Source organism: Muntiacus reevesi, chromosome 3, assembly GCF_963930625.1.
Source record: "Muntiacus reevesi chromosome 3, mMunRee1.1, whole genome shotgun sequence".
NCBI classification, from domain to species: domain Eukaryota; kingdom Metazoa; phylum Chordata; class Mammalia; order Artiodactyla; family Cervidae; genus Muntiacus; species Muntiacus reevesi.
In genome coordinates this window covers 150146557-150290735 of record NC_089251.1, presented here as the reverse complement: position 1 = coordinate 150290735, position 144179 = coordinate 150146557, and the positions used below count along the sequence as shown (strand labels likewise).

General features: G+C 37.3%; 3 protein-coding genes and 1 non-coding gene across 5 annotated transcripts in view; all 4 read right to left on the bottom strand.

Moving 5' to 3' along the window:
- The window catches only part of GTF3C3 (general transcription factor IIIC subunit 3), a 28377-nt gene extending 7323 nt beyond the window's left edge, over window positions 1-21054 (bottom strand). The window contains exons 1-14 of the mRNA XM_065930912.1: window positions 20880-21054; window positions 19819-19930; window positions 16543-16736; window positions 15907-16030; window positions 14252-14443; window positions 13574-13739; window positions 12473-12620; window positions 11857-11929; window positions 10926-11029; window positions 9806-9977; window positions 4332-4534; window positions 3895-3996; window positions 2903-3038; window positions 465-702 (exon numbers count right to left, since the gene is read on the bottom strand). Coding sequence (XP_065786984.1) covers window positions 465-702; window positions 2903-3038; window positions 3895-3996; window positions 4332-4534; window positions 9806-9977; window positions 10926-11029; window positions 11857-11929; window positions 12473-12620; window positions 13574-13739; window positions 14252-14443; window positions 15907-16030; window positions 16543-16736; window positions 19819-19930; window positions 20880-20981 — 2066 coding nt within the window. The 5' untranslated portion in view covers window positions 20982-21054. The remainder of the gene's footprint in view (window positions 1-464; window positions 703-2902; window positions 3039-3894; window positions 3997-4331; window positions 4535-9805; window positions 9978-10925; window positions 11030-11856; window positions 11930-12472; window positions 12621-13573; window positions 13740-14251; window positions 14444-15906; window positions 16031-16542; window positions 16737-19818; window positions 19931-20879) is intronic.
- Window positions 21055-27865: 6811 nt separating this feature from the next.
- On the bottom strand, window positions 27866-29006 carry C3H2orf66 (chromosome 3 C2orf66 homolog). The gene is made up of 2 exons (XM_065927973.1): window positions 28887-29006; window positions 27866-28045 (listed from the first exon to the last, which is right to left on the bottom strand). The coding sequence occupies exons 1-2, from the start codon at window positions 29004-29006 to the stop codon at window positions 27866-27868; spliced, it is 300 nt and encodes a 99-aa protein (XP_065784045.1).
- A 24568-nt stretch (window positions 29007-53574) lies between these two features.
- Window positions 53575-126949, bottom strand: PGAP1 (post-GPI attachment to proteins inositol deacylase 1). Of its 2 annotated transcripts, XM_065930909.1 has the most exons (27): window positions 126683-126949; window positions 120819-120972; window positions 117791-117966; window positions 108464-108635; window positions 104997-105154; window positions 101549-101601; window positions 100655-100721; window positions 98928-99033; window positions 98222-98277; window positions 95666-95749; window positions 91784-91830; window positions 91343-91394; window positions 85597-85674; window positions 82206-82281; window positions 75600-75673; window positions 75444-75495; window positions 74653-74719; window positions 74171-74279; window positions 73085-73123; window positions 68358-68451; window positions 65128-65218; window positions 64125-64322; window positions 62835-62970; window positions 60728-60778; window positions 60089-60276; window positions 58460-58564; window positions 53575-57402 (listed from the first exon to the last, which is right to left on the bottom strand). In XM_065930909.1, the coding sequence occupies exons 1-27, from the start codon at window positions 126827-126829 to the stop codon at window positions 57264-57266; spliced, it is 2769 nt and encodes a 922-aa protein (XP_065786981.1). In that variant the 5' UTR covers window positions 126830-126949; the 3' UTR covers window positions 53575-57263. The 2 variants fall into 2 exon arrangements, with proteins under 2 accessions (XP_065786981.1, XP_065786983.1); XM_065930911.1 differs by lacking the exon at window positions 64125-64322.
- TRNAY-GUA (transfer RNA tyrosine (anticodon GUA)) lies at window positions 112758-112829 on the bottom strand. Its single transcript has one exon. It is a non-coding gene; the product is annotated as a tRNA-Tyr (tRNA).
- Window positions 126950-144179: the final 17230 nt, after the last annotated feature.

Here is a 144179-nt window from a genome sequence, read left to right as displayed (position 1 = left end):
CATCAACAATGAAATTCACCACCCCCAATAAGGGGTATGTAGTGTTTCTTCATCTTGTTTCTGCTTTTCAACAAACTTTTAAGCCAAAAAAACAGAATCAAGAGGATTAAGTTTTATCTTTTCTCTCCCAGCCCACTCATAGCTGCAGTACAATGAACACTGAATAATAATGCATTATCAGACACTGGACAACTCACTTAACTCTCACAATAACCTATGAGGTGGTAATATTATGATGCCTGTTTTACCATAAAAAATGGGGAGACTCAGGCACAAAGGTTTAAGTAAACCTCTTATGGGAGTGTATGCTCTTTTATACTGCTTCCAAGAACCACCAATGAACCGAATTAATCTGTAAGCAAGAGTTAAAGAGCTTACTAAATCTTGAGCATGTAAAATTAAGTCAAAGTAAATATATATGCTCCATCAAAGAATCTAATTAAAATAGGTTACTGGAAAATCACCTGATATAGTTGTATGCCTTTCTGAAATTTTTGTCCAGAATTGCAGCAGAGAGACCAAAGTATTCTAGCTCTTTTCGTTTTGGCTTGTCTTCATAAAATGAGCAGTATTCCAATGAAGAATCTACAAGTAACTCAGCCTCCTGGAACCGGGATAGATCACATAAGGAGTATATGGCCTTCAAAAGGAGGTTCCACCAGTCATCTTTTGTCAAGACACTCGTGAGTACAGCAAATATTGCTAAAATGAGACCAATGAAGATCAGTTAGGATACTATATTTCCAGAAGTAGCAGCATCACAAAGAAAATTAACATGATCTAATCTAAAGTTAAATTAAGTTGAATAACCAGGGCCCTATAGGACCGAATTCTTGCCAGCATTCTTCTGACAATGATGAGGAGGGAGCTGCTTCCTTTCACTCCCTCAGCATGACTCCCCCTGCTCTACCTAACAAACAATCTGCAGTCCAAGGTAATCCTCTTCTGATTCATCCTCGGTCAAGTCCAGCTACATCATTTGTGTTTTTCAGTGCTAGCTTGGATATATGCACCTTCAGGGCAGAGCAAGGGTACTTTCCATGACTGAGGTCAGATATGGGAGTGTGCACATACAAGGCATTCAAATGTTTACTAAAAGGATTTCAAATTCATACTTAATCTTCTCTTCCTTATTTGTCTATAAGAAGTCTTCCTTTTACATCCCATGAGAAATACCAAATGCCATAAATTTTTTTTTACCACCTTCAATTCAGTAATTCTTTTTCTGAGAATCTATCCTAAACAACTACTCAGAAATATGGATAAATCTATAAGCATAAAGATGATTACTATGGTATTACTTAGTTGGATGGCATCATCGACTCAACGGACAAGAGTTTGAGCAAACTCCAGGAGACAGTGAACGACAGAGAGGCCTGACGTGCTGCAGGCTATGGGGCTGCAGAGTCAGACAGGACTGAACAACAACAGTGGTATTACTTAGAAAAGAAAGTTATCAAAAGCAACCATGTAATAATTTTTAAAAGAAGGGAATGATTAAATAAATTATAAAACCACTATCTAATGGAATATGACACATTCCTTAAATATAACAGCTACAAAGAGACTAGAGCATGAGAAAATATTGAGTGAAAAATTAGTACAGAGATGTATGTGTGTGCTCAGTCATGTCTGATTCTTGTGCAAACCCCATGGACTGTAGCCCACTAGGCTTCCCTGTTCATGAAATTTTCCAGACAAGAATACTGGAATGGATTGCCATTTCTTTCTCCACCGGATCTTCCTGACCCAGGGATCGAACTCACATCTCCTGCATCTCCTGCACTGGCAGGCGGGTTCTTTACCAGTGATCCACCTTGGAAGCCCCGGTACAAAGATACATGTCCCATAAAGTGCCCGAGATAATCCTACCATGATGCACTAGTATAATGTGATCCTCATCATGATGAAACTATTAATAACAAAACAAAGACCTTATGAGCTTAAGAAAAACCAACAATGACCCTGAAATGAGGAAACAGTGAAAGAGGAAACAGGCGGGATCAGATAGAGAAAAATATAACTTGAGGAAACATAGTTCAAACTAATGTGGGCAGAGGCAGAAGCCACTGGGTTAAGCCCAGAATCAATGAACTTAAAGAGATGGCAAGGCTCTAAGGGTAGATTATGAGCATCCGAGCCTACATTCCTATCCTCTGACTCTCTTCCCCCACAACATCTTGCTTATGTCCTTATATTGTTCTTAACAGATTCAGCTCATCTGGATTCTAAAACCTTGTCCATTGCACACTGCCATGTCAGTAACAACGGTTTAATTAATATCTGTGGACATGATTAACAATGAAATAACTTTCTGCCAGACTGGTAACTCTAGTTTATAGACTCGGTCTTTTCCAAAGTTCTCTTGAGTAATAATGTCACCCAACATCTTTGATCCTTTTCCAGCTAAAAATAGATGGTTTTAAAGTCGGATATTTGAGATTGGGCCAAAGCAATTTATTTGCAGAATTTCTATGACTGTTGCTACATTTGTCAAAAATGAATTTAACAGAGACAAATTCACTTATCAAAGAAAAGCTTAACATATGCAGTTGAAGTAACCAGACAAATAAAGCAATCTGTATTATCATCTAATTATCACAAATTCTTAAAATAGGGTATGGTTTATTCTTAAAAAGTCAAAATCAAAAGATTGTTTTAGTTTTTTCACAGAAAGATCTAAGTAGAAACCTGCTTTTTAATTTTCTTACACTGAAGTGTATTTTGAAAACACCAAATAAGTTTACTTTTCCTAAGGGATCTAGACTAGAAAATATAATTTTCAATAAGATTACTGTCACGTGCTACTTCATGAGTTTTTTTTCCCCCAAGTCAGCCCAGTTTTACACAATAAAGCAAATGAAAGTAATTACCAAAAAAAAAAAAGAAAGAAAGTAATTACCTTTTGCATCACAATTTGCTGACTCTTGGTCATTGTTGTCTGATATTTTGTCTCTTGACACTTTAATAAGGTAGAGATGCCTCTCTCCAGATTTGGAACTGGATATCAAGCAGACTTGGGCTCTATTCATTGCTACCTGAATTAAAGATAATTGAAAATTTTCAGTCATGTACCTATATGCTAAGTTGCTTCAGTCGTGTGCAACTCTTTGCGACCCCATGGACTGTAGCCTGCCAGGCTCCTCTGCCCATAGGGATTCTCCAGGCAAGAATACTGGAGTGGGTTGCCATGCCCTCCTCCAGGGGATCTTCAATCCAGGGATTGAACCCATGTCTCTTGTGCTTCCGGCACTGCAGGTGGGTTCTCTCCCGCTGAGCCACTGGGGAAGCCTTTTTAGTCCATAATTTTTTTAAAGAAAATCTATGGGAAACAAGTGTCACAGATGTAGCTGAAAGTTTCTTTAGTAAGGGGAATAAAACACCAATTATCATGTATATGAACACCTAAAAGAGAATGAATAGACTTATTTTTTCCTTAATAAAGGAGTCCAAGTCACACTACCCACCTTAGTAAGGAAAAATAAAGTCATTCACATTATATTTATCTCACACACACACACAGACAGTTAACTATCTCCCTGTAAAAAGCCAGACTCAGAACGGATGTCATACCCAGAAAACACCTCTGCAAAGTAAACAATATTGGCACACAGCAGTGTCTACGGGGCCAATAGCAGACACCATGATGGTCCTCATTTTTCTAAATATGCACTAGCAAAGATTTTATTTTACAATCTTTAGTCAAGTTTATGCTTTCATGTAGACTTTCAATTACATACTTTAATCTCTAGGTTGTCTGCCTTTTATCTGACTTTCACTTTAAAAAGTTTAAGAGTAAAAGGGAGTTACAAAATAGTTATGATCTATGTTTAAACAAAATTCTAAACATTTAAAAAGGCAACAAGGCTAATATAAAGACAGATCACTACCTACCTTTAGAAGCATGGCTAACATGGTAAGCAAGGTATCCACATAACCATACATTTTGCCTTGTGAAAACAACAGAGTAGAACGTTGAAGCAGTAACTTCAGTTCCTAAGGGAATAAGCACAGGAGAGTGTGACAAGATCCCTTTGTTTCAAGTTGCTTTGCTTGCACAGAAAAACTATCTCTAAGAAACTAAACCTTAAGAACATCTGCTTTGTGATCTCCCACAATAATTAAAACCCAACATTTTAATAACTATAAATTACATTAATAATTACAATGTTGTAACTTAAGAATCAAAATCATTTTTCAAAAACACTGAATGTAATTCACTAAACTTAAACTTGGATATAAGCTGGAGAGGCATCCTTAAAGTCTCTAAAATATAAGAAAAGTTCTAAAATATAGCCCACCAAGAATAACTTCCACATTGCATGACCTACCTGCTGCGCTGCATTTGCATCTTGTGCTAATGTATCTGGATCATACATTGGTTCCAGGGCTTCCAGAGCTTTCTCGGGACGACCCAACTGCTGCTGAAGGGTGGAAAGTGAAATTCTTGCATCCAAATGAAGGGGGGCCAGATCAACCACTTTGCTATAGCTTTCGGCAGCACGCTCCATATAGCCTAAGGCCTTTAAGCACTCTAAAACGATGTTAAAATAAAGACATGTAAGAGGGCCAAAATTATTTCTCCATTTTAAAAGAAATGTTACAGCAATATAAAAATTATAACAAGAAAGAGATTAGTGCATATTTCTGTATTTTAAAACAACTATCCCTTCCAATCTCTATACTATAAATATGTGATCAATATATAAATACACAATTTGGTGTTCTGCTTTATTAATTTATATTATGCTTTCAACATTTCTCCATGCCTTCACTGGCATTCTGACTGGTCACAATATTCAATTAAATTTATTATTTACTTAACCATACTGCTTGACATTTAGGTTATTCCTCAATTTTTACTCTAATAAATAACCCCACAGTAACATCTTCATGTATATAAGCCGGAGTTCACAAAGTGGGAGACCAATTTAACCCACAGATATGCTTTGTTGGGCCACAGTACTGTTAAAAACAGTAAACTGTCTACATCTGTAAAAGCTAGGATTTTTTATGAAACCCAAGTCACTGCATGCTTTCGGGCAATCTGGGCTTGGCAACAGCTGAGTCCTTTCATTCCCACACGCTTCATCAGCCCCGCCGAGAAGCAGCGGCACCCTTCAGACGGGGCTCTCCAGTTCCCAACCTGCCTGCACCTCTCGCTCACCTACTGCACTCAGTTACTTGCCAGGCTCCTGAGTTCTGTGATCTCCAATATAAAATACCTCTCCTCACCTCATTCAATTACTTCCTGAGAGTAGGTCCTTAGAGGTGAAGTTCTTGGGCCCTATTCCTCATACGTTATGCCAATCAATCATGAAGTCCTATAGTTTGATATGAATTCCCAGTAAGCATTTCTTCTTCCCCCACAAACAGCCACAGTACTTAAAAACACAGGCCCTTCCACCTCTTTCCTGATCTCCTAAGAAGGTATTTTGCGTCCTAGTGTTTTCTCAAATCTCAAATTTCTCAAATATCTCCTCACCATTATCTTCAGGTTAAACTCTGGTAACGAAAGAAGACTACTAAATATGGGTGAATCACCAGGATGGAATTTCTCATAATTTTTCACTTGTCACTTTAAAAGATACTTCATTATTATGCTATAAGCATTAAATTCCTCTAATGATGTTTCTTTTTTACTGTTCCAAATTTCCTTATGATTTTTAGACAATACTGAGGTTTTACCTCCCATTCATCTAAAGCTACATATGTTCAACATAGAAAAAGCATTTATCAGTATCATGATTATAATTAAAGAGGATTTTAAAACATCTACTGCTAATAACAAGAGCAGTTTCAAAACCACAGCCGTACAGAAGGCAATAAAAACTTTAATTCCCTGTTTATGTCTTTTAAAATTCAAAACCCACAAATAATGTAACTTTTTATGTAAACTAATGTATGTAAACTTTTACATCTGTATTCCTATTCAGTCATCCAAATAAAGTGTTATCTTAACCATTAAGTACTCTGTTATTTCATATCTGTGATATGGTCCACTGGAGAAGGGAATGGCAAACCACTTCGGTATTCTTGCCTTGAGAACTCCATGAACAGTATGAAAAGTCAAAAAGAGAGGACACTGAAAGAGGAACTCCCCAGGTTGGTAGGTGCCCGATATGTTACTGGAGATCAGTGGAGAAATAACTCTAGAAAGAATGAAGAGACGGAGCCAAAGCAAAAACAACACCCAGTTGTGAGTGTGACTGGTGATGGAAGTAAAGTCCAATGCTGTAAAGAGCAATATTGCATAGGAACCTGGAATGTTAGGTCCATGAATCAAGGCAAATTGGAAGTGGTCAAACAGGAGATGGCAAGAGTGAACGTTGACATTTTAGGATCAGTGAACTAAACTGGACTGGAATGGGTGAATTTAACTCAGATGACCGTCATATCTATTACTGTGGGCAAGAATCCCTTAGAAGAAATGGAGTAGCCATCATAGTCAACAAAAGAGTCCAAAATACAGTACTTGGATGCAATCTCAAAAACAACAGAATGATCTCTGTTTGTTTCCAAGGCAAACCATTCAGTATCACATTAATCCAAATCGATGCCCCGACCAGTAACGCTGAAGAAGCTGAAGTTGAACGGTTCTATGAAGACCTACAAGACCTTCTAGAACTCACACCAAAAAAAGGTGTCCTTTTCATTATAGGGGACTGGAATGCAAAAACAGGAAGTCAAGAAACACCTGGAGTAACAGGCAAATTTGGCCTTGGAGTACAGAATAAAGCAAGGCAAAGGCTAATAGAGTTCTGCCAAGAGAATGCACTGGTCATAGTAAACGCTCTCTTTCAACAACAACTAAAGAGAAGACTTTACACATGGACATTACCAGATGGTTAACACTGAAATCAGATTGATTACATTCTTTGCAGCCAAAGATGGAGAATCTCTATATAGTCAGCAAAAACAAGACCAGGAGCTGACTGTGGCTCAGATCATGAACTCCTTATTGCCAAATTCTTAATTCAATCTCTTAAACTGAAGAAAGTAGGGAAAATGACTAGACCATCCAGGTATGACCTAAATCAAATCCCTTATGATTATACAGTTGAAGTGAGAAAGAGATTTAAGGGACTTGATCTGATAGACAGTCTTCGTGACACTGTACAGGAGACATTGATCAAGACCATCCCCAAGAAAAAGAAATGCAAAAAAGCAAAATGTCTGTCTGAGGAGGCCTTACAGATAGCTGTGAAAAGAAGAGAAGTGAAAAGCAAAGGAGAAAAGGAAAGATACACCCAATTGCATGCAGAGTTCCAACAAATAGCTAGGAGAGATAAGAAAGCCTTCCTCAGTGATCAGTGCAAAGAAATAGAGGGAAACAATAGAATGGGAAAGACTAGAGATCTCTTCGAGAAAATTAGAGACACCAAGGGAACATTTCATGCAAAGATGGGCTCAAAAAAGGACAGTAATGGTATGAAACTAACAGAAGCAAAAGATATTAAGAAGAGGTGGCAAGAATACACAGAAGAACTATACAAAAAAGATCTTCAAGACCTAAAAAGATAATCACGATGGTGTGATCACTCACCTAGAGCCAGACATCCAGGAATGTGAAGTCAAGTGGGCCTTAGGAAGCATCACTAAGAACAAAGCTAGTGGAGGTGATGAAATTCCAGTTGAGCTATTTCAAATCCTGAAAGATGATGCTGTGAAAGTGCTGCACTCAATATGCCAGCAAATTTGGAAACTCAGCAGTGGCCACAGGACTGGATAAAGGCAGTTTTCACTCCAATCCCAAAGAAAGGCAATGCCAAAGAATGCACAAACTACAGCACAATTACACTCATCTCACATGCTAGTAAAGAAATGCTCAAAATTCTCCAAGCCAGGCTTCAGCAATACGTGAACCGTGAACTTCCAGATATTCAAGCTGGATTTAGAAAAGGCAGAGGAACCAGATATCAAATTGCCAATATCCGCTGGATCATCAAAAAAGCAAGAGAGTTCCGGAAAAACATCTATTTCTGCTTTATTGACTATGCCAAAGCCCTTGACTGTGTGAATCACAACAAACTGTGGACAATTCTTCAAGAGATGGGAATACCAGACCACCTGACCTGCCTCTTGAGAAACCTGTATGCAGGTCAGGAAGCAACACTTAGAACTGGAGGAACAACAGACTGGTTCCCAATAGGAAAAGGAGTACATCAAGGCTATATATTGTCACCCTGCTCATTTAACTTATATGAAGAGTACATCATGAGAAACGCTGGCCTGGAAGAAGCACAAGCTGGAAACAAGATTGCCGGGAGAAATATCAATAACCTCAGATATGCAGATGACACCACCCTTATGGCAGAAAGTGAAGAGGAACTAAAGAGCCTCTTGATGAAAGTGAAAGAGGAGAGTGAAAAAGTTGGCTGAAAGATCAACATTCAGAAAGCTAAGCTCATAGCATCTGGTCCCATCACTTTATGACAAATAGATGGGGAAACAGTGGCTGATTTTATTTTGGGCTCCAAAATCACTGCAGATGGTGACTGCGGCCATGAAATTAAAAGACGCTTACTCCTTGGAAGGAAAGTTATGACCAACCTAGACAGCATATTAAAAAGCAGGGACAATACTTTGTCAACAAAGGTCTGTTTAGTCAAGGCTATTGTTTTTCCTTTAGTCATGGATGGATGTGAGAGTTGGACTATAAAGAAAGCTGAGCGCCGAAGAATTGATGGTTTTGAACTGTGGTGTTAGAGAAGACTCCTGAGAGTCCGCTGGACTGCAAGGAGATCCAACCAGTCCATCCTAAAGGAGATCAGTCCTGGGTGTTCATTGGAAGGACTGATGTTGAAGCTGAAACTCCAGTACTTTGGCCACCTGATTCGAAGAGCTGACTCATTGGAAAAGACCCTGATGCTGGGAAAGATTGGGAGCAGGAGGAGAAGGGGATGACAGAGGATGAGATGGTTAGATGGCATCACCGACTCGATGGACATGGGCTTGGGTGAACTCCAGGAGTTGGTGATGGACAGGGAGGCCTGGAGTGCTGCAGTTCATAGGGTTGCAGAGAGTTGGACACGACTGAGCGACTGAACTGATACTGATCTGTGATATATCTCAAAATATCAATCAATGCTCCTCTATTTAGAGAACTTTCTGCTACTATATAGTACTTCAAAATATTTTAAATATTAAAACTTTGTCATTATACAATATTTGTAACAGAGACTATTCAAATTTCAAGGCATCTCTTATGTTGATTCAATAGGAAATTCTATTAGAATATTTTTGTCCTTCATACATTTCTGGAAGAGATTTAGTAGTTTTTCTCAAGCTGTTTTTCCCACTCTAAACAATTTATTTCAGATTACTCTGGATTTAGATGCAGTGAAATAAACTGACAGATAAAATCCAATCTTGATTGGATTTGCTCAAAAACCACTGAAAATATATTAACTTTTCCCTCAAAATAACATTAAATATAAATCTTTAAACGCTCTTCAAAAATTAGATTGCACTCTAAGTCTGACAATCTATTACTAAAAACCAGAGCCTAAGGTTAAAACAGGTAAAAGATAGGCATTTACAGTATTTTTAATTGGTACATGTTAGTCCTTATGTTTCACTCAGGTTCCATTAAGTGAATCATTCCCCAATGTATTTGTGAGGGAAAATCAGGTAGTGGTGAATCAAGACAATTTAAAATACTGACTTTCAAAAAATTGGCCTGAAACCAGAAATATTTTCACTAAGACATTAAGATTTTAGAAAAACTATCACCCTCTTGGGGAAGTTAAGTTCTTGCCTGCTTATGTGATTAAAAGTTCCCCTTCCTACAGAAAAGAATTACCTGCATGCCGAAGCCAAACCACTGCGAGGTTGTATCTTTCAGAGCAAACCAGCGCACTAAGGAGGGGAAGTGCAGAATTATATTCACCAACATCCAGGAACGCTTCAGCAACATCAAGATAGAGGTCTCCCATGTCTTCAGGATTCTGTTCCACGAGTGTTGTCAACAGAGGCTAGACCCAAAAGTAACAGTCTGAAGTCAAGCGTTCATTACAAATAAACTTGTCTACTTGTATTTCTCTTTTTAACATATACACCAGTTATCTGAGGTCAATCTAAAAGGAGCAAGGCTTAATAAAAACAGCTTTACATGATCATTTCTTAAATCATTCCTGCGTCTCTATTACAAAGAATCCATACTGCCATCATTCACTCATTCAACACACTACTTCTGAAGATGTGTTATAAGGCAGGCATTGCAACAGCTTAGACAATACTGATCTGCTGTGCCCTCCCTTAGGCAAGCCAAGCAAGCCTGTGTCTCAGGGCTTCTGTGTCTGCTGTTTCCCCAGAAAGCCGTTCCCTCTGTTATCTGCTTGGCTTACTTCTTCACTTCCTTCATATCATTATTCAAATGTTACTTTCAGGGGAGGCTTTTCTTCACCAATTTAATAAAACTGCAACTCCTCCCATCCCCAGTATTTCCTATTCTTCTCTGGTTTTTCTCCAGAGCACTTATCACCAACTAGCATTCTATATTTTACATATTTATTATCTAATCCCATTAAATCAAAAGATCCATGAGGACAGGGATTTGAGTATTTTATTCAACACTTTATCCTAAGGTCTACAAAGTAGATATCCAATATTTTTTTATTTAATAAAATACTTAGTCTGAAGCCAGCAAAAGAGAACAACTGTCAGAAACTGCCAACTGTCTAAAAGGCCCAATCTCACATTCTGATCTCTGGATTATTCTCAAGAAAAACAAATCATTATAAGCCCAGTTCCAAACACTTAGCTTTTAAAAGACATTCACGCAAAAATAACATGATGCTTACTGTGACTTCCTGGTTATTAGAAAATGTGAAATCTAGGGTCAACTTATAATTTCCTGCTATAAGAAAAACATTATAGATTTGATCTAAAGTATCTCAAGTGCAAATCTTAATGCTACTTACATTAAGTGGTTCAAGAATGTTGAGATGTACAAGGCAGACCATCAGCTTCACTGTGATATCTATCGGCACACCATCAGGTATAGCACAGATAACGTTGTCACCAGCTGTGCATTAGACAGACAAACAAAAAGTTCCTAATAATCTTAGAAAGTGGAGCAAATGAAGCAAACTGTATCTTCTATGTAAGACCTCATTTACTTCACTCAAAGCAAATGATTCTACAGTCAGTTCTGAGTTTGGCCAACTCTGGTTCTAGGCTCTTACATTCCCTTCGGTCTGTCTTTTGATTAGCAATTACCCTTCCTATTCTTTCCCTAATACTTTATCCACTTGCCAAAAATCTACATGAACCCCCACACCTTCTATCAAAATGACAAAAAACTAAAAAACAAAAGTGACAAATAAGGATATATGAACTTTCTCTTTTTCTTCTTGAACCCAAGAGCCCCTTTTTAGTCTTCACTACAAAAGAGGCTGAGAAAGGGATGATGTAATATTGTGCTTAAGTTTAAAGAAAAACTTTTAAGTGAATGCTTAAGTTTGAAACAGAATTTTTTCAATCTTTAATAAGTTTGAAATAAATTAGTAGAGAGCATTTTAAGTCCTTTTTAAAAAGTAAATTGCTTTAGTTTGAAAAGGTTTCTGATAGGCTGCTCCATAATTCATTCTTTTTTCACATAACACTATCAAGGCCCTGTGTCAATGACAAATGCCAAGTTCAAACAGATGTACTGAGGGGGAAAAAAAGGACTAAAACCAAGCTAAAAAAAAATTACTTGTGAGTGAATACTCACAAGAAAAAGATATGGAATCTTTGTTAGGAAAAAAACGCTTCTTGGGAAAACTTGCTATGAAAACACTACTAATTTCAAAATACCACGTTATGAACAAGAGGATTATGCACTCTCTCCTATGCAGAGGAAACTACAACCTTTATTCTCTTCCGAAGTGCCTTCTTCTGTAGTTCTTTTTTCCAGCACAATTCCAGAAAAATCTGTAATTACCTAAAAGTATGGGGGAGGGGGGAGCAGGAAATAATACAATAGGTGTATAGCAAAAACTTTTTCACAATTCAAAGATTTGCACAGCTAATTCGAATAATCCTTAAAAGATATAATGAACTATAAAAAGCAATAGTATGTCTCTTTAAAATAAGGAGCCAATGTGATACATTAACATTTTTATATCATATTAACTAATGCTTCACTAAAAATACATAATTTCTCTATATCAAACCAATCTAGTTTTCCCAGAAGATTAGGAAACGAATCATAACCATTAGTCTGCTGCAGAGTCCTGCTATGCTGAAGTACAGACGTACCTAGCATCTGTGATAACAGCAACAGCTTTTACAATATGGTAACTACATTTTGTACTTCATACAGGATTATTACAGAACTTAAGTGTGTCCATACAAATTTTAAATGTATAGCTTAAAATAAATAATATATATAAATTAAATGAGGAATTGTCAATTTGTAAGAATTTCTAAAACAAAAAAAGGTGCATGTTCAAAACCTAACAGAGAAACACATAAAAGTTCCTACCTCCAAAGCTCTGTCATATTGTTTATTAGAAATGTATAGTTCAGCTGCAATGTTAACATCTTCCATGGAGACTAGGCCCTGGTGTTTTGAGAGAGCTTCTTCAATTATGTTAATAGCTGAAGTAACATCATTGGCTTCATAGTAACTCCTAAAATATTAATGACAAAAATTGATCAGTGCTTATTAATTCAGATCATAAAAGTCATTTTCCTATACAGGCCCTCTATTAACTATGAATCCCATTTTCTTAAAATTTTGGAGGAGAAAACTTTTTTAAAATCATGATCAGAGATGATCCAGAGAAAAACATGTACTGTCAGTATAACCATGTCATAACATCAAGCATCTCACTTTCCCAAAGCTACCTCTTATCATTCTAGCTCACTGCCTTTGTGACTCAATACCAATAACTTTTCTACCTCAGTGTGATCTGCAGAACACTGACCCTACCACTTTGTACTGCGGCTGCACCATTCCTGCCCTCATTTTTCTCCTCCTGTCATCCACTATCACACTTACTCCGTTGTGCATCTCAATTCTCCTGCACTCCTCTCCCTTTACCAAGATCATCTGATAAAACTCCAACTCTGATTAATCCAAACATGCCTTCGCCACCAGCTGCCCATGCTACTAAACTCTAAATTAATGACTTATGTCGGTAGCATGTGCCAACCTAAAGAAAAGTCTTCATCTTAAAAAGTCATTCTAGTACAGGCTCAAGATAAAATGACTGTAGATCTCAGAGCATAAATATTTCACTAGCACATTTGCAATAACTTAGTATTACTGTATACGTACATCATTTATGAAAACCTGGGAATCTAGTCATCCTTCAGAACATGTTCCATTTTTAAACTTCTGGGCACATTAAGATAATCAAATATATAATACAAATTTTTCTAAACAATCACACAGTCGACTTGGAAATAAAAAAGTACTGGGGGAAAAAACCTCTATGTTTAAGCACAATATAAAAATACAGGAAACAAAACACTTTCCTGAACCTCAATAAAAAAGTATATTCACTTCAAATATATCTTTTGATTTCTAAAACAAGATGATTAATAAGAACATTTATATATATTTCAACTTGAAACTTACTTTGCCATATCCCTAGTCAATTGCATAAATCGTTCTCCATCAGATGGAGACAAAAGGTTTAAAATACGCCTGTAACCATCCATTGCCATTTTGTGATCTCCCATCTGTTCATAAAGGCTTGATCGCTCCCACAGGTAACGGACGTTAGTAGGTTCATATTTAAGTGCTAAAAAGAAAATAAGGAATATAAATTACAGATTTATTATAAAAGGGGGCTCATGGTACCTGGGTGTGACCCATCTTTTCAGAGAATCTATTGAACACTCTAAGCTAATTTGCCAATGGACCCAAGTGGTTTATTCCAGACTAAATCTACCTTCACAGGAATGCTAAACTAGACTTGACCAAATAGAAGCCTAAAATCTCCCTATTAACCTTCATCTGGTCACTGAAGTCTAATATTAACTCTCAAGAAACAGCTTGGAACCAACACTGATCTTGGCGGGAAAACGAAGGTCTGGTCTTCAATAAATGGTTTTACTGTATTAGTTCAAAATATAAACAAAGTTGCTGATAAATGTGAAAATACAGGGAGCCCAAATACTTACCTCCGGGATAACAGAATACAAGGAATAAATATATTTCAACTAAGGAGCACCCCAGAATAGCAAGTACATTGATCAGAAAATCTATTATATAACATTTTATCAAACAAAGCAAGAAAAACATTTTTATTACCTTTTGTGTAGCAAAAAATAGCCTGCTTAATATTGTCTTGTTCCAGAGACATTTCTGCCAATCTAACCCATTCTTCAGTGTCACTGGGATTTAAATGTGCAGCAATCAATTCAAACTGCAATGATTTCTCCATGTCACCTTGGTCCTCATAAATCATAGCAAGAGTAGAAAACGGCTCATAGGCCAAAGGAGCTATAATGAATAGAATAAAAAAACAAATGCCATTGGCTGAGGGAAGACGCTTATGCTAATATCAATTTCATGTTTCAAACTATGGATCCTTTCTTTAATATTTATGCTTTTTTAAATAACTTGAACAGAATTACGCAAACAGTGTATTTGCTTTAGTGTATTTTCATATACTCTTAGGATTTAAAAACTATTCTTTTCTCTAAGCAAAGTGTAATTTCATGAAAAACCCTACTCTCTACCATGTCCCCCTCATGAAAAGTCCCTTTTGATAAGCCTAAACATGGCTCACTAATTCAGCAAGTTCATCCCAATGAGCATCAGCCACATCAGCGGGGTTAAATCATCATGATCCAGCTTCCACCCTGAGGAGTATGGGATTAATGGAGAGAAGATATCTTTAACTAGCGCCTAAACCCAGATTATCAAAGTGAAAGGTTAATCCACATTTCTGAAATAATGTTTCTGAATTAAGGTTCTAAGAACACAAGGGATTAAAATCAAAGGTAACTGTCAAAATAAACAATTATAAACTAATAAAAGAACAGATAATACTGAAAAGGACCCTGGACTAAATGAAAGGAAATGCCAAAATATGGAAAAGATAAATTGCAAGTTTACTGTAGTAAACTGCTCAAGCCACTATGCAGGTCATCACTTGACAACACACCAGGAAAACAAAATAATAAATGCAAGTGATTAGTCAAAAAGTGATTTCTAAAGGTATCTTTCAATATGCCTGAGCTTTGCAGTTTAACAGAAAGATGACAAGTATATATTGTCTTTTATCAAAAAGTAGATTAAAATAATCTAACAGTGTCTGATTTGGAAAATGGTAGAAAAAGAATACTCCTCAAAAGTGGCTTTAAAATAACATGCTTGCCATATTTTAAAAAGACATATTATAAACATATAAAACTCCTAAAATGAAATGTTCAAAAACAAATTTTTTTAAAAGCCTGTTAAGAGTTCAATATATAGTAATGATATTTCATTGAATCATACTCTGTGATTATCATTTTCTTGGCAATGATTCCTATTCAGTGGGTAGTTATATCACTATTACAATCACCTCCAAGCTCCTGAATATATTTTCCAAATAGCACAGTGAGGTACTCCTCCCTTTGTTTTAAAAGTCAGACTTTTAAAATGCTATTGTCAGTGAAACAGATCACCAGCCCAGGTTGGATGCATGAGACAAGTGCTCACGCCTGGTGCACTGGGAAGACCCAGAGGAATTGGGTGGAGAGGGAGGGGGGAGGGGGGATCGGGTTGGGGAACACATGTAAATCCATGACTGATTCATGTCAATGTATGACAAAACCCACTTCAATACTGTAAAATAATTAGCCTCCAACTAATAAAAATAAATGAAAAAATAAATAAATTTAAAAAATGCTGTGAAAAAGCAAAATAAATAAATAAATAAATAAAATGCTGTTGTCAATAATCCCCACATTAAACACCTTGTCTTATGATTTCCATGCACATCAGTATCGCCTCTTCACGTTCTCCTCGAGCAAAGCGAATGTTGGCCTCACCCATGAGACCTCTCAGAGCTCTGGGAAGCTTACTCCGAGGTCTTTTCTCCTATAAAACAAAAATGACATTTAGACTCAAACAGAAAACAAACCCAATCCAACAAAACTTTCCTACAGTAGCAAGTTCAAAGTACAATAAAGTATTTAAACAAAGCAAAAATCAAACTGGTCAGGCATTACTAAATTACTAATTAGACCAAATGCAGAATTGGATGCTGCAAAATGGATTTATATGCCAGGAGATTTATGATGCAATGTACTGAAGATTCTCCTTTCAAATTTATCTACTCAGAATAAATTTGGTTTAAAAAAAAAATCAAGATACAATATAAACCTTTTAACAGCAAAATTATAGTAAATTTTGACACTTATAATAATTAAGGTTTAACATTTAAAAATCTCTAAAAATGAAACATAAGAAATCAGCAACAGTAGCAATCTCATAGTATTTCCTTTCTTACAGTTGAATTCTTTCAGCATAAATGTATAAAGATTTTTTTTTCAATTTTCTAAGTCACATTTTTACATTGTTTATAAATACCAAAATAAGAAACACTTTACTTTCATCATTTTCTTGGTTTCACGATTGAGAACCATCTCCAGTACAAACACGTCGCCAGCAGTGGGTTGCTCAGGCGTTTCTTCCTCCTCCTCTTCCTCCTCTTCTTCCTCTTCCTCCTCCTCATCTTCATTCTCTCCAAGCATGGAAGCAAAGACCTTGTGAACTGACTTGCTGACTCCATCTGAGGTTTCGCCTAAAGAAGAAGACATTGAGGTAGGAAGCAGAAGCTCCAGCATACTCAGCACTTGAAAGAAAAACAAGCGGTATTTTCTGGAATATAAATTTCTGCCCCAGCATTACCAAACTTGAAAGTAAAAGACAAATGAACATTCCCAAAAACAATCCAAAGAAAGCTGTCACAGGGCCATGTATTTTACTCTGTAGGAACTGCTGACTCATCCTTTAGGCCCTATCCAGACACACAGGCAAAATTAAGTGGGAAATCAGAAACACACAGAGTAACAGTAAGAAGCAGAAAGAAAAAAAAAAAATTAAGGAATTTCAGGACACAGACCTAAGACCTAACCAACCTAAGAACTAAGAACACGTCTAGTGGGACGTGATCAGGGCATACAGACCAGGGGTTTCAGGTGAGGCCTCCAGAGCCAAGCTGTCCGCTTTCAAACTTTACCACCATCTACTACCAGCTGTTTTACCTTGGGCAAATTACCAAAGCTCTCTGTACCTCGGTCTGCTCATTTGTAAAAGGGGTCAATAACATCAGGGTCAATAACATCAATAACTTACAGGGTTACCCTGAGTCTTCAAATATATACACTGAGAAAAATGCCCAGCATACAGTAAGAGCTTAATAAATGCTATTATTAAAACACCATCATTACTTCAGGAACAAAATAACATGACATATTTCCTCTGTATCTGCAGAGATCACTACAGTAAAATGATTTCTCTAAGTTTATAATGATTATCTTGAATAATAAAGAAAAGTTTAGAAGCCAATTTGTTGTTAAAGCAGAGATGTGGCATATTTTAGAAAAGCTACAACAAAACAGTTAAAATAAATGCACATAAATATATTTATTAAAAAATGCTAAAGCTTACTCACTTATGTAAAATAACCTCAAACCCCAAAGATGCTAGACAAATAAGACAGTCAATATATTTAAGGAAGAAGAGAATGAAAAAAATCCACATGTTTTGAGGAACAAATATTATAGTAATAATTACTATGACATCATAATGATCATCTTCAAGAATTCTAAACACCCAAAATAAAGAGAAAGTTGTTAAACAAATCAATAAAATTTATTACAGTAACAGAAAAAAAGAGAAAAGTCATACAATCATCTTGATACAGAGAAGTTTTTTCGGCCATGCTGCATGGCTTGCAGGATCTTAGTTCCCCAACCAGGGATGAAACTCAGACCTTGGCAGTGAAAGCACTGAATTCTAACCACTTAACTGCCAGCAAATTCCCCCAGAGAAGCATTTGACAAAACCCAACACCTATTCCTAATAAAAATTTTTAGTCAACAGAAATGTAAGAGAATACCTTTAACTTGATAAAAAGTACCTACAAAAAAGGTTCCACAAACACAGTTAATGGCTAATTATCCAAAGATACTGGGAATGAGACAAACCTACTATCACCACTCCTTTCAAGATTTTACTGGAGATCCCAATCAATGTAATAAGGGAAGAGAAATAAAAGCATAAAGATTAACAAAGAAATAAAACTGTCATTCATAGATTACATGATGATCTATAGAATACCCAAAAGAATCTATGCGCCAAAACTGTCAGAATTTATGAATTTAGCAAGGTTCCTGAATACAAAGTCAGTATACAAAATACGTTCCTAGGAAACTGGGAGCTTGAGCTGAGGCTAGTATGCCTGACTGCTCATGGTAAGCAGAAAGCACTGATTCAAGTAAGCACCTGTTTTGACCACCTCTTATTCTGGCCTGGAGAATCCCATGGACAGAGGAGCCTGATGGGCTACAGCCCCCGGGGTCGCAAAGAGTCAGACATGTCTTAGCGATTGACTCTTTCACTCTCACTGGCGGAAAACTGGCAAGCACCCCTGCTACTATACTTGCACCTCAAAGACAACAGTACGATGGAAGAGCAGCTCTTCCTCTGAGCAGATAAACAAGGACTCACAGATTTTAGAACAACTTCAGCCCACTTTTTCACTCCACTTGCCTAGCAAAGAATCTATAATCCTAATTTTCTCTCCTCTTTGCCCTTTCTTCCCCACTTGGTCCAAGGAGGCAGACAAAACCTGTTCATTTTCTGTTCACCCAACTAGTGTTTTCTCTGTGTAAAGTCTTATTTGTTTAGAATGAAAAGAATCAGCCTCTGTTTCTACCCACTAGGGCCAGAAAGTTTAGCTTAGTTCTCAATTAGACCTTATAACATGAAAATGTTAGTTGCTCAGGCATGTCCAGCTCTTTGTGACTCCATGGACTGTGGCCCCCAGGCACCTCTGTCCATGGAATTCTCCAGGCAAGAATACAGGAGTGGGTAGCTATTCCCTTCTCCAGGGCATCTTCCCGACCCAGGGATAGAACCTAGGTCTACTGCACAGCCTCCATTTCTACCCAGTAAGGCAAGAAAGTTTTAGTTCTCAATTAAACCCTATGCCCAAAGTTAAATTCTAATTGACAGTTCAGCATCCCAGATTACTTGATATGAATGACTGGATACCACAAACTATCATTAGTATTCTGATCAATCACCAGAAATTAATAATTTGCCTACTAATTCATCACTTAGGCTCTCATAAGTTTAATTGGTCTGGGTGCAGTAACCAAATTTAGTATCTGGTCGTGCGGAGCTGAGGACTGCACCCTGGAATGAGGTAACACACCAAGATATCTATGCTGTGTGTAAGGTCCCATGTGGACAGCCAACTGGCCGTCCACTCTGACATTTCTATCTTACCTCTCATAATTAAAGAAGCGATTTGGAAGCCCTTTGTATAGAATTATAATTCATTACAATTTAGGGGAGTATAGCCTGGAATAATTAGCAACCACGTGAGACGGTCAATTTAAAAACAGTGACCCCAAAAGGCTTCCAAACACTGATGCAGATTTGAAACCCTTCTCCACAAACACAGCCCACTAAGCAGCGCTATAATCAATAATTCAACAAATACATATTTAGCACCTATTATATACCACGTACAATGTACCTAAAAAGCCAGGTATCAACAACAGAATACCACAGCAATTAAAAAAAAACACACACACTTTCACTAAATTATTAGATATCCTTAACATTTAATGCAGGCAGTGATCTTAACATACCTTCATTGGCATCTTTGCCCTGAGATTTGGTAGAGTTTATTCCTGATGATGATGGAACTTCAGAGTCATTTGGATTTTCTTCAACTGATGACTTCCCTTTTTCCTGAAGACTCTGGGAATAAACATTAATTAATGACTCCAAAAACAAATGCACATTTAGCTCTTTCCAGCTGAGAATAGAACATCTGTCTCATTTTCTATTTCTATAAAACCTGAGCTCTGAACACATACATAGTATGTGGAATCTAAATTTGAATATTGTCAAAGCATGTCATTGTACTTGGGTCTCATTCTTCAGTCTGAATCAAGTCATTTGTAAAAAATATTTTTAAAAACCTTGATACTTTCATTAATCTACACATTGCAGCTTTTCTTTTTTTCAGCCTTGCTTTTTTAAGTGAAAAGAGATGGGCACTATTGGTTGCATGATTTAGGAAAGAATCCAACAGCTAACCTCAAAAGGTGCAATTACTTTTATTTTCCCTCCGACTTCAAGTGAAGAGACATGAAAAAGTCATGTATTTCCTCATTTACCAGAGAATTTTCTGTTATCAGACAAAAAATTCACTCTGTGGAGGATTACATCACACCATTGGGAGACTCCTCAAAAATGGGAGCTGAACCCACTCCGTCCGGAAATGGACACTGAGGCCTAAAGAAGAGAGGTGAGTTGCGCGTTGAAAGTCACAAAAATACATCGGCAAAGCTAGGACTTGAACCAGATACAAACTGACTCCAAATTCTACTTCCCACACCCCACCTCCACCCCATTTAATCTACCAGCGTTAAGCTACCCTCAAGTAAAAAAAAGGTACTATTTAACAACAGTAAAAAGAGGGAGAAGTAGTTACCACCGAGACAAAAGCTTTCTGGTGAGTGAAATGTTTTAAAGAGGAGTTTAGCACAGGGATAATGTGAGAACCGGAGTTTCGGTAAAAAGGGAAAGAAACCGCTAGAGATACGCGGCCCGCCCCATAAGGGTGAATGGGGTTAGTGGGTCCTTCACATCTCTTAAGTGTACTAGGGCGACAAGACAGCATCCAGGCCTATCATCTCCTCACTTTCTTCTCGCGGGTTTTTCTCTCTTCTCTTCTCCTTTCGAACTCCTCAAAGGAAATCTTCCCTTCCAGATAGTCGATGAGCTCCGGGCTGAACCCCGACATGATTGCGGGGCTCTGCTACGCAGTTCCAGGAACCAGGACTGAGAAACGGAACAGCAGAGACTCCCAGACGCTAACCCCGCGCCGAGCCGCTAAAAGCAAGGACCCGAAGTCCTTCCGGGAAACTGGCTCGGCCTGCGCCGCAGCCGCCGCGTTCACGTTCCGCTGCTGCTGCTGCTGCTGCTGCTGCTGCGGGACCTGATCTGGAGTTGCTGCTGCTGCTGCGCCTCTAATCCAGGCTTCCTCCTGGAGGCGTGAATAGGAGCGCGCGAGTTAGGCGGGACCTGATCTGGGCCCTCCCAGCTTCCGGGACTCGGAGTTTGCAGCTTGGCTCAAGCCTCTGGTTTAAGCTTAAGGAGTTGGGGGACGTGCTTGAAGAAAGTGTTCCTTCATCTACAGTATTTCCCTCAAAAATATTTGTTCTTTTTTTTTTTTTTTTTAATATTTGTTCTTTAATTTGATCTTTGGTTGTTCAGTCGCTCAGTCGTGTCCAACTCTTTGTGACCGACCCCATGGACTGCAGCACGCCAAGCTTCCCTGTCCTTCCCTGTCGCCTGAGTTTGCTCAAACTCAGGTCTATAGAGTCGCTGATACCATCCAACCATCTCATCCTTTGTCGCCCCCTTTCCCTCCTGCCCTCAATCTTTCCCAGCATCAGGGTCTTTTTTAATGAGTCGGCTCTTCGCATCAGGTGGCCACAGTATCAGCTTCAGCATCAGTCCTCCCAATGAATACTCAGGACTGATTTCCTTTACGATTCACTTGTTTGATCTCCTCGCAGTCCAACAGACTCTCATTGTCTTCTCAAACACTACAGTTCAAAAGCATCAATTCTTCAGTGCTCAGCTTTCTTTTTAGTCCAACTCTCACATCCATACATGACTGCTGGAAAAACCATAGCTTTGACTATATGGACCTTTATCAGCAAAGTGATGTCTTTGCTTTTTAATATGCTGTCTAGATTTGTCATAGCTTTTCTACCAAGAAGCAAGCGTCTTTTAATTAGTAGTAGAGCCAGGATTCGAAGCCTGGTCTATCTGACTCCAAATCCCATAATTGGAATTAATACTGTGTCTCCTTGAGGCTTCCCTGATGGCTCAGTTGTAAAGAATATGCCTGCCAATTTAAGCCCTGGGTAGGGAAGATCCGCTGGAGAAGGAAATGCCAGCCCACTCCAGTATTCCTGGCTGGGAAATCCCATGGACAGAGGATCCTGCTGCGCTGCAATCCATGGGGTCACAAAGAGTCGGACACAACTTAGGGACTAAGCAACAAGTGCCTCTCGTCAGTGGAACTCTATGTCAACCTACACACTCCTGTGCTTTATATTTTACACTGCATCATAACTTTCTCTATTGTCCTATTCTAAAGACATTTGCTGTCAACATCTTGAAAACAGCACTACCTGATACATCTTATTGAACTCTCCTCTCTAGGCTAGTAATCTGTGCTTAAATCACATTGATGAATTCAACTGGATGGAACTGAAAGTGCCTTGGGAATAGGCAAGGGAGTAGAAGTATGGAATGCAGCTCAATATGAAGCTGAGGTCAAGGACAAGTTTCAGGGAGCCTAACACCTGACTTGGCCACTAGTGCCTCTTTATGACAATCCAGATGCAGAAAAGCCACCGTTTGATGGCAAAATGAGGACCAGGACCAGCAAGAGGGGAACTCCCAGGTGAGAGAAAAATATCCCACAGCTAGAAGTCATTCCTTTCTCATGATAAAGGATCCCCAGTGCCCTATCTGGGTATAAAATATGGGAGGCTAGCAAGGTAACTCACAGAAATTCCTAACAGGTCAATTCCCCCCTGAGTTTCTCCAGGCATCCAGGGAACTGCACTTGAGAGGAAGTCAAGAGTCTCTAGTCCTAAGTCTCCTAGGGGAAAACAAGGAAATCGAAGGGAGAAGAGCTGGCCGTCTGGAAACGAGAATGTTCTCCTGAGACCCAGATGGCCTGTGTGCTCAGTCACTCAGTTGTGTCCAACGCTTTGTGACCCCATGGATTGTAGCCTGCCAGCTTCCTCTGTCCATGGAATTTTATTTTGTTATTGGATGCCTGGAATATGGGAATAACACTTGTGAAGACACAGATTCACGTTGTGGAGAACTGGAGAGGGAGCAAGGGGGTGACAGTTTTCCTGCTATGGAACACCTCGATGACCATTGTTTTTTAGGGCAGAATATATTATAGCAACATGTCTTGAAATTGTAATCTTTCTGCTTTTCCTTTCTCTACTTCTTTGTAAGTCATGTGTACACTGGTGAGTCAGAGGCATCCACATTACCTTGAGATGAAGTGGAATTGTTACAGCAGTAATGAAAATAGCAAGAAAAAACTTTTCAGACTTTTCGACTCATTTCTGAGAATCAAAATGAAATGTCTGAGGAAAGCAGAAATCAGAACACTGAATTTATACGATGACCAGAGCATGAAGCGTACACAGGGAGGTCACGACTCCCCTTTCTCAAGTGGAGGAGTCAAGATGGGGTATGACCCTTCTGGGCAGGCAGTTTTTCCATGGTTGTCTTCTCTGCAAAAGCTTGTCACTGCTTCCCCTCTGGGCTATCTTTTCAAGAATGTCTGGAGAACAAACAGCCTTGAAACACAGAAATACTGTCTCCCTCTGGAGCAGAGGACAGATTTGCTTCCTGACCAATATAGTAAAGATGTTTCCCTCTGAGACAAAGGCTGGGCATATTTGGGCATGTAGCCCCCTTGTAAGAGTGAGGATTTCCTAAGTTTGGGGTTCCTTGGCTGTGGCACAAATCAACTAATGCCCAGTAAACACCGGGACCCACCCCCACATGGCCCCCATGATACCTGGCGGACAAGGAGAACGAATGCGAATGTAAAACTAAGCTGCCTCCTGAGCCATGAATAATAAAATCTGTAGCCTCAGACCCAGGGATCTCAGGGTCTACCAAGATTTCTGAAATTGTAGCAGCTAGTGTGTAGCTTGCAAATTGGACAAAATGTCGCACCCTTAATAGTTCTTGACCACACTAGACCTGGGATAGGGGCCAACAGGCTATGTCCTGGGGACAGGGAATGGGATGCTCATCAAAGAGGAGCAGAGTCAGTGTTTAGAGGCTGTTAAGAACCTAAGAAAGAAGGATCACAGATCCCTTGGGAGCCTAGATCACCTGCAGAACACTTAGTATTTTCATTGCAGGAAACACTACTCTTCCGTTGATGACAGTTCTTAGCCTGAACAAAATCACTTCCGCAGTGACCTTCTAGAAACACTACTAGGGAGGTTTTGGTTGTCAAAATAATGGGGAGGGGGGAATCAGTAATATGCCACTATATATTGTCTGGGGACCAGTTGTGCTAAATGGTCACTATGAAGACTTGTCCTTCCCCAACTGACAATCCCATCACCGTTGAGAAACTCTAGTCTAGTGGAGTGTAGGCCTCCCATCGACAGCTACCTGCCAGTTGTGGGGAATTTTTCAGCAGAAGGGATGCATGCTCCTTCTCTGAGACTTTGCAAGCTCACAGTTAAAAGTCCCTTGTGGATGCTCTTCATTTTCAAAGACCTTGAAACTGATAAAGCATTCCTTTTTGGAGGTCTTGACATCCAGAGCAGGAGTGGTGAAAGGAAAAGGGAAAGCCTGTCCCTTAGGTATTTGAGTGGAACTGGACAGTGGTGAAGGATCCCCACCACTCTATCATTTGTCTGCATAGGCTATATTTTTATGAGGAATAATATCAATAATTAGTTACATCCTTTAAATGGTTAAACAAAAAATCTTGGCATTAACTAGAAGCAGCTTCCATTACATTTGCTATCGATAGCAAAATAGCACACATTTAGTTCAATTCAACAAGTATTTTTTGAGTGCTTGCTACATACAAGGCATTGCAGTAGGTGCTGGAGAAATAAAAAATGGCTTAGATATGATCTTGGCTCACAAATATCTCACAACTCTCTAGGGAAAACAGACACTTATATGACTACTTACATAGAACATACTGAACCAGACATATAACCTGTTTCTGCATATTTTATTATTCATATTCAATCATCCAACAAAAAAGCCACATAAAACTACTTTGGAATGTACAGACTAATGTCATTAGGATTACAGTGTGTGCTTCCAGCACAATGTGTTTTTATTTATTTATTTTTTTTGCAGAAATCAGAAAAAATGATACAGCTCTTCATAAACAAAAGTAGTTGTTACAAATAAGAATATGAGAATCAGACTAATTCAGCCTGAGTTGAGGAGGGGTGGGTGGAGGAAGAGGACTGGCTATGAAAGAAGAGAAATCTGCCTGTTTCTACCCTCCCTTCCTGAGGTTGTAGTTTCCTAAGATATCTGCTGTGGGGTTTCCCTTGTAGCTCAGTTGATAAAGAATCTACCTGCAATGCAGGAGATCTGGGTTCGATTCCTGGGTCAGGAAGATCCCCTGGAGAAAGAAATGGCAACCCACTGCAGTATTCTTGCTTGGAGAATAGCATGGACAAAGATGCCTGGCAGGCTACAGTCCATGGGGTTGCAAGTCGGACACGACTTAGCGACTAAACCAAGATATCTGCTGTAGCACAATGTCCACCTCTGAACATCATGGCAGAGAACATCTCCCAGAGGCCCAAGCAACTCCTAAAATCCCACGTTTCTTTGTCTTTCATTTCAACTTAATTGTGGATATTCATTACTTACTCTCTCTTGATATGAAACTAAGACTACGGGGTCTTTTAATAGCATATGCTGACAATGGGAATGTATATTCTGTTTAGGAAAAAGATAACATTTTAAACCCAAATTCCTGTTACAAATAATGAACTAAAGTAAAAATGATCACTGTCCCTTTCAAATAAAAACACCAATGATAAAAAAGAAACATAGAACACAGCTGAAATGAAACTAATTTATAAGATCATAATTTCCTTTGACTTTATGGTGTTTTTGTAATCCTTGCAAATATATGCAGTGCTATATTGATATCTATGATTATTGAGTAGGAAAAAAACCATGCACATAAGTCACATATGTCCCAAAACTCAAACTATTTACATGTAAATCTGGAAATACAGAATAAAATCATTACAGACTGATAAAAGTGGAGGGGGAAAAACACACACAAAAACTTAGCCATGATCAAGACTGAATTTTTCTAGTGAGAAGCTTCATCTGTAGTTTTAAAACCACCAGACTTCTGAAAGAAAAAGAAAACATTATCATGAAATAGAAATGAAGATTATACAATTAACCCAAAGACCCAAAGATCAACATATTTCAGTGAAAACTCTTTTTGTCTTCATTTCCTAATTAGAGTTGTTAGAACTGGAAAGCTTGTAATTATGAAATATTCTCCAAATCAGAAATTTTGCTTCTTTCACAAAGTTGAATAATTCTTATTATATTACAGTACCGCTAATGGTGCTCTTTTTTTTTTCTGCCCTTAAACATTATCTCATTTTGTGCTTACATGAGTATTTGTACTTGATGTTTTCCCTAAAACTTTCTTTGTGTTAGAGATCCATATATGCAATTTATAGATGAATAAACTAAGGCTTAAAAAACAGCTTGTATGCAATACTGTCCTATACTGAAACAGATAAGTGGTATTAATAATTATTCTCTTTTTAGTGTATGTTACCCTTGGGGCTGAGTGTGAAAAGTAGTCAAGGGAAGCCTTCATTAATATACTTGTTTTTCTTGTATCTTATTTTCTCATTATAGGACAGTTTTCAAGTGTATATGCCACACAGTAAATTGCATCCTCTTGTTAGAATAACAATCATTATTTTTTTAAGTCATCACATTTATTAAAGTAGCTAATCATCAAAATCCTTTCACAATCATAATCAAGTGCAACAATGGTTTGATTCCTCATAATTCCATCCATATGCCCATGAAAGAATGGGAGTAGATTTTAATTATGATTTGGTTCCCTTTACTATTCAGAAAAACAAAAAGTTAATAGACTAGAATCATAATGTATTTTCTTTGTACCATACCTGTTCCTTTTTAAATAGTAGGTATTTATTTGATAGGAATGCTAAAGTAATATGAATAAAAAATTAAATCTTAGACATAAATTTCTAAATTTTTTTCCATGATAAAGTGCCATCTTTACTAATATTCTACCTTTTTCTCCCCACTAGGTGAGGAAGTTCAAGCTCAAATATATGCTTAATAATTTCTTCCCAAAGAAGCCATTCTTTTAACTTTTAATTTCTATTTAATCCAACTGGACAATTCAATATATTTCTTTACATACGATTTTCCACATAATTTAGCTATATGACCTGGTCTGAAAAAAGATATAAGAACAGGTGATTTTTTATTGTATTTCAAATTCTATTGAGTGATAATTCTACCATTTTAATATATCTCTTCTCCCCAGAAAGCTATGCTTTGAAAATTACTAACTGTCCTTTCTTTTTAAAACCAGACTGTAAAATATATGAACCAAATCTGAGTATTAACAGTGACGAGTATGATCAGAATTGAGCATTTATTTATATAAGGAAATAAAATCATTTATTCAAATAAATATTTTCCAAACCTCTTCATGACTCACTTATATGTTTAGAGAGATCTAGGGATAAAGGGCGAGAAGGCAATGGCACCCCACTCCAGTACTCTTGCCTGGAAAATAACATGGATGGAGGAGTCTGGTAGGCTGCAGTCCATGGTGTCACTAAAAGTCAGACATGACTGAGCGACTTCACTTTCACTTTTCACTTTCCTGCATTGGAAAAGAAAATGGCAACCCACTCCAGTGTTCTTGCCTGGAGAATCCCAGGGACGGGGGAGCCTGCTGGGCTGCCGTCTATGGGGTCGCAGAGTCGTACACGATTGACGCGACTTAGCAGCAGCAGCAGCAGGGATAAAGGGATAAATTTTACCTGCACTCAGAGGAAACAGTCAGCCTTTGAGGTAATTGGAGAGGGAGTTTTTCTGTTCTTCATAATCTGCAAATGCAGAAGCAATAAGTTCTGACTGCAAGGAGAGAGGCCTGGGATTCTCATTCATGGAGAAGGTATCTGAAAACCTCCCAAGATCAAGACCTCTTCCTTTAAAATATGCCTGAAGAGTCCTAAAAAACTGAAGAGAGAAAGAAATGTTCAATGTCACTTATAACTTAAATACCCCAAGCACTCAAAGGTGAGTATTTTTTCCCTCATTTTGCCCCCTGAACCCCACAGTGCTCCGAGCTCAGATGCCTCCTCTCTGACTGATGGTGAAACAGAGCCAGTCGTTTTGGATGTGGGGTTTTCAGCTGTGTGTTCTGTAAATACACAGAAGCTATGCAAGTGCTATTAGATTATTTTAATACTGTATTGTTATATTTTACATAATTTTCTTTAGAAAAATAGTATTTTGAAATCATGAAGTCAGCATGTTTGCTATATTTGGCATATTTTTAAATGAGAATTTTTACTGATATTTTGAATTCTATTTCCAAGATAACTTTATGCTGAAAATAACACCTAGCAAATTGACAAGAATACAAGTTAACCCTCAGATTTTGCAACTGGGCTTTGCAAGTATTGGTTATATGACAGTCTGTTTTATTATCAGTTCAACCTAAGCTGTGCAAAATGTAATTCCCTGTTACGCTCTTAATTTTGTATATTTATTAGAAATCAAGGCTATAAAGTCAATATGTATATAAGATCATTTACAAATGTAATGTGCTATGTGTGTATAAAATCATTTCTAAATATAAATTTGTTTCTTCACACAGAAACAAATGTAAATCGGCTAGAGAAACACTAGAACACTGGCTATAGGCTAGCAAAATTCACCTCTAGCCCTGCTGGGGAATCTTCTCAACCCTCGGCAGCCTCGTCTCCACTGATGTCTAGCAGAGTGCAGTGAGCATAACTCCAGGGAGATGCTGATTTCACCCCACAGCCCGCAATGCCCCGGTGGCTATTCTTACCAGATCTCGGTTTCTAGGAATGTTGAGGGGCTTCCATTTCTCTTCATTTCTCAGCATGGCTCCTTGCACAAGCCCAGGTAGCACCAGCGCACCAGCCAGCAGCAGGAATGCTTTGGGCATGGTGGAGGGAAGCTGAGTGAACGGAAGGATCAAGGACTGTCGATGACAGAGAGGGAGTGACTGGAGAAAAGAAAAAGAGAAGGGAGGAGGAGGGAGGCAGAAGTAGAGAAGAGAAAGGGGAAACAGTTTTAGAGGGAAAGAAGGAAGAAGAAGTAGTATATCGATTCACCTGAATTTTGCAGTCTTCTTTTTTTCCTCTTCAATTGCTAATGAGGTCCCCCCAGAGCCAGCTGATTAGCTTAAAGGAGTCTATGAGAATGAGGTTATCCAGTGACAAACAAAGCAATTATGAATACAGCCTAGAAAGTGAGTATGCCTTTTCAACTGAAAAAAAGCACTTGTCCCAGAGAAAGTGTATTTCTTAATAACAACAACAGCAGAACCCAAACCAAACCACAACCCATCTTAATTTACTTTAAGTGGTAAGAGAGCAGACTCGAAGAGAAGAAAAAAAAAAACGTACACCTTCCACACAGGTCGGAGACAGACACACCACACCAGTGTTAGTAGAGATTGTCTCCCACCCCAAGGTGTAAAATGGAAATAAAACTCAACAGAAAGAGCTAATAAAGCTTACCAGGAGTTCGGTTTTGCCTGGCCCTGGTTGGTTACACTGCCTGCAATCTGCAAGGCGATTCATGGCTACTTATAACCAGCGGATCAGTTGCAGGTGGGAGTCACTGACGTGAGCAGGAAGAGTTCAAAAATAATGATTCCATTTTCTTCCACAGCACAAAGACCCTTGAAAATCACATCTTCAGGCTTCTTCGGGGCTAACAGAGAACCTATTTGTCCTAAATACAGCAGATTCTTCTCCAACCACTGAACATTTTATTTGGATGTTATAAAATACACAAAGCACTTCCACACAGCAGAATGGCTTTCTCCTTTTTCACTTCTAAGAGAAGGTATATACACAGCAGCTGGGAATATGATGATGATTGTCCCACCTAAGACAATGTTCTTTTGAAGTTATTAGACTTTCAAATTAAACAGAAAATTCTATTGCAAGAGATAAATTGCTCTTTTGTAATCCATAACTTGTATTTCTTCTGGGAATCTCAAGAAACTTTACAAGTTTTAAATAGTAGCATGGTTTATCATAATACCCCTTCAAAATAGCGCAAAATGATAACATACGTTTTGTGTAGAAAAAAAAAATATTGCCTTATCTACAGCATCCTCTTGCTAAATAAATGGCATCTGCAGAAAAGTGTAGGATTGAGTAATCGAACTTGATGAATTGAAGTTGCTTTGGTTCCGATAATTCAGAACAATCCAGGACAAGCTTTTTGTTGAGAGGTTAGTAATCTGTATTCCCTGGAGAAGGGAATGGCAACTCATGCCAGTATTCTTGCCTGGAGAATTCCATGGACAGAGGAGCCTGGAGGGCTAATGTTTGCCCGCCATAGGGTTGCAAAGAGTCAGACACGACTGAGTGACTAAACTTTCACTTTCATAGTAACTGTACTGGAATTTAGAGTACCTGGCTACAATCTTAGTCTTGCCATCTTGACCTTAGGAGGGTCATTATGACCTTCATTTATTCACGCCTTTGTTCATTTATTCAACAAATTTATATTGAATGCATACTATGTGCCGGGGACTGCACAGGGTTTTTGAGGATAAAATGATAAGAATTATAAATCTATTTATTTAATCTGCTAATTCAATAAAGGCACTTGCCCTCAGTGAATTAACAGATTAGTGGGCAAGACAGACATTAATCAAACCTTTATACGACAAAATGTATAAATATCAAGGATGACAACTTCTACTGAGATTATGGTGCTGTGAGTGTAGGACAGGTGGATTTGATGCAGTATGTGGGATCAGGTAAGGTTTCTGTGAAGAACTGACCTTACATCTGGTAGATGAGTGGGAGTTACATAGGCAGTCTAGGGAGGACAGAGAGAGAAGAGTTGTTCAAAAGGTGAACCACTCTGCTGGCCCTTGTGATCAGAAGAAACATGGCATTCAAGCAACTGAGATTAAGTTAATATCTGAGGAGCAGAGGGAGCAATGTGGGAAGCTGATGCAGGATGGGCCCGTAGAAGTGGTCAGATCATAATCTTTCCGTTGCAAGCAGTGCTAAGTGATTGAAAAGCTTTAAGTATCCAAGTGACTTGATCAGACTTGCAACTTAAAGAGGCTATTCTGGTTGCAGTGTGGAGGACAGACTGAGCTAGAAAAGAGAGAGACCAGTTGCTGACTACTGCAATAAGCCAGGCAGGAGAAGATGTAAGCTTGGATTAGGGTGGTAGCACAGATGCAGTATAATGGATGGATCTGAGAGATGATTAGAAGTTACTGGTAATGTACTGGATACTATGGAAGGCAGAGCTAAGGGGAAGAGGGTTTCGAGACCGATCCCTAGGCTTCAGGATAATGCAGCTGAGAGAACTATAGTGCCATTAGCTGACATATCAAACACCAGCATAAAGAGATGAGGATCGTAAGCTCCAGGTGGGACATGTTGAGTTTAAAGAGCCTCGGAATTCTCCAAGTGGGGATGGAGAGTATACAGTTGGATACACAAGACTGAAGTTCGGAGGAGAGATCTAGGAAGGAGATGCAAATATGAGAGTTGTTGGTATATAAAGGATGAGATTACTTCAGTGAAGATTAGAAAATGAGAAGAAAAGGTGACCTACAACTTGAGCTTTGAGAAATTTTAACATGAACCAGCCCTATGTTGGAATCTATACCAAGGAGTCCGGTGGGTCGCAAAGAGCTGGACACAACTGAGTGACTAAGCACAAACACAGGTAGAAAGGAGACCCTGGAGACGGGGGGAACCGGGGGAGGATGCAGCAAGAGAAGAAAATGTTACAAGAAGCGACACGTGGAGTAAAGTGAGGACTGAAGATGGAGGTGGAGTAAAGTGAGGACTGAAGATGGAGCGTTGGAGAGGTTAGGTAGACGGAGAAGAAAGTCAGCTTAGAAGCAGGCAGATGCGGGGACTTCCCTGGCAGTCCATGGGTTAAGACTCCGAGCTTCCACTGCAGGGGCCACAGGTTCGATCCCTGCTCAGGGAATTAAGATCCTATATGCTGCATGGCGCAGTCAAAAAAAAAAAGTGAGTGATGGATGGAGAGGAAAGGAAAGATAAAATCAATACATCAAAGTCTTGAGAAGTTTACCCGTATGTGCTGTGGCAGTGGGGGTTGGGGTGAGGGGACGGAAGGGAAGAAAGAGTGGAAAGAGAGAGGCAGTGGCTACAAGAGCAAATAGAATCAAGAGGAGGTGCTGTTATCACTGACCTGATCGTAAGATTTCAGTCTGTTTAAGTGTCTGTGGTCAAGTGAGTAAATGAACACCCTACTCTTCTTAAAACTCTAGGACTTTAAGAGCCTAATAAAATTGGAATATTAATGAGATTATTAATACTGCAAACTCCTTAAACAGTGCTCACTCTTACTTTCTCCCAGTACCAGCACTGAGCCCAATCCATAGACAATGAACTTTTGAAATGGGAAAGAGTGAATAAATTAGAGTAGATTTGCAAATCCATTTATCTCTGAATAATTTCTAATTTTAGTTCCATTTATATCAAAACACAGCTCATTTGTTCTCCCTTTTAAGAGCTTTGCATTTAAGAAATATAGTTTCTCAAAAGAGCAATGGACTAAAAATAACATATAAATATTGTCATTTATTCATTAAGACTGAAGTTTTCCTGATTGTTAAATTATATATTTAAACATATATATATTTTCTTAATTCAAGTCTCTGCCTTGAAAAGCAGAAGGTATCATTGATAAAGCTGATGATTTTTTTTCAGTGTATCAACACAGCACTATGTAGATATTTTTCAATTATTCAGTTGAGAAATTCAATCAAAAGAGAGAGAAAAGAAAAAACCCAAGATAGTTCAGGTTCCCAAACCATTAATTTCTCACCTAAATTGCACCATTTGGCCTCTTCATTAAAGGGAGTATTTGTAAAAGTAGCGGTTGGGATATTCAGCCCTCCATACCTAGATCCATCTAAATGAAGGTCTTTGATGACATTTCTCAACCAGATATTAGGAGGAAAATAGAGTACTCATCATAGGGCTATTGCATAAAAGAAATCTAATAAATATATGTTGACTGAATCACAAACTTAATTAGATTAGAAATTCAAACATAATGGTAAAATGAGGTCTTGGTGGTCCCTTGGACAGCAAGGAGATCAAACCATTCAATCCTAAAGGAAATCAACCCTGAATATTCATTGAAAGGACTAATGCTGAAGTTGAAACTCCAATACTTTGGCCACCTGATATGAAGAGCCGACTCACTGGAAAAAATCCTGATGCTGGGAAAGACTGAAGACTGGAGGAGAAGGGGGCGACAGAGGATGAGATGGTTGGATGGCATCACTGACTCAATGGACAGGAGTGTGAGCAAACTCTGGGAGGTGGTGATGGACAGGGAGGCCTGGCGGGCTGCAGTCCATGGGGTGGCAAAGAATCAGACACGGTTTAGAGACTGAACAACAACAAAAATGAAGAGAGGAATGAAGAGGATATTGTGGGAGGCATGGAGAAATTTTAAAACTATTGCATTGCTGTACTCTATCACCTATTCAAACCCTTACTGTCTTTATTAGGAAAAACACAAAACAAAACAGAGCTGGTATAGTTACTTAGCTGTATCATGAACAGGGACAAGAATTTTATCTTTTCTTCCCCCTGGTCTGAGTAGGGGAAAGGAAAAATGACTGTTTATAGACTGCTTCCTCAGTGATGATGAGAACTTCAGAGGTACTGGAAAGCTTGCTCACAAGACTAAAAGTACACCAGGCAGCTTTCTGCTCACAGCGATTGTAAACACTTTTTGGGGGTAGTGAGCAGATTTCGGTTTGAAAATAGACTAAAGAGAAGAGGGGAGAAGAGGCATAAGCCTCTTGTCAAGAACAGAGCAGAAGAAAAGAGAACCCACCATGACCTCGATGGATGGGAGAGGCTCACCCCTCATATCCTGGGGCTACATAAAGTTTCCAGATTCTGTGAGACCCTGGGGAAGTGAAGGAAGGTCCAGAAACCACTGAAATTGTATATCTACTCCCCAACTCCAGTCAGAAAGGGGCTTAGACTCAGAAAAGTTGGTTTTATTAAATCAGTGACATTCTTGAACACCTCCATGATATGGCTGGATTGCTTTTTTTTTTTTTGGCAGTATCAGTACAGTGTAAGCATCTATGACTGTAGAGAGTTGATTCTCAGAATTCTCTAGCCATTCACTATGGAAAAATCTCTTTTTTTCTTTATTATCCTCTGTTTTGTGAAAGGAGTATTTTGAAGAGAAAAGGAGATCTTCCTCCAAAACCACGTTACAGCTGTTTAGGGCCAGGGCATGTGCCAATCCCAGAAGCCAAGGCCGACTGAGGCGGCCATCCTTCCTGAGAGCATGTGCTTCCAAGCTTCTGCTTTAATCAGATCTCTGCTATCATCTGCTGGGGCTTCAGCAGCAAACCCCTTCCCCACAAGGTCCCTCCCCAGTTGGCCTTCCTCCCTGCCACCAGCCTTCCTGAAACACAAAACCCACAGGCTGGGCAAAGAGGGATAGCCAGCATATATCTTTTGATGCTGCCATAAGATCAAGTTATTTCTCCTGCAACTAAGATGAAGGAGTAGAGGCAACAAAAGGTAAAAATTATGACAATCCTGCATGATCTGAAACCAGCTCAGAGACATGGAGCAATAAAATGGACATCTAGATTCACCAGGTGACTGGGATATACATCAAACTCTTTCAGCTGGGTTGGAGAAGCAGGTCTCTAGACCCCTGCCACCTCAGGCCACATTGGTACCTCCAAAGCTATAACAAGTGAGTGAAGGATTTTCCCTAAAATATAAAAGCTAAATCCTTTCTTACGATTTTACAAAAAGCTTTCCAGCAGTCAGTCTGCTTTTGCAGCAGAGAGCCTGAGGTAGCTGGTAACAAACTCGGCTTTGCAACGGACCCTGAAGGAGACACAACAGAAAACAAGGTCACAGGGCTCAGAAAAAGCTTACTGGCATCATGTCCAGCTCTAGTGGCTTCGGGATGCCCGTAAGATAAAGTCTAAGCTCTCAACCCTGATGTAAAGACCCTGTCCTACCAGCCTAGCCATCTGACCTGTCTAATGAACGACACCCACACATCCACCTCAGCGCCTTTGAACACACTGTTGTTTCTGCCTGGAATACCTTCTCTAACCCTTGCGTGTTCTCAGAACTCCTCCCTGCCCTTCAAGGCTCATTGCAAATATCATGTCTCCTGAGAAAAATGAACAACTTCATTACTTCAACAGCTTTTACCTTGAATTTGGATAATCATATTCGCTTCCACACATCTCATTGTTCCAAGGTGAGCTCCTTAAAGTCAGCATCATGTCTTTTTTATCACTGATTCTTCAGAGCCTGGCATAGAATAGGCCAGGCATAGAATAAGCCAGCATATCACAAATGCTTATAGAATTAATCATTGTTTAGGTAATACTTGAGTTTAGATTCTTATAACTTTCTTTTGAAATTTGAGCCTTGTTACATGTCTATCTTGTTATGTTCATCTAAAGATTTACATGATGCCATATTTTAATAAGGGGGAGATATAAGTGTAGGTAGGCAAAAAATATTTTTTTGATTTGACTTGACTATTCAGGGGACTAGTAAAGTGTAAGTTAACATTCGGTCTAGTTACTGCACACAAACCAATGGAGATTGGAGTGTGGCACTTTTGTGACCACACATACTTTTCCATTTAAGTCATTCTGGAGCTGAGGTCACAAACAGATTCTTCCCTAGAGTCTTCAGAGGGAAAGTGGTCCTGACCACACCGTGATTTTGGCTTAGTGATACTGATCTAGACTTCTGGCCTCCAGCACTGTCAGAGGATAACTTTCTGTTGTTTCAAACCACCCACCTTTTGTCAATTCGTTACAGTAGCCATAGGAACCTAGTACAAGGCATGTCAAGACGCCACGCCACTCCCGTAACTCACAGCTGTGTTAACCTCTGCTGAATACACTGCACCAGCAAAAGCCCTAGAAACTGGATATAAATTGTTTATTCTCTTTCGAAAAAAGTGAAGTTTCTACTGTTATCCAATTCACAATACAACATGGATTTGATTTGAGCTGCAATGTCTATTATGGACCTGAGGTTCTACATTAGTGAAACCATGCTATAAAATGTCTTTTTATACAAAAGGGATGAGGAAAGTTTCCATCTTAGACTATTAAATAAGACCCTCGCCCCTGAGTCATATAATTTGTAATGGACCTCATATTTTAACCCATTGATAAAAGTATTTAAACACGTGGAAAAAACACCATTATTAAAACACTACCTAAATTTCCAGGAACATATTTTGTATGATAAAGGGAGTAGTTTCAGATAAGGGGAAAATTTGTGGATAATTCATATGGTTATTTCTTTGAATATTTTTGCACATAATGGGCAAGTGATTCCCTTTCTTAGTGCTGTTCATCAATTGTGAATTCTGAAATAGAGTGAGTTGCTATTTTAAAAAAACCAACAACCCCTCTCCCTACAACTCTCCCCGCACAAATTGATGGTTAGTTCTTAGTATTCTGGGAGCTCTTTAGTTCTTTAGGTGCATAAAGTATTAAACAATTATTTTAAACAAAATAAAATAAATAACATACCTTTACTCTTCAAGAATACATTCTGTAAGCCTAGCCCTGAGGAAGTTTCCAAGAAATATCAGTAGTGCTCCATTTCCTTCTCTAGGGGATCTTCCCAACCCAGGGATCGAACCCAGATCAATATCTGGATACTCATACTGGAAAAAAAAACAAGCTTGGAACCCTTCCTCAGATTATATAAAAAACTAACTTGAGGTGACTCATAAATCTAAATGTAAAAGCTCAACTATAAAGCTTCTAGAAGAAAGCTTTGAGATATGATGGTAGGCAAAGATGCATAGTTAAGACAAAGAAAACAACGACAATTTAAAAACTGATGTTATAGTTCATCATTATTAAAAAGAATTCTGCTCATCAAAAGTCATCATTAAGAAAATATGGAGGCAAACCACTGACAGAGAAACATATTTCTGATAAAAGATGTGATTTCAGGATATATAAAATACTTACACAGCTCATAAAACCTCAATACAAACAACCCAATTTTTAGAAGTGGATGCTTTAAAGACAGAAGTCAGGAGGTAGTATTTTTAGCAGAAACCTAAAACATACTCACTGCCACTTGGAAGCACATTACTGTTGGAGAATTAAGATGACATCATCTCTACTACTGAGATTTCTTGGAAACTATTTGAAATTGTTTGCTTTTCTATAACTTTAGAATTAGCTTGTAGAGTTAAAATAGACTTCTGGAATTTTCACTGAGATTGCATTTAATATACATATTGTTTTGGAGAAGAATGACATCCTAAAAACAGTGAAACTTCCAGTTAATGAATATTATGTCTCTCTTTATCTTAGGGCTTATTATTTTTTAATTCAATTTTGTATTCTTATTCTTTTTTTCCCTTTCTTCCCCATCCTTTTTCTTTTTTCCCTTATACTACTGTCCTAACATGGCTCTTTATTACTCTTTAAATTTTATTTTTTATAGCATACTACTACCTTTCTAAAAAGAAAACCTCATTTTTAAAATAAATTCCACATTAAAAATCCTGTGTGTGTGTTCGATTTTTTTTTATATTGACTTTTGAGAGTCTAATCTCTATTCCAGGTTTTTAATTTTTGCTTTTTGATATTTGTAATCAATTTTACACCTTTAAGAGTCTAATTTTTAGTATCCATTTTCTCTTAAGGATTTGATTACTGGCTTGGTTGCTCTCTTCCCCTTTGAGTCTCCCTTTTCTCCTCCTGGTCACTTCTTCCTCCCTCCTCTCTCTTTTCTTCTCTGTAAAACTCTGTGAAACTCTTTGGGTGTTCCTGACTGTGGAGGGTTGTTTCACCATTAACCGAGGGCTTTTGTCTTCAGGGCTGTGTGGACAGAGAAGTCTTGAAGCTACTGTAAGAGGGGGACCAAAACCCAGAGGCAGGAGGCTCAACTTCAGAACTTTGGACCATCACAGCACTCCTGACCCCAGGGAATGTTAATAGATAAGAGCCCACCCAAAAGTCTCCGTACCTACCAGGAGACCAAGCTCTATGCAAGAGCCAATAAGCTCCAGTGCAAGTCACCCTGTGCTAATCCTCCAGCAAAACAGGAACACAACCCTGAACATTAACAGACAGGCTGCCCAAAGTCATGCCAAACCGACAGACACCCCAAAACTCACTACTGGACGCTGAACTGCACTTCAGAGAGAAGAGATCCAGCTCCATCCACCAGGACACAGACACAAGTTCCCCGAACCAAGAAACTTTCACAAACTGCTGGTCCAACCCCACCCACAGGAGCAGACTCCACAATTAAGAGGAACTATGACCCTCCAGCCTGCAGAAAGGAGACCCCAAACACCGCAAACTAAACAAAACAAAAGGCAGAGAAATATCCAGCAGGTGAGGGAACATGATAAAAAAAACCCTCCAAACCAAACAAGAGGAGGAGATAGGGAGTCTACCTGAAAAAGAATTCAAAATGATAGTTATGATTCAAAACCTTGAAACCAAATTTCCATTGTGTAAAATATGCATCACTAAGTGTGAGACTGCAAAGAGGTGCATGGAGGTGGGCAGGAGCAGACGCTCTCTTTAGAGAAAGAGCGTGCTGCGCTGGTTTCAGAACTACAGTTAAAGACGTTCAACACTGGACTCTGCCATTCTCCTGGGCAAACAGTGTTTAATCTCTCTGCACCTCGGCTTCCTCATCTATGAAGTAATCCTGCTTTTCAGTGTTGCGAGATTTAGAAGTGATGCACATAAGGGGTCCCAAACATGTAGATGCTAAATACATGTTATTATTAGTAAGAACTGCACACAATGTAACCTAACATGATGGCTCCCAGAGGGCATGAAACTATGACAGTTTCATAGTTTCACAGTTTCATAGTTTTAGTTCAAGAGCTAGAATTAGGGACAAGCAGATCAGTCCTGACTGGCAATCAGTAGATTTTTATGGAGAAAATTGTGATAGCCAAGACGTGGGAGAAAGAAGTTTCTGAGCAACGGCAGAGAAGGATCAAAAGGGAGAACACAGGTCAAAGGGGATGCGGCAGCCAGGCTTGCTTCTGTGGCTCACTGCTTCCACATGTCCTCTTGTTTGGGCTGACAGTGTTCCCCTTGCCCCCACATTTCATAGGCTGAAGTCCTAACTTCCAATTAAGCACACTGATCTTGGACTTCCAAGCCTCCAGAACTGTTGTTTAAGCCATGGAGTCTGTGGAATTCTATTACGGCAGCCCAAGAAATACACCGTTCTTCTTAGACACTGTTTAGGATAGCACATAAAGTGAAAGTGTTAGTCTTTCAGTTGTGTCCAACTCTTTGTGACCCCAGGGACTGTAGCCTGCCAGGAATTCCCCTGTACAGGGAAGTCTCCATGCAAGAATACTAGAGAGGGTTGCCTTTCCCTTCTTCAGAGGATCTTCCTGACTCTGGAATTGAATCCAGGTCTCTGGTATTGCAGGGAGATTCTTTACCATCTGCGCCACCAGGGAAGCCCACATACCCAGCTTAAAATCTTGCTCTGTCATCTTCCTTGCAGAAGTGATATTATTCCAGCCTACATACTGTAAATGGAAGTCTCTCAGAGTGGGAAAGGGAGAGGAAAGAAGGCACCCTTCCAAATAAAAGGTAGAATTCCTTTTGCTCCTTTCCTCTCCTTCTTCCTGGAATGGAAGTATCATGTAGCCATGGTCTTGTTATGAAAGCCACACATGAAGGACGGACAACAAATGAGATAGAGGGAACTCTGGTTCTTGATGACTTAATGGAATCCTATCCTGAACTTTCTAACCTGAAAATTTGATTGTTTAAGCAACCATTTCTCAGGCTTTCCGTTTCTTGCAAAGTGAAAGTGAAAGTGAAGTCGCTCATCGTGTCCGACTCTTTGCTACCCTGTAAACTGTAGCCCACCAGGCTCCTCCGTCCATGGGATTCTCCAGGCAAGAGTACTGTAGTGGGTTTCCATTTCCTTCTCCAGGGGATCTTCCCAACCCAGGGATCGAACCCAGGTCTCCCACATTGCAGACAGACCTCTGAGTCACCTTTAACCTCTGAGTCACCAGGGAAGCCCAGGACAATTAATTAATTTGTAATTAATTCTTGCAAACTAATCCTAAATGAAACAGGCTGTGTGGGGAGATGGGTGTCTTTGGTAAATACCAGGAAAGAAGACTGGCAATGGATCAAACTGTCAAGGAGCTTGGACTGTTTGCTACAGAACATGTTCTTAGTCACTCAGTTATGTCTGACTCTGGGATGCCATGGACTACAGCCCACCAGGCTCCTCTATCCATGAGAAGTCTCCAGGCAAGAACACTGGAGTGGGTTGCCATGCCCTCCTCCAGGGGATCTTCCCAACCCAGGGATCAAATCCAGATCTCCCACATTGATGCAGATTCTTTACCATCTGAGCCACCAGAGGAACCCAAGAACACTGGAGTGGGTAGCCTATCCCTTCTCCAAGGGATCTTCCTGACCCAAAAATTGAACCAAGGTCTCCTTCATTGCAGGTGGATTCTTTACTAGCTGAGCTATCAGGGAAGCCCATAGAACATGAGGGAAGATTTAAAGGTTGTGAAAAAGAGAATAATAATGCTAAATTGCTGTTTTAAAAAGGATAATGGGACTATGCAGGATAAATGGAAAGTGGGTGAGACAGGGAGGGAGATCATTTGTGAAAATGCTGCAAAATGAGGAATACTAGTAATGATGGTCTGAACCAGAGTGGGAGGCAGATAAAGAGTGAACCAATGTAAGGGTGGCTCTAAAATATTAGACTCTTTAGGACTCTCAGTATGCAAAGCAGGAGCTGGGTGGCAGGCAACGGTGACATGACCAAAATGAATGGAGGTTCAACTTTTATAGTTGGAGGATTTCATAGAAATTTGAAACTAAAGAGAACTGCTAATTAGGGAGGGAGAGAAATTGTAAATTTCAACAGTGAGTCACAACTGAATTTGCTTAATCTAGAGAAAACTAGAGATTAGAGAACTAGGAAGAAAGCACCTATTGTTCCTTGAACGTAAAGGTGTCAGCTGCATTTGGTCCATTATCTCACTTAATAGTAATATTTAAGATAATATTATCGCCACAATTTATGGATGAGGATACAGTCTCAGGGAGCCTAAATATATTGCCACTGATTCAGAGACACTTAGATACAGAACTGAGGGAGAAAGACTGTCAGACTCGATGAATCATCCACCAAGAATATAACATTGAAGTCATAGATGAAGTCTCTAAGGAAAGTATAGAAAGTAATAAGGAAGGCTGTGGGTGTATCATTGGAGACATTTTCTCCAAAGCAAAAAGAATAGCTAGTATGGTCAGAGAGGATTTTCAGAGAGTAGGAAGAGAATCAGTATTGATTATTACACATTGAAAGTCTTCTGTGGAAGAACTCTATTAGAAACTTTGGTTTGATTTCTATTATGGGCAAATAGAATATTGATAGAATTAATATTGTTTAATTTCTCTGAGACTCTTTCCTGTAATGTGGGGATAATAAACTTCCCTCTAAAGGTTTTTATGGAGAATGAAATGAGAAGTGAACATTAGTGTGTCTGGCATGGACTCTGGTATAAGAGGTACTTAGTGAATGTCTGCTAGAAGAAGAAATTATAGATGTCAAGGCAGTCTATGCCAACCCCACAATATGGTCTGGAATGTTTTTATTAATAGAAATTGCTTATGCTGTTTAGGTTTTCTATGTTGTTTCTTTTCCTTCAAAGTTGAATTACAGCATATATTTCTGATTGAAGATTCCCATCAGTCACATTTTGACACCTAAAGATCTTATTGCATTTTAGTCTCACTGGAACAGTAAAGAAAAAAAAAGGTTAATTTAAAACCAGGGTGAGTCACCCTTGTGGCTCAGCTGGTAAAGAATCTGCCTGCAAAGCGGGAGACCTGGATTCGATCCCTGGGTTGGGGAAATCTCCTGAAGAAGTAAATGGCTACCCACTCTAATATTCCGGCTTGGAGAATTTTGTGGAATATATAGTCCATGGAGTCGCAAAGAGTCGAAGACGACTGAGTGACTTTCACTTTCACGTAAGGTATTGCAATAAGATGAAGAAAGAACAAAATGGAGACCTAGAAAATCCGTTCTCCACTCCCTCCCCCTGTAGTTAAGGTAACTAGGATCTTAGGGATAATGAAAACTAGATAGGCTATTGGCTAGCAGCAACCTAAGACATTTTAACTGGGTTCGTGACATACTACACATCAGGGAATCAGGCAAGGTCCCAGTCAAATCTAACATAGAAAGAGGACCATCTACCACATCCCATTAGTTGATAAAACCTAGAGTCCAGATTAGGGTCACCTTTAAATTGGTTCACTCTTTTCTGGCTTCCAACCTAGTTTAAATCATCATTACTAGTATTTCAAATTTTGCAGCAGCTTTATAAATGATCTCTTTCTCCTTGTCTCACCTACTTCCCTTCTATTCTTCATGTTATAATCCCATCTTTTTTTTTTTTTTTTTTTACACACACAGATTTAACAAACTTCAATATTAGAAAAGAAGTCCCCAGTGCTGGTTCTACCAGTTTCATTCCTGCCTACCCTACCCAACAGATCACAGCTGAAGGATTTTAAGTCAGGACATTTAAGGTGCCTGACTCAATTCATTTGGTCATTAAAATGTTTCTAACAGTAATGTCAGCATAGAGTGAGGCATTATTCATTTTTGCACTCCAAGAAGTCTATCAGGGAAACAATGCCTCAGGTATATTTCCATGTTTCTGTGTGGTTTGGTTTTCTGAGCAAAGGAAATTGACATGCTATAATGACATGTCTCCTTTTCCCAGAAACATTTAACTCTCCAGTGCTCTTCTTCCCCTTATCTCCTGTTCAGTAGAGTCACACAAGCTTATATTTTATAGGGATTTGAAAACTGGAACGGTTATTTATATTCTAAGACTGTACAATATTCACAAACAAAGGCTTTACTTCCTCTCTCAGGAGGGGAAGAGGGCAGCATGTAGTTTATAGCAACTTCCAGATTTATAACTTCAGGGTTCCTCTCCTGTAATCCCCATCTGAACATTCAGGGTGAACATACATCTGGCTCTTACATTACTCTCAAGGAGGAAGAACAGGACAAGGGGAACCGAGTGGTTACTGCTTTAAATGATAGTTAGTTTCTGATCTAGAAACCTAACTTTTTTGCTTTCGGGATAACATAAATTAAAACCTATCAAAGACAACTTCAAAAGCTTACGAAATATATTCTAAAATAAGTTTCTCCAAAAAGGGGTTATGGACATTCTAAGTGGTGTACAAGGCAACATGTTGGGGTGTGGGAGGAAAACATAATTCATTTTCATGTTTTTATGGGAATACCAGACCACCTGACCTGCCTCTTGAGAAACCTTACGCAGGTCAGCAAGCAACAGTTAGAACTGGACATGGAACAACAGACTGGCTCCATATAGGAAAAGGAGTAGGTTAAGCCTGTATATTGTCACGCTGCTTATTTAACTTATATGCAGAGTACATCATGAGATACGCTGGGCTGGAGGAAGCACAAACTGGAATCAAGATTGCTGCGAGAAATTATCAATAACCTCAGATATGCAGATGACACCACCCTTATGGCAGAAAATGAAGAGGAACTAAAAAGCCTCTTGATGAAAGTGAAAGAGGAGAAGTGAAAAAGTGAAAGTAAAAAAGTTGGCTTAAAGCTCAACATTCAGAAAACTAAGATCATGGCATCTGGTCCCATCACTTCATGGCAAATAGATGGGAAAAGACAGGAAACAGTGTCAGACTTTATTTTTCTGGGCTCCAAAATCACTGCAGATGGTGATTGCAGCCATGAAATTAAAAGATGCTTACTCCTTGGAAGGAAAGTTATGACCGACCTAGACAGCATATTGAAAAGCAGAGACATTACTTTGTCAACAAAGGTCCGTCTTTTCAAGGCTATGGTTTTTCCAGTGGTCATGTATGGATGTGAGAGTTGGACTGTGAAGAAAGCTGAGTGCCGAAGAATTGATGCTTTTGAACTGTGGTGTTGGAGAAGACTCTTGAGAGTTCCTTGGACTGCAAGGAGATCCAACCAGTCCATCCTAAAGGAGATCAGTCCTGGGTGTTCATTGGAAGGACTGATATTGAAGCTGAAACTCCAATCCTTTGGCCACCTGATGAGAAAAACTGACTCATTTGAGAAGCCCCTGATGCTGGGAAAGATTGAAGGCAGGAGGAGAAGGGGACGACAGAGGATGAGATGGTTGGATGGCATCACCAACTTGTTGGACATGGGTCTGGGTAAACTCCAGGAGTTGGTGATGGACAGGGAGGCCTGGTGTGCTGCGGTTCATGGGGCCGCAAAGAGTTTGACACGACTGAGCAACTGAACTGACTGACTCTAACAAATTAACCTACGAGCATTTTATACATGGATTGATACCAATGAGCTCACTTCCTGAGCCTTTTTCACAACTGATCATACACTGTGTGGGATATATTCCGAGCGAAGGGTGAGAACTCTACAGCTTGTTGGAGGATGACAGAGCACGCCACTAGTTTTTTCATTCACTTGTTTATTCTAAGCATTTTGTGACACTGCAATATCTGTGAGCCAGTTAAAATTCATGCCTTATACTATTTACCATATCATCTAGTTTTAACTAACATAACTATCACAAAATAAAGCAGCTTAAAACACACAAGAAACTACTCCTTAAAACAAAATTTAAAAATAATACCAGTAATGCAGGTAAAAATCAACAAAATTTATCAGTGTCTATACTTCTAGTGTTTTGTCATTAAGGCTCATTAAGAATTAAAAATGGTAATTTTACCATATCTGATGCTATTTCTATATTAAAATTACATATATTATATACAATAAAATTACACATCACAATTGTATATCATTAAACTTTATGCATTATTATAGTAGCATTATGTTTATGGGGGCAGAGTTCAAACTTTTTAAAAGGGTGTACAGCCAAAAAAGTTTGGTTATCATTGTCCAAGACAACCATATTTCATTTTACAGTACTCTGTGGATCTGTAATTTATAACTGCAACTAAACTTTTTTATTCTACTTAAAAATTAGCTAGAACAAAGCTTTTTTAATGCAGTGAACATTACATATTCCTAGTTTAAAATGCATTTTAAAATTCCTAGTTTAAATTTAAACTAAATTTATGCATGTAAATGCATTTAAATTCCTAGTTTAAAATTATATTGCATGTTTTGGTTTTCTACAAAGAGTAAACCAAGATCCTTTCTTAATTAAATTACTTTTTTGTCCAGTAGGTCAAACCTTTTATGGGAAGGTCTTCCTCTCTCCTCCATCCCAATCCTGTGTCACTTTCTTAAGAGCAACCATCTCTGTAATGTCTACCAGGTAAAATGCTGTTATTTCCTGTTAAGCCAGGGAACAAAAAGAGTATGAATCATGAAGTTTCCTCCTCACATGGCTTCACACTAAATATGAGCAACTCCAGAGTAAAGAGGCCTTCATTGTTTCAGTCAAATCTTGCACTTCAATCTCTAGATCATTCTAGCTGTTTTTCTCTTAGCTTGCCACAGTTTTTTCGTAATCAGAATGGCACAAATGTTGTTTAGTTGCTAAGTTGTGACTGACTCTTTGTGACCCCCATGGAATGTAGCCCGCCAGGCTCCTTTGTCTATGGGATTTCCTAGGCAATACAGGAGTGGGATGCCATTTCCTTCTCCAGCGGATCTTCCTGACCCAGGGATTGAACACTTATCTCCTGCATTGGGCAGGCGGATTCTTTACCACTGTGCCACCATGGAAGCACTAATGGCACGAAATACTAAAGGTAAAAAGCATAATGACTGAATCTTTTTTTAGCATGTGAATATGCCTCATAAAACAATTTGATACTGAAGAATAGGCTGAATTATATACATGGATATTCAAATAAGCACTTAAGATTTTCATTTACACAATATACTATGACTTAAGTACATTTAGGAAGTCTAATGAAAATTATTTCTCTAAACATATTCAAGAAAGAGAAAAGCAAATCACTACAAGTATTTTTAAAAGCTCAATTTTATGCAATTTTGAGTTAGTTATTAATCCCGAACTATACACAATATTAAATCATATCTATTGAAAGTATAGTAAAATGCTTCCATTCACTTGATAAGGCAAACTAGTCTACTAATCCTTAACTTCAGGCCATATCCAAATTCTAACTGTTCAAAACAAAAAGGAAAGAACAAAACCATCTCTAAACTAATTATAATCTCTCTCTCACACACACACACACATACACAAACCCAGAAATGGGAGACTGTTTTCATTTTTTCTAAGGATTGTTTAAAATTCAACCCAAGAATGGAGGGGCTTTTCTTTCACTGAAATATTTTATGTTTAGCAGCTCTTTCAATTAAAACTATGGCATAAATATCACTTAAGCATTTGTTGTTATTGTATGGTAGGCATACTTCTAAAATGGATTCTCACTCTCTAGTGTACACACCTTGTATCATCCATGCCTCTTGAGTGTGTGTGGTATTTGTAAATGGGAATATGATGTTACCTTACATGGCACAGAGGATTTTGCAGGTATAATTAAGGTTGGCTTTGAGTTCATCAAGAGAAATCATCTCAGTGGATCTGAGCTGCTAACAAGAGACCTCTAAATCTGGGTCTGAAGGTCAGAGACAAAGGAAGTTGAAGAGATTAAAAACGGGAGAGGAATTCTGCTGGTCTTGCAGGAGTGAACTGCCATTGTGTCAAAGGCCCCACAGCAGGGAGCTCAGAAGTTGACTGAGGTGACTGTAGAGCCTCTCCATCTTCGGCTGCGAAGAATATAATCAATCTGATTCTGGTATTGACTATCTGGTGGTGTCCATGTGTAGAATCGTCTCTTGTGTTGTTGGAAGAGACTGCTTTCTATGACCAGCGTGTTCTCCCAGCAAAAGTTAGCCTTTGCCCTGCTTCATTTTGTACTCCACGGAAAAATTTGCCGGTTACTTCAGGTATCTCTTGACTTCCTACTTTTGCATTCCAGTCCCCTATGATGAAAAGGACATCTTTTTTTGGGTGTCAGTTCTAGGAGGTCTTGGAGATCACAGAATTGCTCAACTTCAGCTTCTTTGGCATTAGTGGTTGGGGCATAGACTTGGATTACTAGGATGTTGAACAGTTTGCCTTGGAAATGAACTGAGATCATTCTGGGTTTTTTTTTTTTTTTTTTTTTTTATTAGTTGGAGGCCAATTACTTCACAACATTTCAGTGGGTTTTGACATACATTGACACGAATCAGCCATAGTTATATGTATTCCCCATCCCGATCCCCCCTCCCACCTCCCTCTCCACCCGACTCCTCTGTGTCCTCCCAGTGCACCAGGCCCGAGCGCTTGTCTCATGCATCTCACCTGGGCTAGTGATTTGTTTCACCATAGATAATATACATGCTGTTCTTTTGAAACATCCCACCCTCACCTTCTCCCACAGAGTTCAAAAGTCTGTTCTGTACTTCTGTGTCTCTTTTTCTGTTTTGCATATAGGGTTATCATTACCATCTTTCTAAATTGCATATATATGTGTTAGTATGCTGTAATGTTCTTTATCTTTCTGGCTTACTTCACTCTGTATAATAGGCTCCAGTTTCATCCATCTCATTAGAACTGATTCAAATGAATTCTTTTTAACGGCTGAGTAATATTCCATGGTGTATATGTACCACAGCTTCCTTATCCATTCGTCTGCTGATGGGCATCTAGGCTGCTTCCATGTCCTGGCTACTATAAACAGTGCTGCAATGAACACTGGGGTGCACGTGTCTCTTTCAGATCTGGTTTCCTCGGTGTGTATGCCCAGAAGTGGTATTGCTGGGTCATATGGCACTTCTATTTCCAGTTTTTTAAGAAATCTCCACACTGTTTTCCATAGTGGCTGTACTAGTTTGCATTTCCACCAGCAGTGTAAGAGGGTTCCCTTTTCTCCACACCCTCTCCAGCATTTATTGCTTGTAGACTTTTGGATAGCAGCCATCCTGACTGGCGTGTAATGGTACCTCATTGTGGTTTTGATTTGCATTTCTCTAATAATGAGTAATGTTGAGCATCTTTTCATGTGTTTGTTAGCCATCTGTATGTCTTCTTTGGAGAAATGTCTGTTTAGTTCTTTGGCCCATTTTTTGATTGGGCAACACTCATTTATGATTAAAACTCTCCAGAAAGCAGGAATAGAGGGAGCATACCTCAACATAATAAAAGCTATATATGACAAACCCACAGCAAGCATCACCCTCAATGGTGAAAAATTGAAAGCATTTCCTCTGAAATCAGGAACAAGACAAGGGTTCCCACTCTCACCACTACTATTCAACATAGTCTTGGAAGTTTTGGCCACAGCAATCAGAGCATAAAAAGAAGTAAAAGGAATCCAGATAGGAAAAGAAGAAGTGAAACTCTCGCTGTTTGCAGATGACATGATCCTCTACATAGAAAACCCTAAAGGCTCTTCCAGAAAATTACTAGAGCTAATCAATGAATATAGTAAAGTTGCAGGATATAAAATTAACACACAGAAATCCCTTGCATTCCTATATACTAACATTCTGTTGTTTTTGAGATTGCACCCAAGTACTGCATTTTGGACTCTCTTGCTGACTATGAAGGCTGCTCCATGCCTTCTAAGGGAGGAAGTTGACAGCCAGCAAGAAAACAGGAATCTCCACCTGTAACTATCCCAATGAGTCTCAGATGGGACCACAGATCTCACTGATACCTTCATTTCAGAAATGTGATTCTGAGCAGAGAACTCAGCTGGTCTGTGCCCAGACTTCTGACCTACAGAATTGTGAGTAAATAAATAGGTGTTGTTTTAAGCTGTAAATTTTGTAATTTGCTATGCAGCAATAAAAACTATAAAATATATCTCTTATGGAAAGAAAGTGAAGATGAAGTAAGAAAAAAAAAAAAAAACTGATGGGAAAGGTCTTTGAGGCTTTCATGCTGTACACTCCAGTGACTTCCACATTAGGTATTTCAAGATAATTCTCAAAGTATCCAAGGAAAATATTAAAGCTTCTAGATGTGTATTTCTCATCTTTAAAAATTACCCTTTGGGGGTATATTTAATAATATATACGATGTTAACACAAGCAGATAATTTATAAATGTTCATATATTTAGAGATGCTGGTTAAAATAATTTAGAAAACACCATTCTAATCACTATGTAAGAAGACATGTACCCCTCAAGAGATGTCCTACCCCATCTGACTCCTGCCATCCATCCTATAATAAAGTTTCTTGTTTAGTCACTAAGTCGTGTCCTCTTCTGTGACCCCACTGACTCTAGCCCGCCAGGCTCCTCTGTCCATAGGATTTCCCAGGCAAGGATACTGGAGTGGGCTGCCACTTCCTTCTCCAGAGAATCTTCCTGACCCAGGGGTCAAACCCACGTCTCCTGCACTGGCAGGTAGATTCTTTATGACTGAGCCACCAAGGAAGCCTATATGGGAAGCTACAAAATACCAAATTGGAAATATGAGAAATTTTCATATTTCCAATCTTTACTGCAATGTATCATGTTTAGCATGTTCCATGCTTAGGCATTTAAACTTCTGAAATGCTAGACATGCCATAAAGAAATCATTTTTAAGGGTTTTTCCTGAGATGGTATTGCGGAGTATGTGAACTGGTAAGCAATTCTGCACCATGTGTTTTTGTTCACCAGATTTATTGTTGAACATTCAGAACATCAAATTATGACAGATTAAAAAGAAAGCACCAAACAATGCTACACATTAATACCTGAGCGGAGACTGAAGGCAAATGTTCATCCATTAAATCCTACACCATAATGTTGAAACACAGATAAAAACATTCACAACACTCTAAGGAGTACAATAAATAGCACTTTTTGTGAATTACAACTAGTTAAATGTAATAATGTTAATTACACCATACAAAAAGTACACACAAAATTACACATAAATGTATTAAGTATACCATACATTGTACAAAGTACTGGAGAAGGTCATGCATGTTTAAAAGGAAATATCTGCAAGATGACAATCATTTCTCAGTATAGAAGATGAATTGTTTTGCACTGCTAAGTATTATTATGTGCTGCATTTTCTGAATGAGAATAAAATTACTGATTTGCAAATTAATGATTACTGAGTCTATCTCAGTATAACACATAGTTTGTCCTCTATAAACTTTTAACTACAATACAGAAACTGATGCAGGCTGACATGATAGCCATGTATCTTACTGTATTACATACCCTTGCCCAAACTATTTCCATCTCAATTTGACCATGCTTTAAGGAAAGACGTTTTCTTTCTAAACACCTTCAGAGAAACCTATATTTTTGTCTTTGATGGGAGGTAGTGGAGGTTAAATGAGAAGAAAAAAGCTGAGTTTATATTCAAAATTATAAACAAAAAATATACAAAAAATTCTGAGATATGGGCATCTTTTAGCAGAGACCATGAACGTCCTAAAAATGGAACAATTTGTTTTGACTGAAATTATATCCATTATTCTAAATAAGCATAATGAAAATTTAAGTCTTTACATTAAAAGAAAATCCATAAAAAACTGGGGCCAGTTTTCTCTTGGTATCTTAAAAATAATTAGGAAGAAAAAAGTAAAAGGGAAAATAATGTTTAAATATATACATGAATTTGAGTTTATATTTAATGAAAAATCATTATTGGCTAAACTAACTTTGATATACAGGCTCAATAATCTGAGGGAAAAAAATAAGTACATATCTTAAAGGATGCATGTCTTTGATAGATTATTCATTAAAAAGACAAAAAAATACATTTTCAGGTTATGTTTTCATGTGTATTATTCTCAGAAATGCCACCATCTTTTCCTAAAATAAATTTATTTTTGAAAACTGTAGCCAAACTTAGTTTTCTACATCTATGAAGTTTAAGTTAATTTTAATTTGAAATGGGAACTATGGCGATTAAGAGAGGCCTGTGGAGCAATAGTTCAGCTTATACTAAGGGAAATATTGATTAACTGTTATTTAAAATTTTTTACTTCACCAACCTCAAAGAAAAGGATTTGGGGCCAATTTGAGAAGACCACCAATAATAAAATATATAATTATAAAACTTCAGGGCATTCTTTCAGCATTTTAAGGCACGGTCTGCTTTATCCCAAACAACTATAAGTTCAAGGTCACAGTGTTAATATGCATTCAATTTTGGTCTGGTTTTTCACGGGTATGTTGCTACATTTATAGTTAGCCATAAGCTTAAGAAATGGTAATACAATCACTTCAAAACAATATATCCAAATCATTTCTATATTTTTTAAAATGTAAATACACATTTATATACACTAAAAACTGGATTTTTCTCCTTCTACAGTAGAGGCAAAGAAGATTATTTGTACCAATATTCCAATAAATACATATCTGATTATAAAGAAAACATGGTTATGTTAAATACAGGCATCTCCTATTTAGGATAAAATTATTCAACACAAAGGACAAACTCATTCCAAAAATAATGTTCACTGAATTTTTAGATCTTATACATCATCTTTTTATTATCATCTACCCCCACCAGATAATTGGATAATCAAGGCCAAACATTTGAATATTTGGCTTTATCTGTTGCTTCCCTACTTCCAAGGGTACTTATGCAAACTGCATCAACATGCCTCGGCAGAGAAACAGTTAACTGACATTAAATTATGGGGAAAACTGTGATATGAGGAACTGAAATTCCCTGTGAAAATTTCTACAGGAGAGGAATTAAAGAATTTCAACCATATAAACACAACAGTTTCTGAATCTATCCTATTCCGGCTTTTCTCTCATGAGTACACTCCCACATCAATGTTAACACTTCAGTATGAACATCTTGATTGTCTTTATATTTTCCTTTAAGATGCATTTTACAATGCTTACTTCATTGTACTATGTTGCGTTCCAGTGGATAAATTTCCCCTGTGTGACTGTATAAAGGGAATGAATGGAAAAACACAGAAAATAAAAGAAATTCCACGAAAAACTTTCTATTACATAAATGAGAGACACCTGTACTAAAAATGATCAGGGCAATAGAATTTAAAGTTTTACAGAATGAATCTGAAACAAGATTACCTAAATGATTTCTTCAACCAATTACTGAAAGATCATTATCAGGTAAACTAATTTTCATCCAATAAAACCAGAAAACACTATTTCAGAAATCAGACAAAATAGAATACACTATGCTATAAGCTTTATATATTTTCAAAGAAAAATCAGGATACATAATATAAATTTTGATGATTTGCGTATTTAATATAAGTCCTAGAAGAAAAATACTGAAAAGATTACTTTTGCTTTAATCCCAATGTGGTAAGAAAGTAAGAAAAGTTTATTGGCACAGATATCAGAGGTATTTTAAATTTTCATTTAGCTTTGGTGGCAAAGTGTGTTTTGCTAACCATATGAATACAGTTCTTTTTTCAATGCAGAGCTTTATGCTAAAAAAAATTCAAATGTGTTTTTTCCCCCTAAAAAAAGGGATGTAAAAAGTCCAATATGAAACAAAACAAGTACAACACGAAATACAAAACATGCCTATCATTTAGGCTTTTGAACAATAGTTCTATGCTTTGTCTATAAATCTTTTACTAGTAACGTTTCTACTATATAAATACTAAAAACCAAAATAACACTAAAAAATTAGCATATGAACTTTACAAAAATGGCTACTTCTAGAGTTCTTAAACTAGGATTAGGGTTCACATATGCAAACAAATTTGCACTAACTAATCAAACTACATCAACAGATACAGTTTTTCAGAAGTGTTCCAAGTTACAATGTACAGAATGAGCGCAGAATAAATCTGACTCATATATATCAAGTCCCATACAAAGTCATTAGAAATTAACTGGTTACTTGGTATTTCAAAACAGTCATTTTTGGCAGCATAACATGCGAAACATTTTTAGAAAGTATTGCACTTGATTTAAAAAATTTCAGCTAGAGACAATGTAATCAAGATGTATCAATAGCTTAGAATATCATCTAACTTTTTAAACTGATGTTACCAATTCAGGTGTATTGCTACATTTCTACTATAAATGAAATAACAGTTTATTCTATTTCCAAATTTTGTTCCATTCTTCAGACTAAGTTACTAATATATAAAATTCAGTCATCTGTAATCATAATGTAATTTATAAAAAATGTGAATTCTTGAGCATTTAGAGTACACATACTCAGATTTGGATTACTGATTTGACTTTTCTTTCCTATTATTCTTATTAAAAGTAAAGAACATAAGTAACCTTACAAATTTTCTATTTCCTCAGGCTGTTAAAATATACTGTGAAAGAATGCATGAGTAATAATGTATTAAGCAAAAGCTCATTACAGAACTTGAAATGTCCTTTGTTCAAAAAGACTGGGATAAAATTTCAGCTCCTAATCATCTCAGCATTTTGTAAAAGTATCTTCTACATTTACCTCACATGGCAAGAAGTTTTCTGTCTGGGTCTAATTTCAAAACACAAAGACTTTTATTGCTTCTTTTATTCCTGGGGAGTGCTATACTCTTCAAATTGACCCCCCCAAAAAAAACTTCACAAGGTTATCTTTTTTCCTATAATTTCATAAATCTAAAACACAGAGAGAACACAAAGTGATGATAAAAAATAATCAACAAATACCTTAGTCACATAAGTTCCTACACACTAAAAAAAATTCTTCCCAACTAGTTTTAATAACAAGTTACTAAAAAATTGCAAATGTGGCACTGTAAGGTTTTGCTCTAAACCTCACAATAAAGCAAGATATTACATTACTTTACACCTAATTCTTAAGATGAAAATACAGGCCAGTTGAATGGTCTGGGATTCAGGAAGCAACAGTTCTAGCTTACCTCATCATCTCTGTGTTTTCCTATTTCTCCAGAGCTTACAAGAATAAACTGAAAACTGAGTTTTACCTTTAGTTGTTTTATTTCCCTTGACCACCTTCTGTAAGAGATGCTAATCAACAATGAGGTGAAAAGAATATACTATGCTGTAAGTGAAAAATCTGAAGAGTTAAGAATGGGAACTAGACAGATAATGAACAAATCAGATAACCTGTCTCATGAAAGTACGTGTGTGTGGTGGAAATGTGTAGCATCTGCATGAGTGGCAGGATAATCAACAAAAAACATTTACTAGGCCTATTATAGTTCTTTATTTCTTTTCCTTACTGTATGATCATGCAGATATTGCAGTGTAGCTCAAACGAGAAGTACTCCATTATATACCTAGGAACTTATCTGACTGAAATATAAAAAAAATTAAAGATTAATCAATACATGATCAATATATACTGAAGAGACACAAAGTCAGTGTTAATCAGGCACAAATGGTTTTGTTTTTTAGGACTAGTGTTTTAAATACTTTCATTCTGGTGAGAATCAAGAAAAGAGCTAGCAGAAATGGTGTAATTTCCAACATGAAAAAGATAAAGAAAAAAGTGTTAATAATTTCTACCATATTATCTGTTCCAAATTATAATAGCAGTAACTCCAGAGGAGTCTTTAGAAACACTGAAAATACTCAGCGTTTGTCCTGTCCAGGCTATATCTGATCTAGGTATCAACAATGGGGTCTAGGAGTAATTTTTATAAGTTAAAAACTCAAAAAAAATCTAAATAAAGATGTTAAAACAACAAAGCTCAGAAGTTTTCTAAATGAGACAATCCCTAACTGCCAATGAAGTTTCATTTTTAGTAACATTTCTGATAAACCTGTGCTGTTTTGCCAGCTAATAATATACGTCTTAGGTATGACTGGAAGAATGTGTAATTTAAAGACAGAGGACTTTCCTTTTCTCAAGCGATAGAAACATTAGTTTTACTAATCTTCAGAAAGAGCCTAGTTTCTCATCTCTGATAGCTATTTGGATTTAAATTAGGACTTGATGAAGACCCTTTGAAAATGAGAGAGAGAGAGAGAGAGAGTGTGTGTGTGTATGTGTGTTATGCATAAGAACCCAAACTACTGTTGTTTATACATGCTTAATTAGAATCCTTTCTGTGGTCCTCAAATGATATATTTTGTTGGAATAGGACTTTAGGACTACATGGAAACTACACTCACGTGAAAATATTTTCATGAAAATTAAATGAAAATTAAAGTGTGCCCAGTCTGCTGCTTTAAAAGCTAACACACTACCCACAAATGAGAAATTTAAGCTTGTTACATTTTACCAATGAGCAGAAATGACTAAACAAGGAGACTTTAAATCACATAAACACAATGATTATAGCTGTCAACTGTGATGAAAGTACAGGCCAAATTAGAAGATTTTAATTAATGAATTTGCTTAGGTTTCGTATATGGAACTAAGTTCAGATTTAGAAATACTTAAATGACATATTTAACCTGTAACTTGAAATACAACTACACCTGAGTGAAAAAACAAAAGACATCCTATGTGCAAAAGTTGTTATGAGCATGTGTATAGCTAAACCTAGGCATATGCATCCTTGTTTAAATATGTATGTGACATGTCATGGGAAAGTGTACTCTTTCCTTTCAGGTTTGAACACACAAGCATCTTGTATTTTAATCCCTTTTGCTACTTTTAGCAAACAAACAAGAGCCTGGCATGCCTTCCATGTCTATTATGAGGTTATCACTTCCCTTTAATGATCTCAGCAAGTGAAAATATGAATACTGAACATAACGCTGAGAAAGAGAACAATAGAATAAAAAAACTTATAACTCTCAGAGATGACAGCAAGATCCTCTTCAACTGATGATAAAACAGTAATGGAGGAACAACTGAGAAAAGAAATGAGGCCCTCTACATGCAGTAAAATGGGGGTGACTCTCTAATATGCAGGAACCGCTGAGAGGCCGTAATGGAATTCAGTTGCAACGGCAGGTAAAATGGACCTGGCACTCTTGGACATTCCTTGGCACTAACAAGGACACAAGTTCACAAGTGCAACTGTGAAGTTACTGGAACACACTTGAAAGGTTTTGGGTTTTTACAGGATACACATCGGAAGGAAGGACTCTCTCACCCAGGTATACCCCAGCCTGAGTTATATCTGCTTTCTAAAAATGAGCTGAAATCTGAAATGAAATGTAAATGTTACTCTTATCTGTCAAATAGTAATTACCTTGGCAAATTAAGATTCTACAATTAAACCTAGTGACTAAATACTCCAACTTATTTAGGTATATTTTTTATACTTATGCTATTAATGGGTAACAGTTTTCCACTGCTATTCCATTAATAGTTTAATTCTACACATTAAATGTAGTACTGTATTTGATCATGCTGATTTTTTTTCCTATAGGAGACTAAAACTGAGGGAATGCAGTTTTTTTTCTGACTACTGGAATTTAGTTATTTTAATGACCCATCACAACCCGAGACACTTGGCAATCATGGGGTCAATGAGTTAAATAAAATGGTACAGACTGAATGACTGAACTGCTCCAATGCCTATAAATAAATATCTATGAGAATTTGCTTCAAATTTAGCAATACATCTCTTCAATAGTCTCCTGATAATCACTAAGAACACAAAATAAGATTCTTATTTGAAAAGCAAGATTAAGTTTTTTTTTTCATTAAGTTTTAAATTTGAATTATGCTTCCATTCACCAATCTTGCTTGGTTATCAAAAAACATGTCTCCTTTGAACTTAAAGCATATTTTCATAGATGTAAGAAAACAAAAGATCTATTTTGTTCACTCTGACAAAAACTAAAGATTGTGGCTATTTTATTTCTGATAAAGCAGTTTAAATCTCATGAATCTTTTAAGACTTATTTTTCAATATATATAATGTAGCAAATACAAAGTAACCCACTTCTCAGAAGAAAGCTTGATGAAATGAGCAGAATGTTTGAGGTGATGAGACAAAAAACAATGCTACATTTACTGAGTGTTTAGGAGAAGATCCTGGCATGGCCAATCAAGCAGCCTAGCCATGCAGAGGAGTCCTCAAAGACAGTGGCCACCATTTCAAAAATGACTAGTACACAGATGTCATACCACAAAACAAAACCACGCTTCAACTACTTTCCTCAAGCATTACAAAACTAATTTCCTATCTTCAACATTGTAAAAATAGACTTGTTTTCTCCAAAGGATCTTGCTGTCGACACTGATGGATCTGTGTTGCTCCCACTTAATACTGGCCCTTAAAGGCATAAATTATCTTTATCACTCCTCAATCCAATCTTACATAAAGTTGCATAATGCATGGAGTAAAAGAGGAATGAAGACAAAGCATGGAACCCTGTATAAGTGTGATGACCCAAAAGCAATCACACCAACAGCCAGAGGAAGTGGAAACTGTGAAGTGGTCTTCAATAATTTACTGTAAAGAGACAGAAATACACATGATAATGTTAACTTACTCAGTGAACAAAATCTGAATATAGCAATCTTTTATACTGTTTTGTAAAGTATTCTATGTGATTTCAGATAAAGTAATTTTTCACATAAAGATTTTAACAGTCCATATTTTTAAAAAAATAAATAAATTTTGGCTGGAAAAGAGAAAATTATTCTATTAAGTAAATAACCAGCTTTGCTTATTCTTTTAAATTTTAAGCACAAAAAAATACTAGTTGGACTTATATTCAGCAATTTGACTTCTTAAGAGTTTTATCTTAATAAAAAAAAATCAATAATGTAGCTAAGATATAGCTACAGAAATATTTATTTTCAACCTATTTAATATCAGCAAAAAGCTTCAACTCTCCCCAAAAAAACTTTAATTCCTAACAGGAGCATATAAGACAAGACACTAAATATTAAAAAAATACTATCAAGAAAGACTGTCACCTTTTTACTCTGAAAACAGAGAAACTGAGGGATTAAGAAATTTACCGAAGGACACAAAGCCTTAGATTTAAACCCTAGATCTGCCTTATTTTAGAATACCTCCAACTATCTGCCAGAGTCAACTGAAAACACTCTCAGAGCAAATAAGCAGTCAACGAAAGGTAAAATTTTATTATGGAAAATCTTAAACATATATATAAGTAGATTAACAGTACAATGAACCTCAAGGACCCATCCACCGGCTTTAGAAATTATCAAGTCATGACCAATTCTACTTCATCTATATTACTACCTACTTTCAACTCCTGTATTTTCTTGGAAGTAAACTTAAATATCAAATATCTTAAAATACTAATCCTTAAAGATTAACTTTTTAAAGAAAAAAATTATTATATACTAACAAATAAAACCCATAATTAAGAAAACATAATACATTTGCACATAAACTGTATATTTGCATATAAACCTAATTACTATTAAGGGATCACCTTTAGTATCGTCTATGTAATTAGGAACAAAAGGTATGTTCCAGACATAAAAGAATACCAGGAACAGATGAGAGAAAAATAAAGATTAAAAGACTATACCTTGACTTTACTGAAGTAGTGTAAGTATTTCCAAGAACTGCCATGGTTGGAATAAGGATAAATGCCAAAGGTTTGCATGGATCAGGATTAAGTTTAAAGTAATACCTAGATCAGAAAGAAAAAAAAAAACAAAAACATAAATCAACAAAGCATAGCCCATCATTTTAAATTATCAGAATCAATAAATAAATTTCAAAACCTTACAATTACAATGTGGATATAAGAAAGCTCTAAACTGCTCAAGAAATCATTGATAAATAAATTTTGCTCTACATTATCTTTATATTCAAGGTTTTAGATGGAGAATTATGTTCAGAAGCTACTAAAGGAAATGAAAATATCCAATATGGAAGCACTTCCTTTCTGTAAGTATATGTCTGAAAGGTCATATAGAGCCGAAATAGCTCAGTTGGGAGAGCATTAGACTGAAAGGTAATATAGAGATAATATTTCATAAAACAAATTATTTAAAATATATTTAAACTGTTCTATTTAAATATGATAAATAAAAGTTTAAACAAAGTAACTGTCCCTTATTTTTTTTTTTAATTTATTGTCCCTTATTTTTTAAAATCCAAATTCTCATCTCTTGCATTGAGTGAGATACCTACAGGCTTTCAGAATCATAAATTTGTGCTCCTGAAGTGGTTTTCTCCCCAAATCTCTGATCAAAAATCTGGACCTTGATTAAAGTAAGGGATTTGTTACTAAGTCACTTCAGTCGTGTCTGACTCTTTGCATCCCTATAGACCATAACTTGCCAGGCTCCTCTGTCCAAGGGATTTTCTAGGCAAGAAAACTGGATTGGGTTGCCATATCCTCCTCAGGGGGATCCTCCTAACTCAGGGATCGAACCTGCATCTTTTAAGTCTCCTGCATTAGCAAACAAGTATTTTACTAACACTACCTGGGAAGCCCAAAATAGGGGACAGAGGAAGGATATTAACATCTGGTAACCAGTGATTTAATTTACTGAACTTGTTTTGATTCATCTGACTTTTCAAAAAAAAACCACCTCCAATATGTAGATAATTTGAAAATTTTACATCATCTCAAAAATCTATATTAGTCAGGAGTTCACTATTAACTGAATAAGAGAGGTTTTTTTTAAAAGACAATTTACTAAAAACTAAATATTCTAGAAATAACCTTAGAGGCATTTTTAGGCTTCATTTAACCTAGGACACAAATGACAGTTTTCAGTAGTGAAATACCTGATGAGTAGGACACATCAGAAAAGTACACACTTCCTTCATTATTTCTGCTATTTTAAATGTAGCATTTATCCTCCCCTCAATATAAAATTGATCATAAGTAGAAAAATTAAAGCACTAACATTATGAATACCTTAAGTCAGCAAAATAAAGCACATTTTCACATATTTCTAGACTCAAAAAAGGTTAAAGAAAAAGTAAAAAAATAGAATTCCCCCCTGATGGGCAGATTTTAGGGAAGTTTATATTCTCATGGAAAAAAAGAAAATGTGAATATGCTAAAAATAAATTTCAGGTGAAAGCTTCTTGTTCTTGAGAAAGTTTTATGAACCATTAGGAATCTTGCCTGCAAGTCTCTATTTACAGATATTTATCACTTATACACACAAATTATAACTATATAAATAAAACTTACCTAAGATTCTTTAGCCAATAAATTAAGGATGGCATGCTGAGTAATACAATCCATGTTAATAAGTTAATCAAAGTACTGTGCATGCGAAGACTATCTTCAGCATCACTGGCAGATAAACGGAGATGGTGTACTGCAGAGTCTTTATGGTGATTGGATTTTTTTTCACTTCTTCTCGCGTGTTTGGGATTCTATAAAGCAATAAAGCAAAAACATTGAGATATTAAGTAAAGTTATGTACTCGATTTAGAATCATACTCAATTATCGAACAGCTGAATAAATAGTTTTTTATTACCAAACTGATACGAAATACTGAAAGTATCTTATTTGAAAGTATTTTAAAACAGTTGTCAGTTATAAAACTCATTCCATTGACTTGCTATTTCCACTGCTAAGACTATATCCTCTTAAGTAATTACTTGAAATAAAATTTAAGAGATAATTTTGGTAACAAAAACAAGTACTAACATCAAATTAAATGACAATCTCTAAGTCTTATTTTAATATTCATTAGGTTCAATTTTCTTAAAGCTATTTAAATTCATAATACCTTCTAAATATTGTAAAATTCTAAGTTTTTTAAAAAAGATAAACTTTTATGTTTTTCCATGTTCTATAGAGTTAATGAAAATAAAACTTACCACAGTCTGACTGTTTTTAAAAGTTGTTAAGCTGGCTTGCAGATGAACAATCTATGAAAAAGAAAAGACATTAATTTTACTTTTATTTTGAAACAAAAAAACAACCATTTTTATTGAAATTGAGAAGCATTATAATTTGAAATTTTAAAAATCTAAATAAATAAAAATCCATTTCAACATTTAAAAACATTCTTTTAGAAAAGATAAATAATAGTTACATGTGCTTGCTATCATGGATTAAAAATCAGAAACAAAATCAGAGTATGTTGGGGCTAGTATATAATGTTAATCTTTCCACACTGTGTGACCCTATGCTTGAATGGTGCCTTGCTAATGCAACTTAAAATGTCATGTAAGCCAAAAATTTGATTATATTCAGCACAGTATAAACATCTTAACAGGTGTTATATAATCTAAATTTTTGAAAATCGAAGCTCAATTATATAGGATGGTAAAATGTTTACAAGAACCTGGGAAAGTCTACAAATTTATTAGGTGTGCTTAAGTATTTGAGAAAGTTTTTCTTTTCTTTTTTTAAAATTTTTTAATAAATTTATTTATTTTAATGGAGGTTAATTACTTTACAATATTGTAGTGGTTTTGCCATACATTGACTTGAATCCTCCATGGGTGTACATGTGCTCCCCATCCTGATCCCCCCTCCCACCTCCCTCCCCATCCCATCCCTCTGGGTCATCCCAGTGCACCAGCCCAGAGCACCCTGTCTCATGCATCGAACCTGGACTGGCGGTCTGTTTCACATATGATAATATACATGTTTCAATGCCACTCTCCCAAATCATCCCACCCTTGCCTTCTTCCACAGAGTCCAAAAGTCTGTTCTACACATCTGTCTCTTTTGCTGTCTTGCATATAGGGTTATTGTTACCATCTTTCTAAATTCCACATATATGCGTTAGTATACTGTATTGGTGTTTTCCTTTCTGGCTTACTTCACTCTGTATAACAGGATCCAGTTTCATCCATCTCATTAGAACTGATTCAAATGTATTCTTTTTTTTTTTTTTCTTTTTTCTTTTGATTTTGCGAGGGTCAAATGTATTCTTTTTAATGGCTAAGTAATATTCCATTGTATATATGTACCACAGCTGAGAAAGTTTTTCTTACTGTGTCAGTTGTTTGAAATATTCACCTAAAAAACTAAAAATGTTGTATTTAGAAATCAAATTAACTTATATTTATAAATCAAAATAATTCTGAATAGTTTTTTCTGGTGGTCATACTTTTCCTTTGAAAACTGAAAGTAACCTATAATGGCATGTATTTAGTGATAAAGTGTTAGTTGCTCAGTTGTGTCTGTCTCTTTGTGACCCCATGGACTGCAGCCCATCAGGCTCCTCTGTCCATGGGATCTTCCTGACCCAGGGATGGAACCTGGGTCACCTGAATTGAGGGCAAATTCTTTATAGTCTGAGCCACCAGGGAAGCCCATTTGTAGTAAGTGCAGATGCAAATAAGTCTTTGCTAGGAAAAAAAAAAAAGGAAAAAAATTATTATCCTTTCTGATATCAACTAATTCTACATAAGGTTAATGTGGAGCTCATGCAACTATATAAACCTGAATTTTCCTGCAAAACTGTCAGTCTTTTTAGAAGCGTTTTTCATTTCCTCAGTAAAATCACCAGCTTAATTATTTTTATCATCGTCTTACCATTCTTCAGCAACATTTGTAACATTCTACATGTTTCAGCATGTTTCAACAACTTGATCCCATTGACATAACGATTTATTTTGTCTATTATCCATGTTCAAAGAAAAATTATGAACAAACTGTTTTAGGAGAATGTTTTTCAAAAAGTTAACATTATTTGCCAAAGCATCAAGTAATGTGAAAAAGATTACATCTCCTCCCCTCCCTTTGTTTTTAACAAAGAAACTCAATTCAGATTAGTAACTTCAGTTCTACAGTTAATTTCATATATCTGAAATAGTTAAGATGTTAAAAAAAAAAGCTTTACACATAAGCCTGTTATATAACAGAATGTTACTGCAACAGTGATTGAAAAAAAAATTTTAACAACTATGGGTAATTCTATGCCTGCTTGATACACAACTCAGGCGTTCTTGCTTTATTGATTTGACATACCTTAAACACATAGTAAAGATAAGTAAGAAGTATGGCAAAGGCTCCACAAGTTGTCCAGCTAATGAGGATCAAAACAGTTGTCAAAATGGGCAAGTCTGGTGACATTATCTTGATGTCTTTAGGAAGTTCAGAGGGCCTGGAATAACAAGAATAAAGATTTTAAAAGCATATTAACAGTTATTTAAACAGTCACAATTAAGGAGAAAACAGTATAGTGCTCTGCCAGCTTCTCCTTATTAATCTGCAAGCATTAAAGTGAAAGTGAAGTCACTCAGTTGTGTCCAACTCTTTGTGACCCCATGGACGGTAGCCTATCAGGCTCTGCAGTCCATGGGATTTTCCAGGCAAGAATACTGCAGTGGGCTGCCATTTCCTTCTCCAGGGGATCTTCCCAACCCAGGGATCGAACCCAGGTCTCCTGCATTGCAGACAGATGCTTTACCGTCTGAGACACTAGGGAGGCCCTAATCTGCAAGCATTACTATAAGGTAAATAGTAAAGCTTTTTAAAATAAAGATGATGGTGTCACATATTTTAAAATTCTATTATATACTGTGATAGTTTCTCTTGCATTTAGATATACTAGGGATAATATCAGTACTAAAAGAGAAAAAATATTGTTAAAGATAATTATTACTTATAGGCTCTGTATCATACAATCCTGATCTTGACATGAAAAGACATCATTTTCTGTTTTTAAAGTCTCAAGGTCACTCAGACATCTCATAATGTTAATGTCAGAAGCACTTCAGAAGAAGTAGAGGAAGAAGTATCATGAGGAGTTAATTAACAGAAACTACATCACTGGTTTAACCTGAAAAACCTACTAGCAACTTCAAACCATGCCTTTGGATCATAGTAAAACTCTAGGCAATGCTTGTGAAACTCTTACACATGTCATCTAATCTGATTCTACATATCAAGATTGGAGTCGCTTGCCCTCAGGCTTGACAGAAAACCACCACTTAAATCATGCCAGAAAAAAAACACTTCCCCCTTGGAAAAATTTAAATGGTAAAATTTAAAAATACTCGGGCATTCTGTTAAACTTTTTCGATTTTTTGACCATCTTAAACACTATGGTCAAAATCAAATGCAGCATTTAACTTGAAATAAATCATTATCTATGACAGAAACGTAAGTATGAACACTAACCGCATGCTTTGCTACTTACACATTTTTCCTTAGACATTATATTTTAGTGAAAGCAAATTAATCTTAAGGTTCTCTATCAGAATATTTTTTCTTACTTAAGAGCAATAAGAAAGCTTTTAGTCACTCATTCTTTACCTTTTCAAAGCTAGCCACAATGAAGAAAGAAGTCTCACAGATGTAGAAGAGAGCAGGCCACCCCAGTAGGCAGTACATGTCCCAAACAGAAAAAGAATCAAAGACACAAGGGGGAAGCACATACTCTGACTAGTTAAAACGATGGCATCTAATTCTGGTAACAGTAACATATCCCATAATTCTTTGAACCATTTATATCTGTGGATAAGAGGAAACAAACAAGAAATCAAAGCAAATGATATAACAAAAGCAAAAAATCAACAACTCTCATTCAAGGATTTAGCATTTGAAGCGTTCGACCATTCACTAGAGTTCCCAAAGTTCCATGGTATTTAATTTGTAACTATCCTGAAAAAACAAACTTCAATTCCTTCTAAGGAACTAGTGAGTCTACTGATCTTCAAAGATCCGAGTCTTCAGTCTCAAAGCAGTTTTACTGCTCTCTATTAATCCTTGAAGTTACAATTTTTTTTTTTAAAAGTTAGAAAGACAATAGCTAGTTATAACAACAAAAGAAAAAACATCTAAGTAATGCTTCTTAACCCTCCCCCCCACCCCCCCCACCCCCCCCGCCAAAAATCAGAATAAACTAAGAATGCAGTGTTAAGGAGGGTAAAGAGATCTAAAATATACTTTGTATGGGAAGTAATAAAAAAGTGTCTGAGGCATTGTCTTGTCAGTATCTTACAGCACTGTGTGTTCATAAATCTGGGATACCCAAAGATCATGGGCTGAATACATTCTTTTGGAAATGTTAAAGTCCTGGTATATTTACAGATTAAGTTTACACTGTAATAACTACTTTTCAATAAATACTTTTGAAATGGTTAAACTACTGAAGTAAACATTGAAATGCTTATTTGGCCTTTGCCTAAGAGAAAAATTCCATTTATTAAAACAAGTCAATTGTCTTATTTGTATGAAAATTTAAGCTCCATATTTGAGCCAAGCATAATATTGTATACATAAAACCAAATTAAAAATCACAGATAATAAAACTTACCCCAACAGAAACTTAACCATAATTACAAAAGGATCAACTTTGTATGGTTTGGCTTCTTTATCCAACATAGCAGCATATTCTAAGCAATGACCTAGTGATTAAAAATATATATATGTAGTAAAGAACTCACAGTAATTAAGTATGAGACATATTATATCCTGCATTGTTTACAAGAACACCATATTACATGTGAGAAAGCAAGAGTCTGTATTACTCTAATTTGAAATACAATCAAAACTACAATGAAGTACCACCTCATTCTGGTCAGAATGGCTCACTAAAAACTCCACAAACAGTAATTGCTAGAGAGGATGAAATGGAGAAGGAAATGACAACCCACTCCAGGATGCCTGCCTGGCAAATCTCATGGGCAAAGGAGCCCTGCAGGCTACAGTCCACGGGGTCACAAAAGGAGCTGGACACGACTGAGTGGATTTGCACTGCAGAGAGGATGTGGAGAAAACGATATACCTTCTACACTGTTGATGGAAGTGGAAGTTGGTGCAGCCACTATAGAAAACAGTATGAGGTTCTTTAAAAACTAAAAATTGAACTACTCTATGATCCAGAATCATAGGCAGAATGTATGCAGGTCAAGAAGCAACAGTTCTAACAGGACATGGAACAACGGACTGGTTCCAAATTGGGAAAGGAGTACGTCAAGGTTGTATATTGTCACCCTGCTTATTTAACTTATATTAGAGTACATCATGAGAAACACTGGGTTGGATGAAGCACAAGTTGGAATCCAGACTGCTGCAAGAAATATCAATAACCTCAGATATGCAGATGACACCACTCTTAAGGCAGAAAGCAAAGAGGAACTAAAGAGCCTCTTGATGAAAGTGAAAGAGGAGAGTGAAAAAGCTGGCTTAAAATTTGACATTCAAAAAATGAAGATCATGGCATCCGGTCCCATCACTTCACAGCAAATAGATGGAGAAACAGTGGGAACAGTGACACACTAATTTCTTGGGCTCCAAAATCACTGCAGACAGTGACTGCAGCCGTGAAATTAAAAGATGCTTACTCCTTGGAAGGAAAGTTATGACCAACCTAGACAGCATATTAAAAAGCAGAGACATTACTTTGTCAACAAAGGTCCATCTAGTCAAGGCTATGATTTTTCCAGTGGTCATGTATGGATGTGAGAGTTGGACTGTGAAGAAAGCTGAGTGCGGAAGAAACTGATGGTTTCGAACTGTGGTGTTAGAGAAGACTCTTGAGAGTCCCTTGGACTGCAAGGAGATCCAACCAGGCCATCCTAAAGGAGATAAGTCCTGGGTGTTCACTGGAAGGATTGATGCTGAAGCTGAAATTTCAATACTTTGGCCACCTGATGCAAAGAGCTGACTCATTTGCAAAGACCCTGATGCTGGGAAAGATTGAGGGCAGGAGGAGAAGGGGACAAGGGGGACATGGGGACAAGGAGAGGATGAGATGGTTGGATGGCATCACCGACTCAGTGGACATGAGTTTGGGTGGATTCTGGGAGTTGGTGATGGACAGGGAAGCCTGGCAGGCTGCGGTTCACGGGGTTGCAAAGTCGGACACGACTAAGCGACTGAACTGAACTGAACTGAACTGAAACTAAGAAGAATGAGGTGCCTCTTTTTAAAAAATTATACTCAAGTATAGGAGAAGTAATATTTCCAGAATAATCTTTTAATTAAAAGCTTGGAACTGACTAGATAACACTAAATGTTACTTCCTTCGTCCTGGAAGATAAGCTAAATCAGGTTAAAATGAACAGTAAGTTCAGTTAGTAAGTAAAGTGAAGGAGGAGAGTGAAAAATGAACAGTAAAGGCAGACTTAAAAGGGCAAACAGTCAGTGAAAGGAAAGGAGTAGCTGTGAGAGGACTTGGCAATACGGAAGTCGTGGAGGGGTTTTGGACTGCCTTTATATGCTTCAGCTCCACTCTGTTGTTACCGCCCAAGTCCAGCGAGTGCACAAGGCTCCTGGGAGACTGTTCTAACTGCTGTACTCTATATGTGAAAGTCGCTCCGGCGCGTCCGACTCATGTGACCCCTTTGTGACCTCTGTAGCCCGCCAGGTTCCTCCATCCATGGGATTTTCCAGGCAAGAATACTGGAGCAGGTTGCCACTTCCTTCTCCAAGGGATCTTCCCGACCCAGGGACTGAATCCGGGTCTCACATACTGCAGGTGGACTCGTTACCGTCTGAACCACCAGGTAAGCCCTTTTTCCTGTACTCTAGAAAGGCCTTTGTCCAAGGTACAGTACAATCTATGTTTTCTTCTCCAGATTCATTTTCTACCCTTTACTTTGCTCTGAATTCTGGGAGGCTGACTTCTATGAACTGGGCTCTAGTTGGGTTTGGTGAATGACAAGCACTGGCAGTTAGGAGGGGAGAAAGAAACAGAGTTAGTGCATTTGTTTCCCTGCCTTCTCCCTGCTGAGACCCACACGGACGGCAGCTGCAGCATTTCTGTGCCTAACGCTCAGGTGCAGCACTGCTACTTTTTCCTACAGCTCTCGAGGTTTGCTCCCTCCTTCGTCCTGGTATCGGATGGCTTTGTTGCTAATTTGGTATTTTGTCATTTGTTGTGGGTTTCCCTTTTCCTTACACAAACCTTTGAAACAATTCCTTCAACTAAAATCTCAGTTATTCCATTCAATGTACCAGGACCTAACTGATATAGTTGATACAGTTCAGATATTATGCTGATTGCCAGCTATGTGCATGGCCCCACGTCAGGCACTGGGAATAGAATGGAGAACAAAAGCCCCATCAATGAGTTTCTATTTCTTAAAGAGATCCTCAGAACAGAGAGAATAAACTTTAGACAAAAGGGTGTAAAATGGAGAAAACAAGTAAGCAATTTTCCTGGGCACCTCTTAAAACTTAAAGAGGATCTCAAACGCCTGTGAACTTGAGAGAGAAGGGTTGTGAAATCTTCAAGAAACTGATGTTGACATGTACACACTGCTTTATTTAAAATAGATAACCAACAAGGACCTACTGAATTGCACAGGGAACTCAGCTCAATATTATGTAACAACTTAATGGGAAAAGAATTTGCAAAACCAGAACTACGTATATACGTATAACTGAACCACTTTGATGTAAACCTGAAACTAACACATCATTGTTAATCAACTTTACCCCAATAAAAACAAGGAAATTGATGTGTCCTCATTAGCTACATATAGGATAAAAAAAATTAGTAAAGAAGCACTAAGGATAGAGGAATAGAAACATTCTTACCTGTTGAGAAAAGAGAGTATAACTGTCCTCCATAAGCAAGAAGGATACTAGATATGACATAAGCAGGAAGCGCTCCACCATGAAATCTAACTACCTAGAAAACAGACAAATGGGAAATTTCTGAATGTTAATGTTAATGACATAAGTATATTTTCACATGAAATAAACCTGTTGTTCTCCACTTTATACATTTTCTGACACGACCACAAAGATATCTCCAGTAATGGGCACAAAAATTCTATGTAAAATAAATGCTAAGAATATATGGTATATCAGAAATGTTTATCTAAATTTTTATCAAATGCATAAAAGAGATAATATATAATTGAGTAGCATATGTTGCAAACTTTTTAATAAGATATGTTTATTAAGCAAATCAGGAAAGGAGTACATCAAGGCTATATACTGTCACCTTGCTTATTTAACTTATATGCAGTGTATATCATGTGAAATGCCGGGCTGGATGAAGCATAAGCTGGAATCAAGATTGCTGGGAGAAATATCAATAACCTCAGATATGCAGATGATACCACCCTTATGGCAGAAAGTGAAGAAGAACTAAAGGGCCTCTTGGTGAAAGTGAAAGAGGAGTGTGAAAAAGTTGACTTAAAACTCAACATTCAGAAAACTAAGATCATGGCATCTGGTCCCATCACTTCATGGCAAATAGACGGGAAACAATGAAAACAGTGACAGATTTTATTTTCTTGGGCTCCAAAAGCACTGTTGGCGGTAACTGCAGCCATGATATTAAAAGATGCTTGCTCCTTGGAAGAAAAGCTATGACAAATCTAGACAGCATTATTAAAAACCAGAGACATTACTTTGCCAACAAAGGTCTGTCTAGTCGAAGCTATGGTTTTTCCAGTAGTCATGTATGGATTGAGAGCTGGACAATAAAAAAGGCTGAGCACTGAAGAACTGATACCTTCAAACTGTGGTGCTGGCAGACTCTTGTCTTGACAGCAAGGAAATTAAACTAGTCAATCCTAAAAGAAATCAGCCCTGAATATTCACTGAAAGGACTGATGCTGAAGCTGAAGTTCTAATACTTTGGCCACCTGATGCAAAGAACTGACTCATTTGAAAAGGCTCTGATGCTGGGAAAGATTGAAGGTGGGAAGAGAAGGGGACGACAGAGAATGAGATGGTTGGATGGCATCACAGATTCGATGGACATGAGTTTGAGCAAGCTCTGGGAGTTGATGAAGGACAAGGAAGCCTGGCATGCTGCAGTCCATGGGGTCACAAAGAGTTGGACATGCTGAATGACTAAACAGATAATTATAGAATTAAATGACAAAAATTCTGCTATGCCTAGACTGCAAAACATAACAAACCAAAAAATAAAGTGAAAGTAATGATACAATAAAATTTTTAGTGAATTTTAAAACTATAATTTTTCTGACAAATCACAATTACCTATTTATGTCCAGACTCTACAATTCTGCAAATTAAAATGATGTTGAATATACTGTAGTAGTTCTACGACTTGATATGTTATTTTTGTAAAACTATTTGCCTATGAATATAGAAAGTGTTAGTCGCTCAGATGTGCCCAACTCTTTATGACCCTAGGGACTGTAACCCACCAGGCTCCTGTCCATGGGATTTGTCAGGCAAGAATACTGGAGTGGGTTGCCATTACCTCCATGGGATATTTCCAACCCAGGGATCAAACCTGGGTTTCCCGCATTACAGGTGGCCTCTTTACCACCTGAGCCACCAGGGAAGCCACAAATCATATAAAGAAACTCCTCAAATGAATTTTCAATATGTTTATTTTTAATATAAATTACTTTTACAATCTGAGCATGCACAACATAAAAAGTACTTGAAAATGTTCATTTATACAACAGAACTTACAGATTTTATTGGGATATGAATATAGCATAGTATGAGAAACAAGAAATTTTTTTTCCACTTATTTTTATTAGTTGGAGGCTAATTACTTTACAATATTGTAGAGGTTTTTGTCATACATTGACATGAATCAGCCATGGATTTACATGTATTCACCATCCCGATACCCCCTCCCACCTCCCTCTCCACCCGATTCCTCTGGGTCTTCCCAGTGCACCAGGCCCGAGCACTTGTCTCATGCATCGAACCTGGGCTGGTGATCTGTTTCAGCCCAGATAATATACATGCTTCGATGCTGTTCTCTCAAAACATCCCACCCTCGCCTTCTCCCGCAGAGTTCAAAAGTCTGTTCTATACATCTGTGTCTCTTTTTCTGTTTTGCATATAGGGTTATCATTACCATCTTTCTAAATTCCATATATATGTGTTAGCATACTGTATTGGTCTTTATCTTTCTGGCTTACCTCACTCTGTATGATGGGCTCCAGTTTCATCCATCTCATTAGAACTGATTCAAATGAATTCTTTTTAATGGCTGAGTAATATTCCATGGTGTATATGTACCACAGCTTCCTTATCCATTCGTCTGCTGATGGACATCTAGGTTGCTTCCATGTCCTGGCTATTATAAACAGTGCTGCGATGAACACTGAGGTGCACGTGTCTCTTTCAGATCTGGTTTCCTTGGTGTGTATGCCCAGAAGTGGGATTGCTGGGTCATATGGTAGTTCTATTTCCAGTTTTTTTAAGGAATCTCCACACTGTCCTCCATAGTGGCTGTACTAGTTTGCATTCCCACCAACAGTGTAAGAGGGTTCCCTTTTCTCCACACCCTCTCCAGCATTTATTGCTTGTAGACTTTTGGATAGCAGCCATCCTGACTGGCGTATAATGGTACCTCATTGTGGTTTTGATTTGCATTTCTCTAATAATGAGTGATGTTGAGCATCTTTTCATGTGTTTGTTAGCCATCTGTATGTCTTCTTTGGAGAAATGTCTGTTTAGTTCTTTGGCCCATTTTTTGATTGGGTCATTTATTTTTCTGGAATTGAGCTTCAGGAGTTGCTTGTATATTTTTGAGATTAATCCTTTGTCTGTTGCTTCTCCCAATCTGAGGGCTGTCTTTTCACCTTTTAAGTTTAATTAGGTCCCATTTGTTTATTTTTGCTTTTATTTCCAATATTCCGGGAGGTGGGTCATAGAGGATTCTGCTGTGACTTATGTCAGAGAGTGTTTTGCCTATGTTCTCCTCTAGGAGTTTTATAGTCTCTTGTCTTACATTTAGATCTTTAATCCATTTTGAGTTTATTTTTGTGTATGGTGTTAGAAAGTGTTCTAGTTTCATTCTTTTACAAGTGGTTGACCAGTTTTCCCAGCACCACTTGCTAAAGAGGTTGTCTTTTTTCCATTGAATATCCTTGCCTCCTTTGTCGAAGATAAGGTGTCCATAGGTGCGTGGATTTATCTCTGGGCTTTCTATTCTGTTCCATTGATTTATATTTCTGTCTTTGTGCCAGTACCATACTGTCTTGATGACTGTGGCTTTGTAGTATAATCTGAAGTCAGGCAGGTTGATTCCTCCAGTTACATTCTTCTTTCTCAAGATTACTTTGGCTATTCGAGGTTTTCTGTATTTCCATACAAATTGTGAAATTATTTTTCTAGTTCTGTGAAGAATACCGTTGGTAGCTTGATAGGGATTGCATTGAACCTATAGATTGCTTTGGGTAGTACAGCCATTTTGACAATATTGATTCTTCCAATCCATGAACATGGTATATTTCTCCATCTGTTTGTGTCCTCTTTGATTTCTTTAATCAGTGTTATAGTTTTCTATGTATAGGTCTTTTGTTTCTTTAGGTAAATATACTCCTAAGTATTTTATTCTTTTTGTTGCAATGGTGAATGGTATTGTTTCCTTAATTTCTCTTTCTGTTTTCTCATTGTTAGTGTATAGGAATGCAAGGGATTTCTGTGTGTTAATTTTATATCCTGCAACTTTACTATATTCGTTGATTAACTCTAGTAATTTTCTGGTAGAGTCTTTAAGGTTTTCTATGTAGAGGATCATGTCATCTGCCAACAGTGAGAGTTTCACTTCTTTTCCTATCTGGATTCCTTTTACGTCTTTTTCTGCTCTGATTGCTGTAGCCAAAACTTCCAAAACTATGTTGAATAGTAGTGGTGAGAGTGGGCACCCTTGTCTTGTTCCTGATTTTAGGGGAAATGCTTTCAATTTTTCACTATTGAGGGTAATGCTTGCTGTGGGTTTGTCATATATAGCTTTTATTATGTTGAGGTATGTTCCTTCTATTCCTGCTTTCTGGAGAATTTTAATCATAAAAGGATGTTGAATGTTGTCAAAGGCTTTTTCTGCATCTATTGAGATAATCATATGGTTTTTATCTTTAAATTTGTTAATGTGGTGTATTACATTGATTGATTTGCAGATATTAAAGAATCCTTGCATTCCTGGGATAAAGCCCACTTGGTCATGGTGTATGATTTTTTTTAACATGTTGTTGGATTTTGTTTGCTAGAATTTGAAAAAAGAAATTTTAATATAACATTCATTTGAAAATCAGGAAGCACTTTTCATTTTTAAGAGGTATCAAACATGAAAGCATCACCTTAAAGCCAGGGGTGGCCAACTATGGACTGTGTGCCAAGAATGGCTTTCAGATTTTATTAATGTGAGAAAAAAAGAAGAAAAAAGTAGCTGAAGTAGTGGCAGCAGCAGCAGCAAGAGACTATATATAGTTTGCCTAAATATTTATTATCTGGTCCTTTACAGAAATGCTTACAACTTCTGTCTTAGAGTACCTATTCACAAGGCAATAAATAACTGACAAGAAGTCTCTTACCTGTCCAAGTATTTGTGAAAAGGAAGTCTTAACTGTCACCTAGTTTAAAAAACAATTATTTAAAAAGGTTATTTTTCCTATACTCACATTTTATTAAATGAGCACTCTACAACAATCACAATCACTACATTGTTATAATGATGAACCTAAAGCTACTCAAGATCTGAAAAGACTTCTCCAAACCATCAACATTTAATTTCTATCAGCTGCAGTTTTACTGTTCAGAACTTTGCCCTTGATCAAATTCTTTTCGATTGGATGAATGCTATGATACATGAGTAAGCTTTTAGTAACTAATATAGTTAATTAATCAGAATATCTTATGACCAGATCATACAAGCTAAAGGAATTCACTGAATGACTGAATCCAGAAACTATACATTTATTTGCTGAAAAATTAAGCACAAATTAATCAACTTTCTATGTAACTTGTACTTTAAAATCTCAAACCTACAATTGTACGGTACTAAAAAAAGCTAAGCAAAACCACTTCTGAGTAAATTTAATAAAAATAGGTTTCACATGATATAACACCAGGAACAAACAGAGCACATGTAGAAAAATTTGAGCAAAAACAATATTTTAAAAAGAAATTCATTGTTCATTAATTATCTCTACTATAAATATACCTCCTTAGATATTAGAAAGTCTGGGAAAAGGAAATATATCTTTCATAGAGAAATTGTAAAATATCTATATTTTGTCAATACATGGACTTTTTTGAAAATAAAATATTTGTTAAAACATGGACATTCTGACAGCATGCAGTATTTGAAGCCAAATTACTAATGCAGCTCTTCCTATCTCTATAGTATTAGAAACACGAAGGCACAAGTTGAAAACCATTACATCCTTGCAGAATCCTTCAATGCAAGAAACACAAAGCAAGATATCAAAGCACCAATAACTTCCAAAAATCTAAAACAGCTCACAGAATAGGTCAAACTGAAGCTTGGTTGTAGGACAGATTCTATTCACTTGACCTACTAATTCTGGTTTACCCTAAGAAAGTTCTAAAAAGGAATCCAAATATTTCCAGTATATTCTATAACTAAATCTTAAAAATTAAGCAAACATATAACTTACCTCATATTGACAGTCTGATGACGTGTACATTTTTAGTAATGCTACATGGCTGTCATTATCGGGTTGAGCAATATGGAGTTTCACGGAAATATCAGTGGAAGATGGAACCCTGAAAATATAAACAATGAATTTTCAAATACAAAATGCTGCAAAATAACTGTGGCTAGGTCAATACTTAGTACCACACAATGAAATACTGTAAGGAAGCTAGATGACACACATATGAGTTGGGGGAGAGGGTGGAAAGGGGTTTCTGTTTGATGCAAGTAAAGTTAAATTCTACACTGCTTAAATAAGAATACTGTATGTTATAATATTATATGTATTATGAGCACAATGCTACATAAAGGAAACCTATATTTTACTAAAAGGCACTATAATAATTTCACTAAAATTTTACTATGATTTAAATAAATAAGCAAAGTAGACTATGTATTATTCAAAAACACAAAAGTTTAAGGTAAATTCTTTGATTTACTTACTGTGCAATGGTTAGTGAATCTTCATAAGACCAGGGAATATGAAGTTTATAGATACTAGTGATTTCTTCTGTGAAATCATAAAGGAAATATGTATTACTAAATTTATATTACTAAATGTTATATAAGCTACTGTGATACGTAACTATAGATGGGCTTTCCAGGTGGTGCTAGTGGTAAAGAACCTGGGTGCCAATGCAGGAGACATAAGAGATGTGAATTCAATCTCTGGGTTGGGAAGAGCCCCTGGAGGAGGGCATGACAACCCACTCCAGTACTCTTGCCTGGAGAATCCCATGGACAGAGGAGACTGGTGGGCTACAATCCATAGGGTTGCAAGAGAGTCAGACATGATGGAAACGACTTAGCATGCACACAGGTGTGCTGATCTGCATTTATACAATTATTCATTTCATTAAGAGTTATATCACATGTAAGAAATTAGGGATAATTCTTTAATAATAATGTTTAATTAGGCCTACAAAAAGATATTAGAACATATGGGAAGTACTATGAAACTGGAAAAAATTAAACAGCTAAATGTCAATTACTATTACAATAGGACAGCAAGATATACAGTATTTTTTAAATGCAAATATTTAAAACAGATCAAAAGTTTTACTGTTAGAAAGGGTCTATGTTAAATTAATTGGAAATATATTATTATATTAATTGGAAATATCATATATTAAATATAAATTTACATGGAAAAATAAGTATTATAGAAAATTCCAGTGAAGAAGACTTAAAGATTCTTCAAATGACAAAACTATTTTTTCAGAAAATATACTTACCTCTGGCTCCTGAGCACTTGCTTACCACGTTGATTTTAAAAGCTTGGTATATCTAATAGTTTGACCACAAAGTAAAAAACAAAAAAACAGGTTTGTAAGTTTAACTAAGCAGTAAAGTGAAATCAAGTCCTTGTTATTGTCAAGATAATTAATTACCTGTCCAAAGTTCAGAAGCTCTATATTATAGAACAGACCACTTGTATTTAATATCACTTTCCTTGAAGACAATCCTGTTGAATTAAAAGTACTGTATTACTTAGAATACCAAAAAAAAAAAAATTTTTTTAAGTACAAAAGTACTGACTTTAAACAATGTCTAAATAATGCCAACAGATTTTTGATATTAAAAGAGTTTATAGGTTCTTGCTTTTGGTATGGAAGAATGGACTCCTAAAAATTCAATCCTCATTCAATAAATTCTGGACAAAAACAGAACATTTAAAATGACTTTATTCATTTTTAAAATTTTATTATTGGAATACAATTGCTTTATAGTATTGTGTTAATTTTGCTGTTGTTGAACAACCAAAGTTTATCAGCTACATGTATACATATGTCCCCTCCGTCTTGAACCTCCCTTCCACTTTCCTTCTCAAACCTACCCCTCTGGGTTGAGTACCAGGTTCAGTTTCCTATGTTACACAGCAACTTCCTACTATCTATGTTACATATGGTAACATATATGTTTCAGTGATACTCTTGATTTGTCCTACCCTCCCCACTGTGTCCACATGTCTCTTTGCTATGTCTGTGTCTCTATTTCTGCCCTGCAAATAGGTTCATCTGTACTATTTTTGTAGATTCCATGTGTATGTAGTATTATTTAATATTTGTTTTTCTCTTTTTGCCTTACTTCACTCTATACAATAGATTCTAGGTTCATCCACACCACTACAAATGACCCAATTTCATCCCTTTTTATGGCTGAGTAGTATTCCATTGTGTATTATGTGGGATTTCATTGTATGTATGTACCACATCTTTTTTTCATTTATTTTTTAACTGAAGGATAATTGCTTTACAGACTTTTGTTGTTTTCTGTCAAACATCAACATGAATCAGCCACAGGTATACATACGTCCCCTCCCTCTTAGCCCTCCTCCCACCTCCCTCTGCACCCCACCCCTCTAGGCTGATGATGCACAGCCCCTGCTTGAGTTTCCCGAGTCACACAGCACATTCCCACTGGCTATCTATTTTACACGTGGTAATGTTCCCACGTTACTCTCTCCACACATCTCACCCTCTCCTACCCCTCCTCCTGTGTCCAAAGTCTGTTCTCTATGTCTGCTTCTCCATTGCTGCCCTGCAAATAAATTCATCACTACCATCTTTCTAGATTCCATATATATGCGTTACTATACAATATTTATCTTTTTTCTCTTTCTGACTTACTTCACTCTGTATAATAGACTCTAGGTTTATCCACCTCATTAGAACTGACTCAAATGCGTTCCTTTTTATGGCTGAGTAATATTCCATTGTATATATGTACCACAGCCTCTTTGTCAATGGACATCTAGGTTGCTTCCATATTCTAGCTATTGTAAATAATGCTACAATGAACACTGGGGTGCATATGTCTTTTTCAATTTTGGTTTTCTCAGGGTATATGCCTAGGAGTGGGACTGTTGGGTCATATGGTGGTCTTATTCCTAGTTTTTTAAGGAATCTCCATACTGTCTTCCATTCCCACCAACAGGGCAAGGTTTCCTTTTCTCCACACCTTCTCCAGCATTTACCATTTGTAGACTTTTTATCCACTTATCCGTCGATGGGCATTTGGGCTGCTCCCATGTCCTGGTTACTGTAAACAGTGCTGCAATGATCACTGCGGTACATGTGCCTCTCTGAATTATGGTTTTCTCAGGGTATATCTTCCATGATAACAAGGTCATGCTTAAAATCTTGCATACTACTCTTCAGCATTACATGAACTAAGAACTTTCAGATGTCCAAACTGGGTTTAGAAAAGGTAGAAGGACCAGAAATCAAATTGCCAATATTCACTGGATCACAGAGAAAGCAAGTGAATTCCAGAAAAACATCTACCTCCATTTCATCAACTATGCCAAAGCCTTTGACTGTGTGGATCATAACAAACTGAGGAAAGGTCTTAAAGAGATGGGAATACCAGATCACCTTACCTGTCTCCTGAGAAACCTGTATGTGGGTTAAGATGCAACAGTTAGAACCCGGCATGGAACAACTGATTGGTTCAAGATCGAAGAAGAAATATGACAGGGCTGTCTGTTGTCATCTTGTTTATTTAATCTATATGTTGAGCACAACATAAGAAATGCCAGGCTGGATAAGTTACAAGCTGGAATCAAGGTAAGTGGAAGAAACATCAACAACCTCAGATATAAAGATAATACAACTCAAATGGCAGAAAGCAAAGAGGAGCTAAAGAGCCTCTTGATGAGTGTAAAGGAGAGTGAAAAAAGTCAGCTTAAAACTAAATATTGAAAAAACTAAAATCAGGGCATCTGGCCCCATTGCTTCATGGCAAACAGAAGTAGAAAAGGTAGAAGCAGTGACAGATTTCCTCTTCTTGGGCTCTAAAATCACTGCAGATGGTCACTGCAGCCATGAGATCAGAAGATGACTGCTTCTTGACAGGAAAGCCATTACAAACCTAGACATGTGTTGAAAAGCAGAGACATCACTCTGCCGATAAAGGCTCATATAGTTAAGGCTATGGTCTTCCCAGCGGTTATGTACAGTTATAAGAGCTGGACCATGAAGAAGGTGGTGTGCCAAGGAATTGATACCTTCAAACTGTGGTGCTGGAGAAGACTCCTGAGAACCCCCTGGATAGCAAGGAGATCAAACCAGTCAATCTTAAAGGAAATAAACCCTGAATGCTCACTGGAAGGACTGATGCTGAAGCTGAAGCTCCAGTATTTTGGTCACCTGATATGAACAGCCAACTCACTGGCAAAGTCCCTGATGCTGGGAAAGACTGAGGGCAGAAGAAGAGGGTGTCAGAAGATACGCTGTCTGGGTGGCATCACCAATGCAATGGACATGAACTTGGGCAAACTCTAGGAGATGGTGAGGGGCAGCAAGGCCTAGCGTGCTGCAGTCCCTGGGGTTGCAAAGAGTCAGACACGACTGTGTGGCTGAACAACAGGGTATGTGCTCAGGAGTGAGACTGCTGAATCATATGGTAGCTCTATTTTTAGTTTCTTTAAGGACTTTCAATAACATTTACCTGTTTTAAAAAATCACTACATATTTCCAATTTCAAAAAGGTATGCTTTCTTGGTAGCTACTTTCTCTTTTTTTAAAAAACACCTTAATCAATTTAAAAAATTACACCCACTTAGATGTGAATGCCTTTGAATAAGAATATGCAAATACAAGTGTTCAGATGCTTCTTTGTAAAGAGAAAACAATAGGACAAACCACCACTGTGCAACAGAGAGAAAAGGCTTGAAATAATTACCAAGTATATTACTAAAATTCTAATAATTAAAAAATAAATACTATATAATGTTAAGATTCTGTCAGGCATATTTAGCACCAGCTAAAACACATAACCAGGTTTTTTTTTTTTTTTTTAAATTTTTATTTTTCAGTGGGTTTTGTCATACATTGATATGAATCAGCCATAGAGTTACACGAATTCCCCATCCCCAGGTTTTTCATAATGTTGCATTCTCCTAACGATTTTATAGGATCAAAAATTGAATTTAAGAAAATAGATATAAGAAATTTGATCAACATGTAAACAAATTTCTTAAATAGAAGGTGTACCATCAATTTGTGATTAATAAATCACTTTTAGGACACACTGCTTAGACATTCAACTACAAACCACTTTAATGAGTATCTCTTGTAACCAGTATTTTAAAATACAGCACTGAATTTAAGGCAACTCAAAATGAACAATAGGAGAAAAACTATTAGATACAAAGTGTCCTTCACACTTTACTTACTCTAATTTGAAATACCATTCACTGTGCTAACCTTCTTCACAAGAAAGATGGACTATCTTTTGCATGTTTTACAAATTCTAACAAGAGGTAAGAAATAATTTAAAATTTTGCTTTCCACTATGGCAAAAAAGGAAATCAGAAGCTAAACATTGTACTTAACTTAAAAAACATTTTTAGTCTGACTCACACCCTAAAGATTTTAGAAAAAACAACTTTATTATTAAAATGTTGATAGACCCAACACAGACAAAGACTGTTGCAAGAGACAAGGAAGGATACTACATAATGATCAAAGGATCAATCCAAGAAGAAGACATAACAATTGCAAATATTTATCCACTCAACATAGGAGCATCTCACTACATAAGGCAAATGCTAACAGCCATAAAAGAGGAAATCGACAGTAGCACAGTAATAGTGGGGGGTCTTTAACACCCACTTACACCAATGGACTTTTGAACTGTGGTGCTAGAGAAGACTCTTGAGAGTTCCTTGGACTGCAAGGAGATCCAACCAGTCCATCCTAAAGGAACTCAATCCTGAATATTCATTGGAGGGACTGATGCTGAGGCTGAAACTCTAATACTCTGGCCACCTGATACGAAGAACTGACTCCTTAGAAAAGACCCTGATGCTGGGAAAGATTGAAGGTAGGAGAAGGGGACAACAGAGGATGAGATGGTTGGATGGCATCACCAACTCAATGGACATGAGTCTGAGCAAGCTCCAGGAGATGGTGAAGGACAAAGGAAGCCTGGCATGCTGCAGTCCATGGGATTGCAAAGAGTTGGACACAAATGAACAACTGATGAACACCACCACCAATGGACAGAAAATTACAAGGAAACACAAGCATCAAATGACACATTAGACCAGATAGACTTAGTTGATGTGTAAACGTTTCATCCAAAAGTAACAGAATACCCTTTCTTCTCAAGTGCACACTGGGACATTCTCCAGGATGGATCACATCTTGGTCACAAATCAAGCCTCAGTAAATTTAAGAAAACTGAGATCATATCAAGTATCTTTTCTGATCACAATGCTATGAGATTAGAATATAGGAAAAAAACAACTATAAAAAAGAAATACAAACACATGGAGGCTAAATAATATGCTACTAAATAACAACCAATGGATCTTTTCAATATACACTAATTAATCAATGTGGTACACCATACTAACAAACTGAAGAATAAAAACCATATGATAATCTCAACAGATACAGAAAAAGCTTTTGACGAAATTCAAAATCCATTTATGGTAAAAACTCTCCAGAAAGTGGACATAGAGGGAACATACCTCAAGCTAATAAAGGCCATGTATGACAAATCCACAGCAAATATGAAGAACTGAAAGCATTTCTTCTAAGATCCCATTTACCATAACAACAAAAAGAATATAACACTTAGGAATAAACCTACCTACAGAACTTAAAGACCTATACTCAGAAAACTACCAGATACCAGTGAAAGTAATCAAAGACAACACAAACAGATGGAGAGATACAGCATGTTCTTGGATCAAAAGAATCAATACTGTGAAAATGACTATCCTACTCAAAGCAATCTACAGATTCAATGCAATCCCTATCAATTACAAATGGTATTTTACTCAGAAATAGAACAAAAAATTTTACAATATATGTAAAAACACAGACGACCACAAATAGCCAAAGCAATCTTGAGAAAGAAAAGGGGAGCTGGAGGAATCAGGCTTCCTGATCTCAGACTATACTACATAGCTACAGTAATCAAAACATTATGGTTCTGACACAAAAACACAAAAATAGATCAATGGAACATGACAGAAAGTCCAGAGATAAACTCACACACCGACAGTCACTTAATCTATGAAAAAGGAGGCAAGATTATTCAATGGAGAAAAGACAATCTCTTCAATAAATTATTCTGGAAAAATTGGCCAGATATCAATACATGTAAAAGAATGAAATCAGAACATTCCCTAACATCATATGCAAAAAAAAATCTCAAACTGGATTAAAGACCTAAAAGTAAGGCTGGACACTATAAAACTCATAGAGAAAACCACAGGCAGAACACTCTTTGATATAAACTGAAGCAAGATTTTTAATCTACCTCCTAGAGGTAGATTAAGAACAAAAATGAGAATAAGAACAAAAATAAACAAATGGGACCTAAGTTAACATAAAAGTTCTTGCACAGCAAAGGAAGCCATAAACAAAATGAAAAGATAACCCTCAGAAGGGGGTAAAAACATCTGCCAGCAAAGCAACTAACAAGGGATTAACCTCCAAAATATACAAACAGCTCTGCAGCTCAATTAAAAAAAAAAAATCAAAAGATGGGCAGAAAATCTAAACAAGAATCAAACCACTGAGTCACATCACATGGTTATTCTAAGAACTATACTAGAAATATACACAAAAAATGTTACAAGGCTCTGCATTATTACAACTAACTGGCAAAATAAATCAACACTCTACCAAAAAGAAAAACAATTCTTAAGGTTTCCAAAATCCAGCTCCCCTGTTGGCTCAGTGGTAAAGAATCTCCCTGCCAATGCAGGAAATACAAGTTTGATCCTGATCCAGGAAGATCCTACGTGGCTCAGAGCAACTAAGGCCATGTACTACAACTATTGGGTCTATGCTCTAGAGCCCATGAGCCACAACTACTGAAGACCACAAACCTAGAGCACATACTCCACAACAAAGAAGCCACCACAATGGGAAGCCCACGCATTGCATCTAAAGAAAATCCCATGCAGCAATGAAGAGCCAGTGAAACCAAAAACTGAAAGAAAAAAAAAAAATTTCCAAAATCAAAGTACTTACCAAAGGAAAAAAGATGAGTTACAGGAAGCTGTATGGATCTTGTCTCTTTTTTAAAGAATTCACAATCTACAACAAACTGGAATGTAAAACATTGATTTATTAGGAAAAAATAGAATTAAATGTACAGTAAAATATCTTCACTTGATATTTGAGTAGAAAATAAACATCTATAAACTTCAGTTTTGAAGAAGGCTTTCTATTGTCTATTACAGTCCAACTCTCCAGCTATATTTAGGGGGCATGAATTCCTCAAGGAGAGATGCTAAGCTAAAAAAAATTGGTGAAAAAACTTAATAAATTATTAGAGGGTATTATCTATAAGAGCAGGTGTACAGCACAGTTTTCTCGTAGCTAGTTTGAGGTATTTGTAGAAAAGGGACCATAAACGATGGATAAAAACATTAAGAGCAAAAGTTAATTCAAGATTAATTAGGAATTTAGATAATATATCCCCAAATACTTTCAGTCAAAATAAAATGTGATCTTGTTCCATCTTTTAAAATTTTCCATATTTATTATGTTTCTACAGTCTAATTAGACTACAAAAGGCTTTTAGAGACATACTGTCATTCATTTACAGATGCTTAATACTATTCATGTAAGATTACTTCTAATCTTACATGAGGCTAAACAGTGATTATAGTAGATGGAAAAGAGGTTCACTGCATACAAAAAAAAAGAAATGCTATCTCAAAAAAAAAAGTAAACCTAAAATGTGACATCTCCATTAGTGCAATTTCCATAATGACATTTCTCGTCTAATAACATTTCCACAGTGGCGTAAGGATCTTCATTCTCAGCTATCTAATAGAACAGTTTCATTAAAATTGTTTCCACAATCCAACTAAATGACTCTAATCTATATGAGCTGAGGAAGAAATTAATCTGATGCCTAACTGTAGCTAGCAAGTAGTTTGCAATGCACTGTTAAGTAAAAAGCCAGTGGGGTCTACCTTAGGCTTTTCCAGTAACTGCACCTTCGACTGTATTTTAAGCTGTTTTATTTTGTTTGGGTGGAATTTTGATTGTTTTTGAAAATGAAAAACAGATGAGGGAAGATGCTATCAGAATGCACACACATAGGGAAACAAAAGAAAAAAAATTTACTAAGGGGCTCTGCTTTTATTTTCCCCTCTTTAATTAAAAGGCAAAGAATACTATCAGATATTTCCATTATAAAAAACAGCCTTTATAAGATTAGAGAAATCATTTATTGAGCACAATTATTCATTATATTTTTATAGGTGTCTTTAGCTGAGACACTGCCTAAGATAGGAAGAAATTTTTAATCACTTTAACAGGTAATTCAAATAATACAAATTTTATTATTATTTAAAAAATTTGGCCATTTCTTTACGGAATAAACCTTTATCCAAGAAAGAATTCATGAGTCTGTCTCTGAAATATACAGATAAGTAAGTTTCTAATGGACTTAATTTCGTTTTCTGTCGTTAAAAAATGCAGGTAATTCCATATTTACATTTGGAAAACTATATTAAGACAATCAGTTGACTCAAAAACTTTTTAAACTGCCTGTTTAAATACATGTATCCTTCTGGCGATGGGTTGTAACAGACACAGAAATCATGAAAGACCTAAGTTACCATCCTTGTGAGACTGGGTGTGCAGCAACTAGAGTAAGCAGTGTTAATTTCCAAAGGGTGTTCACTACGTATTTATTAGGCTGCTAAGACTGGCTACTTGAGAAGGGCTCATTAATTTCTTGGAATAATCAGAGAAGGCCTTGTTTGGGAAGATGTTAAATTCATTCAAAACCAACTTACCTGAAAGAAAAACCCTTAAAGAGAGCTTTTAGTACTGAAGATGTTGAATTACCTCTCACTTGAGCTAAGCAAAACAAAACAATGAATCCATTACAAGGTACTCCTGAGACTCAGTCTTTGAGATGACTCCTAACTACATCCCCTTTTCTTTTGTACTTTAAATATTTCTAGTGATTTTGGCCCCAAATCTCATTAACTTTTTCATTCAAGAAACATTTTGAATGTATATCTGGTGGTCACTAGAGATTTCACTTCACTAAAGGTTTAGGATGCAGAGTAAAACCCATTTAGTCCTTACTCTCAATAAGTTCATACTATGGTTTGGCAATAAAGACATAAATTATAATTCAGTGTAAAATATTCCTCAAAGAACTTATAAACAAAATATGGGACTAAGTAAGAGGTTATTGGAGTTGGAGTAACATTTTACTCCAATAAAAGGAAAACAGGGCACACTTAGGTTAGATGTTGAAGGATGAGTTTGCTGGGTTAAATGTCCCTGCCTACTTCTCTCAAAAATTACCATCCTTTTATTTCTACTCCCAATGCACGACTACAAGCCTGCAAAACCCCTTAACAGGTGCCTGGTCTGTCTTGCTTCTAATCCATCCTATACCATAAACAGATTCACAGTCCAAAACAAATAGCTCTGATCCCATTACTACTATGGTGAAAAATCTTTTGGTTCCCTTCTGGCTTCTGAATCTTCCAATGAAGGACGTCCACAATATGGCCATGAACTACTTTTCCAGACTTTTCTTTCACTACTTTTCTTCTATCCATGGTAGCTATCCTTTTAAAACTATTTACTTATTCACTATTTTCCAAACATACACTACACCTTCCATGCTCTGATTTTACTATTTATGTCTCAAAGATGTTGTTCATTATAACTTTCTGCAATAATGTTACTATTGAGCATCTGGAATATGGCTAGTACAACTAAGGATCTGAATTTTTACTTTAAGTTTAATTAATTTAAATTTAAATAGTCACATGTGCTAATGGCTCCCAAAGCAGATAGCCCAGGTTTGGAATACTCAATCTGTCTATAAAAGCACTAACTATCCTTTAAGGTAATTTTAAATGTCACCTGAAACTAACATTTTTTGTGATTTCATCAGTCAGAGATATCTCCCCCTTTAACGCCTTTCAAGGATTTGCAATATTCTGATTTGTATTATACATTTTTGGGTACCTCTTTCATTTTCCCCTACCCTTGGCTATCAAATATATTTCTATCCGTCTACCAACAGTATGTAAGCTTTCTGAGAACAGAGTTCATGTCCTCCTCTTTTGTGTGCCTCCTATGATTCCTGGCACAGAGTTTTGGCACATAAAAGGGTATTGAATAATTAACATATTTTGAAAGACTGATAAAGTAGAAATAATTCCCACATGAAACAAAAAGACTTGGATTTATTCTGCTTAGTTCAAGTCAGAGTAGATGATCCCAATGACTTAAACAGTCTTAAGTGGATCACCAACCCAGCCACTATTTTAGATGTTTTAGGTAAGTGCTATGCTGAAGAATGTATCAAAAAATGACTTAAATATTTAGCGTAAGTATCCCAGAAACATTCTGATAACAGACTCTTGCTTGTTACCTTACTTCCATGAATAGATGGTACATAAACAACAAGATGAGACAAAGATGGATAGTCTTGAAGTCTTAACGTCAGAGACTAAAAAAAGATGAAAAAAAAAGCTGATTTTATTTAGGATATACAGAGCTTAAAGCATGTTAAAAGATAAATTACAAACCCATTTCTTATTTAGTAAGTTACAAAAAACTGACTTCAAACTTTATGTTCAGTACTTCATAAAATGCCCACGTTTACATTTTCAGGTCAATGAACCTGCTGAATGTCAAGTTTCTAATAATTAAGTTAATATGGACTGCCAAATATTCCCTGAACTATATCGCTTCAAGTAAAACAAATGAAATGTAACACTAAATTAATTATTTTACAAAATTATTTCCAGATATGGTCTCTTATAATTTGTCTACTTGTTTTGTATAATATTACAGTATGATTTCTGCATTTGATTTTGGTGATATATGACAAAGAGCACTCAATAGTTGAATGGATGCTCAATATGACAGAACAATTGCAACTTAATCTGAAATGATTCTGATCTAGCTCATGTAATAAACAGTTGCTGGCTAATGATGTATGAACATCATCCCTTGGAACTTGTTCAGTAAGTGACACGAATGAACTACGCAAGTCTAACAACGCACCTCACCAAATGAGCATCTCTTCTCTTCTCAAAGCTAAGGCCTTATCTTACAGTCCATATTTTGAGGAATGACTAGATAGGAGACTGGTCTATTTAATGAAAAGCTAGCCTACCAAATATAGTTTTCAAGTTTGTTTGTTTGTTTTTTTTCTGACAATAGATGTGGGAAATGGGAGTAAGTTATATGTTGCAACAATCTTATGCATTAAGAAATTTCTGCACTTAACATTCTCCACTGTTCTTCAGAAGCACCCATGTGGGCAATCTGGACTAAGAATCTGAAGCACACTATCACGAGTGGTCCTCAAACAACCTGACCAGATTCACCTGGGAGTGCTTATTAAACTCCTGGGCTGTTGGAGAGCCGGGGTGCAATATATCCCTGTGAATGGTGCTCATAATATGAGTTAAGAGCATCAAGAGTGGGGAATGAAGAAAGAATTCATAGGGCCTGGACTCCATCTGAGGCCTGTCTGTGCTGATCATGCTCGGCCACCTCTCCAGTGGATTCTGAACTCTCTGCTTAGTGCCTGTGGGAATGACAACGGAAGGATAAGACCTCCTCCGGACAGCGGAACCTTGAAGATCGTATCCAGGTTACTCATCACCTAAGATAAAACAGACACTAATCACCCCTGCCTCCGGACAGTATCTATCGGAATGTAACCACAGGTTTATCGATTATTAACTGATTGGAATATAACCGCAGGCTTCTTGATTATTAACTGTTTGAACACATAACACGTGAATGATGGGGTTATTGTGATTGTATTTACCCTTCCTTTGTAAACCTCAAGGGATTTGGGGTGGTGGGTTTGGACACGTACACATGGGGTATAAAAGATTTTCACAAATGCTGGTTGGGGTCCTTGGCTAAGAGGAGACTCTGCCTTGGGCCCGCCAATGTAATAAACTGCACTCCACTAAAAAAATAAATAAATAAATAAACTCCTGGGCTGCATCTCAACTGATTAAAGAAAGTCTCTATAGCCAACTTACATATTCTAATGTAAATTAAAAAGTGACAGGGGCTTCACGTGTGGCGCAGTGGTAAAGAATTTGTCTGTCAGATGTAGGAGATGCAGTTAAATCCCTGGGTCAGGAAGATTCTCCGGAGTAGGAAATGGCAACCCACTCCAGTATTCTTGCCTGGAAAATTCCATGGGCAGACGAGCCAGGCAAGCTACAATTGCAGAGTCAGACACGACACAGCAACTGAACACACACACGCGTGCCTGTGTGCGCGGTCATGTCCGACTCTTTGCAACCGCGTGGACTATAGCCCACCAGATTCCTCTGTCCATGGAAGTTTCCAGGCAAGAATACTAGAGAGGGTTGCCATTTCCTACTCCAGGGGATCTTCCGATCCAGGGATCAAACCCAGCCTCCTGCATTGGCAGGCAGATTCTTTACCACTGTGCCACCTGGGAAGCCAGAGCACGTGCACACACACAAGAGGACCACACCAGCCAAAGCTCCAGGCAACTGAGACCAACCAGATAAGTGGTAGACAATATGAAAGATAAGTTAATTAGAAAGAACCATGACTATCTGTGTAGCTATCCACTCTGAGAGCTTTTGTTACTCTCAAGAAAAATTTTTTTTCTCAAGAACTTTTTTTTCAGGTCAGTCAGTTCAGTCACTCAGTCGTGTCTGATTCTTTGTGACCCCATGGACTGCAGCACGCTAGGCCTCCCTGTCCATCACCAACTCCCAGAGTTTACTCAAACTCCTGTCCACTGAGTCTGTGATGCCATCCAACCATCTCATCCTGTCGTCTCCTTCTCCTCCTGCCTTCAATCTTTCAATTTTTCAGATCAGAATACTTTAAAAAGATATGAGAATGTCAAAGTACATTTACTTATAAAGTTAAGCTCCCATATAGTTATAAAATCAGTAGGAATTTGGCAAGATACTATTTATGAAATTGCTACATTGAAAGGTAAGGTTAATACAAAGTTTGAAAATTTTTCAGTGTTTTAAAAATAAAAATTACCTTAATGCTAAGGCAACACACATAAAAAAACAAATAACAGTGTTTGGACGTCAGAAACCCTTCAATTTCCGCTGCTGTGTGTGGGGCAAAGCTGTGGTGCTATGTTTAATTTAGGCAAAAGAGTGACAAGGTAACTTTTCTCACACAACTTAGATTTCTTTCCAAAGGTAACTATTTTGTTTTTAGCAATAAGTCCATTTGGGCTCGCGAAATTGTCAGCGTGCTGTAGTTTGTGTGTTTTTAGAAACTTCTTCACTGTACCATGACAGAAAAGCTCCATATGATTGGTGCTCTGAAGGCCCTAAACTGCTTTGCTAGACGATTCCATCTAGTTATTAACAATTCAGTCAGCAGAGGTGCTCAAAATGGTGTGATTCTCATGTGACATTACCCTTGTTGAGAAGACATAAATAAGAATAGAACTCACAAAATTTTTTTACTTCAATCTTTCCTTTCAACTTCACATCAAAGTAACTTTGTGTGCTTTTTATAAATGGCTAACACACACAAATATATATATGTAATTTTGACTTTCATTATAATGGAAAAGTTTATTTGCATTTAATAATTACAATCATCTTCAATTGAGAATAACTAAGACAGCAGAAGATTATAATTCTTCCTTTCTAACTTCTCTCTTTTCTCCTCAAATCCAGCAGGCTTTTAATGCCGCCCAGCACTTTCTCATAGCATCCACTATAAAAAGTAGGCAGAGGGAAGAACTTGTTCTCCTACTGCTCGGACAGCTGTTTCTTACATTTTTTTTTTTTTTTTAATTATAAAAAGTTTTATTGGAGAAAAATAGAACCACCACGTACACAGGGAAAAGAGCACAAAAATTCAACTGACATGGAACTGAAAGTCACAACTACCCAATGTTGTTTGCAATTACTTTCCAATTTCTTAAATGGTTTCCCTCAATTTTTTAAATAGCTTTGCCAATTTTTTTCAGCTGAAATAACATCAAGTTTTCTAAAAAATTAAGAGCCTCAGCGAAGGGACCAGCTTTTAAGATAACAAAGGTGACACCAAGAGTCTCCTAATAGGACCAATTCTACCGAAAAATTCCTGAAGCACATAAGTACTGAGTCTGGTAGAGCAGTAGCTCAGAGACCATTAGGGATCAGTTAGAACACTGACTCAGACGGTCCAGTCTGTAGAGAGGGCAAACAAAAAAGCTGCATTTCCCTGTCAGATGAGTTCATGTAAGAAAACCAAGGAGGTGCTAAGAAAATACAGGCAATGGCTGCTCAAAATAATAAAGAAGGCATTCTAAATACCACATATTATTAGACAGCAGTGTGTAAAGTGATGCAATTAGAAAACAGGCAACTTAAAAAAAATATGGTCACAGGTCTTTGAGAACTCAAGAAAACCGTCAATACCAAACACAAGAGCTGAAAGTCTTCGCAGCTGAGGGTTGAAAGTGAAAGTGAAAGTGAAGTCGCTCAGTCGTATCTGACTCTTTGCGACCCCGTGAACTGTAAGCCCACCAGACTGCTCCGTCCATGGGATTCTCCAGGCAAGAATACTGGAGTGGGTTGCCATTTCCTACTCCATGTTTCTTACATTTAGAAAAAAATAACACAGGGGACTAAAACTAGATCAATACATTGTTTAATCTTTGAGACTAAAAAATAATATTAAAATATTATGGTTTAAGAGTTAACTTTTTAAAAACAGTAATAAAATAACATTTTATCAGGTTTTTAATCATTTATTTCTTTCTAACTCTTAAATTGGGTTTCCACGGTGGCTCAGTGGTAAAGAATTTGTCTGCAATGCAGGAGCCAAAGGAGATGTGGGTTCAATCCCTGGGTTGGGAAGATCCCCTGGAGAAGGGAATGGCAACCCACTCCAGTATCCGTGCCTGGAAAATCCCATGGACAGAGGAGACTGGAGGGCCACAGTCCACAGGGTTGCAAGGAGTCAGACACGACTAAAGTGACTTAGCACGCACAGCTCTTAAATTACAGACTGAAGAGGATATCCAAACTGAAAATTCAAGGAAATATTTAATATACCTTATCAATGACTTGTCAGTAAGTACATCCTATTACTTTTGTTTTTGTTTTGATCCAGTGTAGACAGTTAGGATAGAACTAGTGAGAGACCTTAAAAATGTTCTTGGGAGTGAAATCAGTTATTTGTCATATCAAGACAAAGCCACATGAATAAATATGCACCAAATAAGACTGACCAAAGCGACAGAAAAAAAATCACTCCAATCATTCCAAAGTCAAGTGTAACTGACTTGCAATTATTCATTCTGTCATCATTCCTCTCCTTGGTGCAGTACAGACTTGACTATATATAAAGATAAACAAACATTCATGAGAACAAATAACTGGAGCTGGGAGATGACCAGGACCAACCAGAAGACTGCACAACTGTATGAATATAATATTCATTATGACAATTTTTTTGACAATATATTTTAAACTATATATTTATTTGAAGACTAAAAGCTACCAATTCTAGCACATGATTACCAGTGTAATAAATACAATGAGGAAATTAGAACAGACATTTTCTAATATCAAATTTTAGAACTGTTCTATTTTTCAACAACAGATTTTGTTGAGGATGCAAATTAACCTTTTGTAAAGACTGCTGACCTGCCACAACTGCTTAAGGAAATCACTAGCAATTATTAAATAAATTCTATGGAACCTTAGATAAAAGTAGATAGTTACTGAAGGGTTTAGCCACAGATAATATTGAAATTGAAATCTGTTTTGTGTCTTTTTGTGATGCTTACTTCCCCAAACAAATTCTAAGTATACTCAACTCAGTATTTTAAGACAGACCATTCTAAACAAACTCTCAAACTAAATCTTAAAGTTTATCTATCTTTTATTATAATGCTATAACATATAGATTTAATTTTATTTAGGATTGATGATCTGTTTTCATCTATGAAAGCTAAAAAAAAAAAACATGCTATTCTCTGTTAAGTGTAGTTCTAGAGAAAATATTTCTAAAATGTACATTAGCAAATCTCAAAATTTATTTATTACCTAGATGAATTTAATCAAATAACATACTGTATATTCCTATATGTTCAAATATTTTTTTCACCTGGATATTAACATTCTAAAGCCATAATTTACCTTAATTGTTGGCAGCAGTTCAGCTTTCCATGATAAATCAACCCCTTGCCGGCTTGGAAACACATATGAAAATATAATTAAAGGACAAATATATTAAAGTATTATAAATTACCAATAAGCATCAGAACAACAAGAAACCATCTATGGACCTATCAGAAACACTTCTAATGAAGTCAAGTCTGGTAAGTCTAACACAATACGCTTTATCCACATAGTCCTTTTGGGCACAGAAAGTAGTTTTTCCTAGCAACCAATTACCAATGCTTGCAAAAATTACTAGTATGTTAATTTTATTTATTTTTAATTTTAAAGTCAATATTATAATTTAGTACGGTAGCAAAATGACAGTAAGTATATTTGAAGCAACTCTGAAAGTGTAATTTGAGTATATCTTATGTTGAGAAAATGAACAACTAAAGGCCTTATGTTTAAAACACTTACCACATAGAAGTGCTGTTTATGCAGCCAAAAATCCAACTATTTGTATCCTATTGATTAATAACACAAAACAAAGCACAATATTATAGAAAATAACTATATAAAATAAGCATTTCACTGTTTATGATAGGGTCAGTAGGCATAATGAAACATAAGATAACTTGCTATTCAGAAATTTATTCAAAATGGTCTCAAAAGTCAAACAGGTCAATGGTAGGCAAAGAAGTCTAAACAAACAGGTAAGCAAGTAACCTGGAGCAGCAGTACAAGAGATGAGACGATGGGTAATCTTTTCATAGCATACTGCTAAGCAAGTCTAATTTCTGAACAAACATTTAGAGTTCAGCAATGTCCACGCTTTAATTAGATAGAAATTACAAAGAAAGTAACCTCATTTTAACAAAAAATAAGAATGAACTACAAGTGGACTTTCATACAAAGAGGGGGAAAAAAGCCAGAGCCAAGACAAGTAATTAAAAATAATAATCTAATATAGCTTTTTAGTTTATCATTTGAGTTCTCATTTGATTACTAGAAGGTAACTTTTATGCAACTGAGATTGTGCTTGGATTGAAACACAATTCTAAGGGTTTAAGCCTAAAGCTTAGTTGTAACTTTATTAGTGCAGATTGGGAATACTGCAGAGATGGCTGTGGTATTTTAACAATATTACATATTCAGCTTCAGTTATTTAAATGCAGTATGACCAAAGATTGTCACTTCAACTTTTAATGAAGTAGTAAGAGCAGTGCTCCAAGATCTAACAATACTGAATTCCTACCAGAGCATAAGAGAATAAGAAACACTGCTGAGACAGCTAGATACATTGTCCCTTAGTATATAGACAGGGCAATAAAAGTACCAACGTTTTCATTCAACTAGTATTTATAAAATCTAATCCGGAGCCAAGGAATGATGCTAAACCCTAAAGAAAAATGATAAATCAAGCAGATTGAGTCTCTGCCCTCATGGAGTTTAAATAAAATTTTAAGATATTTTTCAAGAATATAGAAAAGTAAGTTGAAAGAAAACAAGAACACTGTGGTACTTCTCTACTCTCCACTGCTGACAAAATACTTGTCTGACTTCTTTATCAGTTGTCTGTGCTTCCCAGTACAAAAACATGACATCACAAATCAGAGCAACAGAAGAGAACTGCATGGGCCTAGACAAAGAAAACCTAGCAACCTCTCAAGATCAACTCATTTGTACGACTGGTTTTCGCAGCTACTAAAGGAGCCTGTATCAAAGATAGCCTTTATTATGAAAACTGCCAATATTCCAAACTACTTACTTTGGTGTCTAGGGAATTCTGATTCAGTCACTAACAGATTGAATAAAGTATTATTCAAACCAACCCTAAGACACTGTGTTGTTAAAACCTAGAAGGTGTCAAAAGAACAACTTCAGGTTATCTAGTAAACACTCTTACCTCAGCTAATTATAAAGCTTGTATTAAAAATCAGAGAAAGTCACTCAGGATTTGCTAACTCCTGAAGTATACAGAAAAGAAAACGCTACTTAATCATAAAATTTATAGATCTAAAAAAATATCTATCTATGGTAAAAAAAAAAAAATGGCATCCTCAACAGCTGCTAAAATCATTAGATGAAGGACTGATTAGAACTTGATAATGGATCATGCCAGTAGGACCTGAGTTCACCGAAAACTCAGTGCACTGATTTTTTTTGTCACTCAAAATGGGACAACCACTTACCTAACAATGTGGTAAGTATGCAGCTCTACTTATAAAACACTCCTACCAAAAAAAAATTTATTCAAGATTCTATATCTACCTACCTACCAGTTTACAGAAAACATAATGGATAGAAATACATGTTAAAAGATAGCACAAGAATACAATCAACTAAACCCCCCAAAAAAAATACATGGCATAGGAGGAAAAAAGAGGGGACTGTTATAAAAGAGACATAAGATCTATGAATCAAATGCCATGTATGTACTTTTTGGATTCTGACTCAAATAAGCCAACTTAAAACTTAAATGAACAAAGGAAAAGTGAACATGGGCTAGATACCATATGACATTAAGGAATATGTAATTAATTTTGGTGGGTAAAATAATGATATTATAATAATGTGTAAAATTCTTATCTGTTAGAAGGACTGAAATACGTATGGATAAAATGCCTGAATTTTGCTTTAAAAATGCTTCAGCCAAAAAAAGTGAAGAAGGATTAAATCACATTAGAATGGCAGAGTGTTGATAACTGTTAAAGCTGTGTAACAGTTACATTCTACTTTTATATGTTTGAAAACATCTATGATAAAAATGGAAAAGATTTTAAAAAATTCTCCACATATCCATAGACCTTATTACAGAAAAGGGATCCTCCAATGAACCAAAGATATATTTGCACTTTGGCAAAGATTTTTCCAATACTGCCATTTTTATTTGGAATAGTGTGGATGCTTTAAGCCATCACCCTCAGGGCCAGATTCTCTTGGGATAAACTGTTCATCCAAATTTTAGGCTGAGAGATGCAAAACTGTAGCAAATCCACTAAAATTAGTATTCACTAGTATCTAGCCCACAATGTCTGCCTACCAACTCTTCTAAAGACTTTCAGTTCAGTTCAGTTGCTCAGTCGTGTCCAACTCTTTGCGACCCCATGAATCACAGCATGCCAGGCCTCCCTGTCCATCACCAACTCCCACAGTTTACTCAAACTCATGTCCATCGAGTCAGTGATGCCATCCAACCATCTCATCCTCTGTCGTCCCCTTCTCCTCCTGCTTCCAATCCCTCCCAGCTTCAGGGTCCTTTCCACTGAGTCAACTCTTCGCATGAAGTGGCCAAAGTACTGGAGTTTCAGCTTCAACATCAGTCCTTCCAATGAACACCCAGGACTGATCTCCTTTAGGATGGACTGGTTGGACCTCCTTGCAGTCCAAGGGACTCTCAAGAGTCTTCTCCAACACCACAGTTCAAGAGCATCAATTTTTCAGCGCTCAGCTTTCTTCACAGTCCAACTCTCACACCCATACTGGAAAAACCATAGCCTTGACTAGACGGACCTTTGTTGGCAAAGTAAAGTCTCTGCTTTTTAAAATGCTGTCTAGGTTGGTCTGACTTTACTATATATCAAATGGCAATATCAACCAACTAAGTGACATATTAGATCCTAGTCCTAAAAAACACAAATAATCCAACAAAAGGGAAATGAGGAAACTTAAATTCTGAAAGATGTAAACATAAAGTGAAGAATCCTAGGGTATGAGGGGAAAAAATCAGAATAGAGAGCAAAGCACCCAAACTGGGAGGCAAATTCCTGAAAGCAAGAAGTGTCGATAAATTATTAAACAGTCCTAATATAAGAAAAGATGCTAAAGCATATAACATATTTGTAGCATAGTAGGTACTCATTAAAAAGAAATACACAAAATCATCATATTGACACTGTAAATCTGGGTAACACTGTAACAAAAAGTTACTAAACTACTTTAGAGAATATTTGGTATAAAATGTACTCCAAATTTCAGTATGGAAGTCAATGAAAAAGCAGGATTTACTTTAAAAAACAGAGAACAGTTTTGCTTAAATGTATCTGTTCTTTAAAGTACTAACATAATTTTAGAATTAAAAAAACGCTGAACTGAATTCCTTCATCCTAAACACAATGAAACTAAGGTAGAAAGGGTGAAAAACCTAAGCTAGAGGCAAAGTACAAGCTAACAGTATACCAGTTACAGATACATTTTGATCAGTACTTTTCAATCAATACTCTGTTCCAGATAAATGTTTTTCAATTAAATTGGTTTAATAATAGTTTATAGCTAAAGATGAGATCCATTAAGCTGAATTTTAAAAATAAACAATAGTCAGCCTTTAAAATTTACATAAAAGTGTACCAATTATCTTACCAGCATGGTGCTCTGACAATAGACATGAGTGTAGATTTTTCTATGATTTGCAAGGGGAAATGTAAAATATATCTTATCAGATTCCTAAAAACAAGAGGGAAGACACAATAAAACTATTATGAGTAGATAATTTCATAATTCAAAAATTCAGACAAAGTAATAAATAATTACTCTAATGAATTCTAATGGATTATTTTAATTCTATCATTCTTGGTGTTGTGAACCATTACTCTAGGAATGAAAAGAAGATATAGACGCAAAACAGTACAAACTCCGTACACCTGAACTTGTCTTGGAAGCATCAATATAAATGCATGCTTTTCTTGTTGGGTTTGGTTTTTGGCCTCATGATCTGACATGTCTTAGCTCTGTTCGCTGGAAAAGCCTTAGAAATGATAACTCACTACTCATAACAACTGTGAGTGCCCGAGTTACGGATTTTAGATACTGTTTACCAAAAACCAGGAAGAGTCACTTTGAGAAAAAGCCAGATTCAAGGTCTGGGACGGGAAGTGTCACACAATGAGCTAAAATACTATCTCAGACTAGACTGAGGAAAACATCAAAGATAACTAGACAGCAGCTATACTAAAAAGATCCAGGAGCCTACACTGAAATAGCTTCCACTGGTCAAAGACAGAATAGTTGGGTTTTTTTTTTTTCATTTATTTATATTAGTTGGAGGCTAATTACTTTACAATATTGTAGTGGTTTCTGCCATACATTGACATGAATCAGCCATGGATTTACATGTGTTTCCCATCCTGAACCCCCCTTCCACCTCCCTTCTCATGCCATCCCTCTGGGTCATCCCAGTGCACCAGCCCTGAGCACTTCTCTCATGCATCCAACCTGGACTGGCGATCTGTTTCACAATTGATAATACACATGTTTCAACGCTATTCTCTCAGATCATTCCCCCCTCGCCCTCTCCCACAGAGTCCAAAAGTCTGTTTTATACATCTGTGTCTCTTTTTCTGTCTTGCATATAGGGTTATCATTACCATCTTTCTAAATTTCACATATATGCATTAGTATACTATATTGGTCTTTATCTTTCCGGCTTACTTCACTCTGTATAATGGGCTTCAGTTTCATCCATCTCATTAGGACTGATTCAAATGTATCCTTTTTAATGGCTGAGTAATATTCCATTGTGTATATGTACCATAGCCTTCTTATCCATTCATCTGCTGATGGGTATCTAGGTTGCTTCCATGTCCTGGCTATTATAAACAGTGCTGTGATGAACATTGGGGTGTACGTGTCTCTTTCAGATCTTGTTTCCTCGGTGTGTATGCCCAGAAGTGGGATTGCTGGGTCATATGATAGTTCTATTTCCAGTTTTTTAAGGAATCTCCACACTGTTCTCCATAGTGGCTGTACTAGTTTGCATTCCCACCAACAGTGTAAGAGGGTTCCCTTTTCTCCACACCCTCACCAGCATTTATTGTTTGTAGACTTTTGGATAGCAGCCATTCTGACTGGCGTGAAATGGTACCTCATTGTGGTTTTGATTTGCATTTCTCTAATAATGAGTGATGTTGAGCACCTTTTCATGTGTTTGTTAGCCATCTGTATGTCTTCTTTGGAGAAATGTCTCTTTAGTTTTTTGGCCTATTTTTTGATTGGGTTGTTTATTTTTCTAGAATTGAGCTGCAGGAGTTGCTTGTATAGTTTTAATAGCAATTTTAGTATCAAAGACAGGACAATTTTAGTATTTTAGTTTAGAAAGAAACACAAAAATGTCTGAGCTCATAATAACACTAGAGGAACCCCCCCCCAAAATCTTATGATCACTGATGGAGGGTGTTGGTGAGCCAACTAACTATTCTGAAAACCAGTAAATGTAATATCCAAAGATACACAGAATTATCATTTTTTTCCTTCGTAATCTATTTGCTCCACTCTAGATAAATTTAGCAGATGAGAAGTTTTCTATATAGTATTTCATTAATAAAGAAGGAATAATCAAACCATAGTCTTATTGCTTTTGCAATAAATGAGTTAATGACTCTACGCCTTCTTCATCAATAATAGCTGCTAACATCACAAAAAGACGAGTCTAGTAAAAAGAAAAGCAAAACAAAAATATGAATCTGATGAAGCATCTAGACTCAACTACCAAGTCAGAGGAAGGAGTAGGCAAAGGAATATATGCAATGACACTATGGGAATGCAATCAGCAAAATCAAGACTGTGAAACTCTGGGACAAATGACTTTTTTTTTTCCCAACAAATAAACTGCAAGGAAAAAAAGGGTAAAGGAGGTATTAGAAATTTAAAGAGGAGTAAGAGATATATCAACAAATAATATGTAGATTTTGTTTGTAACCTGATTTAAGCAAACTAGAAAACAAGGAAACAATAAAAAAATTTGACAGTTATGATAAAACTAGAAAATTGAACACTGACAAGATATCAGGGAATTATTACTAAACTGATTTAAGATGGGAAAAAGACAAGTGCTTATCTTCTTTAAAAAGTCTAACTTTGAAAGGGAAATCTAAAATATTTTGGAAAAAAAATTGTTAAATCCATTGGTGGTGTACTTACATTGTAAGCCACATATGTCCATTTGGACACTTTTACTGGAACCCACATAGATGTCCCTAAGGTAAAAGAAATTAGTTTATTTGACTTTTTAAAAAATATTAAGTGATTTCTTTACTGCATACTTCTCAGTCGTAACAGGATTTGAAAAAAGCATCTTCCTGAATACTGGCTATTTAAAAAATACAAAATCCAAGGAGATGTTCTCCATATACTCATCACCAAGGGGCACTCAGATCAAGTGAAGCATTTAAAAACTATTTGGTGTGTAACTCTAAGAAGTATCAACAGAAGTAAACAAATATTTTCCAACCTAAGTAGAGTATGAAATACATATTAAAAACAAAATTTACCAGCAAAAGGTATGCTATTAAACCACAAGACTAAAGAATGTTACCAAGAAACTAAGTCAAGAATAACGCAGCATTTATTTATGTGGCTGTCAGGAGAAGAGAGGCAATTAACTCTTTTAAACTTAGCTACTGTCATATTATTTTCAGTACAAAATTTTTATCAGCAATATGTTACAAATCACTTTTTAATTTTTTCTCTCAGTCAAGAACCTCATAAGAAATCAACACAGGGAAATAAATAAAATATAATAGGACTATAACACTGGAAGCATTACAAAGAGTTTATCTGCTAATGACAAATTTACCTAAATAATATCCAAAACTATACTTAAAATTAAAATGTTATTACTACCAACCTGTTAAGTCAGAAATTATTGCTGGATTTTCCTCAAAGTGTTTTGCTGGGTGTCTTATAAAATGGTGATTCAAAACCGACAATTTCTTCTTGGGATTTTGAGTTATCTAGAAAGAACATTGATATATTCTGTATCCTTTTATATCCATTGTGATGACATAATGAAACTTTGTTTCAAGTGTGGATTCTTTACCAGCTGAGCCACCAGGGAAGTTACAATAAAAATAAAGTCAACAGTTACTCTGGTCCAGGCACTGTTCTAAGTGCTTAATGGGAGACTACTTACCCTTTGAGTATAGTTCCCTTGTAAGTATGTATGTTTTTCTACCCAAACTGAATGCTTCTTGAGAGGCAGGAAAGTATCCCAACATTTTAATGTCTAATGTTTAGTAAAATATCCTAACATTTTATTATCGAATATTTAGTCTAGTCTATCATATACAGTGAATTTGTGAAAAAGCTCAGTTTCATAGTATTTTGATTCTTAACAGTATTAGTCAAAAATTTCTCATTTGTCCCTTGAAATGCGTCTGTAAAACACTTATCCATCCAAAATTATAATTTATTACATGCTAGTATTAGGGTTTTCTCATCTTAGAATTTAATGGAAAACAAGATATGATTTGTTAAAATTAGTTTGATATATCATTTTAAAAATATATACCTTCTGAAATTCATCTGTTATCAGCTGAAATGGGGTTTTTCCTAAACATATTGGCCATAGCTAAACAGTCACAATTAAAACAATGTTGAAAAGCTGAAAAATGTTTGCACTCCATGACTATACAATTGCAATATTACCAGTGTTAAACCTATAAAACTGATTTACTTTAATACACTAACTTAAATATGGCATCTTGTGATTTAAAATGTGGTAAAATGGATCAATTTGTGTCTTTCTTTTATCAATCATTCTCTCTGATAATAGTTATGCAGCTTTCTGAAGGAGTAAAGAAAAGAATACACTACCTTATTCCTAAGAGAAAATGCTACAGGAGCAAGGTTAAGACACAGTAAAAAGGAAAGCATTACCTAGAGAGCTACTGAGAAAGAAACTACACATAACAGTCTCTCAAAGAACTAGAGCCTTCAGGAGAAAGAACTCCCAAAACCTGCCATAATGACAAATAATGTGAAAAATAAAAGGAACTTTTTTCTCCAAAGAAAGAGAAAGTGAAGTCGCTCAGTCGTGTCCGACTCTTTGTGACCACATGGACTGTAGCCTACCAGGCTCCTCCATCCATGGGATTTTCCAGGCAAGAGTACTGGAGTGGGTGCCATGTCCTTCTCCAGGGGATCCTCCCAACCCAGGGATCCAACCCAGGTCTCCCGCATTGCAGGCAGACACTTTACCATCTGAGCCACCAGGAAAGTCAGATCCTCTGTCTATGGGATTTTTCCCAGGCAAGAATACTGGTGTGGGTTGCCATTTCCTTGTCCCTTCACCCCCCAAAAAAAGAAGGACATATATCAAATGTTAAGCAGTAAAAGGGAAGAACTGAGGAAGATTTATGGTATCTTTCATTCTTTCAATTTTACTGCATTCTTAATTATTACTAGTGATCAAAGATTACAGATAAACAAAGATATTTCCATTTGAAACTAATCACAGTCAATGTAAGGTGTAGGCTTCTACTATCATCCAAGTAAAAAAATGTATTAAATTTTTCAACTCTCTAACAAAATGTTTTACTTCAATGAAGTAACTTTTAGTTTAAAAATACATACTTGTTTAGTATCAGCATCAATAAGATCAAAGAATGCTCGAATTGTAGTCAATTGCAATTGTTTACACCTGAAGAATAAAATGTTACAAATGAAACTTTCTTTAAAAATATACTTTTGATACAAACATATACTTTGATAAAAAACATAAAAAATTAATGGACTATAGACATTTCTTTTAATCCAGTGAACTCTAAAATTATTTAACAAATCATTATTAATAAGCATACATCTTAAAGCTGAAACCTATCTAAATAAAGTAAATTTAATCTTCCCAGATATTTCAGAGTAGAAGTATCCGGCTGCTCTGTCTTCCCTAAATCTACATGTCTACCCTAGACACAGGCATATTGTCTGACCCATCTTCACATGTCTGAATGGTTGTGTTCCCGACACCACTGATTGCACAGCCAGAGGAAAGTGAAAAGAGAATCTTTAAGCCAATGGACATAGAGATAAGATACTAGGGTTTATGTATTTCCTGCCTCTTATTTAATCTATTTATTTATATTAAGCATAAATCTAACTCCTAATTGGTTTTCCATGTGCTGCTCCAGAATAATCAATGCTGCAATAATCAAGTCCCTGAGTTTGGTGACTGGCCAAGGGTCTTTGATTCTGCCCAACCATGATAAATCCCAAAATTCTGACATTTGACATTAGCTTCATTTGAGACTGATGCTACTGGTTCTTCAAGCGATGGTTTTACAGGTTGCCAAGGACACCTTGGTCAAACCAAGACAAGAACAAAGGTTGAAATTTTAACCCCTAAGTTAATCTTTCTCCCAAGCCCTTATTTATTTATAGAGAAAGCTCTAAGAAAGATAACAAACCAAGGTATTCACTCACGAGAAAAGAGGACCGTCACAAACTGCCAAAGTAGTTATATTAACTTACCACACAATGGAGAGGTGGTCTGTTGAGACCCATGTCTTAGGCACTGCTGAACTCTAAAAGGAAAGAAGCAAGATCACAGTTAAGAAAAGCACACTTGTTATTCTCCAACAGCCTTAAAATTCTTATAGGCTAGTATTTAGAAACATGTAACATTAGTTTCACTATTTTATGATGCACAGACATTTTAAAATGTCTTATAAAAAGGTGACCGCCCCCCCAAAAAAAGGTGACCCCCAAATATTACAATATTTCCTGTGTAAAATAACTGTCATTACTACTTAGTCAAGCTTAAATTATTCTTTAAAAATTATTAAAACATCTACAGGTTACTTACTGAAGTTTAATGTCTAACTCCTCATTACTTTAATAAGAGGCTGAGTTTATAAATTTTTAATAAATCATAGTATATGTATAAATTATAATAGATATTTCAGTAATTTCAGTTCTGATTAGACTATCACTTAATAAATTCTAAGATGTTAATTCTAATCAGGATATATCTGAGAGATACCTAGGCCTGGGGAGACTTTATTCAAAATAAATATGCCTAATCACAAAACCACCAAATCAGACTTTTATAAGTGGGGTACAGATTTTCATTAAAAAAAAAAAAAAATCTCTAGATGATTAGCAATATATACTACTGGTTAGAGACAGAAGGGCAAAAGCCTAGTAAAAAATGTAAGTTTTCAGGTTTCCTAACAATGACCAGCAACATCCAAGAACTAGAGAATTTTTTGATACAAGGTAATGACCTCCTCCTGAATGAACAGCATCTTACATACAATGGGGGAATATTAAGTAAATCTAATATTATTTTTCATATCATCTCTCTCTCTCTGCACTGTCAAAGACACAAAGAGATGCTCTCCCTAGAAATGTCAAAATAAAACGAAAATAGGAAACTAACAATGCTATGTGTGATAAAATTTAAAGGCCTATCATGCCTCTTTAATTAAAAAAAAAAAGGTATTTATAACTTCTAATGAGTCATTGTAACCCTGGTACTCTGCAAATAACAATGTGTACTTGGGTTCCAGGCTCTATAGTTGAAGGAAAATCTACAGCTTACTAAATGAACTTATAGATATTAGATATCTTATTTAGGAATTACTGCTGGCAACTTACTTTAAAAACTGAGACAACCAGAGTTCACTGTGGTTCTAAGGTTTCATTAGATTCTCAGTAAAATGAGAACTCACTGTAGACATAATTTACTATTAATTAGGACACAAAGCTAATTTACTTTCATTCAGTCTAATATCTGTGTTAGAGCTAAAAAAAAAGGAAAGTCAACATAAACAATAAAGGTAGTTGCTGACAATCTTTGTGGTAGCTAGAGTGCATATTTCAGTCTCTTTCCTCCAAGGTGTGACTAAGTACTAACAGTGTGTAAAAAAGAGGGAGATGCGCCACGGTCAGACCTGACTGCTCTGCCTCCACGCTTTCTCCTCCCTTCCTGTGGTCGAAACAGTGATGATTAAAGCAACCTTTTGGGTAAGGCATTCAAGAAGGAGGAGCCTGAGTCCCTTACTGAGCCTCCTTCATAAACCACCCACCACTTAAATACACACCTAGGGCAGTTAAATGAGCAAAATGTAAAATTCTACTGTTTAAGTGCCATTATCTGCATAAGTGAACATTACAGAAGTTTGATCTACCATACTAAAATAACTAAGGTCTCTAACTTGAATGGTTTTTTCCCCAATGGGTTCAATGTCATTTAACTGGTCTTGAGATAATCATTAAAAAATTACTTCTTAATAATTGTTTTTTTAAGGAGAATATACATGTAGACATATAAAAGACAAGATTATTTGAGAGCTAAAAACTAAATAATGAAATATTTAAAAGCTAAATAAAACTCAGATTATACAATAACCAGCTTTAAGTTCCATAATAAGTGAAATATATTTTCATCAGAGACACAGATCCACAAGTTGCCTTAAACATAATACATTAACAAATCGATTGGAAAAGCATGCACACACACACCATTAAAAAAACTAAATTCTTTAAAAGCTGTAAAAGCGGGTATCAATACAGCATCATGCTCCAGATCAAGTCTAGGCAATAAGTTATATCCAATTTTATATGACTAAAATGTCTATTTTTACTAAGAATTTCATATTTAGAGTTTCAAGAACTAGAATATATCTGCCCAAAATATTTAAGCAGCAAAAAACCAGATTCATACCAACAATGAGCCTAGAGAGGTTTACCAATAAGTAAATTAGTACTAATTAGTTCCAAAGCTATTACGGCTATATCATAGCTCTTCCAGTAGTAAGAAAATGGTTGGTAAGGGCAGAACAGCCTAATAATTTTTATTCTATGTAGCATTCAATATTTACTTAATGAATAGCAATTTATGAAAGAGCAATAGTAGCTAAGTCGAGCAAAGGCATATCTATGAAGACAACAGCTATGAAACAAAGAACTATCATCTGAAAAGCAAAAGGAATGCTATGAATTTTCTTTTTAGAAATTAAATTGAGTTATATTTGTAGACAATGTGTATACTGAGTTTAAAAATTAAGCTCTTAACTGAAGACTTCAAAGCTAAAAATACAAAAATAATGTAAGTCCTAAAAAGAAACCTGAACTTATTTTACAGAAACTATGTATCCTCGTTAAAGATCAAATACCTGATGTGCTAGCAGGGAAGAATAAGTAGCAAGTTTATTTATCAGGTTTCTATCTATACTTTGATACTCTATCAGGGCTCTATCTATACTTTGATACTCTATCAAGTATCAATCACTCAGTCGTGTCCAACTCTTTGCAACCCCATGGACTAGCCCACCAGGCTCCTCTGTCCATGGCGTTCTCCAGGCAAGAATACTGGGGTGGGTTGCCAGTTCCTTCTCCAGGGGAATCTTCCCAACCCAGTGATCGAACCCTTGTCTCCCACATAGCAGGCAGATTCTTTACTGTCTGTGCCACCAGGGAAGCTACTATCAAGTATCAAAGCTAAATTTAAATTTTAAAACCAGTAAACATTCAAGTATAAAATTCAAGAGTATGTGAAATGTTTGATCTACTACTGTTGTGTATAGCATACCACTGAGATACACCAAGGTCCCTTGGATTCAGCCTACACTTTCTCATACTTAAAACTCTAATCAATGAAAAAAAAAAAAAAAAAAAACCTCTAATCAATGGATAGGCACTTACTTTGAACAAGAAACAATCATCTTATATAAGAGTGATTTGCATGAAGTTTCTAACATTTTTTTCACTTTCCATGGATTTAAGTATCCATGCCTCTGCCTTCCCAAAATAATAATATTCATTTTTTCATATCTCTGTCCTCTCACACACACATGCAAACATGTACATGCAGCAACTAAGCAATCATTTCCAACCAACCACATATCACTTCCCCTTTCACGCCCCACTGTGACCATCATGTTACTACTTCACTAGAATCTTTAAAAAAGATTACCACAACAGATAAGGCACTGGTATGATGGCTTAATTTTGGTAGAAAAGTCAGTCCTGAACGAACTTGGTAATCCCGGAATCCTCCAGCTACAGAAAGTGTGGTTAAATTTATCTGTCTGGCATTTAAAATCCAATAGTTGTTTACAGTCATATAAAAATCTGGTGGGAAATAGAAAAGACATTAAAAGTTGGCAACCATTCCCTGAAACAATAACCTATCTAGGATACTAATATTAAACTGAATTTCTGTTTAAGCCATACGAATTGTCTATAAACAATGCCATCCACATTTCTTTACTTTGAGTAAAATCAGTTATCTTTACACATATTCTACTTTCCCCATCAGAGTACAAATACTGAGTTAATAAACATATCAATAAAGAAAAAAGATAATTCAATTTTACTAGCTTTGACAAGTCTATAGCAAACAGGTCTCTACATTCCACAAGGATGCTTTTTTTTCACGAGCCACATAATATAGAAAGAAACACCCCAAATTCTTCCAAAGATACAAGTTTACTACGCTAAGGAGCTGTAGATCTTCCTAATCATGGCTGTGTCCTTATTTATAAGGGCTCAGCAGCTTTTTACTGCAGTACTTGTGCTAAAATTTCATCTATCAGGGCAATGACAGTCACATTATTCTTGGGACTCTCTATTGTGGAAAATCTGATGTTTAAGAAGATTCCATTCATTTAGTTTAACAAGCAGTTTCAAAGGGAACTACTTGGGGATAATTTTTCCACTTTACCTATGAAAGGTGAGAAAAATTTGGGCGACAGAGCATGAGATGGCTGGATGCATCACCGCCCCAACGGGCATGAGTTTGAGCACGCTCTGGGAGATGGTGAAGGCCAGGGGAGCCTGGTGTGCTGCAGTCCATACGGCTGCAAAGAGTCGGACAGGACTGAGGGACTGAGCAACAGCAACAAGGACGCCTCGGAGCCGGACACTGGCTGATGGCAGCGCAGGGAAAACGTATCTCTGTGGGCGTCTACGGCACAGGGAGAGCAGGTCACTGAGCTCTCCTCCTTTACTTCCCACACACATTCCATCCTGCATCACAAGGACCTCCTGCGCACATCCAAGTTCTGTCTGTGCCTCAAGCAGAGCCACCCCTGGCCACAGTTCAAGCTCAGGATTGCACATACCTGTCCTCAAGACAGATCCAAAGAGGGGCTAAGGAAGTGAGCTTGAGGCATATGGACAAGAAAAGTCTGAAAGACTGGCTACCTGGATCATGGTCCAGAAGTAAAGGTACAACCTCTAAGTGGGGAGGCTGTTTGCCCTGTACACTCCACACCTGTACGTGTATGGCAACACCAGAGCAGGGCCCTCTAAAGCACAGAGCCCAGCGCAAGGCTTCCTTTCTCCCCATTTAAGGACACTATTTCCAACAAGTACAAACAGGGAATCTACTTCTGCGCATAATATGGGTCTCCTGAAAACTTAAAAACCTATCATCCTTTGAACTTTTGCTTTTTTATACTAATTATGGCTTGATGCAATAAAAAATAAATACAAAATAAATGGCAAAGTGAAAGTCGCTCAGTCATGTCCAACTCTTTGCGACCCCATGGACTGTATAGCCCATGGAATTCTCCAGGCCAGAATATTGGAGTGGGTAGCTTTTCGTTTCTCCAGGGGATCTTCCCAACCCAGGGATCGAGCCCAGGTCTCCCGCATTGCAGGCAGATTCTTTACCAGTGAGCCACAAGGGAAGCCCAAGAAGCTTGCTAACTTGGAGAGGCACCTTGATCCTAAGAAGCACTTTCAGCCTAAGCCAGTGGTCCCCAACCATTTGGGAACCAGGGACAGATTTTGTGGAAGACAATTATTCCATGGACCAGGATTGGGGGAATGATTTCAGAATGAGTCAAGGGCATTACATTTATTCTGCATTTTATTTCTAGTATTATTACATCAGATCCACCTCAGAGAATCAGGCATCAGATCCCAGAGGATGCGGAAACCTGGTCTAAACCATTCAGAGGCAGACCATAAGTATCCTTCAAAAACACTAAAACCTGATTCTCTTGACAGTTCTTTCCTCAGAGAGATTTTTAAAAAGGACTTTGAGTAATTCTGATATAACTTGCAGGGCTCATCTACATATACCACATAAAATGCAGTAAGAGAAAGAAATCTTATTATGATGACAAGTATTGTGACTATGTCTTTAATTTTTTCTAAACCTATTATAAATAATAATTTATAATTATTAGAATCAGGAAGGCATATTTAACTTCAATACAAAATTAAATTTTTTATTCAAAGAGTTCTACAGGCAAAGTTTTAAATATAATAAGGAGAAAAATCAACCTTCTCTTTAAGTATTACTGCACCAGATATCTCAGTAAATAAGTTACTCCTTGGCAATGCTATGCTGAGATGGGTGTTTTGGAAAGCTATTTTGGTTTGGAGTCCTTAGGGTATGTGTCTCACTAATCTATAAAAAAAAAATTTCAGCACAATTAAGATGATGCAAATTTTTATAGAATAAGAAGCTGTACAAATTTACTGATCAGGAAAAATAATTATTTCTTTCTAAAGATTTTCTTCTACACATACAACATTCCAATAAGCCATGAAGACAACACTTGACTTTAATAAAAAGTTGAGAGAATAGGCGTTTAATTATTATTCTCCAACATTATCACTATTTAATTAGATGACAGCGATCATAGACTCCTATTCTTCACTCAAAATTCTCTGCAAAATTACAGTATTACCCATAGTTTTATTTCCTCTGTTATTATAATGTAACTCAATTCAGAGGCAGCATATGCAAAGGGTAAAAGCACAGGCCCAGAAACAAGCTTGCCAGTGTCAAATACTGGCTCCACTATTTTCTTGCTATGTGATTTTGGGCAAGAATTTATCCTGGCCTCTTTTTTTCTATCTGTGAACATGGCTATAATAATGGTAGCTACCTCAAAGGACTGCCCTAAAGAGCAAATGACCTAACAGTCACATAGTTCTTGCCACAATATCCAAAATATAAGAGCTCCATAAATGTGTTAGCAATCCTAACTCATCTCATCATATAAAGTGTTAGCAGACTTATTTATTTAAAAACAGGCACTTCTACTATTTTACCTAAATACATGTATTTTGAATAGAGTAGCCAGAAGAGTTAACAAAACACAGAAATATAAATACACTTCAGGAGACTGGGAGTCAACCTCAAGAACAACTAAGCTGAAGCTCAAAGGCCTAGAGGCTGTAGGACACATGCTGTCTATGCTAACATGCGACAGGCACAGGAAACTAACAGCAGCTTCAGCTATGAGTCTTAAGCTGAAAGTCACAAAAAGAGATGCTCAGAATTGGAAGTGCTGATTTAAACCTAAGCTGCTTCACACATGGATAAACCTGTAGCATACTCTAAAGGGAGTAGCTGCAAGGATTTGTTTAATCCTAAACAACAATGGGGAGGTCAGTTAGTGTTTATTTAACAGTACCCACCTGTAATGAAACGATCTAAAGGCATCACAGGAGCAACATGAGGTGTGGCTTGTGTAACAAGAAGATTGATCAGATCTTGTTTAAAATTTTTCAGTGTAAGCAATGCTCTTGCAACAAGGCCACCCATAGAATGACCGATTATTGCCACACTTTTTGGAGCAAATTCTTGACCCTATTAAAAAAAAAAAATCAAGGCATGATTAAGGATTAGAATCACAGTAAACATAATAAATACTTCTCTCAACATATAAGCAATTTTATTGAAAAAAGAAGAATAAACTATTTATATAATCTCCCTTAGTAAGACAGAAATACATTTTCATACACCTGTAATTAATATATACATTTTTGTGTTCTGTTTTGTGTTCTGCAAGCATTTTTAAAAGTTAGGCTTTGGTTTTCTGAACCAAAATCAAAACACTTGGTCTAGCAAATCATGTTTTTACCATTTGTTATACTGTATGTAAGAGGTGTGATTACATTTGGTATATATCAGAATATTAGATTTTATAGGATATATAAAGTCAGATCACTTATTTGAAAGTGGAGGTATCACAAAAAAGCCACAACTATACCAGTTGCCATAGCAATGTACTATTGCATCATACTGATATATCTTATCTCATTAAATTATTTCTCTATTGTGGGCCTAGGCTTAAAAAGGAGTCAGCAATCCACATTTATTCACTGATAATTACATATTTTAACTTTTAAAGTAAGTATTTCTTTTTAAAAAATCTTTTCTATCTCCATATAGTATCCTCGGTTCCACTACCAAACTTCTGTTCATCACCTTCCGCACTGATCCTTCATCCAGGCCTTCTCTCCTGTTACTATAATCTGGGCCTCACGCAGAACCAGAGTTAATAGAATAGACCTGAGACTGCTATCCTTAAGACTGACTGTATTCAAGGTTGGCTCTGGTTTGCTGTCTGGGACCACAGACTTTGGAAGGGCTCCCATCATTTCCTAAATGATACCAATGGCTCATATCGAAACTGCTTTGTAAACACGGCTTATGTTGAACGCCTTCAGCCTTATTTTTGTTGGGATTTTGGCACACGGGAGGCGCAGGCACAAGGTGTCCAGGTGACTGGCCCTCAGGAAAACCTTGCCTACTGAGTCTCTAGGGAACGTCTCTCACAGATGACACTGCATGCCGGTCACAAGCGTTGCCGCAGGAATTAAATGAACCCAGAGTGACTTTCCTGCGAAGGGACATGGGGAAGCTTCACCCGGCTTCTCTGGGCTTCACCCCATGCACCTTTTCTCTTTGCCAATTTTGCTTTGTATCCTTTCATTGTAATAAACCATAACCATGAGAACAACTATACGCTGAGTCCTGTAAGGCCTCCTGGAGAAACATCAGCCTGAGGATAGTTTTGGTGATCTTCCAAAACATACCTGATCTTAGCAAAAACCTATCCCCTTTGGCCTTCTCAAGGACATCACCCTGGCAATTCTTCTCACTTTGTTCCTGCATTATTGTTTCTGTCTACTAGATCATTCTCACTAGTATATAAATATGGTCTTCCCCACTGGCTCAGAGGGCAAACAATCTGCCTGAAGTGCAAGAGACACAGAAGATGTGGATTTAATCCCTGATCAGGAAGATCCCCTGGCAGAGGAAATGGCAACCTACTCCAGTATTCTCATCTGAAAAATGCCATGGACAGAGGAGCCTGGTGGGCTACAGTCCAAAGGGTCACAAAAAGTCAGACACAATTGAGAACTAAGCAAAAACAACTACTAGATCATTCTCATAGTATATATACTGTCATTCTCTCAAAAAGTAAAAACTTTATTTTTACTTCTACTTTAGCAACCACATCTTTCTTAATATACCATATATATATATATGGTATATATATGATATATACACACACACACACACACACACACTGTTTTGAAGAGCAAAACTCTTCAAAAACAGTTGCCTGCACAGTACTTGCTGTCTCCAGTTTCTCAAACACCCTTAAACCCATTCTGATCAGGTTTTCCCCTGCAACACTCTTTTAAAACTGCACTTATCTGGTTACCAAGGAATCTAAGGATCAATTCTCAATCCTCACCTTACTTGACCTATCAATGGCAATTTACATAGCTGATCACTTATTCCTCTTTGAAAATACTTTGCTTGGTTTCCGTGATGAGATACTCTTATGGTTCTCCTCTTACCTCACTGACTGCTCCTTTTTAGTCTCTTGCTGGTTCCTTCTTATCTCCCCTCATCTCTTCATACTGGTGTGACTCAGATCTCAGTCCCTAAATATCTTCTTTCACATCTTGAACCCATTAGTGGTCTCATCCAGTTTCATGGCTCTAACTACATCTCAGTTCCGTTCAGTTCAGGCGCTCAGTCATGTCCAAGTCTTTGCGACCCCATGGACTGCAGCACGCCAGGCCTCCCTGTCCATCACCAACACCGAGTTTACTCAAACTCATGTCCATTGAGTTGGTGATGCCATCCAACCATCTCTTCCTCTGTCTTCCCCTTCTCCTCCCGCCTTCAATCTTTCTGGGCATCAGGGTCTTTTCCAATGAGTCAGTTCTTCGCATCAGGTAGCCAAAGTATTGGAACTTCAGTTTCAGCATCAGTCCTCCCAATGAATATTCAGGACTGATCTCCTTTAGGATGGACTGGTTGGATCTCCTTGCAGTCCAAGGACTCTCAAGAGTCTTCTCCAACACCACAGTTCAAAACCATCAATTCTTCGCACTCAGCTTTCTTTATAATCCAATTCTCACATCCATACATGACTACTGGAAAAACCATAGCCTTGACTAGACAGACCTTTGTTGGCAAAGTAATGTCTCTGCTTTTTAACATGCTGTCTAATTACATCTATATGCTGTCAATCCTCAAGTTATTATCTCCACACTGGATCTCTTCTCCTGAACTCTAACCTTAAACTACAACTGCATGCTAGCTACACTTGGGATGTCTAAAATGTACCTTAAATACAATCTGTCTAGAACTGAACTCTTAATATCCTTTAGATCTGTTCCTCCTACATTTTTCCCCACCCTGGTTAATGATAATTAAATTCTTTTAGTTTTTCTAGTTTGAAATGAAGTATTAGTCTCTCAGTCATGTCTGACTCTTTGCAACCCCATGGACTGTAGCCCACCAGGCTTCTCTGTCCACAGAGTTCTCCAGGCAAGAATACTGGAGTGGCTTGCCATGCCCTTCTCCGGGGGATCTTCCTGACCCCTGGGTTGAATCTGGGTCTTCTGCATTGCAGGCAGATTGTTTACCATCTGAGCCACCAAGGAAGCCCTTTTTCTAGTTTGGGTCATCCTTAACTCTTCTTTTTCTCTCACATAACCTTCCATACCTGAACTGCCAGCAACTCCTGTTGCCTTTGAGATTTATACCAGTCTGACCATTTCCTATCATCTCCATTGCTATCAACTTGATCCAACCAAAATTATCTTGCCAAAATTACTTCAATAGTTGCCTAACTGGCTTCTCTACTTCTACCTTTACATCCCTTCAGTTTATCCTCAAAAGCACACTGACACCAGAATGAAACTGTTATAACCTAAAACAGGGCTTCCCAGGTGACTCAATGGTAAGGAATTTGCCTGCCAATGAAGGAGACACAGGTTTGATCCCTAGACCAGGAAGATTCCACATGTTGCAAAGCAACTACGACCGTGGGTCACAACTATTGAGCCTGCGCTACTAAAGCCCGAATGCCTAGAGCCCATGCTCTGCAACAAGAGAAGCCACTGCAAGGAGAAGTCCATGAACTGCAGTGGAGAGCAGTCCCTGCTCTCAACAACTACAGGAAAACCCCGAGCAGCAACAAAGACCCAGCAGAGCCAAAAATAAATAAAAATTCAAAAGAAAAAACCTAAAGCAGAACATGCTATTCCTTTGTTCAAAAACCTCTTTAGAGAAAAAAAAAAAAAAAAAAAAAAAAAAAAAACACCTCTTTAGTGGTTTTCTGCATCATTTAATAAAAGGCAAAATTCTTAAAACTGCCTGCAAGACTCTACAAACTGCCTTCCTCCCAAACTTTCCTTCTACTAACTTACTGTTCCAGCCATATCAGACTCGTTTTTCCTGAAATACAGGACCCATCTGTTTGCCTCATATCTTTGTTCCCTCTTCCTACAGTACTTTCCCTAGGTATCTAAATAGGCTAAGTGAGTAAGTAAGTGAAGTTGCTCAGTCATGTCTGACTCTTTGCGACCCCATGGACTGTGGCCCACCAGGCTTCTCTGTCCATGGGATTCTCCAGGCAAGAATACTGGAGTGGGTTGCCATTTCCTTCTCCAGGGGATCTTCTCAACCCAGGGATCGAACCTGGGTCTCCTGCATTACAGGCAGATGCTTTAACCTCTGAGCCACCAGGGAAGCCAATCCCTCATATCCTTCAGTTCAGTTCAGTTGCTCCGTCATGTCTGACTCTTTGCGACCCCATGAATCGCAGCACACCAGGCCTCCCTGTCCATCACCAACTCCCACAGTTTACTCAAACTCATGTCCATGGAGTCAGTGATGCCATTCTAGCCATCTCATCCTCTGTTGATCCCTTCTCCTCCTGCCCCCAATTCCTCCCAGCATCAGGGTTTTTTCCAACGAGTCAACTCTTCGCATAAGGTGGCCAAAGTATGGAGTTTCAGCTTCAGCATCAGCCCTTCCAATGAACACCCAGGACTGATCTCCTTTAGGATGGACTGGTTGGATCTCCTTGCAATCCAAGGGACTCTCAACAGTCTTCTTCAACACCACAGTTCAAAACTATCAATTCTTCGGTGCTCGGCTTTCTTCACAGTCCAACTCTCACATCCATACATGACCACTGGAAAAACCACAGCCTTGACTAGATGGACCTTTGTTGGCAAAGTAATGTCTCTGCTTTTTAATATGCTATCTAGGTTGGCCATAACTTTCCTTCCAAGGAGGAAAGGTCTTTTATTCATGGCTGCAATCACCATCTGCAGTGATTTTGGTGCCCAAAAAAATAAAGTCAGCCACTGTTTCCACTGTTTCCCCATCTATTTGCCATTAAGTGATGGAACCAGATACCATGATCTTAGTTTTCTGAATGTTAAGCTTTAAGCCAACTTTTTCCCTCTCCTCTTTCACTTTCATCAAGAGGCTCTTTAGATCTTCTTCACTTTCTGCCATAAGGGTGGTGTCATCTGCATAGCTGAGGTTACTGATATTTCTCCTGGCAATCTTGATTCCAGCTTGTGCTTCTTCCAGCCCAGCGTTTCTCATGATGTACTCTGCATATAAGTTAAATAAGCAGGGTGACAATATACAGCCTTGATGTACTCCTTTTCCTATTCGGAACCAGTCTGTTGTTCCATGTCCAGTTCTAACTGTTGCTTCCTGACCTGCATATAGGTTTCTCAAGAGGTAGGTCAGGTGATCTGGTATTCCCATCTCTTTCAGAACGGTCCACAGTTTATTGTGATCCACACAGTCAAAGGCTTTGGCATAGTCAGTTTGTATCAAATTGTCTGTGTCTCAACAGAGGTCTTCACTGGGCGCCCTTATTTATAATTGTAGTCTACCTTCAACTACCTATCTCCCTTTTCTAATTCCTGATATTTATCATAAGATAGTATGCATTTTTCTTATTTATGATGTTTTCTGCCTGCCTCTCCCTATTGGAACATAGTCCCATGAGGGCTTAGATTTCTGTTTTATTCATTCCTATATTTGCATGCAGACTCACATGATGAACAAATGTGGTTTCTTCCATCTAAAATGTCCTCTCACTTTCCCATACCCAAGTCATATCCATCCAACAAGACTGAGTTGTCTCTTAACCCCTGTTATACTTTCTTGTAACAGAAATAATACTTTCTAAAAGCCTCAATTTAGAAGAAAGTCTATTAGTTCTATTAAAAATGTAACATGTATTTGTTAGAGAAAACAAGACAACAACAACAAAAAAGAACAAAAACAAAGCACCTAATACATAACATTAGAGACACAATTGTTTTTTGGGAAAGACATTTATGGAATTAAGTCTCATTTTGAAATCATATCTAATTTATCTTATCTAATAACTATCAGATATGTAAAAGGTTCTGCTTCATCTTACGGCTTGTTTCATCCTACAATAAGTGTAGATTTAAGCTAAAAAATATTTGAAGTAATTTTAAAATGCTGACTTAGGCAACGAATCAAGACACCTAAATTTCATTTTCAAGATACACTGGAATACCAATGACTGGATGACTGTAGCTTTACAGTTAAGTCTTGCATCAGGCAATGCAGGACCTCCAACTTTGTTCTATTCCAAGATGGGTCTTTTTTTTTATTATTTGTTGCTTTGATTCTTTCCACATAAGCATATCAATTAAAAAAAAAAGAATTACTGGTATTTGATTTGTTGAGCATTACATCTATTGGTCTATTTGGGGAAAATTTACATCTTAACCTTGAGTATTCTAAACCATAAAGTTGGTCTGTTCATTTATTTTGGATTTCTTTAATTTCTACCAGAAGGGTTTGCAGTTTTCAGTGAACAGATCTTGCACATCTTTCACTAAATTTATTTAGTGAAAGATGTGCAAGATCTGCATTTCAAAACTTCACCTTCCATTTGATCACTGATTTCTAAATACTGACCATTTACCTGTGATTCTGCTAAAATCACTTATGAATCCTAAAACTATACTTCTAACTACTATTTTAATCTTACAAATTCTGATGACATGTTTTCATTTTAATTCAATTCAAAACATTTTAAAATTTCACCCGTGATTTTCTTTTTAACCTATGGGTTATCTAGAAGTCATTTCCAAACATTTGAGGATTTTCCAGGTATCTTTTTGCTGACATTTCTAATTTAATTCTGTTATGTTCAGAAAATAAACCCTGTATGACATCAGACAGGATGTATGACATCCTGACATTGAGACTTGTTTTATGGCCTGACATGTGGCATATCTTAGTAAATGTTCCGTGTGCACTGAAAGAGATCATAGCTTGTTCAGTTGCTGGGTGTAGCCTATAAATATCAGTAAGCCCAGCTTGTTTCTACAGTTGGTGGACATGTTCTATAAATGTCAACAGGTCAAGCTGATTAACAGTGTTAAAATCTTGTTTTTCTGGTTTTCTATTTATTTCATCAATTATTGAGAGAGGATTGTTGAAATTATCCATTCTAATTGTGAATTTACCTATTTTTCCTCTAGTTTGTTAATCCTGCTTCATCAACTTGGAAGCTCTGCTACTAGCTGCATACTCCCTTGAGATTCTTTGGCCTTCCTGATGAGCTGACTCTTACTACCAAGAAATGTCCCTCTTTTTCAATGTAATGTCTTTTGTCCTAGACTCTATTTAGTTGATACTGATTGCCATGCTAACTTTCACACTATCTGTATTTGTATGTGTATTTTTTCCATTCCTTTACATTTCTTAATCAGGATTTTTAAATCTAAAATGGCTTTTGCTTTTCAGTACTCAGATTAGCATATAGTTTGGTGGGTCTTGTTTTTTTAATCCAGTCTGACAAGATCTTCCTTTTAATTGGAGTGTTTAATCCATCTACAATTAATATAATTACTGATAGCTGCACTGAACTCTATTATCTTGCCATTTGTTTTCTGTTTGTCCCATCTGTCTTGCGGTTCTTTCCTTTCAGACTGAATACATTTTATTGTACTTCACTGATACTGCATTTTTAACAAATCAAAGTTCTATGGCAACTTTGCACTGAGCATGTCTATTTGTGCCATTTTCCAATAATATTTATTCACTTTGTGTCACATTTTGGTAATTATCGCAATGTTTCAAACTTTTCCATTTTATTTGTTATGGTAAGCTGTGTGATCACTGACCTCTGATGTTACTATTATGAAGGTTCAAATGATGGTCAGCATTTCTTAGCAATATTTTAAAATTAAGGTATGCACATTGTTAAAAACATGACGTTATCACACACTTAAAGAGTCCATGGTATACTGCAAACATAACTTTGTATGAACTAGACCCCCCAAAACTCATGAGACTTGCTTAACTGCAGTGTCTGCTTTACTGCGGCAGTCTGGAACCTAACCTGCAGTATCTCTGAAGTAGATCTGTATTTCTCCTCCATTTGCTCTTTAGCTGCATCTCCTTTTTTGTTATTGTTACTCTAGAAATTACAATATACAACCTTCTCAGTCTATCATGAATTAACATTATACTTCTTACTGTAGTGGAATAATTCTATCTATTCCTTTTCCTATCTTTTCACCATTAGTATATATTTTCCTTCTAAATAAATTATAAACCTCATAATGAATTCATTACTGGAAATAAATTTTTTAACCTTTTAATTCTGAACCAATTGGAGACACTGGCGCTCTAACCCTAACCCTTCCTCCTTGGTGTGCTATTGCCTTGTATTGCCCTGTGCATACATAACGTAGCACTCAAAGACTGAAAGAATCGCATCTCGAGAGCTCCTATCTATGCCTAGGTCTTAGTTCTCTTCTTCTACTCTGACCACAAACCTAGCCATGTCAGTAGCCCCAAATGCCAGCCCCTGCCTTCTTCAGCTTAGTGACATCAACTTGCTCTGTTTCACCTCTAAAAATTTTACCCCATGGTCTGGAAAATGCTTCCAGGCAGAAAGCTGGGCACTCAAGGAGCTCACATCACATGTTTTCCCTCTTTTGGTGATCATGGACCTTTACCATTTGGTTGTCCAACATCTGAAAACATGTGCTTCAGATATTTTCACCAGTTTTATGATTGTTTATATATGGAAGTGGTCTACTCTAGTACCAGTTATTTAGACAATTAGCAGAATTACCAAAGTAGAGGAAAAAATAGGTAAATTCACAATTAGCGTTGATAATTTCAACAAATCCATACTAATGGATTTAGGAAATGCACTGCACTCCTAATTTGTATACAAAGGAAAAAAATTTGTTTTCCCAAAATTCACAAGAAAGAGATCTTGTAAACTGAATTTGAACTTCAAAACCCATGACAGAATTCAAAGCAATAGAATTTCACACAAGAAAACTTTTGTGCCACCTTTGCTTCAACTTCTGTGTGTGTGTGTGTGTGTGTGTGTGTTTGTAAAACACAACTCTTTGCACCTCACGGACTGTAGCCAGGCTCCTATGTCCATGGAATTTTCCAGGCAAGAATACTGGAGTAGCAGCCATTTCCCACTCCAGCAGATCTTCCTGACCCAGGGATCGAACCTGTATCTCATGCACTGGCAGGCGGATTCTTTACCGCTGAGCCATCTGGGGAGCTCATGTAAACAAATAATTTAAAATATGCTGAGTCTCTTCAACAAACAAAAAAAGATACCAGTAGGCTGATCACTATTGATCTCCATGATTATCTCATACCTTATAGAGCTTGAGAATTGTTTTAATGCATTCATGCACAAACTTGGTCTGTTTCTGAAGACTTCCACCATACAGTGCCACCAGTTCTTCATTGAAATTCACACTAAAGAAGTCAAAGTGGTACTTGAAGTCAATATCTTCGGCTTTTCTAAGTGCAATAGAGCCAATAGAACGAACTGCAGAGGAAAAGGATTACGTGCATGTGAAACAAAAATTTTTTAGGTTTCTTCTAAAGCTTCAAAGTCTCTCAACAAATAACTATCTCTCACACTGAATAAAACCTACTTTAGGGTGACATCCTTAATAATATCAATTTAGAAGAAAAAACCCACCTAGCAATTGTGTGTCTTGTTCTATAAATTTTTTAAAATTAAATATAAAGTGAATGGTTCATTCATTCTCTACCTGTTTGTTTCCCCTTCAGTAAGGGCAACAACAGCTAAAAAGGAAGAAAGGAATCCTTGAGCAATAAGAAGTAGGAACTTTGTCAGACTTGAGGATTTTAAGAGTGAGAAAATCCTGCAAGAAATGTCTGCTCATTACAGCTCATCACAGAGGTTTTAAACACTCATGGAAGACTTGTCTTTTTTTCTTACACATGACATCACTGTAAGTCAATCTTGTCATGCTCCACCTTCTAAATATTTCCCCAATCAAGCCTTCTTCACCACTTCCACCACTACCTTCCTAATCCAAGCATCATCATCTCTTGCCTGAACTACTCTAATAGTTTCCTAAACAGGCTCTCTGCTTCTACTGTTTAACGTGATAAAGCACATATATGTATATAAGTAATATACATATATTGTGATAAATATGACATATACTATACATATATAGTGATAGGTGTATATATATATATATGTATATACATATAAACAATTTTTTAAATTGCTGGTCTCTTAATTTCAAATGTAATTCTCATTTCCCACAATCATACTCTCTAGGTTTTAGGTTTAGTAAACAAAATATTTGTTTGCCACTCCATTTTTTAAACATATATAATTCACAAACTATGTAACTCATTGCGCAAAGCATACAATTTAATGATATTTTGTATAGTCACAGAGGCATACAATCGTTTTCTGCAATCTAATTTCAGACATTTTTTAATCACTCCCAAAAGAAAACCCTTTACTCATTAGCAGTTACTCTTCATTCTTATCTTCCTCCTAATTCCTAGAAAGCACTAATATATATGTGTGTGTGTGTGTGTGTGTGTGTGTGTGTGTATAAAACTGAATCACTTTGCTGTACACCTATAACTAACACAACACTGTAAATCAACTATACTTTAATTTTTTAAAAGATCTAAGATAAAAAAATCAGTAAAAGTTACTTTTATTGTATTAAAAAAAAAAGTTAGTGGAAGAAGCCAGTCACAGAATAATATACACTCAATGATTACAGTGAAAATTTAAAAGAGTCCAAAATTGGGACTTCCTTGGTGGTCCAGTAGTTAAAACTTGGTGCATCCACTGCAGGGGGCACAGCTTCAATCCCTGGTTGGGAAACTAAGATTCTGCATGCTGAGTGGCATGGCCAAAAATAAAAATAATAATAAAATAAAAAATATCAGCTCCTCTTTAAAAAAAAAAAATGCTTAATAGCCCCAAATAAGTAGAATGAATTAGAGATACACACTAAGATGCTAAAACTATAAAGAAAGTAAAGAAAATGACTACCTTAAACTGAGGATTGTGGCTTCATATAGAAGCAAGGGAGGGAGCTTTAATCAAGAAAGGGCACATAGGGGCTTCCAGGGTGCTGCCGACCTTGTACTTCTTGACTTGAGTATGGCCCCTGGGTACTCACTTTATAATCATTTTTAACCAAATAGCGATAGTCTACACATTTTTCTGTTTATGTGTTATACTTCAAGTACAATGATTAAATTTTAAAAATCAGAGTTTATCATTTCCTACCCAAACTCTCCAATAGTTATCCATCACATTTAAATCAAAATTCTAAGTCTCTTCCACAGCTTTTATGATACAGCCTGTGGCTACTTTTCCACCCTCATCACTTTTTACCTCTAGTCTCAGTAGCCTTGAGTGCACCAAAAACGTTCCTGCTTCCACGTCTTCCCTGCAACAGCACCATACCTCAGTCCCCTGCCACACTCAAGCCTCTGCTCAAAATGTCATCTCCGCATACTGGCCACTTCATCTGGTCACCTCTTGACCCTGTCTGTCCTTTATCCCTTACTCGTTTATTTTTCTAACTTTTAACATTACTGGCATACTAATATCTAGAATATCTAGAATACTGCCTAATATCTAAAACACTGCCTGGCTCATGGTAGGTGCCCCATAAATATTTGCTAGCTAAATAGATAAACATGTAAGTAATTATACTTTGCTGTTGTTCAGTCACTAAGTCGTGTCCAGCTCTTTGCGACCCCATGGACTACAGCACAGCAGGCTTCCCTGTCCTTCACTATCTCCCGGAGTTATACTAAAGGTTGAAATAATTCTATTCTTATTATATAAAAGAACACGTCATTTAATAACAATAAGAAGGGAATTTTAGCTGAAATTACTTCTACATTGCTTGACTGTTACACTAGGAATAACTGCTATATTTCAATTTGGAATATGTACACAGATCTTCCCCCCAACCCTACCTTTCTGTGTTTGCCTCCATATTTCTAGATCTAATTTAAATAACTCCAAAAGAAAGATATCAATCTCCTCTCTTTCTCAGCATAACTTAAACCACCGATTTACTTCTCTAGTCAATGCTTTAGGTTCTGTTTTGTGTACCCTCAATTTCTAACATAAACCTCTTACCTCTACTGATTCCCAAATCCCTATATCATCTATTTATCATCATCTTATCTTCTCCTACTTATTCTCTGCAAAGTGGCTTTCAACTTTTTTTATATACTTGTCACATACTTCTCTCAGACAAAATGTCGTATATTTGTGTCTCCCAGTATGCATAGTGAAGTAGTTAATGCAGAGTATCTGTCTGAATTAATTCTTTAACTGAATTCACAGCTTTCAAAATTATTTTTGAGACTTACCTTGCTTATAACTTCCAGCATTACCAGGAAGAAACAGAACAGGAATACCCGTTAAAGGGAGAACTTTGTGCTCTTCAGCATAGGACCCTTCTCCATAAAGATATAATTCATAAGCAGGATAGCGTTTTGCCAGTTTCTTTGGAAGTTCAATTTTCTATAGGAAAGAGAAAGCAATTTCACTTTAATCTGTTTTAGTAATACAATTCAGTCTCACTATATCCAATTCTGAATTATACAAATTTGATTTAGTACAATATAAAAATGTTACTGATGATAAAAACTACATTTAATGAACAACAAAGTTCTACTTTTAGTTTACACATATGAAGCATCTGTCTTGAATTATGTGAGTTTTAAACCATGAAGCCTTCAAGAAAACATAAGATGAGACTACTTAAAATTCTAATAAATAGAAATTACTCAAAATAGCTACTGACAAGTGAAAAATACTGGTTTATGTCAGCATGCTCTATGTTAACATAATTGAAAATGCATTTATTATCAGTTATCAATTATACTTAGAAATGATAAAAGCTTTTCATTATTAAATGAATTCCTTTTTGCTATTTTAAACTGTTTGGTAATGTCTCTCCCCTTTTACTCAGGCCCTATTATACACTCCAAGCTGTTGCATCATTCAAAGGAAAGTAACTTTGTTTTATAATGCAACTTTCCTACCTCTCAACTTAATATGCTTGACCTACAATATGCTAACAAATTAATCGAATCTTACAGCCATGACTTGGTCAAGACATGGACAGTCTTCTCACCACAAAGATTCCAATGAATTAGCATCTGTTTCAGTTTTCATGACCTGGTGCATGGTTTGTCAGCCATGACCTGGTGCATGGTTTGTCAGCAAGCCTAAAACTACTCTGCAATTCATATTATTATTTTCCAAATAGGCCAGTAATTGACATTTCTTTCAACAAAATATAAATGAAGTCTTAATGTCATCCCAAAAAGGTAGGCATCTATAAAATTAGTAGTAAAGCATAAGCTCTTCTTCGGCTCCTTTTTTTTAACCCCTAAGGGATAGAGACTATTAAGGGCTTCCCTGGTGGCTCAGACAGTAAAGAATCTGCTTGCAGTGCAGGAGACCTGGCTTAGATCCCAGGGTTGGGAACATCCCCTGGAGAAGAGAATGGCAACCCACTTCAGTATTCTTGCCTGGAGAACTCCATGGACAGAGGAGCCTGGAGGGCTACAGTCCATGAGGTCACAAAGAGTTGGACACGACTGAGCAGCCAATACTGAGACTAACTGAGAGGCCATTAAAAACGAAACCAGTTACACTGAACAGTACACTGAACAGGAGATATTATTTAAATTGACATCAAGAGATTTAATGATCTAGCAGTAATAGATCCCCTGGAGAAGGAAATGGTAACCTACTCCAATACTCTTGCCTGGAAAATCCCATGGACGGAGGAGGCTGGTAGGCTACAGTCCATGGAGTTGCGAAGAGTCAGACACGACTGAGCGACTAAACTAAACTAGTAAAATGCACGTGCTTGGTAAAAATTTTAACTACTGAGTGAATTTTGAAAATTGCAAATGGGTAATGACTACTGAAAAAAATCACTGTTCTAAAAAGAATAATTCTGATCATTTATGCAAATTCCTGAATATTTGAGGATAGTACCATAAACAATCTGTGCCAATAACACCATGAAAACAACTTCAGAGACTGTGAGCTTCTTGTGTAAGTTACTAGCAACTTTATCTCCTCAAATATTCAAAATACATAGATACCAATTTGGTTTAAGATGTGTTTACGTACCTCAACTCAAATTAGTTCCAGTATTAATTATGCACAGTAAATAATCAAAAATAAAAATGATGTAATATTTTGTTCTCTAGGTATAAATTATGCAAAAAAAAATGAGAGAACAAGGGAACAGTTATCTTAACTCCTTGTAATTTAGCACACTATTTGAGATAGTAGCACACACACAGTAGGTTCTTTTTAGGACACTGACTAAACAAGAGTTTTGAACGAGCTGAAAACTAACTAAGAAGGATAGGAACTATCAAATATATCCAAAAAAGTATTTAATTCCCTGGAGACAGAAAAATAAGCAAAAGAATATTATTTGATAAATTTCATAATCTACTATTATAAAAGCAATTTTATAGTGAGACAATGTACATTTAAAAATATGACTGCATATAATATGGAGTAGAAAAAAGCATAAAGATGGAAAAAAAGACATAGAACAGAAACATAAAGTGGGAATCGCAGGCAATGGCAAAACTGCATTTCCAACAAAACTCAAGTTGGGAGTAAGTGGCAGGAAAAGACAGGAAGGGTATTTCCTAGAGGACAGAAAAGATATTGCCTGAGGACAGAAAAGATATAGGTATACAAAAGGGATGATGATTAAAACACAGAAGGTGGTCAAGGAGTTTAAAAAAAGAAAACATTTATAGCAACAGGACTCCAATATATTTTAAATTGATTATTTTAAATGAGAACTCTCCCCCACAAAAGGCTAACAATCCACAGTCCATACTGCTGTCAAGAAATAACCTTGTAAAAACATACATACACCTTATGTGTCTCCTCACTACACACACAGACAATAAACACTTGAGGGGTCCTTTAAAACCTGGTTCTAATTATTCTTACCTACTTCCTTATAATTTATATATGCCATATTTTAAATGTTTTAATATGTTCCAAAATTCAAGATTCAACAGGGTATATACTAAAAAAGCTCTACTACCCTTGGGTTCATTAGTTATCCAACTACCAAACAGAAGGCAACCAGTGTTAGCAGTTTGTGCTTCCAGAAGTAGTAAACTACCCCAAAGTAGTTTACATATACAATATACATAAATATAAGCAAATGTGTCTTAGGTTATTTTCTCCTTTTCATTAAAATGATAGCATACCACAAATACTACTTATGGAATATATCCTGGTGCCGTCCTACCTTCACAAATGCTCTTTATTCCTGCAATTGTCTTGTTTCTGCACTGTGTGAACCACGTACATATCCTACGTGGTAGGATACAGCCCAGTACACAGCCTCTTTTCTATACCTGTTGACTACCCAAGATGAACATGGCAGCTCTCTTCTATGAAGAGCCTTGTACACACTTACAATGAATTATAACGTTCAATACATTATATTTTGCCTATTCATTTCATTCCTGTCTCCTTCATTATATTTTAAAGACAAATTTAAAGGCACAATGTCTGAGTTACCTCTAATTCCTCCTCACCCAAATCCCGTATCTAAAATTTATTTACACAGGGAAGTCATTAAATGACATACTAAATAAATATCACACTTAATAACAAGATAAGTGATTTGCATTTCCCAATATCAGCATTTCCTTTCAGAGAGCAGGTCACATATCTAGAGGCAAATAAATTATTGTATGAAAAAACACAACACAGATGTTTTCGTCTCAAATTCTACAACTTGGCTAAAATGTAAGGCAAAAAGCTTTCAAGAATAATATGTATTTTGCCTGGTAGGTTTGTGAAATGTTCAACTAACTCTGAATAAGTGAATCTAGGAAAACCAAAGGTAGAGGATTAAGAGATAATAATAAAAATTTAAATTCAAAACAATTTTTAGAGTTTCAAATTCCTATCTTACATTTTATTTTTAAAATGGAAAATCAAACTGAGCATGTTTCAACCAAGGTTTTAAATGCCTCTAAAATTCTGCTAAAGAATATGTAAATGAGAAGTAAAAAAAGAAGAAAAGCATCAAGAAAGAGAAAAAAAAAATCCAATAACTAGAACATTCCATACGCTGATACCAATGTGTGAACAACTAGAGCTTACTATAAAATATAACTAAAAGCAATATAAAAATATGTTTAGAACACTTTAAACAAATAACTGGTTCTTAATAGAAAGTGCCCAGTTATCCAGAAATCTCACTTATCATACTCAAAATGACTCATTTCTGTAGGCAGCTTCTGCAACCTAGTGTTCACAATAAAATGAAGAGTCAAACACAAATACTGTAGTGAATAAACACTTTTTACATCATAAAGATAAAAATTTACTGAAAATGTGTATCAAAACCCCTGCCACTCTTAATAAATAAAACCTCAAAACAGCAAAAATAAATAAGACTATTCAACAACAACAAAAAAACCCAAACAGCTCTTTTGCATTAGTTACACTAATTTTCTGTGACTTTCCAGTCAATATTACGCTGCTTTGTTCCCAACACTAAGTGATTTCTACCACTTGAAATATTAAGATAGCTTCAATAATTGTGGATAATCCGAAAATAAATGGGAATTAGTATTGTATTGTTTCCATTTTAACCAAACTCTTCAATGCAGTACAAAACTAAAACGACCTACTTGAATCTACTGGGAGTTTTCTAATTAAACCAAAGAAAAATAAAAGACTATAAAGGCTCTATTTTCAGTTTTTTTAAAAATCTAAACTAAAAGCCCACATATTTAACACTATGTAGCCTCTGGTAAACATAAACCACCACATTCATTTATAAATTAAAAGACCACTGTAATATGCTAAAATCTGTTCCTTCAATAGCACCTGATATCAAAAGCTTCCATTTCCATATAAGCACTGATCCAAGGCAAATATCTCAAAACAAATCAAATCTAAATTCCATCCAAGGTAAAGATCTCAAAACAAATGAAATCTAAATTGAGATACAAGGTAAAGATCTCAAAACAAATGAAATCTAAATTTGAATTCTGCCCATGGGAAAGAATGTTCTTCAGCAATTTAAACCTTAAGTAGTTTTAAGATCTAAATAATAGCAGGGTAATCAAATAATAAATAATATTCCTCCATAATGACCTGTACACGGAAACAACCAGGATCTGCATTCCTCACCTCAAAGAATAGATTTTCTATGGTTTTAAATGCATTTTATCAGTATGCATTATAGTACACATACTTTTTATGGTAGGCAGTTATCATTACAATATATATCCCATAATTAGGAGATGCATTTAGAAAGGAAAGAATCATTCCGGTGAAATTTCTTTGGATGCCTGTGTAATTTGTCACTCTTTTTACAGCTGGTCATGAATGAAATTCTAGTCTACCACGCTGAACCGATAAAGCAATTGTGATTGAAAATATCGAAAGAGGAAAGAAAGGTGGGGGCGGAGAGACAGAAAGAAGGGCCGGGTGTTTTTTAAATTGCAAACACAGTGAGAAAACAAAACCACCACCAGGAAACAGATTTTACATTCAGCTGGTAAGAGGCGACTCGCCTCTATACAGGGTGCAAGACTCGGGGGCTCCGCAAAACCTTCCCAAGAGAGAACTGCGTTAGTTTCTCATTTATTTACTCATCAGGTCAGCCTTTCACATCGAGGTAAATCCCTGGGGTCTCTAAAGCAGCCCTGGGAGCTATCTAGGCAACATATGCTCTGTAGAAGCTTGGTTCCCTTCTAAAAAGCAGGAGCTGACACGCAAACTCCTGGGTGTGTGGGAAGCAGAGGAGGACTGGAGCACCTGTTAGGGCAGGAAGGCTGGGAGGAGGGATTTGGGGAAAGCTTTGGACTGCAGCTGCCTCTCCGGGGATGAGGGGCGTTGGGCCCGGCCCTTCTCCGCTTGGGATTCGGGACCGCGAACCGGGCGAGGAACCCGGAGCAACCGGGGCGGGGCGGGGAGGATGCTCCGGGAACCATCTATCACGGACCCCGCCGAGAAGAGAGGACAGAAAGGGCAAGAGAAGGGGACCGCGGGGGGCTGCGAAATATTCTGGGGCGAAGAAAGCAGAGACGTGGTAGGGGGAAGGGGAAGGGAGAGGCGCGGGGAGCCGAGGCAGGGGAAACGCGCCGAAGGGTACGGCTGGACGGGCCCGTGCCTCGGAGCGGCCACCGACGGGAGGGCAGAACCTCACCTGATACTCCGGGTACTCAAACATGTAGCTCATACTGCACTTATTTTCCTCAAAGCCGAAGAAGACGTCCCATAGCCCCAGGGTGGCCATGAAGACCATGAGGGCATAAAAGGCCAGGTTCCAGACATTGACAGAGTGGAGTAACATGACGCCTCCGCCACCACAGCCGTGGGGCCCTCAGCCCTGACCGAGGGAGCAGAAGAACGTCCCGCTGCCCGCGCGGGAGCGAAACCCGAGCAGCGCGCGCCTGCGTGGACGCCCGGCCTGCCCGCGCGCCCGCCGCGCGTTGCGCCTGCGCGCAGCCTCTCCGAAGCCTTCCAGCCCAGCGTCCCCCTGGGAGAGCGGAGGCGGCGTTTGCCGCGGGAGCGCGAATCTGAGGGCTGAGAAAGGAGAGTGCGGAGTGGGCCGGGCTGGGGGGTGAGGGGAGGAGGAGAGGGCGCAAGGAAAAGGAGGGGAGGGGCGGGGCGGGCAATGAGCGGCCGGCTGGAGAGGAGGAAGAGCGGTAAAGGGGGGACGAGAGAGGCACGGGAGGGCGCGGGAGTCCTGGAGCCGAGGATAGGGAAGGACTGGGAGTGGGCGTCTGGTGGGCTAACCTGGAGAGAGAGGGGCGATTAATGATGGTGAGGCGACCAGGCGTGGGGAGGGGAGACATCGGAGCCCGGGGACCACCAGCTGTCACGTGGCGAACATCTCTCCCTGTGCAGCTTAAAAACCCTAACCGTTCAATTTTGAAACGCCTCAGGCCTCCGCAATTTCCGTTCTCCCAGCGGAGATGGAGTGCATCCACAGCTCTCTGGACCGGTTAGCTTAAACAGAGATCAAACGGCTTTTTCTCCCCATCCTTGACCGCCGACATCGGCCCAGTAGGCAACAGTGCTTAAAAGCACCGGCTCAAAAAAGCCACCAGCAGGTCGACGAGATTCTAGTCTTGGTATAAGATAAAAGCCTGAATCAAAAAGCATCGTTGGTCTTTAAACAATGCTACCAAATTTTTCCATTAACACTGATGCAACCGATAGGTATGTGTGTGATCAATTTGTCGCCAACTTGCCTTACTCCTCAGAACCTCCACCTCTTCGGAAATTAGTTTCACATTAACATATGGAGACAAATTCCCTCAAGCTTCCACTCAGATTCCCTCGAGTGACTTTAATTCATTTAAATGAATTTCAGTTTGGTTTTGCACAAAAAGGGGGTAAAAAAATAGCTCGGAAACCATTCATAATCACGTATAGCAGCTTCAGAACACTGAAATTGTTAGGAGTTAGACAGAGTAGCACCCTCTAAAACTGACCCAAGAGCAGATAGGTGTGTGTGTGAGTGTGTGTGTGTGGCTAACTACAAAATTATTATTATAATTATTTTTGGTACTGACTGAATTTCATTTCACTTGGGCTGATTTTCTGTGCAGATGAAGTGTGGCTATGATACCTAAAATAATTTTAAAACTAAAAGGAAGCTTATAGTTTATCTCATATGATACCATGATATTCACATGTTCAGAGCACCTGGTGTCTGGGGTGGAATTAGGAATTGGTGTGGGGTATAAAGAGTCATTTGGGAAAGGATTTAAATTATACATTAAAAATGGAGTGCTCAATAGCCTGGGATCTTGAGAACATCACAGGCAAGATATCTGCTCCTCATTTTCCCTAGCATATCATGATCAGCCCAAATAAACCAAGGGTGAAGTTGCACTCACATCTGTTTATCCCAGTGCCTCAAACTTAATGTACATATGAGTTACTTGGAGATGATAAAGCAGATTCTGAGCTTCCCTTATGGCTCACAGGTAAGGAATCTGCCTACCAATGTAGGAGACACAGATTCTAGCCCGGTCCAGGAAGATCTGACATGCTGGGGACCAACTAAGCCACAACTGTTATTGAACCTGTGCTCTACAGCCTGGGAACCACAACTACTGAGCCCATACACGCTGATGCCTGTGTGCCCTGGAGCCCATGCTCCGCAACAAGAGAAGCCACCACAATGAGAAGCCTACACGCACCATAACTAGAGAAAAGCCCCCGCAGCAACCAGGAACCAGCACTGCCAAAAGTAAATAAATAAATAGTTACAAAGCAGACCCTGACTCAGTTCTGGAGTAGAACCCAAGATTCTGCATTTCTAATAATCTCCTGGGTGATGCCAGTGATGCTGGTCAGTAGACTACACTTTGAGTAGCCAGAATTTATCCTTCCTGAGAACTCAGCTCTGCAGAGAAAACTCTGAACCTGAAGATGACAGAGCTTACTGTTGATGGCTTACATGAGTTGTGGCACCCTGCTGTCTTGACTATCTTCTCAGAAAAGAGAGGCAAAGAGACTCAATGGACTCTTATGTTTGTAATCGTTCTAGCACTACCTTTTAACTTCCTTTTTTCCTATTACAAAATTATCCCCATCCTGGCTTCAGTTCATTTTGTGTCTAACCTAACCCAGACCATCACTTAACTACCCTCTGCCAATGCTGTCAACTTCCTGAACTCTTGTCTTTCAATCTTACTCTGTTTATAGACATCCAACCCTGAGTTGATATCATCTCTGAGCTCTGACACCAGTGTATCTGAGCACTGCTGGAGAAAATGACACAATCATTGGAATTACTGTTCAGAAGTATTTTTATATGTTTCTGGTCAACTCCCTCTCCTAGTCCTCAAACCACCTCTTTTTAGGCTGCCTACACCATCTTTCTGTTTCAGCAGAAACAGACATATTATCAGTACATAATTTTATCTTCATATTTACAGAGATGATTTTGATTTTCACATATACATTCTTTCAACTCTGTTTCCAAGTTCATTATCTCCATCCAGTCCTAATTCATTTAATACATCTGAAGTAATAGGAACAAAGATTGGCAAATAGTAAGCATTATTATCATTATTATCATGACATTAGAGGACATCAAAAGCAAATCCCTCTAGTTGTGTTTTAGTTCCCACTGCCTCCTTTCTCTTTTGGAAATTAGTTCTATCAAGTTAGTCTCTGTCAGTCTCTTCACCTCTTCTCTCTCCCTTGAAGCATATAAATATGCTCAGATCATATTAATTTTATTCTTCTTACAGTTTTATTGAGATGTAATTGACAATTTTAAGGTGTAGAGCATAATTATTTAATTTACATCATGAAATGATTTCCATAAGAAGTTTAGTGAACACCGATAATCTCATATAGACACAAAATTAAAGAAATAGAAAAAATTTTTCCTTGTTAGGAGAACTCTTAGGATTTACTCTCTTAACAGCTTTCATAGATAACATACAGCAGTGTTAATTATATCTATCATGTTGTACATTATATCCTTTATATTATATATTTATAGAATATAAATATTATATATATTTATAACTGGAAGTTTTGTACCGTTGACCAACTTTGTCCAGTTCCCCCTCCCTCTACCCCAGACTCTAGTAACCACAAATCTGGTCTCTTTTTCTGTGAGTTTGTTTATTTGTTTTTGAAGTATAATATACCCACAACACTATGTTAGTTCCTGATGTACAATATAGTGATTCAATATTTCTATGCATTTCAAAATGATCACAATGATAAGTCTAATTACCAATCCATCACCATATAAAGGCATTATAGTATTATTGACTATATTCCCCACACTGTACATTTAATACCTGTGACTCATTCATTTTGTGACTGGAAGTTTGTACCTCATAATCTCACTCACCTATTTCATCCTTGTACCCCTCCTGCCTTCTAGCAACCACTTGTTTGTTCTCTGTATTTGCGGTTCTGTGTTTTGTTATGTTTGTTCATTTGTTCTGTTTTTTTTTAGATTCCTTATAAGTGAAATCATACAGTAGTTGTCTTTCTCTGTCTGACTTATTTCACATAAACTAATACCTTCTGGGTCCATCTATGTTGTTGCAAATGGCAAGGTTTCATTTTTTATGGTTGAATAATAGTCCATCATATATACACATACACGTGTGTGTGTGTGTGTGTGTGTGTGTGTGTGTGTATCACAACTTCTTTATCCACTCATCTATTGATGGGAACTTGGGTTGTATCCATATTTTGGCTATTACGAATGATGCCACAATGATCACAGAGATACATATAACTTTCTGAATTAGTATTTTTGTTTTCTTCATATAAGTACCCAGAAGTAGAGTTGCCAGGTCATGCATGCATGCTAAATCACTTCAGTCATGTCCGACTCTTTGCCACCTTATGAACCATAGCCCACCAGGCTCCTCTGTCCATGGGGATTCTCCAGGCAAGCATACTGGAGTGGGTTGTCATTGCCTTCTCCAGGGAATCTTCCCCACCCAGGGATCAAACCTGAGATTTACGTCTTCTGCATTGGCAGGCAGGTTCCTTACCACTAGTGCCACCTGGGCCAGGTCATAGGCTAGTTCAATTTAAAAATTTTTGAGGAACCCACTGTTTTCCATAGTGGTTACACCAATTGAAATTTCTACCAACATCTCTACCTCACTAACATTTGTTATTTGTTGTCTTTTTTATAACAGCCATTCTAAGAGGTGAGAGGTGATTTCTCATTGTGGTTTTGACTTGCATTAGCTCTTATTAAAATAAAAAGACAAATCTTCCCTGCAACTATTGCCTGTAACTCTTGTCTTTTCATCCCAGTTAGGATTTTTAAAAGTATGACTTTTTAAATGTGTGTTCATGCTAAGTTGCTTCAGTCTGTCTGACTCTTTGTGACCCTATGGACTGTAGCCCACCAGGCTTCTCTGTCCATGGGATTCTCCAGGCAAGAATACTGGAATGGACTGTACTTAAATTAATGCAAATTTCATAAAGGAAATTACCATATTATAATCATTTGACAATCACCGCTCAACTGAAATATTTACTAAATTAATTAATGTCAGTTTTCTTAGGAGCCAGAGATCAAATTGCCAACATCCACTGGATCATAGAAAAAGCAAGAGAGTTCCAGAAAAACATCTACTTCCGCTTTACTAACTATGCCAAATCCTTTGACTGTGTGGATCACAACAAACTGTGGAAAATTCTTAAAGAGATGGCAATACCACACCACCTTACCTGCCTCCTGAGAAATCTGCATACAGGTCAAGAAATAACAGTTAGACCTGGACATGGGAAAATGAACTGGTTCCAAATAGGAAAAGGAGTACATCAAGGCTGTGTATTGTTATGCTGCTTATTTAACTTCCCTAGAGAAGGAAATGGCAACCGACTCCAGTATCCTTGCCTGGAAAATTCCATGGATGGAGGAGCCTGGCAGGCTATAGTTCATGGACTCACAGAGTCAGACACAACTGAGTGACTTCACTTTCCTTTCACTTTCATGCAAAATGCTGGGCTGGATGAAACACAAGCTGGAATCAAAATTGCTGCAAGAAATATCAATAACCTCAGATACGCCAATGACACCACCATTATGGTAGAAAGCGAAGAAAAACTAAAGAGCCTCTTGATGAAAGTGAAAGAGGAGAGTGAAAAAGCTGGCTTAAAGCTCAACATTCAGAAAACAAAGATCATGGCATCCGGTTCCATCACTTCATGGCAAATAGATGGGGAAATGATGGAAACAATGCAGACTTTATTTTGGGGGGCTCCAAAATCACTGCACATGGTGACTGCAGCCATGAAATTAAAAGATACTTGCTCCTTGAAAGGAAACCCATGACCAGCCTAGACAGAATATTAAAAAGCAGAGACATTACTTTGGCACCAAAGGTGCGTCGAGTCAAAGCTATGGTTTTTCCTGTAGTCGTGTATGGATGTGAGAGTTGGACCATAAAGAAAGCTGAGCACAGAAGAATTGATGCTTTTTTGAACTGTGGTGTTGGAGAAGACTCATGAGAGTCCCTTGGACTGCAAGGAGATCCAACCAGTCAATCCTAAAGGAAATCAATCCTGAATATTCATTGGAAGGACTGATGCTGAAGCAGAAGCTCCAACACTTTGGCCACCTAATGCAAAGAACTGACTCATTTGAAAAGACCCTGATGCTGGGAAGGATTGAAGGCAGGGAGAGAAGGGGACAAGAGGATGAGATGGTTGGATGGCATCACTGACTTGATGGACACGAGCTTGAGCAAGATCTGGGTGTTGGTGATGGACAGGGAAGCCTTGCATGCTGCAGTCCATGGGGTCAGTAAGAGTCCAACACGACTGAGCGACTTCACTTTCACTTTTCAATTTCATGCATTGGAGAAGGAAATGGCAACCCACTCCAGTGTTCTTGCCTGGAGAATCCCAGGGATGGGGGAGCCTGGTAGGCTGCAGTCTCCGCTGCTGCTAAGTCGCTTCAATCGTGTCCGACTCTGTGCGACCCCATCCCTGGGGTTCTCCTGGCAAGAACACTGGAGTGGGTTGCCATTTCCTTCTCAAATGCATAAAAGTGAAAAGTGAAAGTGAAGTCGTTCAGTCATGTCTGACTCTTCGTGACCCCATGGACTGCAGCCTACCAGGCTCCTCCGTCCATGTGATTTTCCAGGCAAGAGTACTGGAGTGGGGTGCCATTGCCTTCTCCGAAGCTCACCTTAGTTTTTGTCTATTTTATTTACTGGAGGCAAAAACTATCCTGTCAACGCATGGTAACCACCCTCATATTACATGACTTGGAATATAGGAAAAAAGAATGGTGCTGTTTGGTGTGGGAATGTATTTGCTTTCTAATATAATTCAATAAATTCTACTGATATCAAAGTACTACACTCATGTGACAGGTTTTTAAATAAGCTTTATTTCCTTTGTTTCTTTATACATACATATACACACATAAATATGCCGGGAGCCAGCACGTGAGATCCCACCCATGACAAGGTCGTGAGGAGAAGACCTGACAAGCAAGGCAGATCAGGACTTCAGGGATTTCAAAAAGCTACCCCGGCGCTCACCTTAAAGATGATCTCTGTCTTTCTGATGCTTGCTATATTAGACTACTCCCTAATTTCTGTGACACAGGTAGAAGGCCTTCCCCGATCTCTTTCCAAACAGAATCAACTTAGCACTTTAATCAATATGTCCGCCGGATGGTGGTATCCTATAAGATTATCCAGGATGAAAGGAGTGTTTCAATTTAGAACCTTTTGCTGGCATTCTAGCCTGCTTGGCAAATGCGTACTAATGCACATAACTGCTCACAACACCTTAATCATAAACAGCATAAAGAACCTGATCACATAAAGGCCCTAATAGGCACAGAGCCCTTCGAGGGTGAGGAAGCCCTATTAGAGAACATAAAAATATTATTCTAAAAGTGGTTATAGTTAAAGATTTAGGAAAATAAGAGTTTAGAATTGTTAATTTTAACCAAGAATGCTAAACAGGGGCTGCCTCACTGGAGCTGCAGAGTCTTTGTGTGGTAAACCTTTTAGATAAATTTAACTGATAACTTCTGCAAAAGGACCAACCTTTGTGTTCATTAAAGAATAGATTATGGAAAACAGCTTTGCATTCACCTAGGTCATAAAATGTCAATAGGGCCCAAGGCCAGAAGATAATGTACAAGACTCTCACAAAGAAGTATGCAGAAAACACCCTGGTTTCATGAAGGTGAGCTGATGTAATATTAAACTATCTTCCCCTTAAAAATGTACTAACTTAGAATATAAAAGCTACGATAAAAAAAAAAAGATTTGCCAGACTCTGCTGCACCCCCCCGTCTGGTCTGTCTCTCTCTCTCTCTCTCCGCCATTCATCCTGAGGGTACCCCTGGATCCTGCCGAGGTTGGACCCCGGCATAAATATATATATATATATATACATATAAAATAGATTGGCTCTTAGAAACTAAAATTTATTCTACTCAATTTGTTTAAAGCTTTTTCTCAAACTTGTTAGTATTTACCTCCTAGTGCCTTATATGCACAGCTTTCCCAGTGGCTCAGCAGCAAAGAATCCACTTGCAAAGCAGGAGACATGGGTTTGCTCCCTGGGTGGGGAAGTCCCCCTGGAGGAAGAAATGGCAACCCACTGCAAAATTCTTGCCTGGAAAATCCCAGACAGAGGAGCCTGGTGAGCTGCAGTCCATGTGGTCGCAAAGAGTCAGACACAACTGTGCAACTCAGCACCTTATATGTAACAGGCATTCAATAACATTTGTTTTTAATTTACTTGAAAATAAACCAGATTCTACAAATTACAGTCGTAAAAAGCCTCACCTTTTTCTCTGATGTTTCCAAGCTTGAAAAGAAAACATAATGCCAGCAACTCTGTGGCTGCTAGCTCTGTTTCCAAGGAAACAGAGAATAAATCATCAAAAACAAAATAAGGATTTTCAACCTGATTACCCTTTTCTCACCAGTTCAGTCTCCATTGCTGCAAAATGAAAGGCAACATAACCTCAGCCCTGCAATCCAGATTTTTAATTCTGTTTGTGCTGTCTCTCACTATTAAAACCAGGAGAAAAATTTAATCTCCTGGGTTATATGTTGGTTTTCTCCTAGAGAGTTAAATTCTTTCACAAGGATGAAGAATACCTTTTGAAAATAAAATATTATGTACATTTGCTGAATAACTTAATATGTTTTAACATCAAAACTGTCAAATGTTTAAATTATTGAATCTCAGATTTAACATTTCTTGGAAATAATATAAGTAATGAGAATTTCTAAGAAAAGGATAAAGAGTTCTAGGATGAAATGTTTTACTTCAAGAAATAAGAAAGAGGAGAGGATGAAAAAATGATAGGAATCAAGGGGGAAATAATTGCATTTTCATTTCACAGAGGAAAATATCATTATAACATTGTTCTTTTTTCTGCAGATTTGTATCTACTGTGATAAAAATCATGATCTGGAATAATATAGATAGCTATAGATAACAAAACTTTGATTTATCATTGTCATATTACCTAGTAGTGCTATGTGATTTATAAAAGTAGTGTTCCTTTCAAATCAACACATTTTACATCTTAAATTTACAAAATGTTATGTGTTAGTTATACCTCAATAAAGCTGGGGGAGTAAAAAGCAGTATTCCTCTATTTAAAAAATGTAGTTAAAACCAGAAGATTCTCTTTGGGGTAAAGTGCACAATAGAAATTTGCTTTAATGGAAGCACAGTTCAGGAGGGTCTAGGTGGCATATTAATATTTTTTAGATAATGAATACTGAAATTCAGATAATAGTGCTAATGGGAAAGAATGATTCATATCACCATTGTTTGGGGACTTCCTTACATCAGTTTTCCACTTATATATCTACTTCCCCCAAAGGACTCTAACTTTTTAAAAGCCTGGCCTACACAAGGGTCTTGGTCATTTTTAATACCTACAGTCAGTATCTAGTAATTGGAGGTATTCTTCCATGTTTTTGAATAAATATTTTGTATTTATTTAATAATACCCTATACTTTATATGAAGGTTTTAGCTACATCTAGCCTTTTACTATGAAAGGCAAAATTTGTGGTATTCAAACACATTTTAATTATAAACAGTAATAGCCAAAGTAGACTACATTTGGTGAAACAACTCAATATTTGTAAAAATTTTTGAAAAAGACTTGGAGAATAAAATATTAACCTAGAAATTTAGCTAACATAAAAATCTTAATGTTAAGAGAGAGTATATAGTACCAACATGTGAAACACACACACACACTTATCTTGAGAACAGTAAGGCATATAGGAAAAAATGGTGAGTTCTGGCTAAAGGACATGTTCATATATTTAAGCAAAGTATGGAACGTGGTAAGACCTATAGAAATATTAGCAAGGGATCTGGAAATGTATCCTCGTTTGTATACTGAGGAAGTTGCATTAAATCAGAAGTCACGAAACTTTCTATAAAGAGCCAGATAATATTTTCAGCCTTGTGGGCTGTAAAGTCTCTGTCACAATTACTCAACTCCTGTTGTAACATGAATGGACCTTCAGGTAAATAGGTAAATAAATACAATGTTCTAATAAAACGTTATTTACAAACACAGCAGTGGGTCAAATTTGGCCTCTTGGCCATAGTTTACTGATCCCTGGGCTAGAAGATTCTCTCAATATTCCAGATTCAATATTCTATACCTATGAATATTAACATTAGCCAATGCCACTTTTCTGATTTTCCAAACTAATTAGACATTGGTCAAGAAGTGCAACTAATGATGAAAGAGCAGGAAAAACTTAGCTTTTAAGTGTTTTACAAACTTAACCTAAATGTACATCAATTTAACCAGAGTTCTATTTAATATCACTGTGCATGTGCATGAAATATTATAACATTGCTTGATATAGTATTATGACTAATTTTATTAATAAATCTATTTAAATTAGATCTATTTAATTTAAATAGATCTAATTTAAATTAACTACCTAATATATTTTATGAAGCATAATTGTATATATATGGATATAAGAAATCTCTCTAAGAAACTTTAAGGCAAAATAATCACCACCAATTTTTTTTGTTGTATTTGCACCATTAATTTTTATGAATCTTAAGTTTCCTTTTAGAGAGCTAGAGGTCAAGTAATAGTCACTCATATGTTAGGTCAGAAAGCTAAGCCTACACAAAGTTCTACAGTTGCCTTTCTTGCCATATGAGTGTCTCATCTACAAAATTCTTAACACATGCCTCCCCTGATCCTGGTGATAGACCACAGAGAATAAAATCACGTGTAAATCTTTTTTTATGCTAAAAGCAGGGTAAGCAGAAGGTTTCTACGGAACTTGAGGGACAAACTCCTGTTTAAGATAATCTCGGTAAAAATGAGATGATGGTGGAAGCAAATTGGCATCTCTAGGAAGAATTGCTATGGGTGGACTTCCCTGGTGGTCCAGGGAAGAGTCCACATGCCATGGAGCAAATAAGCCCACGCGCTGCATGTGCGTGCTTAAAGCCTAAAGCCCACGCTCCATAAGAAGAAAGGCCCCAGCAATGAGAAGCCCTGCACACCACAATGAAGAGGAGCCCCAGCTCACTGCAACTAGAGCAAGCCTGCACGTAGCAACAAAGGCCCAGCACAGCCAAAAATAAATAAAGAAAAAGTTTAAAACAAAATGGTTATGGGCATCTCGTTTTCCTTGATTAGTTAGGCTTTCAATGCTAAATTACCTATGACATGATAAGAAGCAGAGGGAGTTTCCAAGGAGTCCAAACTTCAAAAAGAACTTTTGTCAGCTAAGAGTTTAATGTAAGGAGGCCTGGTTCAGTTTTTATCTTTGACCCACAATTTTTAATGATTTGGGAAATTAATTATCTTGAGCCTCAGTTTCCTCATCTGAAAAACAGGAAGAATAATTCTACTCTGGGGATTGCTGGGAAGATTACAAATATCTGTGTAAAGTGTGATATGATAAAATAACTGTGGTATGTATTAGAAAAACAAAAAATGTAACTAGTATTACTATGAGCTTTATAGCACTTGGCTACTTAGAAAAACTAGTAGTAGACCCAGTAAACTCAAAAAGACTTGCCTGGTACCAGAATGAAAAATAAAAAAGAAAGATTAGTGGTTCACAAGTAACAGAACATAAGGACCACCATCTTTTTAATCTGTCAAAGAGGCTAACAAGATATATGGCACTAAATTGACATTCAGGAAGACTGACTAAATTAAAAAAGGTGAACATCCTTTAGAGGAGAGATGAATACACTTTACTAACAGGCAGCAGAAGGATGCACAATCTTTTAGTATTTTTAGGAGCTGGGTAGCCTCCCCCAAGGGAAGCACATTTCAGTGAAAGCACAGAGCTTCTGTGGACAGTTGATTTTGGACCCCTGTCACACCTATGGTCCAGGGCAGCGTCCAGCATGTGTCTGTTTCTCTGTTTAGTGGCTCTTCTTAAAGCTGTGTGACGCTTTTTCCCTCCGTATTGTGAGGCTTACTGTAAACATACAGCTGCTGTTATACTTCTTAAGTCCTTTCTGCTGGGCAGTTGCCAGATGCTAAAACCCTGCTTCAAAGACCCCAAGAAATGAAACATAAGGGAAGATTCCAGGCTCACCTACTGGATGTTGTACAATAAGTGTCCCCGACTCTGCTGTTCTGAAAACCCTCAATTCAGTGAGTCACATTATAAAGTTCTAGGAACTGCCCTCCAAGAGGTTCTGCATGACTAATACCCATTTGGTTCTTTGGGCAGAGCCAGAGCCAGCAGGCAGTCTGTCTGGGAGGGGTTAGCCTGATTTTCAACTTGTTATATCTTTTCCTGTGTCGTGTGGGTGGGTCACATGCTGTGAGTTTTAAGCAGACAGGTATGTACTGGTGCCCATGACTGCTCAGTCTAGCCTAACAATTCCTACTCCAGTACTCCTGACTTACGCTGATGGCTATGTGGATGGAAGATAATGGGTCCTCCTTTCTCATAACTGGTGCCGAGATGGGTCCCTCCAAGCAGTCTGTGAAAAGAATCCAAAAACGTAAGGGTAAGACTGAGGTCGGAAACTGAGGAGGTGACAAGTTGCCAAAGTGTAAACAAGCCTTTGTTGCTGCTATTGAGTCACTCAGCCATGCCTGATTCTGCGACGCGATGGACTGCAGCACGCCAGACCTCGCTCTCCCTCACTATCTCCCGGAGTTTGCTCAAACTCATGTCCATTGAGTCGGTAATGCCATCCAACCATCTCATCCTCTGTCGTCCCCTTCTCCTCCTGCCCTCAATCTTTAAAGCAGAGTGAAAAGCAGAACAAAGTCAAGGTTTCAAGACAACAACCAGAGGCTCCAAGTCTGAATAGAAGAAAAGGCAAGAGCCAGAGTCTAAGGAGCAAAATGAAGATGATTGCTGGGGGTGCTGGCAGAGAGACAAGACCAAAGGAACCCAAAATAAATCATAGTTAAATTGACCATAGAGCATACTACTATGGTCAGATGCCAAGATGCCTTGGAGGCCCCAGATATGCTTCTATGGATCTCCCTGTTTTCTCTCATCCATATCTACCTATCCATCCTAAATATAAGGAGCATTATGGACTAATGGTGCTAATATTGTGTGAAAGTGGGGAATGGTCCTCAACAGATATTTGTACACCCACGTTCATAGAAGCATTATGTGTTCATAACAAAATGTAGAAACAACCCAAGAGTCCATAGACAGATGAATAGATAAACAAAATATGGTGTGTGTACACAATATATGTGTTTATACAATGGAATATTATTCAGCCTTAAAGAGTAAGGGAATTCTGACATCTGCTACAACATAGATGAATCTGGAGGACATTATGCAAGATGAAATAAGCCAGTCACAAAAAAGATAAATACCATATGATTCCACCTATATGAGGTTCCAAGAGTAGTCAAATTCATAGCAATAGAAACTAGAATGTGGTTATCAGGGATTGGGAGAGGCAAGAGTGGGGAGTTATTTTTAATGAGTACAGAATTTCAGTTTTGCAAGATGAAAGAAGTCTGGAGATGAAAGGTGGTGATGGTTGTATAACAATGTAGATGCATGTAAGATTACTGAATTGTACACTAAAAAAAATGGTTAAGATAGTAAACCTTATGTTTTATGTATTTTACCACAATTTTTTCAAGGGGTGATTGCCTTAGAGGATTATCACTTTTCATAGCAGTGGTGACTGGTGTGAATCATACACAAATTCTGTCCTCAATGCATTTTCAGTTTAGTGAGAAATCCAATGATTCTTGTTCTTAGGAAAGAAAAAATATAAAAAGATATTTTTAGGAATTTTTAGACTCACTCACAAATAGAAGTGTCTTCCTTTTGGCACCACCAAGAAGCGAATATTTTGCTGCCAAGATGTTAAGTTTCCCAAGGAGTAATTAATAGCCCATCCTACAATGAGAGAAAGCAGGGGAGGAAAAGGAGGCGAATTAGGATAAAGTGTTATACAGAATGCAATGTGCTCAAGAAAAATCAGGAAAAAAAAAAGAGAGAGAGAAAGAAAAGGGGGGGATGAAAGTGACAGAAGTGAAAAGTAGATAGAAACATAAAATCTGAAGAAGAAGAAAAAAATGTAGCAGTGCTGTGCTTAGTCACTCAGTTATGTCCAGCTGTTTGCAACCACACGGACTGTAGCCCACCAGGTTCCTCTGTCCATGGGATTCTCCAGGCCAGAATACTGGAGTGGGTTGCCATGCCCTCCTCCAGGGGATACTCCCATCCCAGGGGTCAAACCCAGGATTCCCACATTGCAGGTGGATTCTTTACCAACTGAGCCACCGGAGAAGCCCTCTACTAAAGTCTGTGAACCCCTAGCAGTGAGCATGACAAGGGCCCTGGAACTTTAAGGCACAATAATCCGTCAGCAGAAGAGCTCAACCTTAAAGACATTGTGGAACAAATGGGAGAGCAAGAGAAGACTCTATACACGGACATCACCAGATGGTCAACACTGAAATCAGACTGATTATATTCTTTGCAGCCAAAGATGGAGAAGCTCTATACAGTCAGCAAAAACAGGACCAGGAGCTGACTGTGGCTCAGATCATGAACTCCTTATTGCCAAAGTCAGACTTAAATTGAAGAAAGTGGGGAGCAAGAAACTGAGTATGGCCCTCAGCTCCGCTCAACCTGTGAGCTGCTGTGATCCTCTGTAGGAGAAGGGAAGCCTAAACAACATCCATGGACTTTCTCTAGAACAGCGCTCCTTTCAACCTCTGTAAGCATCAGAATCCTCTTGAAGGCTTATTAAAACAGAGATTGCTATGCCCACACCCAGAGATTCTTCTTTAGTAGATCTTGGTTGGGAACTGAAAATTTGCATTTCTAACAAGTTCCCAAGTGATGCCAGATGCTATTTATTTGGGGGCCACACTATAAGAACCACAACCCTAAAATTAAAGAGGTATAGAATATTGGGTGAGTTTTTGGGTTTTTTTATTGCTTAAGAAGGAAGCCCCAAAGCAATAACTGTAGTAAGGGACTGTACTAAAAACATTTAAATCCAGGTAAACCTAGTCCATTCAATATTACAGTAATCCAAGTCAATGCCCGGACCAGTAATGCTGAAGAAATTGAAGTTGAACGGTTCTATGAAGACCTACAAGACCTTCTAGAACTAACACACAAAAGATGTCCTTTCATTTTAGGGGACTAGAATGCAAAAGTAGGAAGTCAAGAAATACCTAGAGTAACAGGCAAATTTGGCCTTGGAGTACAGAATGAAACAGGGCAAAGGCTAGCAGAGTTTTGCCAAGAGAACACACTGGTCATAGTAAGCACCCTCTTCCAACAACACAAGAGAAGATTCTACACATGGACATCACCAGATGGTCAACACCGAAATCAGATTGTTTACATTCTTTGCAGCCAAAGATGGAGAAGCTCTATACAGTCAGCAAAAACAAGACCAGGAGCTGACTGTGGCTCAGATTATGCACTCTTTATTGACAAATTCAGACTTAAATGGAAGAAAACAGGGAAAACCACTAGGCCATTCAGGTGTGACCTAAATCAAATCTCTTATGATATATACAGTGGAGGTGACAAATAGATTCAAGGGACTAGATCTGATATACAGAGTGCCTGATGAACTGTGGACAGAGGTTTGTAACACTGTACAGCAGACAGGGATCAAGACCATCCCCAAGAAAAGAAATGCAAAAAAGCAAAATGGCTGTCGGAAGAGGCCCTAAAATAGCTGTGAAAAGAAGAGAAATGAAAAGCAAAGGACAAAAGGAAAGATACACCCATTTGAATGCAGGGTTCCAAAGAATGGCAAAGAGAGATAAGAAAGCCTTCCTCAGCGATCACTGCAAAGAAATAGAGGAAAACAACAGAATGGAAAGAGTAGAGATCTCTTCAAGAAAATTAGAGATACCAAGGGAATGTTTCATGCAAAGATGGGCTCAATAAAGGACAGAAGTGGTATGGACCTAACAGAAGCAGAACATATTAAGAAGAGGTGGCAAGAATACACAGAAGAACTGCACAAAAAAGAACTTCATGACCCAGATAATGAAGATGGTGAGATTACTCACACTCACCTAGAGCCAGACATCCTGGAATGTGAAGTCAAGTAGGCCTTAGGAAGCATCACTACGAACAAAGCTAGTGGAGATGATGGAACTCCAGTTGAGCTATGTCAAATCCTAAAAGATGATGCTGTGAAAGTGTTGCACTCAATATCCAGCAAATTTGGAAAACTCAGCAGTGGCCACAAGAGTGGAAAAGGTCAGTTTTCATTCCAATCTCAATGAAAGGCAATGCCAAAGAATGCTCAAACTACCGCACAATTGCACTCATCATACACTAGTAAAGTAATGCTCAAAATTCTCTAAGCCAGGCTTCAGCAATATGTGAACCGTGAACCTCCAGATGTTCAAGATGGTTTTAGAAAAGGCCGAGGAACCAGAGATCAAATTGCCAACATCTGCTGGATCATTGAAAAAGCAAGAGAATTCCAGAAAAACATCTATTTCTGCTTTATTGACTATGCCAAAGCCTTTGGCTGTGTGGATCACAATAAACTGGAAAATTCTGAAAGAGATAGAAATACCAGATCACCTGACCTGCCTCTTGAGAAATCTGTATGCAGGTCATGAAGCAACAGTTAGAACTGGATAGGAACAACAGACTGGTTCCAAATAGGAAAAGGAGTACGTCAAGGCTGTATATTGTCACCCTGATTATTTAACTTATATGCAGAGTACATCATGAGAAATGCTGGGCTGGAAGAAGCCCAAGCTGGAATCAAGATTGCTGCGAGAAATATCAATAACCTCAGCTATGCAGATGACACCACCCTTATGGCAGAAAGTGAAGAAAAACTAAAGAGCCTCTTGATGAAAGTGAAAGAGGAGTGGAAAAAGTTGGCATTCAGAAAACTAAGATCATGGTATCCAGTCCCATCACTTCATGGCAAATAGATGGGGAAACAGTGGCTGACTTTATTTTTTTGGCCTCCAAAATCACTGCGGATGGTGACTGCAACCATGAAATTAAAAGATACTTACTCTTTGGAAGGAAAGATATGGCCAACCTAGATAGCATATTAAAAAACAGAGACATTACTGAGAGAGTCAATTCCTAGGCAGGTTGATAAGAAGTCCAGGGGTCCCCAAGGAGAGAGGGGTCTGGAATTCTCAAGGAGGAAGAAAGGACAAACTTTTTTGTCCCTCTACATTCCTTAGGATTATATAACAATGATGTACCCTGCTTGAGGACAGTCTCTGGAAAAAACCTTCTGGCGAATCCTGTTATCTTAAGGTGTGAATTATGGGAGGAGGTCTAGTGAGGTCTTTACAACCTCCAGACGTTCTTCTGATTCACTGTAAAACTAATTAGAGAGTATATAACTCCATGGCTAACACTAGCAGGGGGACACTCTTTCTGCCTCCTTCTGGTGCCTATGTCAGAAGCTTTCTCTATCTCCTTTATACTTTAATAAAACTTTATTACACAAAAGCTCTGAGTGATTAAGCCTCATCTCTGGCCCTGGATTGAATTCTTCTCCTCCAGAGGCCAAGTATCCCTGCGTCTTTGCGTGGTTTAGCAACAGCCTTTCATTACTTTGCCAACAAAGGTCCGTCTAGTCAAGGCTATGGTTTTTCCAGTGGTCATGTATGGTTGTGAGAGTTGGACTATAAAGAAAGCTGAGTGCCGAAGAATTGATGCTTTAGAACTGTGGTGTTGG

What these genes read in the sequence shown, in the direction of transcription:
- PGAP1 (XM_065930909.1), bottom strand. Translation starts at nt 126,829, where the DNA reads ATGTTACTCCACTCTGTCAATGTCTGGAACCTGGCCTTTTATGCCCTC. An exon ending in ATGGTTAAGTTTCTGTTGGG is followed by an intron (nt 64,323 to 65,127) that starts GTAAGTTTTATT and finishes TCTTATCCACAG; the next exon opens with ATATAAATGGTTCAAAGAAT. An exon ending in TTAAAAACAGTCAGACTGTG is followed by an intron (nt 60,277 to 60,727) that starts GTAAGTTTTATT and finishes ATTGCTTTATAG; the next exon opens with AATCCCAAACACGCGAGAAG.
- C3H2orf66 (XM_065927973.1), bottom strand. Translation starts at nt 29,006, where the DNA reads ATGCCCAAAGCATTCCTGCTGCTGGCTGGTGCGCTGGTGCTACCTGGG. An exon ending in TTCCTAGAAACCGAGATCTG is followed by an intron (nt 28,046 to 28,886) that starts GTAAGAATAGCC and finishes TTCTCTCTTCAG; the next exon opens with TTTTTTAGGACTCTTCAGGC.